The sequence below is a fragment of the Globicephala melas genome, chromosome 19 (assembly GCF_963455315.2).
Source record: "Globicephala melas chromosome 19, mGloMel1.2, whole genome shotgun sequence".
Classification (NCBI taxonomy): Eukaryota; Metazoa; Chordata; class Mammalia; order Artiodactyla; family Delphinidae; genus Globicephala; species Globicephala melas.
Window position 1 is genome coordinate 2,687,707 of NC_083332.1, and position 141,013 is coordinate 2,828,719.

At 43.2% G+C, this 141,013-nt stretch overlaps 1 protein-coding gene across 1 annotated transcript; it reads right to left on the bottom strand.

The window, feature by feature from the left end:
• Positions 1-58,541: 58,541 nt before the first annotated feature.
• NLRP9 (NLR family pyrin domain containing 9) lies at positions 58,542-121,632 on the bottom strand. Its single transcript, XM_070044337.1, is given in 18 exon segments — positions 58,542-58,716; positions 59,382-59,552; positions 60,006-60,173; positions 62,534-62,701; positions 78,533-78,603; positions 81,025-81,056; positions 82,407-82,720; positions 85,731-85,837; positions 86,623-86,820; positions 96,000-96,120; positions 97,228-97,398; positions 97,806-97,976; positions 99,765-99,935; positions 102,277-102,447; positions 104,398-104,565; positions 113,962-114,123; positions 117,245-118,808; positions 121,353-121,632. Coding segments are annotated over 18 exon segments (4,383 nt in total).
• Between the last annotated feature and the right edge of the window lie 19,381 nt (positions 121,633-141,013).

The window sequence follows — 141,013 nt, forward strand, 5'->3', positions numbered from 1 at the left end:
GTGGCGAATTACGATTCTATCGGGATGCAAGGCCAGGAGTGGGATTGACGCATCACATATGGTTCTCTGTTTAGTTACGTTACAGGAAGCTCCATACATTTCTCCATAGTGGCTGCACCAGTTGATATTCCCAGCAAGTGTGTAGGACGAATCCCTTTTGCACGCATCCTCTGCAGCCTTGATTCCCTGTAGAATTTTTTGGCGATGGCCAGTGTGAGTGGTGTGAGGTGATACCTGACTGTAGTTTTACTCTGCGTTTCTCTAATAATGAGTGATGCTGAGCGTCTTTCCATGTGCTTTTTCTTTACAGTGTGAGTAAAATTGACACCTTCAAATTGGCTTCTTGAACGGCTGCCCTGTTTTGCATTCATTTTCGAGGACCTAGCCCCGGGTTTTTCTGGAGGGCAGGTGTTATTTATTCACAGCCCCACAGGCCTTGCGATTTTTCAGGGCCGGGCAGCCGCGTTTTCCACGTTGTTGTTACAGGAAACGTCCACAAGGCGGCAGCATTTCTTCAGGCCCAACTGAGGTTACCCGGGAAGCTGAGCCTGAGGGAAAGTCCTGTCCCTGGGTCCTCAGTGGGAGTGAGATGTGCCAGAAGAAACACCGAAGGGGTTGTGTCTCATCGCTTCCTCAGCCTTGCCCTTCACCCCCGAGAGAAATCCCAATGCCCGGGAAACTGCTCTGATGACGGAACTGTCGTCCTTAGGTGGGGCGACTCCATGGAAAGAGGCTGGAGGAGGGAACCCCACCCCCAGGAGACGTGGGGCCCCGGGGATCTTTGAGAGCTCTCCTTCCCGCCCAGAATGCAGTATCACTTCTGGTGCCCGAGGCTTGGTGTAGCTGTAGGGGAGCCCCCTTGATGTGGAGATTGTAGGCCAATTAAGACGGGACCAGGCACTCCAGGTCCAAGGGGGTTCTTTGCTGTCACATCGTCCCCAGCTCGCTCAGCACCGCGACGGTCCAGCCTTGGGACCCAAGCCTGCTCCGCGTCCATGGATGAGACTCCAGCCCAGGTCCCAGAGGCCGTAGGGGAATGGGGTCGGCATTATTTTTAATTGCAATGTGTATTTTGTACTGGAGTATCGTTGATAGTCAGGAGAGTGGGTGTTTTTTTTTTTTTTTGGTGTACAGGAAGTGATTCAGTTATTTGGGGAGCGTTCCATTATCATTCTCTATTTTGTAAGGCACCCCCTCAGTGCTCTCCATAGAGGCTTCTGCCGTTTTACGTTCCCACCAACAGTGTAGGAGGGTTACCTCTGCCCCACGCCCTCTCCAGCATTTCTCATTTGTAGATTAACTTGACAATGGCCATGTGACTGGTGGCAGGAGGTATCTTGTTGTAGTTCTGATTTGTAGCTCTCTAACGTTCAGCGAGGTTGAAACATGTCAGGTCCTGTTCTTAAATATTGTTTTGATCATAGTGTGAGCAAAGTAACCTGTTGAATTTGGCTTCTTGAACCTCTGCCCTGTTGTGAGTTCCTTTTCAGTCGCCTACCTCAGCACATTTCTTGAGAGCAGGCGTGCTTTTCCGCCCCGCAGGGGTTGTGAATGTGAAGCGCCCAGCAGCACCGGTTTTAGTAAAGTTTAGTTAAGGGAAACGGCCCCAAGGCACGTGTCGTTCCGAATTATGATCATATCGGGATGCAAGGCCAGGAGTGCGATTGCCAGGTCACCTATGGTTCTCTGTTTAGCTATGTTACAGGAAGGTCCGTACAGATCTCCATAGTGGCTGCAACAGTTGACATTCCCAGGAAGAGTGTAGGACAATTGCCTTTTCCCTCGTGCTCTGCAGCCTTTGTTCCTTGTAGATTTTTTTAAGGTGGCCAGTGTGAGTGGTGTGCGGTGATACCTGATTGTAGTTTTACTCTGCATTTTTCTAATAATGAGTGATGTTGAGCGCCTTTGCATGGGGTTTTTTTTCCCTACAGTGTGAGTAAAATTGATATCTTCAACTCGGCCTCTTGAATGGCTGCCCTGTTTTGCATTCTTTTTCCAGGAAGTAGCCCCGGGTTTTTCTGGAGGGCAGTGTTACTGAATTACAGCCTCACAGGCCTTGCGATTATTCAGGGCCCGTCAGCAGCGTTTTCCACGTTGTAATTACAGGAACGGTCCACAAGGCGGCAGCATTTCCTCTTGCCCGGGTTTCTCTGTCTGTTTTTTTTTTTTTCTTTTCTTTTTTCCGTTTCAACTTAATTTTTATGTATATGGGAGTAGAGTTGATTTGCCCTGACGTATCTCGGGTTTACCTTTTCAGCAACGTCATTCCCTCGTACAGAGAGGTCTATCTAGTCTTTTTCGGGTTGGTTTTCCACAAGGTGATTGTAGTGTGTTGAGTAGAGCTCCTTGAGCTATTCACAAGGTCCTTTTGGATGATCTACGATCCATAATAGTGCTTATACGCCAATCCCAACCTCAAAATATATCCCTCACCCGACCTTTCCTGTATGGTCATCGTAAGTTACTTGTCTATCTGTGAGAGTCTCTTTCTGTTTTTTCAATTAGATCATGCATGAATTGATAGGTTTCACCTATAAGGGCTCTCCTGTGCTATTTGTCCTTCTCTCTCTGACCTCATTCACCTAGTATGATCATAGGTTAGTCCATCCTTGCTGCTGCAGACGGTATGTTTTCATTCTTCTTGTCGGCTGACTAGTATTTCTTTATATGTATGTAGCCCATAATGTTCATTTTTCTGTTGATGGACATTTGGGTGGAATGTATGTCTGCACTGGTACTAATCGTGCTGCTGTGAAAATACAGGTGGCACGTGTGGCGAATTACGATTCTATCGGGATGCAAGGCCAGGAGTGGGATTGACGCATCACATATGGTTCTCTGTTTAGTTACGTTACAGGAAGCTCCATACATTTCTCCATAGTGGCTGCACCAGTTGATATTCCCAGCAAGTGTGTAGGACGAATCCCTTTTGCACGCATCCTCTGCAGCCTTGATTCCCTGTAGAATTTTTTGGCGATGGCCAGTGTGAGTGGTGTGAGGTGATACCTGACTGTAGTTTTACTCTGCGTTTCTCTAATAATGAGTGATGCTGAGCGTCTTTCCATGTGCTTTTTCTTTACAGTGTGAGTAAAATTGACACCTTCAAATTGGCTTCTTGAACGGCTGCCCTGTTTTGCATTCATTTTCGAGGACCTAGCCCCGGGTTTTTCTGGAGGGCAGGTGTTATTTATTCACAGCCCCACAGGCCTTGCGATTTTTCAGGGCCGGGCAGCCGCGTTTTCCACGTTGTTGTTACAGGAAACGTCCACAAGGCGGCAGCATTTCTTCAGGCCCAACTGAGGTTACCCGGGAAGCTGAGCCTGAGGGAAAGTCCTGTCCCTGGGTCCTCAGTGGGAGTGAGATGTGCCAGAAGAAACACCGAAGGGGTTGTGTCTCATCGCTTCCTCAGCCTTGCCCTTCACCCCCGAGAGAAATCCCAATGCCCGGGAAACTGCTCTGATGACGGAACTGTCGTCCTTAGGTGGGGCGACTCCATGGAAAGAGGCTGGAGGAGGGAACCCCACCCCCAGGAGACGTGGGGCCCCGGGGATCTTTGAGAGCTCTCCTTCCCGCCCAGAATGCAGTATCACTTCTGGTGCCCGAGGCTTGGTGTAGCTGTAGGGGAGCCCCCTTGATGTGGAGATTGTAGGCCAATTAAGACGGGACCAGGCACTCCAGGTCCAAGGGGGTTCTTTGCTGTCACATCGTCCCCAGCTCGCTCAGCACCGCGACGGTCCAGCCTTGGGACCCAAGCCTGCTCCGCGTCCATGGATGAGACTCCAGCCCAGGTCCCAGAGGCCGTAGGGGAATGGGGTCGGCATTATTTTTAATTGCAATGTGTATTTTGTACTGGAGTATCGTTGATAGTCAGGAGAGTGGGTGTTTTTTTTTTTTTTGGTGTACAGGAAGTGATTCAGTTATTTGGGGAGCGTTCCATTATCATTCTCTATTTTGTAAGGCACCCCCTCAGTGCTCTCCATAGAGGCTTCTGCCGTTTTACGTTCCCACCAACAGTGTAGGAGGGTTACCTCTGCCCCACGCCCTCTCCAGCATTTCTCATTTGTAGATTAACTTGACAATGGCCATGTGACTGGTGGCAGGAGGTATCTTGTTGTAGTTCTGATTTGTAGCTCTCTAACGTTCAGCGAGGTTGAAACATGTCAGGTCCTGTTCTTAAATATTGTTTTGATCATAGTGTGAGCAAAGTAACCTGTTGAATTTGGCTTCTTGAACCTCTGCCCTGTTGTGAGTTCCTTTTCAGTCGCCTACCTCAGCACATTTCTTGAGAGCAGGCGTGCTTTTCCGCCCCGCAGGGGTTGTGAATGTGAAGCGCCCAGCAGCACCGGTTTTAGTAAAGTTTAGTTAAGGGAAACGGCCCCAAGGCACGTGTCGTTCCGAATTATGATCATATCGGGATGCAAGGCCAGGAGTGCGATTGCCAGGTCACCTATGGTTCTCTGTTTAGCTATGTTACAGGAAGGTCCGTACAGATCTCCATAGTGGCTGCAACAGTTGACATTCCCAGGAAGAGTGTAGGACAATTGCCTTTTCCCTCGTGCTCTGCAGCCTTTGTTCCTTGTAGATTTTTTTAAGGTGGCCAGTGTGAGTGGTGTGCGGTGATACCTGATTGTAGTTTTACTCTGCATTTTTCTAATAATGAGTGATGTTGAGCGCCTTTGCATGGGGTTTTTTTTCCCTACAGTGTGAGTAAAATTGATATCTTCAACTCGGCCTCTTGAATGGCTGCCCTGTTTTGCATTCTTTTTCCAGGAAGTAGCCCCGGGTTTTTCTGGAGGGCAGTGTTACTGAATTACAGCCTCACAGGCCTTGCGATTATTCAGGGCCCGTCAGCAGCGTTTTCCACGTTGTAATTACAGGAACGGTCCACAAGGCGGCAGCATTTCCTCTTGCCCGGGTTTCTCTGTCTGTTTTTTTTTTTTTCTTTTCTTTTTTCCGTTTCAACTTAATTTTTATGTATATGGGAGTAGAGTTGATTTGCCCTGACGTATCTCGGGTTTACCTTTTCAGCAACGTCATTCCCTCGTACAGAGAGGTCTATCTAGTCTTTTTCAGGTTGGTTTTCCACAAGGTGATTGTAGTGTGTTGAGTAGAGCTCCTTGAGCTATTCACAAGGTCCTTTTGGATGATCTACGATCCATAATAGTGCTTATACGCCAATCCCAACCTCAAAATATATCCCTCACCCGACCTTTCCTGTATGGTCATCCTAAGTTACTTGTCTATCTGTGAGAGTCTCTTTCTGTTTTTTCAATTAGATCATGCATGAATTGATAGGTTTCACCTATAAGGGCTCTCCTGTGCTATTTGTCCTTCTCTCTCTGACCTCATTCACCTAGTATGATCATAGGTTAGTCCATCCTTGCTGCTGCAGACGGTATGTTTTCATTCTTCTTGTCGGCTGACTAGTATTTCTTTATATGTATGTAGCCCATAATGTTCATTTTTCTGTTGATGGACATTTGGGTGGAATGTATGTCTGCACTGGTACTAATCGTGCTGCTGTGAAAATACAGGTGGCACGTGTGGCGAATTACGATTCTATCGGGATGCAAGGCCAGGAGTGGGATTGACGCATCACATATGGTTCTCTGTTTAGTTACGTTACAGGAAGCTCCATACATTTCTCCATAGTGGCTGCACCAGTTGATATTCCCAGCAAGTGTGTAGGACGAATCCCTTTTGCACGCATCCTCTGCAGCCTTGATTCCCTGTAGAATTTTTTGGCGATGGCCAGTGTGAGTGGTGTGAGGTGATACCTGACTGTAGTTTTACTCTCCGTTTCTCTAATAATGAGTGATGCTGAGCGTCTTTCCATGTGCTTTTTCTTTACAGTGTGAGTAAAATTGACACCTTCAAATTGGCTTCTTGAACGGCTGCCCTGTTTTGCATTCATTTTCGAGGACCTAGCCCCGGGTTTTTCTGGAGGGCAGGTGTTATTTATTCACAGCCCCACAGGCCTTGCGATTTTTCAGGGCCGGGCAGCCGCGTTTTCCACGTTGTTGTTACAGGAAACGTCCACAAGGCGGCAGCATTTCTTCAGGCCCAACTGAGGTTACCCGGGAAGCTGAGCCTGAGGGAAAGTCCTGTCCCTGGGTCCTCAGTGGGAGTGAGATGTGCCAGAAGAAACACCGAAGGGGTTGTGTCTCATCGCTTCCTCAGCCTTGCCCTTCACCCCCGAGAGAAATCCCAATGCCCGGGAAACTGCTCTGATGACGGAACTGTCGTCCTTAGGTGGGGCGACTCCATGGAAAGAGGCTGGAGGAGGGAACCCCACCCCCAGGAGACGTGGGGCCCCGGGGATCTTTGAGAGCTCTCCTTCCCGCCCAGAATGCAGTATCACTTCTGGTGCCCGAGGCTTGGTGTAGCTGTAGGGGAGCCCCCTTGATGTGGAGATTGTAGGCCAATTAAGACGGGACCAGGCACTCCAGGTCCAAGGGGGTTCTTTGCTGTCACATCGTCCCCAGCTCGCTCAGCACCGCGACGGTCCAGCCTTGGGACCCAAGCCTGCTCCGCGTCCATGGATGAGACTCCAGCCCAGGTCCCAGAGGCCGTAGGGGAATGGGGTCGGCATTATTTTTAATTGCAATGTGTATTTTGTACTGGAGTATCGTTGATAGTCAGGAGAGTGGGTGTTTTTTTTTTTTTTTGGTGTACAGGAAGTGATTCAGTTATTTGGGGAGCGTTCCATTATCATTCTCTATTTTGTAAGGCACCCCCTCAGTGCTCTCCATAGAGGCTTCTGCCGTTTTACGTTCCCACCAACAGTGTAAGAGGGTTACCTCTGCCCCACGCCCTCTCCAGCATTTCTCATTTGTAGATTAACTTGACAATGGCCATGTGACTGGTGGCAGGAGGTATCTTGTTGTAGTTCTGATTTGTAGCTCTCTAACGTTCAGCGAGGTTGAAACATGTCAGGTCCTGTTCTTAAATATTGTTTTGATCATAGTGTGAGCAAAGTAACCTGTTGAATTTGGCTTCTTGAACCTCTGCCCTGTTGTGAGTTCCTTTTCAGTCGCCTACCTCAGCACATTTCTTGAGAGCAGGCGTGCTTTTCCGCCCCGCAGGGGTTGTGAATGTGAAGCGCCCAGCAGCACCGGTTTTAGTAAAGTTTAGTTAAGGGAAACGGCCCCAAGGCACGTGTCGTTCCGAATTATGATCATATCGGGATGCAAGGCCAGGAGTGCGATTGCCAGGTCACCTATGGTTCTCTGTTTAGCTATGTTACAGGAAGGTCCGTACAGATCTCCATAGTGGCTGCAACAGTTGACATTCCCAGGAAGAGTGTAGGACAATTGCCTTTTCCCTCGTGCTCTGCAGCCTTTGTTCCTTGTAGATTTTTTTAAGGTGGCCAGTGTGAGTGGTGTGCGGTGATACCTGATTGTAGTTTTACTCTGCATTTTTCTAATAATGAGTGATGTTGAGCGCCTTTGCATGGGGTTTTTTTTCCCTACAGTGTGAGTAAAATTGATATCTTCAACTCGGCCTCTTGAATGGCTGCCCTGTTTTGCATTCTTTTTCCAGGAAGTAGCCCCGGGTTTTTCTGGAGGGCAGTGTTACTGAATTACAGCCTCACAGGCCTTGCGATTATTCAGGGCCCGTCAGCAGCGTTTTCCACGTTGTAATTACAGGAACGGTCCACAAGGCGGCAGCATTTCCTCTTGCCCGGGTTTCTCTGTCTGTTTTTTTTTTTTTCTTTTCTTTTTTCCGTTTCAACTTAATTTTTATGTATATGGGAGTAGAGTTGATTTGCCCTGACGTATCTCGGGTTTACCTTTTCAGCAACGTCATTCCCTCGTACAGAGAGGTCTATCTAGTCTTTTTCGGGTTGGTTTTCCACAAGGTGATTGTAGTGTGTTGAGTAGAGCTCCTTGAGCTATTCACAAGGTCCTTTTGGATGATCTACGATCCATAATAGTGCTTATACGCCAATCCCAACCTCAAAATATATCCCTCACCCGACCTTTCCTGTATGGTCATCCTAAGTTACTTGTCTATCTGTGAGAGTCTCTTTCTGTTTTTTCAATTAGATCATGCATGAATTGATAGGTTTCACCTATAAGGGCTCTCCTGTGCTATTTGTCCTTCTCTCTCTGACCTCATTCACCTAGTATGATCATAGGTTAGTCCATCCTTGCTGCTGCAGACGGTATGTTTTCATTCTTCTTGTCGGCTGACTAGTATTTCTTTATATGTATGTAGCCCATAATGTTCATTTTTCTGTTGATGGACATTTGGGTGGAATGTATGTCTGCACTGGTACTAATCGTGCTGCTGTGAAAATACAGGTGGCACGTGTGGCGAATTACGATTCTATCGGGATGCAAGGCCAGGAGTGGGATTGACGCATCACATATGGTTCTCTGTTTAGTTACGTTACAGGAAGCTCCATACATTTCTCCATAGTGGCTGCACCAGTTGATATTCCCAGCAAGTGTGTAGGACGAATCCCTTTTGCACGCATCCTCTGCAGCCTTGATTCCCTGTAGAATTTTTTGGCGATGGCCAGTGTGAGTGGTGTGAGGTGATACCTGACTGTAGTTTTACTCTCCGTTTCTCTAATAATGAGTGATGCTGAGCGTCTTTCCATGTGCTTTTTCTTTACAGTGTGAGTAAAATTGACACCTTCAAATTGGCTTCTTGAACGGCTGCCCTGTTTTGCATTCATTTTCGAGGACCTAGCCCCGGGTTTTTCTGGAGGGCAGGTGTTATTTATTCACAGCCCCACAGGCCTTGCGATTTTTCAGGGCCGGGCAGCCGCGTTTTCCACGTTGTTGTTACAGGAAACGTCCACAAGGCGGCAGCATTTCTTCAGGCCCAACTGAGGTTACCCGGGAAGCTGAGCCTGAGGGAAAGTCCTGTCCCTGGGTCCTCAGTGGGAGTGAGATGTGCCAGAAGAAACACCGAAGGGGTTGTGTCTCATCGCTTCCTCAGCCTTGCCCTTCACCCCCGAGAGAAATCCCAATGCCCGGGAAACTGCTCTGATGACGGAACTGTCGTCCTTAGGTGGGGCGACTCCATGGAAAGAGGCTGGAGGAGGGAACCCCACCCCCAGGAGACGTGGGGCCCCGGGGATCTTTGAGAGCTCTCCTTCCCGCCCAGAATGCAGTATCACTTCTGGTGCCCGAGGCTTGGTGTAGCTGTAGGGGAGCCCCCTTGATGTGGAGATTGTAGGCCAATTAAGACGGGACCAGGCACTCCAGGTCCAAGGGGGTTCTTTGCTGTCACATCGTCCCCAGCTCGCTCAGCACCGCGACGGTCCAGCCTTGGGACCCAAGCCTGCTCCGCGTCCATGGATGAGACTCCAGCCCAGGTCCCAGAGGCCGTAGGGGAATGGGGTCGGCATTATTTTTAATTGCAATGTGTATTTTGTACTGGAGTATCGTTGATAGTCAGGAGAGTGGGTGTTTTTTTTTTTTTTTTGGTGTACAGGAAGTGATTCAGTTATTTGGGGAGCGTTCCATTATCATTCTCTATTTTGTAAGGCACCCCCTCAGTGCTCTCCATAGAGGCTTCTGCCGTTTTACGTTCCCACCAACAGTGTAAGAGGGTTACCTCTGCCCCACGCCCTCTCCAGCATTTCTCATTTGTAGATTAACTTGACAATGGCCATGTGACTGGTGGCAGGAGGTATCTTGTTGTAGTTCTGATTTGTAGCTCTCTAACGTTCAGCGAGGTTGAAACATGTCAGGTCCTGTTCTTAAATATTGTTTTGATCATAGTGTGAGCAAAGTAACCTGTTGAATTTGGCTTCTTGAACCTCTGCCCTGTTGTGAGTTCCTTTTCAGTCGCCTACCTCAGCACATTTCTTGAGAGCAGGCGTGCTTTTCCGCCCCGCAGGGGTTGTGAATGTGAAGCGCCCAGCAGCACCGGTTTTAGTAAAGTTTAGTTAAGGGAAACGGCCCCAAGGCACGTGTCGTTCCGAATTATGATCATATCGGGATGCAAGGCCAGGAGTGCGATTGCCAGGTCACCTATGGTTCTCTGTTTAGCTATGTTACAGGAAGGTCCGTACAGATCTCCATAGTGGCTGCAACAGTTGACATTCCCAGGAAGAGTGTAGGACAATTGCCTTTTCCCTCGTGCTCTGCAGCCTTTGTTCCTTGTAGATTTTTTTAAGGTGGCCAGTGTGAGTGGTGTGCGGTGATACCTGATTGTAGTTTTACTCTGCATTTTTCTAATAATGAGTGATGTTGAGCGCCTTTGCATGGGGTTTTTTTTCCCTACAGTGTGAGTAAAATTGATATCTTCAACTCGGCCTCTTGAATGGCTGCCCTGTTTTGCATTCTTTTTCCAGGAAGTAGCCCCGGGTTTTTCTGGAGGGCAGTGTTACTGAATTACAGCCTCACAGGCCTTGCGATTATTCAGGGCCCGTCAGCAGCGTTTTCCACGTTGTAATTACAGGAACGGTCCACAAGGCGGCAGCATTTCCTCTTGCCCGGGTTTCTCTGTCTGTTTTTTTTTTTTTCTTTTCTTTTTTCCGTTTCAACTTAATTTTTATGTATATGGGAGTAGAGTTGATTTGCCCTGACGTATCTCGGGTTTACCTTTTCAGCAACGTCATTCCCTCGTACAGAGAGGTCTATCTAGTCTTTTTCGGGTTGGTTTTCCACAAGGTGATTGTAGTGTGTTGAGTAGAGCTCCTTGAGCTATTCACAAGGTCCTTTTGGATGATCTACGATCCATAATAGTGCTTATACGCCAATCCCAACCTCAAAATATATCCCTCACCCGACCTTTCCTGTATGGTCATCCTAAGTTACTTGTCTATCTGTGAGAGTCTCTTTCTGTTTTTTCAATTAGATCATGCATGAATTGATAGGTTTCACCTATAAGGGCTCTCCTGTGCTATTTGTCCTTCTCTCTCTGACCTCATTCACCTAGTATGATCATAGGTTAGTCCATCCTTGCTGCTGCAGACGGTATGTTTTCATTCTTCTTGTCGGCTGACTAGTATTTCTTTATATGTATGTAGCCCATAATGTTCATTTTTCTGTTGATGGACATTTGGGTGGAATGTATGTCTGCACTGGTACTAATCGTGCTGCTGTGAAAATACAGGTGGCACGTGTGGCGAATTACGATTCTATCGGGATGCAAGGCCAGGAGTGGGATTGACGCATCACATATGGTTCTCTGTTTAGTTACGTTACAGGAAGCTCCATACATTTCTCCATAGTGGCTGCACCAGTTGATATTCCCAGCAAGTGTGTAGGACGAATCCCTTTTGCACGCATCCTCTGCAGCCTTGATTCCCTGTAGAATTTTTTGGCGATGGCCAGTGTGAGTGGTGTGAGGTGATACCTGACTGTAGTTTTACTCTGCGTTTCTCTAATAATGAGTGATGCTGAGCGTCTTTCCATGTGCTTTTTTTCTACAGTGTGAGTAAAATTGACACCTTCAAGTTGGCTTATGAACGGCTGCCCTGTTTTGCATTCATTTTCGAGGAACTAGCCCCGGGTTTTTCTGGAGGGCAGGTGTTATTTATTCACAGCCCCCCAGCCTTGCGATTTTTCAGGGCCGGGCAGCCGCGTTTTCCACGTTGTTGTTACAGGAAACGTCCACAAGGCGGCAGCATTTCTTCAGGCCCAACTGAGGTTACCCGGGAAGCTGAGCCTGAGGGAAAGTCCTGTCCCTGGGTCCTCAGTGGGAGTGAGATGTGCCAGAAGAAACACCGAAGGGGTTGTGTCTCATCGCTTCCTCAGCCTTGCCCTTCACCCCCGAGAGAAATCCCAATGCCCGGGAAACTGCTCTGATGACGGAACTGTCGTCCTTAGGTGGGGCGACTCCATGGAAAGAGGCTGGAGGAGGGAACCCCACCCCCAGGAGACGTGGGGCCCCGGGGATCTTTGAGAGCTCTCCTTCCCGCCCAGAATGCAGTATCACTTCTGGTGCCCGAGGCTTGGTGTAGCTGTAGGGGAGCCCCCTTGATGTGGAGATTGTAGGCCAATTAAGACGGGACCAGGCACTCCAGGTCCAAGGGGGTTCTTTGCTGTCACATCGTCCCCAGCTCGCTCAGCACCGCGACGGTCCAGCCTTGGGACCCAAGCCTGCTCCGCGTCCATGGATGAGACTCCAGCCCAGGTCCCAGAGGCCGTAGGGGAATGGGGTCGGCATTATTTTTCATTGCAATGTGTATTTTGTACTGGAGTATCGTTGATAGTCAGGAGAGTGGGTGTTTTTTTTTTTTTTTTGGTGTACAGGAAGTGATTCAGTTATTTGGGGAGCGTTCCATTATCATTCTCTATTTTGTAAGGCACCCCCTCAGTGCTCTCCATAGAGGCTTCTGCCGTTTTACGTTCCCACCAACAGTGTAGGAGGGTTACCTCTGCCCCACGCCCTCTCCAGCATTTCTCATTTGTAGATTAACTTGACAATGGCCATGTGACTGGTGGCAGGAGGTATCTTGTTGTAGTTCTGATTTGTAGCTCTCTAACGTTCAGCGAGGTTGAAACATGTCAGGTCCTGTTCTTAAATATTGTTTTGATCATAGTGTGAGCAAAGTAACCTGTTGAATTTGGCTTCTTGAACCTCTGCCCTGTTGTGAGTTCCTTTTCAGTCGCCTACCTCAGCACATTTCTTGAGAGCAGGCGTGCTTTTCCGCCCCGCAGGGGTTGTGAATGTGAAGCGCCCAGCAGCACCGGTTTTAGTAAAGTTTAGTTAAGGGAAACGGCCCCAAGGCACGTGTCGTTCCGAATTATGATCATATCGGGATGCAAGGCCAGGAGTGCGATTGCCAGGTCACCTATGGTTCTCTGTTTAGCTATGTTACAGGAAGGTCCGTACAGATCTCCATAGTGGCTGCAACAGTTGACATTCCCAGGAAGAGTGTAGGACAATTGCCTTTTCCCTCGTGCTCTGCAGCCTTTGTTCCTTGTAGATTTTTTTAAGGTGGCCAGTGTGAGTGGTGTGCGGTGATACCTGATTGTAGTTTTACTCTGCATTTTTCTAATAATGAGTGATGTTGAGCGCCTTTGCATGGGGTTTTTTTTCCCTACAGTGTGAGTAAAATTGATATCTTCAACTCGGCCTCTTGAATGGCTGCCCTGTTTTGCATTCTTTTTCCAGGAAGTAGCCCCGGGTTTTTCTGGAGGGCAGTGTTACTGAATTACAGCCTCACAGGCCTTGCGATTATTCAGGGCCCGTCAGCAGCGTTTTCCACGTTGTAATTACAGGAACGGTCCACAAGGCGGCAGCATTTCCTCTTGCCCGGGTTTCTCTGTCTGTTTTTTTTTTTTTTTTCTTTTCTTTTTTCCGTTTCAACTTAATTTTTATGTATATGGGAGTAGAGTTGATTTGCCCTGACGTATCTCGGGTTTACCTTTTCAGCAACGTCATTCCCTCGTACAGAGAGGTCTATCTAGTCTTTTTCGGGTTGGTTTTCCACAAGGTGATTGTAGTGTGTTGACTAGAGCTCCTTGAGCTATTCACAAGGTCCTTTTGGATGATCTACGATCCATAATAGTGCTTATACGCCAATCCCAACCTCAAAATATATCCCTCACCCGACCTTTCCTGTATGGTCATCCTAAGTTACTTGTCTATCTGTGAGAGTCTCTTTCTGTTTTTTCAATTAGATCATGCATGAATTGATAGGTTTCACCTATAAGGGCTCTCCTGTGCTATTTGTCCTTCTCTCTCTGACCTCATTCACCTAGTATGATCATAGGTTAGTCCATCCTTGCTGCTGCAGACGGTATGTTTTCATTCTTCTTGTCGGCTGACTAGTATTTCTTTATATGTATGTAGCCCATAATGTTCATTTTTCTGTTGATGGACATTTGGGTGGAATGTATGTCTGCACTGGTACTAATCGTGCTGCTGTGAAAATACAGGTGGCACGTGTGGCGAATTACGATTCTATCGGGATGCAAGGCCAGGAGTGGGATTGACGCATCACCTATGGTTCTCTGTTTAGTTACGTTACAGGAAGCTCCATACATTTCTCCATAGTGGCTGCACCAGTTGATATTCCCAGCAAGTGTGTAGGACGAATCCCTTTTGCACGCATCCTCTGCAGCCTTGATTCCCTGTAGAATTTTTTGGCGATGGCCAGTGTGAGTGGTGTGAGGTGATACCTGACTGTAGTTTTACTCTGCGTTTCTCTAATAATGAGTGATGCTGAGCGTCTTTCCATGTGCTTTTTCTTTACAGTGTGAGTAAAATTGACACCTTCAAATTGGCTTCTTGAACGGCTGCCCTGTTTTGCATTCATTTTCGAGGACCTAGCCCCGGGTTTTTCTGGAGGGCAGGTGTTATTTATTCACAGCCCCACAGGCCTTGCGATTTTTCAGGGCCGGGCAGCCGCGTTTTCCACGTTGTTGTTACAGGAAACGTCCACAAGGCGGCAGCATTTCTTCAGGCCCAACTGAGGTTACCCGGGAAGCTGAGCCTGAGGGAAAGTCCTGTCCCTGGGTCCTCAGTGGGAGTGAGATGTGCCAGAAGAAACACCGAAGGGGTTGTGTCTCATCGCTTCCTCAGCCTTGCCCTTCACCCCCGAGAGAAATCCCAATGCCCGGGAAACTGCTCTGATGACGGAACTGTCGTCCTTAGGTGGGGCGACTCCATGGAAAGAGGCTGGAGGAGGGAACCCCACCCCCAGGAGACGTGGGGCCCCGGGGATCTTTGAGAGCTCTCCTTCCCGCCCAGAATGCAGTATCACTTCTGGTGCCCGAGGCTTGGTGTAGCTGTAGGGGAGCCCCCTTGATGTGGAGATTGTAGGCCAATTAAGACGGGACCAGGCACTCCAGGTCCAAGGGGGTTCTTTGCTGTCACATCGTCCCCAGCTCGCTCAGCACCGCGACGGTCCAGCCTTGGGACCCAAGCCTGCTCCGCGTCCATGGATGAGACTCCAGCCCAGGTCCCAGAGGCCGTAGGGGAATGGGGTCGGCATTATTTTTAATTGCAATGTGTATTTTGTACTGGAGTATCGTTGATAGTCAGGAGAGTGGGTGTTTTTTTTTTTTTTTTGGTGTACAGGAAGTGATTCAGTTATTTGGGGAGCGTTCCATTATCATTCTCTATTTTGTAAGGCACCCCCTCAGTGCTCTCCATAGAGGCTTCTGCCGTTTTACGTTCCCACCAACAGTGTAGGAGGGTTACCTCTGCCCCACGCCCTCTCCAGCATTTCTCATTTGTAGATTAACTTGACAATGGCCATGTGACTGGTGGCAGGAGGTATCTTGTTGTAGTTCTGATTTGTAGCTCTCTAACGTTCAGCGAGGTTGAAACATGTCAGGTCCTGTTCTTAAATATTGTTTTGATCATAGTGTGAGCAAAGTAACCTGTTGAATTTGGCTTCTTGAACCTCTGCCCTGTTGTGAGTTCCTTTTCAGTCGCCTACCTCAGCACATTTCTTGAGAGCAGGCGTGCTTTTCCGCCCCGCAGGGGTTGTGAATGTGAAGCGCCCAGCAGCACCGGTTTTAGTAAAGTTTAGTTAAGGGAAACGGCCCCAAGGCACGTGTCGTTCCGAATTATGATCATATCGGGATGCAAGGCCAGGAGTGCGATTGCCAGGTCACCTATGGTTCTCTGTTTAGCTATGTTACAGGAAGGTCCGTACAGATCTCCATAGTGGCTGCAACAGTTGACATTCCCAGGAAGAGTGTAGGACAATTGCCTTTTCCCTCGTGCTCTGCAGCCTTTGTTCCTTGTAGATTTTTTTAAGGTGGCCAGTGTGAGTGGTGTGCGGTGATACCTGATTGTAGTTTTACTCTGCATTTTTCTAATAATGAGTGATGTTGAGCGCCTTTGCATGGGGTTTTTTTTCCCTACAGTGTGAGTAAAATTGATATCTTCAACTCGGCCTCTTGAATGGCTGCCCTGTTTTGCATTCTTTTTCCAGGAAGTAGCCCCGGGTTTTTCTGGAGGGCAGTGTTACTGAATTACAGCCTCACAGGCCTTGCGATTATTCAGGGCCCGTCAGCAGCGTTTTCCACGTTGTAATTACAGGAACGGTCCACAAGGCGGCAGCATTTCCTCTTGCCCGGGTTTCTCTGTCTGTTTTTTTTTTTTTCTTTTCTTTTTTCCGTTTCAACTTAATTTTTATGTATATGGGAGTAGAGTTGATTTGCCCTGACGTATCTCGGGTTTACCTTTTCAGCAACGTCATTCCCTCGTACAGAGAGGTCTATCTAGTCTTTTTCGGGTTGGTTTTCCACAAGGTGATTGTAGTGTGTTGAGTAGAGCTCCTTGAGCTATTCACAAGGTCCTTTTGGATGATCTACGATCCATAATAGTGCTTATACGCCAATCCCAACCTCAAAATATATCCCTCACCCGACCTTTCCTGTATGGTCATCCTAAGTTACTTGTCTATCTGTGAGAGTCTCTTTCTGTTTTTTCAATTAGATCATGCATGAATTGATAGGTTTCACCTATAAGGGCTCTCCTGTGCTATTTGTCCTTCTCTCTCTGACCTCATTCACCTAGTATGATCATAGGTTAGTCCATCCTTGCTGCTGCAGACGGTATGTTTTCATTCTTCTTGTCGGCTGACTAGTATTTCTTTATATGTATGTAGCCCATAATGTTCATTTTTCTGTTGATGGACATTTGGGTGGAATGTATGTCTGCACTGGTACTAATCGTGCTGCTGTGAAAATACAGGTGGCACGTGTGGCGAATTACGATTCTATCGGGATGCAAGGCCAGGAGTGGGATTGACGCATCACATATGGTTCTCTGTTTAGTTACGTTACAGGAAGCTCCATACATTTCTCCATAGTGGCTGCACCAGTTGATATTCCCAGCAAGTGTGTAGGACGAATCCCTTTTGCACGCATCCTCTGCAGCCTTGATTCCCTGTAGAATTTTTTGGCGATGGCCAGTGTGAGTGGTGTGAGGTGATACCTGACTGTAGTTTTACTCTGCGTTTCTCTAATAATGAGTGATGCTGAGCGTCTTTCCATGTGCTTTTTCTTTACAGTGTGAGTAAAATTGACACCTTCAAATTGGCTTCTTGAACGGCTGCCCTGTTTTGCATTCATTTTCGAGGACCTAGCCCCGGGTTTTTCTGGAGGGCAGGTGTTATTTATTCACAGCCCCACAGGCCTTGCGATTTTTCAGGGCCGGGCAGCCGCGTTTTCCACGTTGTTGTTACAGGAAACGTCCACAAGGCGGCAGCATTTCTTCAGGCCCAACTGAGGTTACTTGGGGAAGCCGAGCCTGAGGGAAAGTCCCGTCCCTGGGTCCTCAGTGTGAGTGGAATGTGCCAGAAGAAACACCGAAGGGGTTGTGTCTCATCGCTTCCTCACCCTTGCCCTTCACCCCCGAGGGAAATCCCAGTGCCTGGGAAACTGCTCTGATGACGGAACTGTTGTCCTTAGGTTGGGCGACTCCATGGAAAGAGGCTGGAGGAGGGAACCCCACCCCCAGGATACATGGCCCCCGGGGATCTTTGAAAGCTCTCCTTCCCGCCCAGAATGCAGCATCGTTTCTGTTGCCCGAGGCTTGGTGCAGCTGTAGGGGAGCCCCCCTTTGATATGGAGATTGTGGGCCCATGCAGACAGGATCAGGCACTCCAGGTCCAAGGGGGTCGTTTTCTGTCACATCGTCCCCAGCTCGCTCAGCACCGCGATCGTCCAGCCTTGGGCCCCAAGCCTGCTCCGTGTCCATGGATGAGACTCCAGCCCAGGTCCCAGAGGCCGTATGGGAATGGGGTCGGCAATATTTCTTTAATTGCAATGTGTATTTTGTGCTTCAGTGTAGTTGATATAGTCAGGAGTGTGGTTTTGTGTTGTTTTTGGTGCACAGCAAGTGCTTCAGTTATACATAGATGTATATGTGTTCCTTTTCGGGTTCTCTTCCAGTATAGGTTATTACAGCGGGTTGAGTCGAGTTCCTTGTCCTATCCAGTGGGTCCTTCTGGATTACCTGTGTGTTAAATATTAGCCTGTATACATGCATCTGAACCTGTCAGTGTGTCCCTAACCCCACCTGTCCCGTTTGGTCAGCATTACTTGGTTCTCCCTATCTGTGAGGCCTTCTCTGTTGTGCAAATTAATTCCTCTTGCTCCGTATTTAGATGCCACGTCTACGTGATATCATATGACACTTGTTTTTGTGTGTCTCACTTGTTGACTAAGTATGATCATCTCTCGTTCCATCCCTGTGGCTGAAAATGGAATGATTTCATCCTTTGTTTATGGCTGAGTAATTCCATTGGGAACTGAGGCCGTACCTGCTGGGCCGATTCATCTGTCCTTCTACACTTTGGTGACTTCCGTGTCTTGTCGGTTGTTAGCAGTGCTGCCGTGAATGCCGGGGTGCAGGCCTATGTCGAAATTTTGGTTTTCCCTTGATCTCTGCCTGCCGTGGACAGCCGGAGAAAGAATCTCACCGCCCAGGGTCAGAAGGGAAGGGGTAAAGAACTGAAGTAGCACCGATGAATGGGTTCAGAGGACCAAGACAACGGACGGTTGCAAGGCCAATTTTATTATGCTACAGTTGCAGATTATACAGACTAGAAAAAGGGAGGTTTCCAGATGGTGGTTTACATTATCTAACATTATCTACAACTGTCTCGGCTTCAAGGTTAACTTCCCTGGGAGAAAACCCATAAACCCAGAATCATCAAAAATAACCTGCACGTGCAGGGGGGAGACAGCTTTGCTTGACTCAGTTTACACTCTTTCTGATCTCTGGGCCCTGGTGATTTATCTCCCATGGAATGGAACAAGGAGGGGAACAAGTAGGCACAGTCCCTTCGGGTTTTTCTGGAGGGCAGGTGTTATTGAATAACAGCCTCACAGGCCTTGCGATTATTCAGGGCCCATCAGCGTTTTCCACGTTGTCATTACAGGAACGGTCCACAAGGCGGCAGCATTTCCTCTTGCCCAGGTTTCTGTTTTTTTTTTTTTCTCTTTGCTTTTTTCCGTTTCAACTTAATTTTTGTATTATATGGGAGTAGAGTTGATTTGCAGTGACGTATTTTGGGTTTACCTGTTCAGCAACGTCATTCCCTCGTACAGAGAGCTCTATCTAGTCTTTTTCGGGTTGGTTTTCCAGAAGGTGATTGTAGTGTGTTGAGTAGAGCTCCTTGCGCTATTCACAAGGTCCTTTTGGACGATCTACAATCCATAATAGTGTTTATATGCCAATCATAATAACATACACACACAATGGAATATTACAAAAGAATGGAATAATTCCATTTGCAGCAACTAGGATAGACCTAGCTATGATCATACTAAGTGAAGTAAGTCAATCAGAGAAAGACGAATATCATGGTATCGCTTATATGTGGCATCTAGAAAAAAAGGCTCAAATGAACTTATTTACAGAGGTACATGAGACTCATTAAAATGTATTAAGGAAAAATCTTGTATGGTCAAACTGGCTAAAACTGAATGGATTAATTATAATAAAGGTTTTAACAATGTGCCTATGCAAAACTAGAATTTTCTATATCCAAAGGAGAAAGTTTTCTTGGATTAAAGATTCTTCTTTACCTTTTGAGTAATTCACCTAGGAAACAACGATTCTGTGTGCTGTCAAAATACTTCCCTGTGCTTCGTTGTCTTTTTCAGGTCTTTGCTTATTTTTTCAAAAGCACATTTTCTCAATAGTAAAAGGGCTGAAGTGCATTTTATTCTCAACTATGTTACTCCCTTTTTTCTTTTGTCTGCACTGCACAGCTTGCAGGACCTTAATTCCCCAACTAGGGATCGAACCCAGGCCCCTGGCAGTGGAAGTGCAGAGTCCTAACAACTGGACCACCAGAGAATTCCCGTTACTTTCTGTCTTGGCCTTTGAAATCTTTTATTGTCACCACTAAGTAGTACTTCACAATGACCCATTATCTTATTTAATCAAGTTTTACACATTTTGACAATTTTGACAACTTAACCAAAATCAGATCCTAAATGAAGTCTTTCTTACCTCAAACTAACTTTGGGACTTTCCAGACGGCCTCTGGAAAATTTTGAAAAACAACTTCTCTCTCATTTAAAGAAAGATGTTAAAGTAATTAGGCTCATTTGATTTCTTCAATTACATAGGACACACTGTCGAAAAGACGTGATGTTTAAACTTCTTTAGGTTGCATTTGAGTGGATATACCTTACTAATATAAATGTATTAGACACTGTATGAAATTCTTAGCAACCTGATTTGCCCTGGCATATTGTCAGTCATAATTCCAGTTATCGTTATATGTTGCATTTCAAACAAATAATGCACTGTCATCAGATTTGTAACCATGGTGTGGTTTTGAGTCTTTTGTCACTCACAGGCAGTTACTGTTTTACTCTGATCACTCTCTGAAAGCACTTACAATAAGCTACAGGTGAGGCTGCTCCACTTGAATAACTGAGAGCAGGTCACTGGACTAAGAAGTTCCAGAACTAATGAAGAAGCTGATGGGAACTGTTAACAGATCAAACAAGACGAAAATCAATTACATGGGACTGAATCAATGAGGATGATTATAATTTTTTCTATGACGTTTTGTTTGAAACATTGCTCGTTCTTTAATGTTTTGATTTCCAGATTTAAGGGCACATTTTTCTCTTTGCCTTTAAGCTATCTTTAATATGGAGCAATTTGGTAAGTTATTTCTTTATAAACAGAATTGAAGCATTTATCTTTCTTCTCTACCTGATCCCTCTGGAATTTGCAAACTCTTATTGAGTACTCCAGTTTTCATGACAATATATCCATTTGCATAAGTTCAGCATGACTCTGTTCTCCTTTTAACAGGTCCCAGTTGGAAACATTGTTTAAAGTAGTGAGGTTTTAGGACATGGAAGCAACCAAAATGTCCACTGACAGACGAATGGATAAAGAAGATGTAGTACATATATACAATGGAATATTACTCAGCCATAAAAAGAAGTGAAATAATGCCGTTTGCAGCAACATGGATGGACCTAGAGATTGTCATACTGAGTGAAGTAAGTCAGACAGAGAAAGACAAACATTATATGATATCACTTATATGTGGAATCTGAATTAAATGGTACAAATGAACTTAATTACAAAACAAATAGAACAAACAGAATCACAGATGTAAAAAACAATCTTATGCTTACCAGGGGGAAGAAGGGAGGGATAAACTGGGAGATTGAAAAATACACACTACTATATATAAAATAGGTAACAAATAAGGACCTACTGTACAGCACAGGGAACTCTACTCAATACTCTGCAATGACCTATATGGGAAAAGAATCTAAGAGGAGATATATGTAAATGTATAACTGATTCACTTTGCTGTACAGTGGAAACTAACACAACATTGTTAATCAACTATACTCCAACAAAAATGAAAAAATAAGTACCAAGGCTTTGACTAGAATGTCCTATTTGAGAATGATGTGCATTGAATCAGCTATGACCAGACAACTTTAAAGAAGGTTGACTTTAAGGAACCAATGCTTATAAAGCCCTGCTTATATAAAACCAGCCTGTACCTGGGTTACAGAAATTCCTGCCTTACAGGTGAGTAAGGAAGTTCACTACCCAGTAGACCCAGGAACCTCAGCATAGTTGGGGGACATGGAGGAGAGAGGAATTCACCTAAATCTACAGGTGTTGCAGCCAAAACCTGGTGGCACGTTCTGGGCTTCTTAGATTTTTGAAAGCCTCCCGAGGTGAACTGGTGATTCCTTATGAAAAGTTCTAGCAAAGCAATCTCAAAAAAAAAGACAGGATCTTACCAGTAAAGATCTTCTACAACTGGGAACTCCCTGGTGGTCCAGTGGTTAGGACTCCATGCTCTCACTGCTGAGGACCCGGGTTCAATATATAATAATCAAGCAGGATTCTTGTTGCATTTATGGAAATAAGTGCAGTCTTTAAAGTTGGTCTGTTTATTTTACAAACAAATTAGTCCTACTGTAACTATATTTGATGGAAATGGAGGTGGCTATAAAAATATGTTTCAGTGGAAAACTACAGTGCAACCTTATGGATATTAGATTCTATCTAGTCCCTTTCATTGTCTTTGCTATTTGGTATTTACCTGGATTGGACTGGATTCTGAATTCTTCTAGTTTCCTCCAGTATCTGGCCACAACTCTCCAAATTAATATTTCCAATTTCCTGTAGCCCTTCTGACTTGGAATCACTAAGGATGAATACGACCCTTTCCCCAAAGCCCTACAAGACAAAGCCGGACAACCTGCTATACACTTCAGAGAAATCATTACAACAGCGCATGTCTGGGCAACTGTCTTGCCTAATACTGTATGGGCTATTCAAAAGGTTTCAAAAGGTTTAAAGCCATAACCAGAGACACTCAAACTGCAAACCAGGAGATTCATCAGGTTGCAAGAGCCATCTTCATTCTACCATCCAAAGATGCTTCAAGCTGAAATCTAGACATCTCAACACACTGTGCTGTGGACTCAAGGAATGAATTTATGGTTTGTTATAATCATTAACCTTTGTTTTCCTTTTGTTGCCATAGGAATGTCTCTTGTTAAATACCTGATTGCTTGCACCATAGAGAGAACAAAGACACAACTCTTTCACTGGACTGAACCATCCTCGGGACTGAGTTGGTGAGATACGAGACAGTGGACTTTTGACATTTTCTGTTTTTCTCTTTTACAGATCTCTTACCTCATCATTTCTAAAATGAATCTCTCCACAGCTACCAAATCAGCTGGTAAGATGTGAAAATTTCTGAAAGCCCAGTTTCAAATGGGGGACTGAAGGAAACCTGAATATGTCATCCCCCAAATATGCCACTTTGAAATAAGGATTTGAGCTGTAAGCAATTGAGGAGAAGTAGATAGAGCTACCTCCCACAGGATCCAGCAATCCCACTCCTGGGCATGTATCCAGAGAAAGCCATAATTCAAAAACAGTCATGTACCATAATGTTCATTGTAGCTCTATTTAAATAGCCAGGACATGGAAGCAACCTAAGTGTCCATCGACAGATGAATGGATAAAGAAGGTGTGGCACAAATATACAATGGAATATTCCTCAGCCATAAAAAGAATGAAATAATGCCGTTTGCAGCAACATGGATGGACCTAGAGATTGTCATACTGAGTGAAGTAAGACAGAGAAAGACAAATATATGATGTCACTTATATGTGGACTCTAAAAAAAGGGTACAAACGAACTTACCTACAAAACAAATAGTGTTACAGATCTGGAAAACAAACTTATGGTTACCAGGGGGTAAGGGGGTGAGGGATACATTGGGAGATTGACATATACACACTACTATATATAAAATAAATACGGACCTACTGTATAGCACAGTGAACTCAATACTCTGTGATGACTTATATGGGAAAAGAAGGTAAAAAAGGGATATATGTAAATGTATAACTGATTCACTTTGCTGTACAGCAGAAACAACATTATAAATCAACTATACTCCAATAAAAGTTAAAAAAAATGCTTTTTGCCCTTCTCTATTTGCCTAAAAATAGGACATAAATTTTCAAAGCTGTCCCTCTTCCCCTATCAGGAAAGACGAAAACTGATCACCAGAGACTTTATCAACCTGGAGACAGCACTGAGACAGCACGAAAGGAATTTTCATAACAAATTAGGCTTTGTCTCCCTTTAGTTTCCCATATATTTACCTTCCCACAGTTTATTGCCCTTGGAAGCCCAAAGTTGCTTTTCATTGTCCTATTTCTCTAGAAATTTATTGTTCTTTGTTGAAGATTATATATAACCTGAATTCTAAGCCACCTCTTTTACTCAGTCCTGAGTTTCTCCCATGTGTATGTGAGATATACATGTTAATAAACTTGTTTACTTGTAAGCTTTTATTACAGAGCCTTAGTCGAGAACCCAAGAAGGGTAGAGGAAAAACTTCTCCTCCACTACATAACATTGATTTACAGTTTAGAACAATGTATGACCAAAAATAAATTTCAAAAGACAATGGACATACTAAAGGAAATATCTGGAATATCTAGCACAAGTATTTACTACTGCTAATCTATAAGGGATTCTTACTGCTAATCTATAAGGGATTCTTACTGCTAATCTATAAGGGATTCTTACTGCTAATCTATAAGGGATTCTTACTGCTAATCTATAAGGGATTCTTACTGCTAATCTATAAGGGATTCTTAAAGATTGATGGGAAGAATCAAGTTTAAATAGAAAAACAAGAAAAAGAGACAAAACACCAAACTGTATAAAATTGCTCTTAAAGACATGAAAAGAGCATAGAGAGAGGCAAATTAAAGTTACACTGATACACCATTATTGACTTAGCAGACGGACAAAAATCAAGAAGATTTAACCAAGATAATAGGAAAATTGAGCACTCTCACCTATCGCTGGTGAGAATACCTAATCAGACAAGTTTATAAACAAAATTAACGACAATAATGGAGTCTAATCCATAAAATGAAAATACATATATACATACTGATACAGATTAACAGGAAATAAAATTAATTTAGTAGGGGTCATGGAAACAGAACCATTAGGCAAACACCATGGTCAGAGTTGTTTGAGAGAAGAATCATCAATGGATTCTGAAGGTGGTGAGACAGTTCCGTAATCTCACAAACTGATTAAAAAAACAAACTCTCATATTAAAGTAGACCAGGGAGACAGGCTAATTAAATGCAATGTATGGCTGTGGATTGGATCCACATCTGGAAGTAGGACACTGGTGAAATTTTAGTCTTGAAATTGTAGTATCAATATTTAACTGTTAATTTCCTGATTATGATCATGTGACGGTTATGAAATATGTTAACATTTGCTCTATCTAGGTGTTGAGCTGCAAAGATTTGAAGTCTGAAAATATTCCAAAAGATAAAGGTATAAAAATTTAAAAATACTAGCAAATTACATTTATTTAAGTTGAAATCCACAAGCTGAAGACCACAGCCAAAACACCGTTTCTGGCAATAGAAGCATGGTTGACGGTGGCTGGAGCCCAAAAAACAGATCGATTCCAAAAAGCAAAAGCGTTACAGCTGAAAAAACAGGTCAATCATGTTAGCAGGAAGTACAGCGTATGGTAGCAGCACGGGAAAGAGAAGAACCAAGCTGAATTTTGAACTACCCATTAAAGGATAAAGCTCCTGGCGTTAGCTAGATGATAAAAAGCCCCTCCCCATCCAAAATGGTCAAAATCAAACCAGCACAGGAACTACACAATTATCCAGAAAAAAAAGAAAACCAGAGCACTACAGGATAGTAAATAGCCTCTTTCAACTTTCAATACACACCTGATGCCAAAGAGAAGGGCAAAATTCAGCAAATCCTGAACAAAAAACTATTTTATGAAGAAATTACATCTGTCAGGTAAGAGTTCAACTCAGGAATAAAAAATCAGGGAAAAGATGAGATCACAGAAAGAACTGAAAAACATAAAAGTAAAAAATATATGCTCTGGGACTTCCCTGGTGGTGCAGTGGCTAAGAATCCACCTGCCAATGCAGGGGACACAGGTTCGAGCCCTGGTCCGGGAAGATCCCACATGCCACAGAGCAACTAAGCCCATGTACCACAACTACTGAGCCTGAGCTCTAGAGCCCGTGAGCCACAACTACTGAGCATGCGTGCCACGACTACTGAAGCCTGCGCACCTACAGCCCGTGCCCTGCAACGAGAAGCCACCACAATGAGAAGCCCGCACGCCACAATGAAGAGTATCCACTGCTCGCCACAACTAGAGAAAGCCCATGCGCAGCAACGAAGACCCAATGCAGCCAAAAATAAATAAATATACTAATATATATATATATATATATATACACACACACACACACACACACACACGTATGCTCATTCAGATACCTGAGGCTTTCCTATATAGAATACTTTCCGGAATAAAAATCAAGTGAGAATGAGATTCTCTCTGCCTTCCCACTAAACTCGTTTTATTACATTGGGCAAATTTTAAACAATTATGGACCACAGATTTACTCTTTAAAAGAAATTGGGAAGAACTAGGGCCAACGTGGTGGAGTAGGAGAATCCTCAGTTCACACCTCCTCTCACAGACACACTAAATACAACTATTTACGGAACCACTGATGAAAAAGACAGGATCTTACCAGTAAAGATCTTCTACAACTGGGAACTCCCTGGTGGTCCAGTGGTTAGGACTCCGTGCTCTCACTGCTGAGGACCCAGGTTCAATCCCGGGTCAGGGAACTAGGATCCTTCAGGCCACACGACCAAAACAAAAAAATCTTCTACAACTAACAATATTAAGAAAGAACCACAAGAAGACAGGTAGGAGGGGTAGAGTCACAACAAAGTCAAGTCTCACCCCCAGGGTGGGTGACCTACACATAAGAGAATAATTACAACAGCAGAGCTCCTCCCAAAGGGATGAGAGGTCTGACCACACACTGGGCCCCTCAGCCCAGGGGTTCTTCACCAAGAAGACAAGCCCCCAGAGAATTTGGCTTTGAAGAGCAGTGGGGCTTGCTTTGGGGAGTCCCAGAAGGCTGGGGGAATAAAGACTTCACTCTTAAGGGTGCATACAAAATCTCACATGCTCTAGACCCAGGGTAGAAGCAGTAACTGGACAGGAGCCTGGGTCAGACCTAACTGCTGACCCTGGAGAGTCTCTTGGGGACACAGGAGCCTCACTGTAGGGACACAGACACTGGCAGCAGCGGTTCTGGGGACTCACTCCTTCTACCATGTGGACAATCGTGCTGGGAGGTACTGTTTTGGAATCCTTCATTTAAATTATCAGCCACAGGGACTTCCCTGGTGGTCCAGTGGTTAAGACTCCACACTTCCACTTCCAGGGGTGTGGGTTCAACACCTGGTTGGGTAACTAAGATCCTGTGTGCCGTGCAACACAGCCATATAAATAAACCAATGAATGAATGAATGAATAAATACACACATGCATATATACATACTAGACCCAATTATCTCTTGTTTCTGTAAAACTAAGAAATCAAAGTAGATAAAGTCATGTTAAACAAATAATGTTTCAATATTTTTATGTAAAAGTTAACTGGATGTTAAATAAATACCTTTCATTCACCTTAACTTGAAAGCTTAAAGTTATACTAAGTTATCAAAAATTTGTTGGAAATACTTCAAGCAGACATGTTTTACAAAATATATAATCATTGTGGAAAAGTTCATTTACAAAATGTATCTCACTTAAATCAACTTAATTCACTTGTTTTTTACAAGTATTCTTAAATTTCATGAGAAAAACAAAGCTATCTTTCATCTCATTTCTCTTGATGACAATTTTGTTATATATATAGTAAGCATAAAATTTCACAGAAGTTAAGAACCTAAAAATTTAAGCATATGGCTTGAAAAAAAATTTTTTTACAGTTATGCTTGACATATATTAAGCAGTTCACTTGGGAGTATGTTTTATTCTTAGGCTAAATTAATAACATTACCATCTAAAACATTTAATTGCTATAGATAAATTTGTTTGACTAGTCTTTATTTAAGCCGGTTAAATAAAGCTATTATACAGACTAATTTATATCAATATGATCTGGAGGTAAAAAATACCAGGAATACAAATGTACATAGAGATACAAAACCATACAGAGAGCTGCAAATAGATCTTACAGCTTTAAAACTTTTAGCCCTGTGTCAGGTATTATAATTCAAAATTAATTAGTTTATTAAAAAACTACTTAATCCCAAATATGTTTCTTAATGATGGGACAAGTAAAGGTCCCAGCTCAGATGGGAAAAAATTTTCTAATATATGTGGAGAAGACTTGAATTTTCCATTATTACAGAAATCTTTCTTTCAAATTTTCTTCCAAAAAAAGAACCCTCCTACATGGTTGGTGGGAGTGTAAATTGGTACAACCACTATGGAAAACAATAGGGAGGTACCTTAAAGATGAAATAGCGCCACCATAGGATACAGCAATCACAATTCTGGGCATATATCTGGAGAAAACCATGGTCAAAAAGATACATGCACCACAGTGTTCATTACAGTGTTGTTTACAATAGCCAAGACAGGGAAGCAACCTAAATATCTATTGACAAATGAATGCATAAAGAAGATGTGATACATATATATAATGGAATATTACTCAGCCATAAAAAAGGATGAAATAGTGGATTTCCAGCCACAGGGAAGGAAGTAGAGATGACCGTACTAAGTGAAGTAAGTCAAACAGAGGAAGACAAATATCATATGATATCACTTAAAGGTGGAATCTAAAAATGGATACAAATGAATGTCTATACAAATCAGAAACAACCTCAGACTTTGAAAACAAACATTGTTACCAAAGGGGAAGGGTGGAGGGAGACGTTAGCACATTGAGATTAACATATAACACACTAATATTTATAAAATAGATAATCAACCAGGACCCACTGTAATGTAGAAGGAAATCTACTCAACACTCTGTCATAACCTATATGGGGAAAAAACCCAAAACGGAATATATGTACTCCCATATATAACAGTATCAAGTTGCTACACACCACCACCGCCCCCAAAAAACAACCCACAACATTGTAAATCACCTATACTCCAATACAAAATAAAAATTAAAACAAAACAAATCAAAAATGCCAACTCTACTCCCCTTCAGGCCTCAGTAACCAGGGCTGGTGTCACATCCCTGGAGCCTAAGCAGGCTTGGGTTTCAAGACTGGACTGTCGTGGGGCTGAGGGAGCTCAGAAGGGTGTGCCAGCAAGTTAGCCCCGCCCCCTGGCCCTGGAGTGCCCGGTCCCCTCTGCCTGAGACCATAATCTCTAGATCCAGGCAGCGCCCCCTACAGCTGAACCGAGCCCCATGCACCCGAAGGAGGGTGGGCCCTCTGGGCCGGCGGAGCTTTGAAAAGACCCCTGGGATCCACATCTCCTGGAGGTGGGGGTTCCCTCCTCCAGCCTCCTTCCTAGAAGTCAACCCGCCTGAGAACCACAGATCCTGAGCAGAGCGATATGGCAGGGGGTGGGATTTGTCCTGGGAGTGAAGGGTAAGTGAGAAGAAGCAATGAGACACAAGACTTCGGGTGTTTCTTCTGGCATATTCCACTCTAGTTGAGGACCCAGGAACAGGACTTTCCCTAAGGCTCTTGTTGCCACAGTAACCAGACTTGGGCATGAAGAAATGCTGCCGCCTTGTGGTCTTTCCCCGCAACAACAACTTTAAAACGGGTGCTGATGGTCGTTTAGTAGTCACAAGGCCTGTGGGCTAGAAACACCTGCCCTCAAGAAATGTCCTGGGATAGGTCATTGAAAAAAAATTCAAAACCGGGCAGATGTTCACGAAGCCCATGTTAAAAGCTAAATTCTACTCAACCTGTATTTAAAAAAAAGCACATGGAAATATAGGCAACGTCACTAATTATGAAAGGAATGCCAATCAAAACTACAATGAGGTGTCACCTCACAAAGAATGGCCATCATCAAAAAATCTACAAAGAGACAAATGGGGGAGACCTTCAAGATGGTGGAGGAGTATGACGTGGAGATCACCTTCCTCCCCACATATACATCAGAAACACATCTTGGGCTCCCCTGGTGGCGCAGTGGTTAAGAATCCTCCTGCCAATGCAGGGGACATGGGTTTGAGCCCTGGTCTGGGAAGATCCCACATGCCACGGAGTAACTAAGCCTGTGTGCCACAACTACTGAGCCTGCGCTCTAGAGCCTGTGAGCCACAACTACTGAGCCCGTCTGCCACAACTACTGAAGCCTGCATGCCTAGAGCCTGTGCTCTGCAACAAGAGAAGCCACCGCAATGAGAAGCCCGCGAACCACAGCGAAGAGTACCCCGCACTCACCACATCTAGAGAAAGCCTGCACAGAGCAATGAAGACCCAAGGCAGTCAAAAATAAATAAATTAAAATAAAATACATCTACATGTGGAACAACTCCTACAGGACACCTACTGAATGTTGGCAGAAGACCTTAGACTTCCCAAAAGGCAAGAAACTCCCCCACATATGTGGATAGGGCAAAAGAAAAAAGAAAAAACAGAGCCAAAAGAATAGGGATGGGACCTGCCCCTCTGGGAGGGAGCTGTGAAGGAGGAAAGTTTCCACACACTAGGAAGCCCCTTCACTGGAGGAGATGGGGGGTGGCGGGGGAGAAGCTTTGGAGCCACGGAGGAGAGCACAGCAACAGGGGTGCAGAGGGCAAAGCGGGGAGATTCCTGCCAAGAGGATCAGTGCCGACCGGCACTCACCAGCCCGAGAGGCTTGTCTGCTCACCTGCTAGGGCAGGTAGGGGCTGAGAGCTGAGGGTCGGGCTTTGGAGGTCACACCCCTGGGAGAGGACTGGGGTTGGCTCCATGAACACAGCCTAAAGGGGGCTAGTGCACCACAGCTAGCCGGGAGGGAGTCTGGGAAAAAGTCTGGACCTGCCTAAGAGGCAAGAGACCATTGTTTCGGGTGCGCGAAGAGAGGGGATTCAAAGCACCACCCACCTAAACAAGCTCCAGAGATGGGCGCGAGCCACGGCTATCAGCACAGACCCCAGAGACGCGCATGAGACGCTAAGGCTGCTGCTGCCGCCACTACGGCTATCAGCGCAGACCCCAGAGACGGGCATGAGACGCTAAGGCTGCTGCTGCCGCCACCAAGAAGCCTGTGTGCGAGCACAGGTCACTATCCACACCTCCCCTCCTGGGAGCCTGTGCAGCCCGCCACTGCCAGGGTCCCGTGATCCAGGGACAACTTCCCCAGGAGGACGCACAGCACGCATCAGGCTGGTGCAACGTCACACTGCTCTCTGCAGCCGGAGGCTCACCCTGCATCCGTACCCCTCCCTCCCCCCAGCCTGAGTGAGCCAGAGCCCTCTAATCAGCCGCTCCATTAACTTCCTCCTGTCTGGCCGGGAACAGACGCCCTCAGGCGACCTACACACAGAGGCGGGACCCAATCCAAAGCTGAGCCCCTGGGAGCTGTGAGAACAAAGAAGAGAAAGGGAAATCTCTCCCAGCAGCCTCAGAAGCAGTGGATTAAATCTCCACCATCGACTTGATGTACCTGCATCTGTGGAATACCTGAATAGACAACGAATCATCCCAAAGTTGAGGCGGTGGACTTTGGGAGCAATTGTAGACTTGGGGTTTGCTGTATATGACTGACCATTTTCTGATTTTTATGTTTATTTTAGCTTAGTTTTTAGTGCTTGTTATCATTGGTGGATTTATTTATTGGTTTCGTTGCTCTCTTTTTCCTATTATTACTGTATTTATTATAATAATATATTTTTTAATTTAATATCTTTATTTTATTTTTTCTTTCTTTCTTTTTTTCCCTCCCTTTTCTTCTGACCGTGTGGCTGACAAGGTCTTGGTGCTCTGGTCGGCTGTCAGGCCTGAGCCTCTGAGGTGGGAGAACCGAGTTCAGGACATTGGTCCACCTCCCAGCCCCACGTAATATCAAATGGAGAAAGCCTTCCCAGAGGTTTCCATCTCAACGCTAAGACCCAGCTCCACTTAATGACCAGCAAGCTCCAGGGCTGGACGCCCCATGCCAAACAACTAGCAAGACAGGAACACAACCCCACCCATCAGCAGAGAGGCTGCCTAACATCATACTAAGTTCACAGATGTCCCAAAACACACCACTGGACGTGGTCCTTCCCACCAGAAAGACAAGATCCAGGTTCATCCACCAGAACACAGACACCAGTCCCCTTCACCAGGAAGCCTACACAACCCACTGAACTAATCTTACCCACTGGAGGCAGACACCAAAAACAATTGGAACTACAAACGTGCAGCCTCTGAAAAGGAGACCCCCAACACAGTAAGTTAAGCAAAATGAGAAGATAGAGAAATACACAGCAGATGAAGGAGCAAGGTAAAAACCCACCAGACCAAACACATGAAGAGGAAATAGGCAGTCTACCTGAAAAAGAATACATAGCAATGATAGTAAAGATGATACAAAATCTTGGAAATAGAACAGAAAAAATAAAAGAAACGTTTAACAAGGACCTAGAAGAACTAAAGAGCAAACAAACAATGGTGAACAACACAATAAATGAAATTAAAAATTCTCTAGAAGGAATCAATAGCAGAATAACTGAGGCAGAAGAATGGATAAGTGACCTGGCAGATAAAATAGTGGAAATAACTACCACAGAGCAGAATAAAGAAAAAAGAATGACAAGAATTGAGGACAGTCTCAGAGACCTCTGGGACAATATTAAATGCACCAACATTCAAATTATAGTGGTCCCAGAAGAAAAAGAGAAAAAGAAAGGGACTGACATAATATTTGAAGAGATTATAGTTGAAAACTTCCCTAAGATGGGAAAGAAAATAGTCAATCAAGTCCAGGAAGCACAGAGAGTCCAATTCAGGATAAATCTAAAGAGAAACACACCAAGACACATATTAATCAAACTATCAAAAATTAAATACAGGGCTTCCCTGGTGGCGCACTGGTTGAGAGTCCGCCTGCCGATGCACGGGATGTGGGTTCGTGCCCCGGTCCGGGAAGATCCCACATGCCGCGGAACTGCTAGGCCCGTGAGCCATGGCCGCTGAGCCTGCGCGTCCGGAGCCTGTGCTCCGCAACGAGAGAGGCCACAACAGTGAGAGGCCCGTGTAACACAAAAAAAAAAAAAAAAAAAAAAATTAAATACAAAGAAAAAATATTGAAAGCAACAAGGGAAAAGCAACAAATAACGTACAAGGAAATCCCCATAAGGTTAAAAGCTGATCTTTCAGCAGAAACTCTGCCAGCCAGAAGGGAGTGGCAGTACAGATTTAAAGTGATGAAAGGGAAAACACCTGTATCCAAGATTACTCTACCCAGCAAGGATCTCATTCAGATTTGATGGAGAAATTAAAAACTTTACAGACAAGCAAAAGCTAAAAGAATTCAGCACCACCAAACCAGCTCTACAACAAATGCTAAAGGAACTTCTCTAGGCAGGGAACACAAGAGAAGGAAAAGACTTACAATAACAAACCCAAAACAATTAAGGAAATGGTAATAGGAACATACATATTGATAATTACCTTAAATGTAAATGGATTAAATGCTCCAACCAAAAGACATAGACTGGCTGAATGGATGCAAAAACAAGACCTGTATATATGCTGTCTACAAGAGACTGACTTCAGACCTAGGGACACATACAGACTGAGAGGGGATGGAAAAAGATACTCCATGCAAATGGAAATCAAAAGAAAGCTGGAGTAGCAATTCTCATATCAGACAAAATAGACTTTAAAACAAACACTATTACAAGAGACAAAGAAGCACACTACATAATGATCAAGGGATCAATCCAAGAAGATATAACAATTATAAATATTTATGCACCCAACATAGGAGCACCTCAATACATAAGGCAAATGCTAACAACCATAAAAGGGGAAATCGACAGTAACACAATCATAGTAGGGGATTTAACACCCCACTTTCACCAATGGACAGATGATCCAAAATGAAAATAAATAAGGAAACACAAGCTTTAAATGGCACATTAAACAAGATGGACTTAATTAATATGTATAGGACATTCCATCCAAAAACAACAGAATACACTTTCTTCTCAAGTGTTCATAGAATATTCTCCGGGATAGATCATATCTTAAGTCACAAATCAAGCCTCGGTTAATTTAAGAAAATTGGAATCGTATCAAGTATCTTTTCTGACCACAACACTATGAGACTAGATATCAATTACAGGAAAAAGACTGTAAAAAAAATACAAACACATGGAGGCTAAACAATACACTACCTAATAACCAAGAGATCACTGAAGAAACCAAAGAGGAAATCAAAAAATGCCTAGAAACAAATGACAATGAAAACACGACAATCCAAAACCTATGGGATGCAGCAAAAGCAGTTCTAAGAGGGAAGTTTACAGCAATACAATCCTACCTTAGGAAGCAAGAAACACCTCAAATAAACAACCTAACCTTACACCTAAAGCAATTAGAGAAAGAACAACAAAAAAACCCCAAAGTTCGCAGAAGCAAAGAAATCATAAAGATCAGATCAGAAATAAATGAAAAAAAAATGAAGGAAACAATAGCAAAGATCAATAAAAATAAAAGCTAGTTCTTTGAGAAGATAAACAAAATTGATAAACCATTAGCCCGACTCAGAAAGAAAAAAAGGGAGAAGACTCAAATCAACAGAATTAGAAATGAAAAGGAAGTAACAACTGACACTGCAGAAATACAAAAGATCATGAGAGACTGCTAAAAGCAACTACATGCCAATAAAATGGACAACCCGGAAGAAATGGACAAATTCTTAGAAATGCATAACCTTCCAATACTCAACCAGGAAGAAATAGAAAACATGAACAGGCCAATCACAAGCACTGAAATTGAAACTGATTTAAAATCTTCCAACAAACAAAAGCCCAGGACCAGATGGCTTCACAGGCGAATTCTATCAAACATTTAGAGAAGAGCTAACACCTATCCTTCTCAAACTCTTCCAAAATATAGCAGAGGGAGGAACACTCCCAAACTCATTCTACGAGGCCACCATCACCCTGATACCAAAAGCAGAAAAAGATGTCGCAAAAAAAGAAAACTATACACCAATATCACTGATGAACATAGATGCAAAAATCCTCAACAAAATACTAGCAAACAGAATCCAACAGCACAGTGAAAGGATCATACACCATGATCAAGTGGGGTTTATCCCAGGAATGCAAGGATTCTTCAATATATGCAAATCAATCAATGTGATACACCATATTAACAAATTGAAGGAGAAAAACCATATGATCATCTCAACAGATGCAAAGTTTTCAACAAAGCTTTCAACAAAATTCAACACCCATTTATGATAAAAACCCTCCAGAAAGCAGGCATAGAGGGAACTTTCCTCAACATAATAAAGGCCATATATGACAAACCCACAGCCAACATCGTCCTCAATGGTGAAAAACTGAAACTATTTCCACTAAGATCAGGTACAAGACAAGGCTGTCCACGCTCACCACTATTATTCAACATAGTTTTGGAGTTTTAGCCACAGCAATCAGAGAAGAAAAGGAAATAAAAGGAATCCAAATCGGAAAAGAAGAAGTAAAGCTGTCACTGTTTGCAGATGACATAATACTATACAGAGAATCCTAAAGATGCTACCAGAAAACTACGAGAGCTAATCAATAAATTTGGTAAAGTAGCAGGATACAAAATTAGTGCACAGAAATCTCTTGCATTCCTACACACTAATAATGAAATATCTGAAAGTGAAATTAAGAAAACACTCCTATTTACCTTTGCAACAAAAGGAATAAAAAACCTAGGAGTAAACCTACCTAAGGAGACAAAAGACCTGTATGCAGAAAATTATAAGACACTGATGAAAGAAATTAAAGATGATACAAACAGATGGAGAGATATACCATGTTCTTGGATTGGAAGAATCAACATTGTGAAAATGACTATGCTACCTAAAACAATCTACAGATTCAATGCAATCTCTATCAAACTACCACTGGCATTTTTCACAGAACTAGAACAAAGTTTCACAATTTGTATGGAAACACAAAAGACCCCGAATAGCCAAAGCAATCTTGAGAACGAAAAACGGTGCTGGAGGAATCAGGCTCCCCGACTTCAGACTATACTACAAAGCTACAGTAATCAAGACAGTATGCTGCTGGCACAAAAACAGAAAGATAGATCAATGGAACAGGATAGAAAGCCCAGAGATAAACCCACACACATATGGTGACCTTATCTTTCATAAAGGAGGCAAGAATATATAATGAAGAAAAGACAGCCTCTTCAATAAGTGGTGCTGGGAAAACTGGACAGCTACATGTAAAAGGATGAAATTAGAACACTCCCTAGCACCATACACAAAAATAAACTCAAAGTGGATTAAAGACCTAAATATAAGGCCAGATACTGTCAAACTCTTAGAGGAAAACACAGGCAGAACACTCTGACATAAATCACAGCAAGATCCTTTTTAACCCACCTCCTAGAGAAATGGGAATAAAAACAAAAATAAACAAATGGGACCTAATGAAACTTCAAAGCTTTTGCACAGCAAAGGAAACCATGAACAAGACGAAAAGACAACCCTCAGAATGGGAGAAAATATTTGCAAACGAAGCAACTGACAAAGAATTAATCTCCAAAATTTACAAGCAGCTCATGCAGCTCAATATCAAAAAAAACAAACAACCCAGTCCAAAAATGGGCAGAAGACCTAAAGAGACATTTCTCCAAAGAAGATATACAGATTGCCAACAAACACATGAAAGGATGCTCAATATCATTAATCATTAGAGAAATGCAAATCAAAATTACAATGTGGTATCATCTCATACAGGTCAGAATGGCTATCATCAAAAAATCTACAACAATAAGTGCTGGAGTGGGTGCATAGAAAAGGGAACCCTCTTGCACTTTTGGTATGAATGTAAATTGATACAGCCACTATGGAGAACAGTATGGAGGTTCCTTAAAAATCTAAAAATAGCACTGCCATACGACCCAGCAATCCCACTACTGGGCATATACCCTGAGAAAACCATAATTCAAAAAGAGTCATGCGGGCTTCCCTGGTGGCACAGTGGTTGAGAGTCCGTCTACCAATGCAGGGGACATGGGTTTGTGCCCTGGTCCGGGAAGATCCCACATGCCGCAGAGAGGTTGGGCCCATGAGCCATGGCCACTGAGCCTGTGCGTCCAGAGCCTGTGCTCTGCAATGGGAGAGGCCACAACAGTGAGAGGCCCGCGTACCGCAAAAAAAAAAAAAAAAGTCATGTTCCACAATGTTCATTGCAACTCTATTTACAATAGCCCGGAGATGGAAATAACCCAAGTGTCCATCATCAGATGAATGGATAAAGAAGATGTGGCACATGTATACAATGGAATATTACTCAGCCATTAAAAGAAACGAAATTGAGTTATTTGTAGTGAGGTGGATGGACCTAGAGTCTGTCATACAGAGTGAAGTAAGTCAGAAAGAGAAAAACAAATACCGTATGCTAACACACATATATGGAATCTAAAAAAAAAAAAGGTCATGAAGAACCTAGGGGCAAGACAGGAATAAAGATGCAGACCTACTAGAGAATAGACTTGAGGACATGGGGAGGGGGAAGGGTAAGCTGGGACAAAGTTAGAGAGTGGTAGTATATATATGGACATATATACACTACCAACTGTAAAATCGATAGCTAGTGGGAAGCAGTTGCATAGCACAGGGAGATCAGATCGGTGCTTTGTGACCACCTAGAGGGGTGGGATAGGGAGGGTGGGAGGGAGTGAGATGCAAGAGGGAAGAGATATGGGGATATATGTATAACTGATTCACTTTGTTATAAAGCAGAAACTAACACGCCATTGTAAAACAATTATACTCCAATAAAAAGTTAAAATAAATAAATAAAAATAATAATATAAAATAAATAAATAAAACAAAGGCCATAAAGAAAGATAAAGAAGGACACTATATAGTGATAAAACAATCAATACAAGAAGGGGATATTACTCATCAACATATATGCACCTAATATAGGAGCACCCAACTACATAAAATACTAACAGACATAAAGGGAGAAACTGAAGGGAACACCATAATAGTAGGAGACATTAACACCCCATTCACATCAACAGACTGATATCCTAGACAGAAAGTCAGTAAGTCTCCTAGACAGAGATCCTAAATGATACAACAGTTAGACTTAATTGATATTTTCAGGACATTACATAAAAAAAACCCACAACCAGAATACATATTCTTTTCAAGTACACATGGAACAAGCTCTAGGATTGACCACATACTAGGGCACAAAACAAGCCTCAACCAATTAAAGGGTACAGAAATTATTTCAAGCATCTTTTCTGACCACAATGGAATGAAACTAGAAATCAACCACAGTAAAAGAAATGAGAAAAAAAATGATTACAAGGAGACTAAACAACAAGCTTCTAAAAAATATCAATGGGTCAATGATGAAATCAAAGAGGAAATTTAAAAATACCTTCAGATAAATGACAATGAAAACAACCACACAAAATCTACAGGATGCAGCAAAGCAGTGCTTAGAGGGAAGTGCACAGCAATACAGGCCTTCCTCAAAAAAACAAGAAAAATCTCAAACAACCTAACCTACAACCTTGAAGAACAAGAAAAGAAGAAACAAAACCTAAAGTCAGCAGATGGGAGGAAATAATAAAGATCAGAGGAGAAATAAATAAAATACAGATTTAAAAAACCATAGAAAATATCAATAAAACCAAGAGCTGGTTTCTTGAAAGGGTAAAAGAATTGACAAACCTCTGACCAGACTCACCAAGAAGAAAAGAGAGAACCCAAATAAACAAAATAAGAAATGAAAGGGGACTTCCCTCATGGTGCATTGGTTATGAATCCACCTGCCAATGCAGGGGACACGGGTTTGATCCCTGGTCCAGGAAGGTCCGACATGCCGCAGAGCAACTAAGCCTGTGTGCCACAACTACTAAACCTGTGCTCTAGAGCCTGTGAGCCACAACTACTGAACCCATGAGCCACAACTACTGAAGCCCCCATGTCCTAGAACCTGTGTGCCACAACTACCAAGCCCACACACCGTAACTACTGAAGCCCCTGTGCTCTAGGGCCCATGTGCTGCAACTACTGAAGCCCATGCATTAGAGCCCATGCTCCACAACAAGAGAAGCCACTGCAAATGAGAAGCCCACACACCGCAATGAAGAGTAGCCTCCACTTGCTGCAACTAGAGAAAGCCCACACGCAGCACCGAAGACCCAACGCAGCCAAAAGAAAAAAGAAATGGAAAAGGAGAAACAGCAACCAATACCACAGAAATACAATAAAAAGTAAGTAAATATTATGAACAATTATACACTAACAAATTCGCCAACCTAGAAGAAATGGACAAGTTTCTAGAAACATACAGCCCACCACAATTGAATCAAGAAATAGTAGACAATTTAAAAAGACCAATCACTAGAAGTGAAATAGAACTTGTAATAATAATTTTATAAACTCCCTACAGGGGCTTCCCTGTTGGTGCAGTGGTTGAGAGTCCGCCTGCCAATGCAGGGGACACGGGTTCGTGTCCCAGTCCGGGAGGATCCCACATGCCGCGGAGTGGCTAGGCCCATGAGCCATGGCCACTGAGCCTGCACGTCCGGAGCCTGTGCTCTGCAATGGGAGAGGCCACAACAGTGAGAGGCCCACGTACAGAAAAAAAACAACTCCCTGCAAAAGTCCAGAACCAGATGGCTTCACAGGTGAATTCTACCAAACATATAAAGAAGAACTTACACTGATCCTTCTTAAACTCTTCCAAAAGACTGAGGAGGAGGGAACACCCCCAAAGACATTCTATGAAGCCACCATCACCCTGATACCAAAACCAGACAAAGATGCCACCAAAAAAGAAAATTACAGATTAATAACTTTGATGAATATAGATGCAAAGATTCTTGACAAAATATTAGCAAACTGAATCCAACAACACATAAAAAAGGTTATATACCACAAGCAACTTGGATTCATCCCAGGGTCACAAGGATAGTTCAACATACAGAAATCAATGAATGTGATACACCACATTCAACAAAAGACAAAAACCACATGATCACCTCAACAGATGCAGAAAAAGCATTTGATAAAATTCAACATCCATTCATGATAAAAACTCTTACTGAAGTGGGTACAGAGGGAATATATCTCAACATAATAAAAGCTATTTATGACAAACCCACAGCCAATATAATAATCAATGGTAAAAAGATGAAAGCATTCCTGCTAAAATCTGGAACAAGAAAAGGATGCCCTGTCTCACCACTTCTATTCAATACAGTATTGGAAATCCTAGCCACAGCAATAAGACAAAAGAAAAAAAAAGAAATAAAAGTATTCATATAGGAAGGGAAGGGGTTAAATTGTCATTACATGTAGATGACATGATAGTACATATAGAAAACCTTAAAGACTCAACACAAAACCTACTATAACTATAAATTCAGCAAGGTAGCAGGATACAGGATTAACATACAGAAATTGGTTGCATTTCCTTACACTAACAATGAAGTATTAGATAGGGAATGTAAACAAACAAACAAACAAAACAAACGGTACCTTTTAAAATCACACCAAAACAAAATAAAACAAAACTTAGCAATAAACCTGACCAAGGAGGTTAAAGACTTACATGCTAAGAACTATAAAACATTGATAAAGAAAACTGAAGGTGATTCAAAGAAATAGAAAGACATCCCATGCTCTTAGATTGAAATAATTAATGTCATTTAAATGGCCAGACTACCCAAAGCAATCTATAGATTTAATGTGATCCCTATCAAATTACCCATGACATTTTTCACAGAACTAGAACAAATAATCCTAAAATTTATGTGCAACCATAAAAGACCCAGAATTGCCAAAGCAATCCTGAGGAAAAGGAACAACGCTGGAGTCATAACCCTCCCAGACTGCAGACAATTCTACAAAGCTACAGTAATCAAAATGGCATGGTATTGGCACAAAAACAGACATGGATCAACAGAACCGATAGAAAGCCCAGAAATAAACCCACACACCTACAATTAATCTTCTACAAAGGAGGCAAGAATATACAATGGGGAAAAGACAGTCTCTTCGGCAAGAGGTATTGGGAAAGCTGGACAGCCACAGGTAAATAAATGAAGTTAGAACACACCCTCACATCATACACAAAAATAAACTCAAAATGGCTTAAAGACTTAAACGTAAGACATGACACCATAAAACTCCTAGAAGAGAACATAGACAAAACATTCTCTGGCATAAATCATACTTATGTTTTCTCAGGTCAGTCTCCTGAGACCTAATCAAACTTACAAGTTTTTGCACAGCAAAAGAAACCATAAACAAAATGAAAACAACCTATGGAATGGGAGAAAATATTTGCAGATGATGCGACCAACAAGGGCTTAATTTCCAAACTATATTGTACAAACAGCTCATCCAACTCAGCAACAAAAAACCCACCCAATCAAAAAATGGGCAGAAAACCTAAATAGACATTTCTCCAAAGGTGACATACAGATGGCCAACAGTCATATGAAAAGATGCTCAGCATCACTTACTATTAGAGAAATGCAAATCAAAACAATTGCATACAATGAGGTATCACCTCACACTGGTCAGGATGGCCATCATTAAGAAGTCTACAAATAACAAATGCCGGAGAGGGTGTGGAAAAAAGGGAACCCTCCTACACTGTTGGTGGGAATGTAAGTTAGTGCAGCCACTATGGAAAACAGTATGGAGGTTCCTCAAAAAACTAAAAATAGAGTTACCATATGATCCTGCAATCCCACTCCTGGGCATATATCTGGACAAAACTGTAATTCAAAAAGATACATGCAGCCCTATGTTCATAGCAGCACTATTCACAATAGCCAAGACATGGAAACAACCTAAACGTCCATCAACAGATGAATGGATAAAGAAGATATGGTGGAGCTTCCCTGGTGACACAGTAGTTAAGAATCTGCCTGCCAATACAGGGGACACGGGTTTGATACCTGGTCCGGGAAGATCCCACATGCTGTGGAGCAACTAAGCCAGTGCACCACAACCACTGAGCCTGCACTCTAGAACCCACAAGCCACAACTACTGAACCCACATGCCACAACTACTGAAGCCCCACGTGCCTAGAGCCTGTGCTCCACAAGAGAAGCCACTGCAATGAGAAGCCCGTGCACCACAACAAAGAGTAGCCCCCACTCGCCGCAACTAGAGAAAGCCCACATGCAGCAACGAAGACTCAACACAACCAAAAATAAATAAATAAAATAAATAAAATTTTAAAAATTTGTATAGAAACACAAAAAACCCCAAGTAACCAAAAAGATCTTAAGTAAGAAGAACAGATCGGGAGGAATCACATTCCCTGACTTCTAACTATACTACAAAGCTAAAGAAATCAAAATAGCATGGTACTGGCACAAAAACAGACACACAGATCAATAGAACAGAATAGAGATCCCAGAAGTAAAACCACACACTTATGGTCAATTAATCTATGACAAAAGAGGCAATATACACAATGGAGGAAAGACAGTCTCTTCAACAAGTGGTGCTGGGAAAACTGGACAGCTGCATGGAAAAGAATGTAATTAGAATAGTCTCTAATACCATACACAAAAATAAATTCAAAATGAATTAAAGACCTAAATGTAAGACTGGATACCATAAAAATGCTAGAGGAAAACATAGGCAGAACACTCTTTGACATAAATTATACCAATATTTTTCTGGATTCATTTTCGATAGCAAAGGATATAAAAGCAAAAAGAAACAAATGGTAACTAATTAAATTCAAAAGCATTTGCACAACAAAGGAAACTATTGACAAAATGAAAAGACAACCTGCTGAATGGGAGAAAATATTTGCAAACGATATGACCCAAAAGGGGTTAATATCCAACATATATAAACAGCTCATACAACTCAACATCAAAAAAAAATCAAACCCAATTAAAAAATGGGCAGAAAAACTAAACAGATATTTTTCCAAAGAGGAAATGCAGATGGCCAACAGGCAAATGAAAAGATGTTCAATATTGCTAATCATCAGGGAAATGCAAATCAAAACCACAATGAGTTATCACCTCACACTTGTCAGAATGGCTATCATAAAAACAAAACAAAACTAAAACCCACACAAATAACAAATGCTGACGAGGATGTGGAGAAAAGGGAACCGTTCTATGCTGTTGGTGGGAATGTAAATTAGTGCAGCCACTGTGGGAAACAGAATGGAGGTTTCTCAAAAAACTGAAAATAGAACTACCATATGATCCAGCAATTCCATTCCTGGATATATATAACCCCCAAAAAACAAAAACACTAAGTTCAAAAAGATACATGTACCCCAATGTTGATAGTTCCACTATTTACAATTGCCAAGATATGGAAGCAGCCTAAGTGCCCATCAACTGATGAACGGATAAAGAAAGAAGATGTGATTGATATGTATACAATGGAATACTACTCAGCCATAAAAAAGAATAAAATTTTGCCATTTGCAGCAACATGGATGGACTTGGAGGGCATTTTGCTAAGTGAAATAAGTCACGGAAAAAGACAAATACTGTATGATATCGCTTATATGTGGAACCTAAAAAAATACAACAAACTAATGAATATAACAAAAAAGCAGCAGACTCACAGATACAGAGAACAAATTAGTGATCACCAGTGGGCAGAGGGAAGCAGTAGGGACAGTATAGGGGTGGAAGACTAAGAGGTACAAAGCATTTGATATAAAATAAGCCACAGGATATGCATACACCCCACTGCGAATATAGCCAATGTTTTACAATAACTATAAATGGAGTATAAACTTTAAAAATTGTGAATCACTATATTGTACACCCGTAGCATATAATATTGCACATACACTATACTTCAATTAAAAATGAGTAAGTTCCAGGGACTTTCCTGGTGGCACAGTGGTTAAGAATCCACCTACCAATGCAGGGACACGGGTTCGAGCCCTGGTCTGGGAAGATCCCACATGCCACAGAGCAGCTAAGCCCATGTGCCACAACTACAGAACCTGTGCTCTAGAGTCCATGAGCCACAACTACTGAGCCTGCATGCCACAACTACTGAAGCCCATGCACCTAGAGCCCATGCTCTGCAACAAGAGAAGCCACCACAATGAGAAGCATGGCACTGCAACGAAGAGTAGCAGCGAAAAATAAATAAATTTATTTTTTAAAAACCGAGTAAGTTCTAGAGATTTGCTATAAAACGTAGTGCCTATAGTTAACAATACTGTATTATACATTTAAAATTTTGTTGAGGGTAGGGACTTTCCTGGTGGTCCAGCGGTTAAGACTCTGCCCTCCCAGGGGGCCCAGGTTCAACCCCTGGTCAGGGAACTAGATCCTGCATGCCCCCGCATGCCGCATAAGACCCAGTGCAGCCAAATAGATAAATAAAATTTTGTTGAGGGAAGATCTATGTGAACTGTTCTTACCACAATAAAAAATAAATAGATAAAAGATGTGTCTAAGGGAAAAAAACCCAAAGAAACAAAATGACAGGACAACTCTGTAACACAAACATAATGAAAACATAATTCAGAAGAGGAGCACTCAAGGAAAAAAGCTTTCCACCATTTCTTCAAACAACATACAACATAATTTATAAAGATCTAAAATATAAAATAAACATAGTGACCTGAATTGAAATGGGATATTGCAGAACTAGGGAAATTAGTGACCAAGAGCACACTAATACAGCTTTAATATTAGAAATAGGGACATGGTTGATAGTTAAATGGCTACCAAGTTTAAAAGGCTAGAGATAAATGCATTGACTATAGAAGAAAACGTCCAAAGAATTTAGAGAAAACAATAGCTATCGAAGAGAAAGGTACAGGAAGACAAGGATAATTTATTTCTTCAAAATAGAGAGCATAAACAGAAAATGTTAGGGAAGAAAATCCTTGTCATTAATGACTAAATGTGTAAATACAAATTAAATTTTTGAAAAGAAAATAATCAACACTGTGATACACTTCTATGAAGGTCTCCAACTTTTGGAAGGATTTCTTTTCCTTTGGATTCTGCAGAAACAAAATGTATTAAGAAAGAAAACAGGGACTTCCCTGGTGGCCCAGTGGTTAAGATTCCACACTCCCAATGCAGGGGGCCTGGGTTGGATCCCTGGTCCCGGAACTAGATCCCACATGCCACAACTAAAGATCCCGTATGCTGCAAATAAAGATCCTGCACGCTGCAACTAAGACCTGGCCCAGACAAATAAATAAATAATTTTAAAAAGAAGGAAAACAACCTGTAACATGCTTTCCTAAGATTCCTCCAGAAATATTTAATGCCAGAAGACATGGAAGCAATTCCTACAGCACTAAAAGGAATGACTAAAGAGTATTATGCCTAGTCGAAATATCATTTGGGCAAACAAAGTTAAATCAAGGAATCCAGCATCCATGAAGTCATAGGAATATTCAACACTGCAGGGCCTGGGATATGGAAATGAGCTCAACCGAGGAGATATTTACAATTGCCGTCAAGAGCCAATATTTTATTTCTTGACAATATAGATTCTACATAAGCAATGTGAAGGAGGCAAAGGAAAAACATGACACATCTTTCATAGCCAGAAGTGAATCCATACTATAATGTTTAATCAAGAAAATACATAGTTTGATATGTAATCGTTCCACAATGTATACATGTATCAAATCATCACGTTGTACACCTTAAAGATATATATTTTTGTCAGTTATGCCTCAATAAAGCTAGAAAAACGAAGTTCAATGAACTTAATAAATTTTCTATTCGATAGTAGAAGGGAATTTTAAGGACCAAACTGTTCATCATTTTTTAAAAAAGATCTGTCATATAATTTCTTCACTTTAGTTTACTTCTAAACTTGAACACTCTAGTAACAATTTTTACTTAGAAGTCACCTAATTGATGTTTAGGAGACCAATTAAATATTAACTGTAGTTACATTTTGAAGGTGTGATTTGGAAGGGTTGTGGTTTTTTTGACATAGCTTTATTTCCAGACATTTTAAATAGTGAGCCTGTTTAACGCAGCTCTACATCAAAAAAATAACCAACCCGGGCTTCCCTGGTGGCGCAGTGGTGGGGATCCGCCTGCCAATGCGGGGGACGCGGGTTTGTGCCCCGGTCCGGGAGGAGCCCGCGTGCTGTGGAGCGGCTGGGCCTGTGGGCCATGGCCACTGGGCTTGCGCATCCAGAGCCTGTGCTCCGCAACGGGAGAGGCCACAACAGTGGGAGGCCCGTGTACCACCAAAAAAAAAAAAAAAAACCCAATCAAAAAGTGGGCAGAAGACCTAAACAGACATTTCTCCAAGAAGACATACAGATGCCCCAAAAGCACATGAAAAGATTCTCAACATCACTAATTATCAGAGAAATGCCAATCAAAACCACAATGAAGTACCACCTCACACTGGTCAGAATGGTCATCATGAAAAAATCTACAAACAATAAATGCTGGAGAGGGTGTGGAGAAAAGGGAACCCTCCTACACTGTTGGTGGGAATGTAAATTGGTGCAGCCACTATGGAGAACAGTATGGATGTTCCTTAAAAAATGAAAAATAGAGCTACCATATGATCCAGCAATCCCACTCCTGGGTGTATATCCAGAGAAAACCATAATTTGAAAAGATACATGCACCGCAATGTTCACTGTCTCACTGCTTACAATAGCCAAGATATGGAAACAACCTAAACGTCCATCGACAGAGGAATGGATAAAGAAAATGTGGTACATACATACAATGGAATATTACTCAGCCATAAGAAAAATGAAATAATACCATTTGCAGCAACATGGATGGACCTAGAGATTTTCATACTAAGTGAAGTAAGACAGAGAAAGACAAATATCATATGATACCACTCATATGTGCAATCTAATTTAAAAATGATGTAAATGAACTTACTTACGAAACAGAAACAGACTCAGATTTTGAAAACAAACTTATGGTTATCAAAGGGGAAATGTGGGGGGAGGGATAAATTAGGAGCTTGGGATTAACATACACACACTACTATACATAAGACAGATAACCAACAAGGACCTATTGTATAGCACAAAGAACCCTACCCAACATTCTGTGATAACCTATATGAGAAAAGAATATGAAAAAGAATGAATATATGTATACATATAACTGAATCACTATGCTATACACCTGAAACTAACACAACACTGTAAATCAACTATACTCCAATAAAACTTTTTTTTGAAAGTTTACATTCATGCAAGATGAGTACATTCTAGGGTCTTCCCTGGTGGCGCAGTGGTTAAGAATCCGCCTACCAGTGCAGGGGACACGGGTTCGAGCCCTGGTCCAGGAAGATCCCACATGCCGCGGAGCAACTAAGCCCATGCGCCACAACTACTGAGCCTGCACTCTAGAGCCTGCGAGCTCACAACTAGAGAAAGCCTGCGTGCAGCAACGAAGACCCAATGCAGCCATAAATTAATTAATTAATTTTTTAAACGATAAGTACATTCTAGAGATCTGCTGTACAGTATACTGTTCATGGTCAACAATACCACATTATGCATTTAAAAATTTAAGTGGGCAGATTTATGTTAAATGTTCCTACCACAAAAAAAAGAGAAGCCCAAGGAAGCTTTGGGAGGCGATGAGTGTATTTATTAGCTTTATCGTGGTGGTGGTTTCACAGGTTTCTGTGTCCAAGTTCAGACTGTGTGCCTTAAAAACGTGCAGATTTCTGTGTATCAATTACACCTCAATAAAGATGTTCTTTTTTTAAAAAAAAAAAAAGAGCCCTCCCAAAGTTACCTCTTTAGTAAACATGACTGGGGTTTGAAGCTTGGTCTAGAGGACTCAAGCGTCTATGCCCTTAACCAAGGGAGGCCGTAAGGATAGGTGAGGAGGGATATTCTCACATTTTGTTCATCCTCCCACTGCTGTCCCTCTACGGGAAGTAGCTGGTACACAGCGTCAGTTTTTGAGGCAGTGGGTTGTCACTGTCCACGCCTCAGTGGCCTTGTGGCCTCACCCATAGGGGAATGGAGTGGACTGACCCGAACAAATTACAAAGGTACACAATGGACCCTTCCCATGAGAACAGCAGAAGGTAGCTGTTACACAGTGGGGTAGATATAGTTCCCTGACAGGGAAAAGGCAGGTTCTCTAACAGAACTTACTACTTGAAGCTTTTTACATATGAGAGCTTCACTACTCCTATTACTCTCCTGTCGAAATATATTGATGTGAGTTCATTGTACAAACTTTGGAAGGATACCTATGGAAACTGGTAAACTGTTACCTCTTGGGAGGGAGACCCAGAACTGGGAAGATTTAATATGCTTTTAACCTGATTTGAAAAGGTTTATGAAGTTTGGTGGTAAAAAGTGGCTCAAAAATTAAATGTAGGGGCTTCCCTGGTGGCACAGTGGTTAAGAATCCACCTGCCAATGCAGGGGACAAGGGTTCGAGCCCTGGTCTGGGAAGATCCCACATGCGGAGCAACTAAGCCCGTGTGCCAGAACTACTGAGCCTGTGCTCTAGAACCCGTGAGCCACAACTACTGAAGTCTGTGTGCCTAGAGCCTGTGCTCTGCAACAAGAGAAGCCACCACAGTGAGAAGCCCGCACACCGCAATGAGGAGTAGCCCCCGCTCGCCACAACTAGAGAAAGCCCACGCACAGCAACAAAGACCCAATGCAGCAAAAATAAATGAATAAAATTTTAAAAAATGAAACGTATAGTATGACTCCGTTTGGGTACATTTGTATCTGCCTACCTGCTTAGAAAGTTCCTGAAGGGGGCTTCCCTGTTGGAGCAGTAGTTAAGAATCTGCCTGCCAATGCAGGAGACAAGGGTTCGAGCCCTGATCCTGGAAGATCCCACATGCTGCGGAGCAACTAAGCCCATGCACCGCAACTACTGAGCCTGTGCTCTAGAGCCCGTGTGCCACAACTACTGAGCCCACGTTCCACAGCTAGGGAAGCCCATGTGCCTAGAGCCTGTGCTCCGTAACAAGAGAAGCACCGCAACAAGAAGCCCGCGCACCGCAACGAACAGTTGCTCCCGCTCGTCACCACTAGAGAAAGCCCGTGCATAGCAACAAAAACCCAAAGCAGCCTAAATAAATAAATAAAAATAAATTAAAAAAAAGAAAGGATACGGCTGAAGGATATGGCTATTCCTGAAGGATACGGCTATTATAAGCTACTGGATATAGCTCAGGGTGGGATAATTTCAGGTGACTTTTTCTAATTTTTTGTGTTCTCTTTATATGCTTTGCTATTTATTAGATTTATATTTTCTGACTATAAACACATCTTCAGGGAGCAGATCTGAAAAGCAGATAGATACAGAAAACAAACTGGTACACAGAGGGGGAGGGGGCTGGGAGGGTTGAACAAAACAGGTTAAATAGATTAAGAGGTACAAACTTCCAGCTATACAATAAATAAGTCAGAGGGATGTAATGCACACATAAGGAATATAGTCAATAATATTGTAATAACTTTGAATGGTGACGGATAGTAACTGGACTTACTGCGGTGATTGTTTCATAATGCATAAAAATATCGAATCACTACGTCATACACCTGAAACTAACATAATATTGTGTGTTAATTATAACTAAAAAAAAAGCAATTTTCAGTTTTCAAAAAAGGTGGGTGTGTGAGATGTCCTAGCCAAGTTTCTCTATCGCCTACCAGGTCCTACTGCATAGCCACAGACACACACACACACACACACACCTGCCTGCCCGCCCCAGTACCCTCTCATTTCATGCCAGAGGTTTAAAGCAAGCATCACTAAACCAAAATCTGTCCCATAAGATGGTTTTCCTTGAAGTATAAGCCATGTTCTTTTCATTTGAAATATTTTTCAACCGTTAAGAGTTGAAAGATACAAACATTCCAGGATCCCGGACTTCTCTTCTCGCATCAGAAGATCTGGAAACACTGGGACCTCATTAACATAAAAAAATCAGCAACAGTTTACTACGGATACCCAATAATCTATTTTCGGCTAGGACTGGAGACAAACTGACATCTCTTCCCCATAAGACAAGTTGTAACTGTCTGGAAGGTAACATGAGCTGAGGAATCGTAGTGAACCTCAATATACATTTCGTCTACAACTGGCAACTACTTTGCACATTTGTATTTCCTGGACTGATAGTCCCTGTACATATTTGAGTCTTTCTAGATGGATGGAGAACATACAAGGGATGGAAAAGATATGAGAGAAGATCCCAGCATTTAGACTTGGCTACATTTGGCTTGCGTCTTCGCTCTGCTACCTAAGCGACTTTGGACTAGACTCGTGATCTTGGTAATTCCTCTTAACGTCTCAGATACTACATTTCTTTCAGTTGGAGTAATTACATCTATCTCAGAGATGTTTGTTAATCATCTTAATGAGCCAATGAACACGATATACTTAGCAGAGTACTTAGTATGTTAATTCTCCATAACCTTTGCACACACGTCCATGGATCTCTTTGGCCAGATCTTACAGTTCTATGGCAAAGTGTCATGCTTGGAATCTACATTAGCTCGAGCACTTTCTTTGGCTGGGTCTAATCCTTTGGCTGGCTGCTTTCCTAAGAGAAGGATGGAAGAAAATTGGGTAGAATCAGAAAGTCCCAAGACAGGACAAGACTCACATCTAGTCTATCACTGGTCTTCTTATGGCTTCCAGGTCTGAAGGCTGGCTCTTATTTTATCAAAATCATAAGGCTTCCTAGAAACTGCCCCCAGCCTTACCCATGACTCATGGTTTCATCTGGTGTTGACCTCACAGAGATCTTTACGATAGATCTTCTGAAAGATACTGAACATCATATTACAGATGTGCTGTGCCTCCTAAGAGGTTGTCAAGAGGTTACCCAGATCTTCTTTGGCTGTCCTTAGATCAAAACTTGGGATCGGGGGACGAGCGGAAGATGGCAGAAGAGTAAGACGCGGAGATCACCTTCCTCCCCACAGATACACCAGAAATACATCTACACGTGGAACAACTCCTACGGAACACCTACTGAACGCTGGCGGAAGACCTCAGACCTCCCAAAAGGCAAGAAACTCCCCACGTACCTGGGTAGGGCAAAAGAAAAAAAAAATAAACAGAGACAAAAGGATAGGGACGGGACCTGCACCAGTGGGAGGGAGCTGTGAAGGAGAAAAGGTTTCCACATGCTAGGAGCCCCTTCTCGGGCAGAGACTGCGGGTGGCAGAGTGGGGGGAGCTTCGGAGCCATGGAGGAGAGCACAGCAACAGGGGTGTGGAGGACAAAGCGGAGAGACTCCCACACAGAGGATCGGTGCCAACCGGCACTCACCAGCCCGAGAGGCTTGTCTCCTCACTCGCCGGGGCAGGCGGGGCTGCGAGCTGACGCTCGGGCTTCAGTCGGAGCGCAGGGAGAGGACTGGGGCTGGCGGCGTGAGCACAGCCTGCAGGGCGTTAGTGCACCACGGCTAGCCGGGAGGGAGTCCGGGGAAAAGTCTGGACCAGCCTAAGAGGCAAGAGACTTTTTCTTCCCTCTTTGTTTCCTGGTGCGCGAGGAGAGGGGATTAAGAGCACTGCTTAAAGGAGCTCCAGAGATGGGCGCGAGCCGCGGGTATCAGCGCGGACCCCAGAGACGGGCATGAGACGCTAAGGCTGCTGCTGCCGCCACCAAGGGGCCTGTGTGCGAGCACAGGTCACCATCCACACCCTCCTTCCGGGGAGCCTGTGCAGCCCGCCACTGCCAGGGTCCCGGGATCCAGGGACAACTTCCCCGGGAGAACGCACGGCACGCCTCAGGCTAGTGCAACGTCACGCTGGCCTCTGCCGCCGCAGGCTCACCGCACATCCGTGCCCCTCCTTCCCCCCGGCCTGAGTGAGCCAGAGCCCCCCAATCAGCGGCTCCTTTAACCCTGTCCTGTCTGAGCAAAAAACAGACGCCCTCCAGCGACCTACACGCAGAGGCGGGGCCAAATCCAAAGCTGAGCCCCTGGGAGCTGTGCGAACAAAGAAGAGAAAGGGAAATCTCTCCCAGCAGCCGCAGAAGCAGCGGATTAAAGCTCCACAGTCAACTTGATGTACCTGCATCTGTGGAATACCTGAATAGACAACGAGTCATCCCAAATTGAGGAGGTGGGCTTCGAGAGCAAGATCTACGATTTTTTCCCCTTTTCCTCTTTTTGTGAGTGTGTATGTGTATGCTTCTGTGTGAGATTTTGTCTGTATAGCTTTGCTTCCACCATTTGTCCTAGGGTTCTATCCGTCCGTTGTTTTCTTTAAATTTTTTTCTTAATAATTATTTATCTTAATAACTTTATTATATTTTATCTTACTTTATTTTACTTTATCTTCTTTCTATTTTTCCTTCCTTCCCTCCTTCCTTCCTTCCTCCCTCCCTCCTTTCTTTCTACTTCTACTAATTCTTTCTTTCTACTTTTTCTCCCTTTTATTCTGAGCCATGTGGATGAAAGGCTCTTGTGCTCAGCCAGGAGTCACTGCTGTGCCTCTGAGGTGGGAGAGCCAACTTCAGGACACTGGTCCACAAGAGACCTCCCAGCTCCACATAACATCAAACGGCGAAAATCTCCCAGAGATCTCCATCTCAACACCAGCACTCTGCTTCACTCAACAACCAGCAAGCTACAGTGCTGGACACCCTATGCCAAACAACTAGCAAGACAGGATCACAACCCCACCCATTAGCAGAGAGGCTGCCTAAAATCATAATAAGTCCACAGACACCCCAAAACATACCACCAGACGTGGACCTGCCCACCAGAAAGACAAGATCCAGCCTCATCCACCGGAACACAGGCACTAGTCCCCTCCACCAGGAAGCCTACACAACCCACTGAACCAACCTTAGCCACTGGGGACAGACACCAAAAACAACAGGAACTATGAACCTGCAACCTGCAAAAAGGAGACCCCCAAACACAGTAAGATAAACAAAATGAGAGGACAGAAAAACACACAGCAGATGAAGGAGCAAGATAAAAACCCACCAGACCTACAAATGAAGAGGAAACAGGCAGTCTACCTGAAAAAGAATTCAGAATAATGATAGTAAAGATGATCCAAAATCTTGGAAATAGAATAGACAAAATGCAAGAAACATTTAACAAGGACCTAGAAGAACTAAAGATGAAACAAACAATGATGAACAACACAATAAATGAAATGAAAAATACTCTAGATGGGATCAATAGCAGAATAACTGAGGCAGAAGAACGGATAAGTGACCTGGAAGATAAAATAGTGGAATAACTACTGCAGAGCAGAGTAAAGAAAAAAGAATGAAAAGAACTGAGGACAGTCTCGGAGACCTCTGGGACAACATTAAATGCACCAACATTCGAATTATAGGGGTCCCAGAAGAAGAAGAGAAAAAGGGACTGAGAAAATATTTGAAGAGATTATAATTGAAAACTTCCCTAATATGGGAAAGGAAATAGTTAATCAAGTCCAGGAAGCACAGAGAGTCCCATACAGGATAAATCCAAGGAGAAACACGCCAAGACACATATTAATCAAACTGTCAAAAATTAAATACAAAGAAAACATATTAAAGGCAGCAAGGGGGACTTCCCTGGTGGCGCAGTGGTTGAGGATCTGCCTGCCAATGCAGGGGCCACGGGTTCGAGCCCTGGTCTGGGAAAATCCTACATGCCGCGGAACAACTAGGCCCGTGAGCCACAACTACTGAGCCTGCACATCTGGAGCCTGGGCTCCGCAACAAGAGAGGCCATGACAGTGAGAGGCCCGTGCACCACGATGAAGAGTGGCCCCCACTCGCTGCAACTAGAGAAAGCCCTCACACAGAAACGAAGACCCAACACAGCCAAAAATTAATTAATTAATTAATTTTTTAAAAAGCAGCAAGGGAAAAACAACAAATAACACACAAGGGAATCCCCATAAGGTTAACAGCTGATCTTTCAGCAGAAACTCTGCAAGCCAGAAGGGACTGGCAGGACATATTTAAAGTGATGAAGGATGGGGCTTCCCTGGTGGCGCAGTGGTTGAGAGTCCGCCTGCTGATGCAGGGGACACGGGTTCGTGCCCTGGTCCGGGAGGATCCCACATGCCACGGAGCGGCTGGGCCCGTGAGCCATGGCCATTGAGTCGGCGCGTCTGGAGCCTGTGCTCCACAATGGGAGAGGCCACAACAGTGAGAAGCCCACATACCACAAAAAAAAAAAAAAAAAAAGGGATGAAGGAGAAAAACCTGCAACCAAGATTACTCTACCCAGCAAGGATCTCATTCAGATTTGATGGAGAAATTTAAACGTTTAAGACAAGCAAAAGCTGAGAGAGTTCAGCACCACCAAACCAGCTTGACAACAAATGCTAAAGGAACGTCTCTAGGCAGGAAACACAAGAGAAGGAAAAGACCTACAATAACGAACCCAAAACAATTAAGAAAATGGGAATAGGAACATACATATCGATAATTACCTTAAATGTAAATGGACTAAATGCTCCCACCAAAAGACACAGATTGGTTGAATGGATACAAAAACAAGACCCATATATATGCTGTCTACAAGAGACCCACTTCAGACCTAGGGAAACATACAGACTGAAAGTAAGGGGATGGAAAAAGATACTCCATGCAAATGGAAACCAAAAGAAAGCTGGAGTAGCAATTCTCATATCAGACAAAATAGACTTTAAAATAAAGACTATTAGAAGAGACAAAGAAGGACACTACATAATGATCAAGGGATTGATTCAAGAAGAAGATATAACAATTGTAAATATTTATGCACCCAACACAGGAGCACCTCAATACATAAGGCAAATACTAACAGCCATAAAAGGGGAAATCGACAGTAACACATTCATAGTAGGAGACTTTAACACCCCACTTTCACCAATGGACAGATCATCCAAAATGAAAATAAATAAGGAAACACAAGCTTTAAATGATACATTAAACAAGATGGACTTAATTGATATCTATAGGACATTCCATCCAAAAACAACAGAATACACTTTCTTCTCAAGTGCTCATGGAACATTCTCCAGGATAGACCATATCTTGGGTCACAAATCAAGCCTTGGTAAATTTAAGAAAATTGAAATTCTATCAAGTATCTTTTCCGACCACAAGCTATGAGACTAGATATCAATTACAGGAAAAGATCTGTAAAAATTACAAACACATGGAGGCTAAACAATATGCTACTAAATAACGAAGTGATCACTGAAGAAATTAAAGAGGAAATCAAAAAATACCTAGAAACAAATGACAAGGGAGACACGACGACCCCAAACCTATGGGATGCGGCAAAAGCAGTTCTAAGACGGAAGTTTATAGCTATACAAGCGTACCTCAAGAAACAAGAAACATCTCAAATAAACAACCTAACTTTGCACCTAAAGCAATTAGAGAAAGAAGAACAAAAAAACCACAAAGTTAGCAGAAGGAAAGAAATCATAAAAATCAGATCAGAAATAAATGAAAAAGAAATGAAGGAAACGATAGCAAAGATCAATAAAACTAAAAGCTTGTTCTTTGAGAAGATAAACAAAATTGATAAACCATTAGCCAGACTCATCAAGAAAAAAGAGAGAAGACTCAAATCAATAGAATTAGAAATGAAAAAGGAGAAGTAACAACTGACACTGCAGAAATACAAAAGATCATGAGAGATTACTACAAGCAACTCTATGCCAATAAAATGGACAATCTGGATGAAATGGACAAATTCTTAGAAATGCACAACCTGCCAAGACTGAATCAGGAAGAAATAGAAAATATGAACAGACCAATCACAAGCACTGAAATTGAAACTGTGATTCAAAATCTTCCAACAAAGAAAAGCCCAGAACCAGATGGCTTCACAGGCAAATTCTATCAAACATTTAGAGAAGAGCTAACACCTATCCTTCTCAAACTCTTCCAAAATATAGCAGAGGGAGGAACACTCCCAAACTCATTCTACAAGGCCACCATCACCTTGATACCAAAAGCAGACAAGGATGTCACAAAGAAAGAAAACTACAGGCCAATATCACTGATGAACATAGATGCAAAAATCCTCAACAAAATACTAGCAAACAGAATCCAACAGCACATTAAAAGGATCATACACCATGATCAAGGGGGGTTTATTCCAGGAATGCAAGGATTCTTCAATATACGCAAATCAATCAGTGTGATACACCATATTAACAAATTGAAGGAGAAAAACCATATGATCATCTCAATAGATGCAGAGAAAGCTTTCGACAAAATTCAACACCCATTTATGATAAAAAACCCTGCAGAAAGTAGGCAGAGGGAACTTTCCTCAACATAATAAAGGCCATATATGACAAATCCACAGCCAACATCGTCCTCAATGGTGAAAAACTGAAAGCATTTCCACTAAGATCAGGAATAAGACAAGGTTGCCCACTCTCACCACTGTTATTCCACATAGTTTTGGAAGTTTTAGCCACAGCAATCAGAAAAGAAAAGAAAAGAAAAGGAATCCAAATCGGAAAAGAAGAAATAAAGCTGTCACTGTTTGCAGATGACATGATACTCTAGAGAATCCTAAAGATGCTACCAGAAAACTACTAGAGCTAATCAATGAATCTGGTAAAGTAGCAGGATACAAAATTAATGCACAGAAATCTCTGCCATTCCTATACACTAATGATGAAGAATCTGAAAGTGAAATTAAGAAAACACTCCCATTTACTACTGCAACAAAAAGAATAAAATATCTAGGATTAAACCTACCTAAGGAGACAAAAGACCTGTATCCAGAAAAGTATAAGACACTGATGAAAGAAATTAAAGATGATACAAATAGATGGAGAGATATATCATGTTCTTGGATTGGAAGAATCAACATTTTGAAAATGACTCTACTACCCAAAGCAATCTACCGATTCAATGCAATCCCTATCAAACTACCACTGGCATTTTTCACAGAACTAGGACAAAAAATTTCACAATTTGTATGGAAACACAAAAGACCCCGAATAGCCAAAGTAATCTTGAGAACGAAAAACGGAGCTTGAGGAATCAGGCTCCCTGGCTTCAGACTATACTACAAAGCTACAGTAATCAAGGCAGTATGGTACTGGCACAAAAACAGAAAGATAGATCAATGGAACAGGATAGAAAGCCCAGAGATAAACCCACGCACATATGGTCACCCTAACTTTGATAAAGGAGGCAGGAATATACAGTGGAGAAAGGACAGCCTCTTCAGTAAGTGGTGCTAGGAAAACTGGACAGGTACATGTAAAAGTATGAGGTTAGATCACTCCCTAACACCATACACAAAAATAAGCTCAAAATGGATTAAAGACCTAAATGTAAGGCCAGAAACTATCAAACTCTTAGAGGAAAACATAGGCAGAACATTCTATGACATAAATCACAGCAAGATCCTTTTTGACCCACCTCCTAGAGACATGGAAATAAAAACAAAAATAAACAAATGGGACCTTATGAAACTTCAAAGCTTTTGCACAGCAAAGGAAACCATAAACAAGACCAAAAGACAACCCTCAGAATGGGAGAAAATATTTGCAAATGAAGCAACTGACAAAGGATTAATCTCCAAAATTTACAAGCAGCTCATGCAGCTCAATATCAAAAAAACAAACAACCCAATCCAAAAATGGGCAGAAGACCTAAACAGACATTTCTCCAAAGAAGATATACAGACTGCCAACAAACACATGCAAGAATGCTCAACATCATTAATCATTAGAGAAATGCAAATCAAAACTACAATGAGGGCTTCCCTGGTGGTGCGGTGTTTGAGAGTTTGCCTGCCGATGCAAGGCACACGGGTTCGTGCCCCGATCCGGGAAGATCCCACATGCCACGGAGCGGCTAGGCTCGTGAGCCGTGGCCGCTGAGCCTGCGCGTCCGGAGCCTGTGCTCCGCAACGGGAGAGGCCACAACAGTGAGAGGCCCGCCAACCGCAAAAAAAGAAAAAAAAACAAAAAAACTACAATGAGATATCATCTCACACCAGTCAGAATGGCCATCATCAAAAAATCTACAAACAATAAATGCTGGAGAGGTTGCATAGAAAAGGGAACCCTATTGCACTGTTGGTACGAATGTAAATTGATACAGCCACTATGGAGAACAGTATGGAGGTTCCTTACAAATCTAAAAATAGAACTGCCATACAACCCAGCAATCCCACTGCTGGGCATATACCCTGAGAAACCATAATTCAAAAAGAGTCATGTACCAAAATGTTCACTGCAGCTCTATTTACAATAGCCTGGAGATGGAAACAACCTAAGTGTCCATCATCAGATGAATGGATAAAGAAGATGTGGCACATATATACAATGGAATATTACTCAGCCATTAAAAGAAACGAAGTAGAGTTATTTGTAGTGAGGTGGATGGACCTAGAGACTGTCATACAGAGTGAAGTAAGTCAGAAAGAGAAAAATATCGTATATTAACGCATATATGTAGAATCTAGAAAAATGGTATAGATGACCTTAATTGCCAAGCAGAAATACAGAGACAGATGTAAAAAACAAATGTATGGATATGAAGGGGGAAAGGGGTGGGGTGGGAGGAATTGGGAGATTGGGATTGACACCTATACACTACTGGTACTATGTATAGAATAGACAACTGATGGGAACACACTGTATAGCACAGGGAACCCTACTTCATGCACTGTAGTGTCCGAAGTGGAGGGGATACATGTATATGTACGGCCGATTCATTTTGCTGTGCAGTAGAAGCTAACACAACGTTGTAAAGCAGCTATACCCCAATAAAAATTAATTAAAAGAAAAAAAAAGATCCCACATGCCACAACTAAAGATCCCGCATGCTGCAGTGAAGATCCCACATGCCGCAACTAAGACCTGGCACAGCCAAATAAATAAATAAGTATCTTTTAAAAATTTCCTGGAGTCCCTGTTAAAACTGAATTTCTTGTCACCATCTCCAGAGACTGATTCAACAGATTTGGGGGTGCTACTCAGAATCTGTGTTTAGAGCAATGACTAGCACATTGAGTAAGTGCTCCATGAACGTTAGTTTTCAACGACATAACTGGATCCCGAATGAAGGAGCCACTGTCTTCTTCAACGCCTAACCCCACGGAGGGTCATTTCCAGACACCGAATGAGGAGGAACTTACACCAGTCTCTCTCAGACACACTCGGGGTGAGGCAGGGAAGCACACAGCAGCCTCACATCATCATCCTGGAGCTGATTAATTCCCAGGCACAGTCGAGTCATTCCCTGGGTGCTGATGAGAAGCAAGGCCAGGTCCTGACAGTGGGCCGCCAACAGGCTGCATTTCTCCAGGCTGCGGGAGGTGAAGATGCAAGGTGAGCCCCAGCTATGCCCGGTTTCCTATCTCCTTCTCAAACTCTCAGTCCCTTGGGCCATACATCTGGGACCCAAAATCATGGAAAAGTTAAATTAGATAAGGAACATAATATTCATGGAGGAGAATAATGTGGGTAAAGGTAAGATGTCTCATTCTCATTCCTACTGACCTTCAGGGCAGATCATTCTTGATTGTAGGGGGCCCTCCAGTACATCGTAGGATATTGATCACACCTGGTCAATGCCAGGAGCACGAGATTACCCACTAGATGCCTGGAGCGTCCTCCCCTTCCCAAAGCTGAAAGACAAGCGTGGGTCCAGACACTGCCTAATGTGCCCAGTGGGGACAAAACTGGCCCTCGCTGAAAACCACTGTGTTTGGAGGAGGCTGGCAGAAGCCTAAGGAGGTTGTACAAGAGAAGCTGATGGTCAAGGTGCCCAAGACCAAGGTGAAGGCAAAGCTGGCTGAGATGGAGCCCTAAGGAGAACGGTGAGAAGGATGAAGATGACAAGAACTGTGTCAGCGGGATGCGGGACCAACAGGGGGATCCCCAAGGCTCCCGAAACACAGTCCCACTGCCAACCCCACGCTGCCACTCAAACTCGCAAAGAAAGTAGTTTTGAAAAAGCAGGAGGACTTACGACAGCTGCTTCAGGGAGCACTTGGACATCCCAACGGGCCCCTGCAGTCTTTTCAGCTCAACGTGAGAGAGATCATTGTCCCCCAGGCTGAGGAATTTCAGACTTGAGTTCCTGCTGAGTTCCACAAAGAGCTGATGACAAACCCTAGGGGTGAGGCCACACGATTCCAACCTATCAAAGAGGCCCCAGGATAGGCAGTTACTCCTGGGAAGAGTGGTCTTTGTTTAGAGACCCCCTTGCTCCATGAACAAGAGCTGATTTCTCCCCGTGTCTCATCCCTTCAAAGACAAGACGGCTACGCCCTTTCAAGTCAGTGTTACTCAAAGTGTGGTCCACAGTCCGGCATCACCTCAGAGTCTATTAGAAATGCTAATTATCAGGCCCCTCAATAGACCTGCTGGATCCTGGGGGTGGATTCCAGGAATCTGTGTTTTAACATGCGCCCTTGAGTGATTCTGATATACGTTAAAATTTGAGAACAACTGCTCTACACCCATGCATTTTTTTCCCTCTTTGCTAGTCTTTGTCTGTATTCTTTTCCTGCAGTGTTGACTCCTGTCCTCCCAATGAATCATCAAACCTACGCGTGATCTTGGGGACAGATCTGGAAGAGCAAAGACTTACCACAGATACTTGAGGTTGCAGGCTGAGTGCCTCAAAGTTCTAAAAATCATCTTGGACACAGTAATTCCTAGGTTGTTAGAGCTCAGATCCAGGTGGGTCAGCTTGTGGTTACCATGAAGCACGATGACAAGCTCCTTCAGAATCTTCACAGGAGACACCGACTTGCACCTGAGGAAGAGAGGCAGTGAGAAAGTTTGGGGAGAGAAGCCTGCTTCCTCATCTTTCCTTTCTAACACACACGTACACAACCTCAAGGATGATGTACAAGACATAAGAGGAGGGACTTCCCTGGTGGCGCAGTGGTTAAGAATCCACCTGCCAATGCAGGGGACACGGGTTTGAGCTCTGGTCCAGGAAGATCCCACATGCTGCGGAGCAACTAAGCCTGTGCACCACAACTACTGAGCCTGCGCTCTAGAGCCCGTGCTCTGCAACAAGAGAAGTCACCGCAATGAGAAGCCCACACACCACAACAAAGAATAGCCCCTGCTCGCCACAACTAGAGAAAGCCCACATGCAGCAACGAAGACCCAAAGTGGCCAAAAATAAATTTAATTAATTTTTTAAAACAAAAAAACATAAGAGGAGTCCAAACATTGATTTGAGTCATGGTACTAAAATGTTGAAAAGGCAATCTCAAATATGATCACTAAGCTCAGCTGGATGTATGAAGTCAGGAATCCATCTTCTCCCCACTCCTCCCCAGATCTAATGTAAGATGTCCTGGGACTACCGACACTCTTCTAGGGAGGTGACCACCCATCCCACACCAACCCAGAGAGGACTGGTGAGAACAACTCTCTCGTTTTTTTCTTGAACTTGTTTCTCCTTATCTTGAGAACTAAGTTATAGAATGAAAATAGAAGAAAGGAAGGAAGGAAGGAAGAAAGAGGGGAGGGGAGGAGAGGGGCAGAGGGGGAGAGGGGCAGAGGGGGAGAGGGGGAGAGGGGGAGAGGGGGAGAGGGGGAGAGGGGGAGAGGGGGAGAGGGGGAGAGGGGGAGAGGGGGAGAGGGGGAGAGGGGGAGAGGGGGAGAGGGGGAGAGAGAAAGAAAAGGACATCAAAGGCTGTTTAAGCCTGCCACCCGTGTATTTGATCTGGTTCACTCAACACACAGAAGTGTGAGGAAAAACATCGTCAACTCTTCTGCTCTTAAATCGTTGAATCAGTGCCTGCATCTGATTTTTAGACCTTGAGGCATGACCTTGAGAAAGGTGGAGGAAGAGTAGGATAGAGTTAGTTGTCCTAGACTCCAGAACATCTAACCAAATTCCATCTCAAATTCCACTCTAAGTACTATTGGCTGTGTCCTTTATCAGTTAATTTTTTCCCTGGCTTCTCCCTCAAGGTCGAAGTCCACCTGCTAACTCTTCCCTATCTTTGGGCCAGATTTGAGAATCTGTCGTTTCTACTTGCAGCATGCTACAGGACCACTAAGTTTCAATCCCAAATTATGCTTCATATCCAATGTACAGATCTTTACTCAAATATCTCTCAGGTAGATAGGGAAGGCAGAGGGGGCCTCCCCTATCTAAAAGTGCAAAGCTTCCCTCTTTCACACCCTTTCTGAGTTGCTGAACTGATTTCCTTCTGCTTTGGGAGATGTCACCATCTCATATACCATCCTGATTATTTAAGTTTGTTTCTCCAACCCAGTGTAGGCTCCATGAAGGCAAGAATGACCTGTTCTGTTCACTGCTATAACCTCAGAACAGATACCAGATGCTCAATAAATATCTATTGAATGAATAAATGCTGTACCACAAATGACTCACCTTTCCTTAAGACACAGAGCACGTCTCATGGACTCCACATACCTTTAGCTCTTCTCAAACACTCTGCCCCTACCATGCCCTAGACATTTTCTATTCCTTCGTATTTGGCTCAAAAACAAGTCCACCTTAAACGTCTTAAGGAAAAAGTAGTTTGTCTACATGTATCTCTCGTGCAAGATAGATTGCCCTTTTTCAGTTAAAAACATGAGATGAATTATTTTTTTGAGTCATCATTTTTAGTTTCACGGTGGTACCCTAAATATTCCATCTTCTATGTTTTGTGGGTACTTCCTCTCAGAAAATCACACTGTACAACTTTCTGTAGAGGTGATGCCAGAACCCCCCATCTGAGTTGCCGCTGTGATACCTAAACTATTAAAGGTTCAGCTTCAAATACACCAAGCGGAAATAAAGGATGCCATTTACAAGGGAATGTCATATACTAACTGAATTCTAACGCCATATTCATGACAAGAAGTGAGTTGTGAATGGCTCTAAATCAACGTGCTCTAGAATGGTCAAATCCCTTCTGACCAACTTGCCACCTACTGCCGCCGCAGATGGCCCTTTTTTTAAATTTCAATCTACTTTGCCTAATTAGCAGCTCCATGAATGTAAGTCCCTTTATTTTATTCTCCTGCGTACCTAGCTTACTTTCTGGCCAATAGATAACTCACGGCTGTCATCAAAAAGAAAAAAAAAAAGTGGGTTATTCTCCTATTGCATTCTTCAAACCGTGAGAGTCTCACACTTACGTCAGCTTTTGGAGTTTGCACCTTGGACTTCTCAGCTTATAACAGAGTTCCTTCATAGATGAAGTATTACGCTTGCTGTTACTCAGGTCCAGCTCTCTCATGTTCCCATTGCAAAACACAGAGCAAATGTCCTCCCACTGATGTTTCCTGAAATCGGCAGCCCCTGTCCTTTGTGAGGGAGAGAGAGAAGGCTGATGAGAGTAAATAAAACTCAACCAACACCCAGAATATGATCTACAGGAGGCAAGAAAAGACCTTAACAAAAGAGACTCACTGCAGTTCTGAATATGAAAATGTGTAACCAAAAAAGCAGAGTTTGCACAACACCAGGTGTTTTATTCCTACAATCCTTAACAATTGTTTTTGGAGGAAAGCAACCACGTAAGTGAGGCGGACCACAGGTATAATCCCTAAGCGTTCAGACTTAAAGTTAAATAGACTTAAGACAGATTCAGAGCTCTGCCTCTTAGTATCTAATCTCTGTGCTCCACTTTTCTATCTCCAAACTGTGCCTAGTAAAATTAACTCTCGGGCTTCCCTGGTGGCGCAGTGGTTGAGAGTCTGCCTGCCGATGCAGGGGACACGGGTTTGTGCCCCGGTCCGGGAGGATCCCACATGCCGCGGAGCGGCTGGGTCCGTGAGCCATAGCCGCTGAGCCTGCGCATCCAGAGCCTGTGCTCCGCAACGGGAGAGGCCACAGCAGTGAGAGGTCTGCGTACCGCAAAAAAAAAAAAAAAAACAAAACCTCAAAATAGAGCTACCATATGCCCATTCCTGGGCATGTATCTGAAGAAAACTATAATCTGAAGAGATACATGCACCCCAATGTTCACTGCAGCATTATTTATGATAGACAAGACATGGAAGCAACCTAAATGTCCATCAACAGAGGAGTGGATATATATATATATGTGAATCACTGTGCTGGATAACTGAAACTAACACAACATTGTACATCAACTATACTTCAATTTAAAAAGAAAGTGGAATTTAAGATTAAATGGAGTCCCAGGATGGCAGCTACGTGGCAACCGATATGGAATGGAGAAGGATATGCGGCTTCTGGAAACGGTCTAGAAATTATGACAAGGGAGCCGACTGATTCCTTGATATATTTGATGGTGTTATGCTTCCCAAAGAACTTTGGGATGATGTAATGGTAGTTGCATAGAAAGTTAAAACAAAACAAAGCAATGATTACCTCAAACAAAAATAGAAAATGGGGGCTTCTCTGGTGGTGCAGTGGTTAAGAATCTGACTGCCAATGCAGGGGACGTGGGTGCAAGCCCTGGTCCAGGAAGATTCCACATGCCGCGGAGCAACTAAGCCCGTGCGCCACAACTACTGAGCTTGCGATCTAGTGCCCGAGTGCCACAAGTACTGAGTCCACGCACCACAACTACAGAAGCCTGTGTGCCTAGAGCCTGTGCTCTGTGACAAGAGAAGCCACTGCAATAAGAAGCCCATGCGCTGCAATAAAGAGTAGCCCCCGCTCACCGCAACTAGATAGAGCCCACGAACAGCAACGAAGACCCAACGCAGCCAAAAATAAATAATATTTTTCTTTTTTTTTTTTTTTGCAGTATACGGGCCTCTCACTGTTGTGGCCTCTCCCATTGCGGAGCACAGGCTCCGGACGCGCAGGCTCAGCGGCCATGGCTCACGGGCCCAGCCGTTCCACGGCATGTGGGATCTTCCCGGACCGGGACACGAACCCGTGTCCCCTGCATCGGCAGGCGGACTCTCAACCACTGCGCCAGCAGGGAAGCCCAATAAACTAAATAAATTTTTTTAAAAAATAGAAAATGGTTCCCCCCAAAAGTCATGTGTAGTGGGCTCAATAGTGACCCCCCCAAAAGATATATCCACATCTGAATCCCCAGAACCTTATGTGACAAAAGATGTGATTAAGGACCCTGAGAAGAGAAGCTTACCCTGGATTGCACCCAATGCAATCAGATGTATTTCCATAAAAGAGAGGCAGAGAGAATTCCGAGACAAAAGAGGAGGCCATGTGACCACAGGGTGGGAATTGAAGTGATGCTCCCACAACCCCAGGGATGCCAACAGCCACAGGAAGCTGGAAAGACGAAGGACCGATTCTCTCCCCAAGCTTCTGGAGGAAGCACAGCCCTGCTGACGCCCTGGTTGTGGGCATTTTCTCTCCAGCACCTAGAAAATAAAAATAAACATCTATTGTTTAAGCACCCAGTCTGTGTTAGTTTATTACAGCAGCCCTAGAAAATGAACATAGCATGTAATCCTGATTAATTACATGGCTCAGCACTGACTTATATCCACATGACACTCAATCCCTGTTCCTCCAACTTTTATTGGAGAATAAATGAGAAGAGATACTTACCTGCCATGATGAGTCAGCAGATAACTGATGGAAAACCTAAGAAACGGCAGTATATGTTCATCACTTATGAACACAGAAATAAACAGCCGAAATGGTAGCCAAGAGAGGCTGTGGTTGATTCCACGGAAGTCCAGGGCTGGGCAAAGGATCAATGCTTTTCATTGCACGTTTTCCATTTTCTGTGATTCTTTTTGGATTATACACAAGTACAGCATGTATTTCTTTGATGCACCTTAACTTACTCCATCACAGTAGGTATTAGTCTGTCCGTGTGAAAAATCTCCACGGGGCCACCCATACAAAAAAAATACAGCTACATTACTCACAATAGCCAAACTATGGAAGCAACGTCAGTGTCCATCAACAGGTGAATGGATAAGGAAGATGTGGAACACATACACAATGGATTACTCAGCCATAAAAAGAAAGAAATTTTGCCACTGTAGCAACTTGGATGGACTTGGAGGGTATTATGCTCAGTGAAGAAAGTCAGACAGAGAAAGACAAATACGATACAATATCACTTATATGCGGCATCTAAAAAATGCAGAAAAACTAGAGGTAGTAACGAAAAAGCAGCAGGCTCACAGATATAGAGAACAAACTAGGGGTTGCCAGTGGCGAAAGGGAAGCAGGGAGGGCTCGTAGAGAGGGTGGGAGACTGGGGTGTACAAACTACTGTGTGTGAGATAGGCTACAAGGATGTAGTGTACAACACGGGGAATATTGCCAATAGTTTGTAATAACTGTAAATAGGGTGCAGCCTTTAAAAATTGTGGGAAAAATAAAAATAAAAAAAATACATATACCTATTAATGCAACACAAAGACCAGAAACAGACACTGGTATCTCAGACCTTGGAGGGGACCCAGAGGGAATGTCCAGTTTATGGTAACCTATTCCTCAGTAGGCAGCACAGGAAGAACAGATTGGCAAGTTTCTGGCAGACTATAAATTGAAGAGAGTTTCAAAGGAAATGGCCAATGTGGACCCCATAAAATGAATGTTCCGTCCAGCAATTTGTCTGTAATCATCACAAAGTAGGAGCCAAACCTGTTTCTTCTTCCAGCATCTCTGGTTCTTCTTGGTTTGGATCTTGGAGTCCCCATACCTGTGCCATCTCTGAAATAAAACAGTGATGATGGGGTAGTGAGATTTCCCGACTGAAAGAAAAGTTAATAATGGGGCTTCCTTGGTGGCGCAGTGGTTGAGAGTCCGCCTGCCGATGCAGGGGACACGGGTTCGTGCCCCGGTCCGGGAAGATCCCACATGCCGCGGAGCGGCTGGGCCCGTGAGCCGTGGCCGCTGAGCCTGCGCGTCCGGAGCCTGTGCTCCGCAACGGGAGAGGCCACAACGGTGAGAGGCCCGCGTACCGCAAAAAAAAAAAAAAAAAAAAGTTAATAATGATGGATGGTCTTAGTAGAACCAACCATTTCTCTGACAGACTTGGAATTGAAGAGACTGAAAATCGTTATCTTCAAGCCTCATCAACCCAACTACTTTGGAAACGTGCTATTTTGCAAAGACCACAGCACACACTGAAAGCCCATCCCTGCCTGGGGGCCTTGGATGCAGCCAGCCTCCTGTCTGGAATGCTCTCCCCCCGACCCCAATATCCACTTGACTCATTCCCTCCCTTCCGAGTCTCTGCTCGAATCTTAGCGCCTCCGTAGTGCCTGATGGTCCCGATCAACACTGCACCTGATTCCTGAAGCACACACCTTAGGCAGACCCCACCCGCCCTGCCCTCCACTCTCCACTGCATCTGTCACCTCCTAGCACACCCTATAATGTACTTATTCATCACGTCCATTACCCGCCTCCCCACCCCGGAGGAGGAGACCGGTAGCCAACCTGTTTGTTCACTGATGTACCCCAAGTGTGCACAGCAATGCCAGCACACAGAAGCCACTCTAATATTTTGGAAATAAAATGCCACGGAAGAAAAGCACCAAGAAATGGTCTAACCCCAGCCCCCTGATGTGTTTCACATAGCCACTCACAAAGTCCTATTCTCAAAAACTAAAAGGACCCCTTCCATGTCTCCCCATGCACCATATGACCCAGCAATCCCACTCCTGGGCATATTATCTGCAGAAAACCATAATCCAAAAAGACACATGCACCCCAATGTTCATTGCAGCACTATTTACAATAGCCAGGTCGTGGAAGCAACCTAAGTGTCCATCAACAGAGGAATAAAGAAGATGTGGTACATATGAACAATGGAGTATCACTCAGCCATAGAAAACAATGAGATAATACCATCTGCAGCAACATGGATGCAACTAGAGATGACCATACTAAGTAAAGCAAGTCAAATGGAGAAAGACAAGTATCATATATCACTCATATGTGGAATCTAATGTTTTTAAAAATGGTACACATGAACTTATCCACACAACAGAAACAGACTTACAGTTATCAAAAACAAACTTACGGTTACCAAGAGAGGGAACACTGGGGAGGAGGGATAAATTGAGGAGTTTTGGATTGACATACACACAAGATAGATAACCAACAAGGACCTACTGTATAGCACAGGAAAATCTACTCACTATTCTATGATAAACTATGTGGGAAAAGTATCTAAAAAAGAATGAATATATGTATATGTATAACTGAATCGCTTTGCTGTACACCCGAAACACTGTAAATCAACTATACTCCAATAAAATTAAAATTTAAAAAAAAATCAGAAAGTACAAAAAAAAGAGCTGGGCTGTTCCAAATGAACAGCCTGGAATTTAAATCTAATTTCTTAATAAAAAAAAAAACCCAGCTCTCACTTCCCTTTGGCCATCTATGGAAGCCTGTTGAACTAAACATTCACCCCTTCTCCCAGATCTGATGAACTAGTCTTGGTGGGGTGGAGGGTGTGTGCAGTGAGAAGCTGAAGACCCTCCCACTTCTGATACTGCCCGTCTGGCGTCATCCTCAGTGATGATGCAGGATCTGGAAACCACCAGGGAAGTGATACTGTTAAGAGAAAAACTGTCCCAAAGATGAACAAATGACTGAGAATCTACACTGCACCCAACGCCTTGTAAGTTTTCACCCTAGAAACTCAGGTAGCTAGCTGTTTTCAATAAGACAGAACGGGGCCCCGTGGTACATAATTTGTCCAGGGTTACAGTTGGTGACGTGGAACCAGCCTTTGAATCCAGCTCCGTTGTTAAAACCTGAACTCTTAAACCCATAGTCCCTAAAAGACGGCACACTTGTGCCTATAAACATGTGCATTCACAGACTCAGTCACAAATCCCTCTGCCACAGCTCCATTCAAGCACAGAAACTCTCACGGTGCCATGTTTCCTAGAAGACGGAGCTGATGGGGATATCAGTGATCCTGACCTGTCCACCGTTCCTTTACGTCATCTCCCACATTGCTGTAGGATGGGTGTGGTCTAGGGCTTCCTCCTGCTTAGGAGGTATCTTCTGCAAGCCCCACCCCCTTTAGAAGGCCAGGTGGGAACCAGGTAAGGACTGGGGAAAAGGGGCTCCTGTGATGCAGCTTCAAGCAGGACATGGCATTGCCAATTAGGACCAGTGGCCAGGAGGGAAGTTCTTCCTTTAATGTCATTCTCCTCTGTGCCAGTGTCTCTCTCCGGGATAGCCAAATGGGATTTAAGGATTCTAGATCCCATTCCCAGGCTCTCTGCTCAACACCTGCCTATTCCAGACAACCATATGTAAGGGATTTATGACTGGGAGAGGGGAGGAGAGGAAGACGGAACTGAAGATGCAGGGGAATTGAGTCCCCATCCCCTCGTCCTGCCCAGAAGATGCTCGAAGCCTGAATTCCTGTGACTCAGAACCTCCAACGCCCAAAGCTCTGATGGGGAAGACTTCACGTTGCCAACTCCCATCCCACTCCTTGGACTCATGCTCTCATTCTACGGCAAGAGAAGCAGTACATGGTCAAGCACAGAGGACGTGGAGACCCACTGCCTGGGTTCACATCCCACCTCTGTGACCTTGGGCAATTTACTTGAGCTTTGTGCCTCAGTTTCCTTGTCTGTAAAACAGGAATAACAGAACCCCCTTCTTATGAGAGTGTGAAAAGTCAGTACCAATGCATAGAAAGCATTAAGATTAGTGCCTGCCTTGTAACAGGCACCAGCAAAAGTTATTAATTTCTACAGGTCTCAGAGGCAGCCAGGTCTGCCAGAAAGTGACATACGCATTCCTCAAACTCTCTGCAGTAGGTAAAGTCGCAAGCAAAATCCAGATGGAAAATGGGATCCGTGATACATTTTAAAAAGACAAACAATTAAGATGGTAGTGCAGTTTTATACTTGCTAACTATGAAACACATGACTGGTACAATAAATACTGCAATGCTACACTATTACAATAGATAAATGAATACTACAGCCGGGTACAGTTTCGTGGGTTTTTTGTTTGTTTTTGCGGTACGCGGGCCTCTCACTGCTGTGGCCTCTCCCGTTGCGGAGCACAGGCTCCGGACGTGCAGGCTTAGCAGCCATGGCTCACGGGCCCCGCTGCTCCACGGCATGTGGGATCTTCGTGGACCGGGGCACGAACCCGTGTCCCCTGCATCGGCAGGCAGACCCTCAACCACTGCGCCACCAGGGAAGCCCTCGTTGTAGGTTTTTTCTTTTGCATTTACCTCTTTGGAAAAAATCATGCATAAGCAAACATGAAATTCCTGTGGTGAGCAAATCACCCCCTAGTGCAACCACTGCATTGGCACAAATTTGCATTTTTGAAAGCAGCCTTGGAACAAAACTAGGTATGCATGTTTCAATTCCCTCTTCTTGCTTTTGATCACCATCCCCTCCGAGGCTAGAGCTCCAAACTCTCACAGCCTTCGTACTTTTAAACTTTCATTCCCGGCAGGGAGAGTCTTTCTTAGGGGGAGACCAGCAACTTGGAAGGACCCCGTAGAAATCCAGCAGCAACCTTCCTGCTCCCACGAGCACCAGGAAGCTATCCCCCGCACAGACCCACTCACCATTCATCTCTGCTCTCATTTGCTCGTATAGCGAAGTCAGCTTCATGTGGAAAGATGTGGAGGGTCCCGTCCCATATCCGCCTTACGGATAAGTGTTCCTTCAACAGACCGAGCAGGTGAGTGGGCCTGATGGCTTTCAAGTTTGCCCAGGAGATCTACTGGACGTTCAGGCAGCAGCTGTGGGGACCAGAAGCAAAGTTTGAAATCCTCCAGCTGACACCGACCCCAGCCTATCAGGTGAGACAGTAGCTTATCGCTGGAGTCATCCTCTACAAAGACGCTAGGAGAAGAAGTCATCTGGCCCAACATGCAAGGTTTCCAGCTTCACTCAAGAACGCTGGCAGCCACAAAATGAATAGCACCTGTAGAAGACAGACAGCCAAGACCATGAACCATGACTTCCACCTCCTTCAAGACTGTCTAATCTAGCCACGTGTCCTGTTTTCTCCTCACAGCACCTCCTGCTCTGTGTTTGTGTGGCTTATTTCTCTCTCTCTCTCTCTTCCACGTGAATGTCAAGTCGCTCTGAACACAGACCTTGCCTGTCCTAGGCGGTACCACCAGTGCCTAGAAAAGCACTGGACAGACATGAGGACCTCAGCTCTAAGGAGAAGGAAAAACGATACTGCTGGAAGAAATGTTCACGTCGTGAGGTATGGGGAGGTCCTCCTGGATGATACATGATTTGGCTTGAACTTGATGCTAGCTAGAACAGCCTGTCTTCGGGCCTGTCACACATACATTGTCCATCTGCTTTAACCATGAAGTGTGGTTCACCATCCAGTTACAGGAAGTGTTAAGTCTCACCCCCCCCACCCCCCCCACCCCCGCAGTCTCCCACCATCAGTGCCCTGAAGGGAATTCAGGATGGGAAAAACAGGATGAAGCTTCCTGTGCTTTCATCTTCAGGCTCCTACATAGTGAAATGCACATCTAAGGAAGAATTTCAGTGACCCCAGACTCTTGCATCTTTCCATAGATAAACACTAAAATCAACCTGAGAGACCTGTTCTTTGTGATTGACAGTCATCTTTTACAAAGATGTATGACTGACTGCATGCATTTCCCAACCAAAAAAAAAAAAATCATGTATCCTGGCCCCTCCTTTACCTCTGGAGAGTCCCCTCACAGCTACTGAGAGGCTGTTTCCCAGGCTATAATCCTCTGTTCAGCTCCAAAAAGTTTTCTAATCTTATTACAGATTGTTTATTATTTACATCAACATTACTAAGCACTTCCTATATACCATGAACTGTTACCCTCATTTCATTATCTAAACAACCAGTCACACAGTTTTGTTTACTAATTCTATTTTTTAAAATCTAAGGAAAAAAAGAAATGGTCATGAAGAATCTAGGGGCAAATACGGGAATAAAGACACAGACCTACTAGAGAATGGACTTGAGGATACGGGGAGGGGGAAGGGTAAGCTGTGACAAAGTGAGAGAGAGGCATGGACATATATACACTACCAAACGTAAAATAGATCGCTAGTGGGAAGCAGCCGCATAGCACAGGGAGATCAGCTCGGTGCTTTGTGACCACCTAGAGGGGTGGGATAGGGAGGGTGGGAGGGAGGGAGACGCAAGAGAGAAGAGATATGGGAACATATGTATATGTATAACTGATTCACTTTGTTATAAAGCAGAAACTAACACACCATTGTAAAGCAATTATACTCCAATAAAGATGTTTAAAAAAGTGAAAATGAAATGACATCTTCACAGTGCTGTAAAGAATAAAATACCCTGCCACTTAGACTCTATGTCCAGTGAAAATATCCTTTAAAAATGAGGGGAAAATAAAGAGATTTCCAATCAAATGCTGAGTAGCCAGGGGCCGCCGGGAGGTGGGAGAAATGGGAGATGTTAGTCAAACGGTACACATTTCCATTACACAATGAGTAATATCTAGGGATGTAATGCACACCTTCGTGGCTATGGTTAATAATACTCTACTGTATTCTTGGAATTTGCAAAGAGAGTAAGTCTTAAGTGTTCTCATCACACACAAAGTCAACTATGTGAGGTGATGGATGTGTTCATTAACTTGATTGTAGTGATTATTTCACGATGCGTATGTGTGTTAAATAATGTTGAATAGCTTTAAAAATCATTTTGTACAACTTAGACATGAACAATTTTTATTTGTCCATCTTAGCTCGATAAAGCCGTAAATTTTTAAACTTTTAAAAACAGAATTTATCGCCAGCAGACATACATACCACTAAAAACCGTCTAAAAACTTTTTCAGATGAAAGTATAGCAGCACAGAAGGAAAGAAAAAGCACAGAAGTAGCTGGTGTGTGAATCAATGTGAATGAATATTACCCCTTGACAACAACAACATCTTCTGGACTTTATAACATACGTAGTAAAATATGAAAACAATAACACAAAGGATGAAAGAAAGTAAATGAAACAACTGTTTCAAGGTTCTTGCATTGACTGTAAAGTCCGGATGTAATCTCAGGTCAACTACCGGTGAAAGATGAATATTGAACTCTCTGGGGCAACCACTCTAAGAATAAAAGAGTGTAACTAAGTTAAAGAAAAATGATATTACAAAGTATTTCATTTATTCAAAAAATGGTAGAGGGCTTCCCTGGTGGCACAGTGGTTGAGAGTCCGCCTGCCAATGCAGGGGACGCGGGTTCATGCCCCGGTCCGGGAAGATCCCACATGCCGCGGAGCGGCTGGGCCCGTGAGCCATGGCCGCTGAGCCTGCGCGTCCGGAGCCTGTGCTCCGCAACAGGGGAGGCCACAACAGTGAGAGGTCCGTGTACCGCAAAAAAAAAAAAAAAAAAAAAATGGTAGAAAAGGAACAATCGAAAACAAGAAAATATACTAAATTCCAAATGTGTCAGCAATTATATAAGCATAAGGGGGCTAAACACTAAAGAAGACTTTGTCAAATTAGATAAAAAATAAAAGGTACACTTCAAGTACAAGAGCATAAAACGTTTAACATAAATTAATGGGGAAAATGCAGTGTGCACACCCCAACACGAAAAACATGGGTACAGCTGTATCATTACCAAAATAGATTTTAAGGCAAAATTGTTACTGAACACAGCACACTTCATAACAGAATCAGTCCAGCAGGAAGATACAGCAAGTCTAAAATTTTATGTACCAAATAGTATAGCTTCAAAATATATAAAGCGAAAAACAGAAAAGAATAATTGGAGATTTAAACACACATCTCAATAACGAAGTGAACAAGCAGGGGGAGGGTTGGATTGGGAGTTCGAGATTAGCTGATGGAAATTATTATTCTATATAGAATGAATAAACAACAAGGTCCTACTGTGTAGCACAAGGAACTATATTCAATATCCTGTGATAAACCATCATGGAAAAGAATATGAAAAAGAAAGCATATATAGGTGTAACTGAATCACTTTGCTGTGCAGCAGAAATTAACACAACGTTGTAAATCAACAATACTTCAATTTTTAAAAAATATTTCTTCAACCTTCTGTGCGTGCCTAAGAATGACTTCGGAAAGCACCACAAGCACTGATCTGGGGAGTTACAAATAAACTTTAGTGATCGGGTGAATTCAAAAGCATGGAATCCATGAATAGGGAAGATCAGCTGTAATTAGTATCATGTGTGTTGAGTGTAAGACGGGATCCCACAGGGTCCATGAGATTACATCGTGTAGAACAAGCAAGCCTAGGAAAGGGAATTATAAGAGACTTGAAGGATGCATCAGATTGAGGCAAGGAGGGTGGAAAGAGGGTTACAGGGCAGTGGTCAGTGAAAACAGGTGCAGAAACGCTGCAGGGAGAAAATACAGGAAGGGAGAAATTCAGCTGAAGTTTCTCAAAGACCTATCAAATCTCCTGGGTCTAGAAAGTGGGAACCTTCAAAGGAGAGTGAAACAGAGCAGAACCCTATGGTCCTTGCCCCCCATGTCCTCAGCCTGCCTTCTGTCTGTGGGAAAACTTTAGTCAAAGAATAAGTCTAATCAGAGAAGTAAAAAAGTGCAGAAACAAAGGAAAACACCCCAACAAAACTGCATAATAATCATTTAGTCTTTAGGCACAGTCAAGGACTTTAGTTCCTCCTTAAGGGCTATAAAGTAATATTCTGAGCCATATCCTGTGAGCTGTCTTGTAGATACTGAAACGCCCACCAGGAGGAAGAAGTTAACTAGATGATGACCAGACTGTAGCCATGACATAAGGTGCCACAATTCTGAGAACTGGCCTCAAAGAAATGGAAACAAAATGACCCTGGACCTGAAGACTAATTGTACTTAAAACAATCAGTGAAGCTGATCAGACCACGGATGACCAATTTCAAGATGACTGTCAGAGGTGACTGTGCTGTCTCTGCATGTAGCCCCCTCCCTCCATCTCTAAAAGCTCTCGCCCCTTGATTGTCAGGGAGGGGGGAGTCGGCCTTCGGACAGGAGTCCTCATTCCCGCCCCGCAGTTGCTGGCATCCAAGATAAAGCAGACTTTCCTTTCCACCAACCTTGCCTCTTTATTGGCTTTTGCGCGGCGAGCAGCCTGATCCCACTTTCACTTACGAGAGGACAGAGGTGCAACAGATTCCTGCTGATTAAGAAAACGCCAGCAACAACTCCCCACCTTCCGCTCCCCGGCCCCAAGCTCCTGGTAACCACCTCGCTAGTCTCCGCTTCTAAAAGTCGGAGTGTTTCCTGTACCTCACAGACTGGAATCCTGCAGTATTTTCCTACTGGAACTGGCTTACTTCACCTAGGAAAATGTTCTCCAGCGTCCTCCATGCTGTCACAAATGGCAGGGATTTCCTTCTATTTTAAGGCTGAATAAGACTCTAGACGGACTTCCCTGGTGATCCAGTGGGTAAGACTCTGCGCTCCCAATGCAGGGGGCCCAGGTTCCATCCCTGGTCAGGGAACTAGATCCTACATGCCACAACTAAACAAAAAAAAGATCCCACATGCTGCAACTAAGACCAGAGCAGCCTAAATAAATAAATAAATGTGCTTAACCCCGTTCTCATTAAAGTTAAAAAAAAAACGAAAAAGATTCTATTGTATGTTTCACCCACGGTTCAAGTTTCAGTTATGCAAGATGAATTAGTTCTGGGGACCTGCCCTACATCAAAAGTACCCACAGTAATCAATACTGAATTGTACCCTGAAAATTTTCAGAGAATAGGTGTCATGTTAAATGTTCCTACTACACACACACATACACACACAGGACACAAAGAAACTTTTGTTTTTTGTTTTTGTGGTACGCGGGCCTCTCACCACTGCGGCCTCTCCCGTTGCGGAGCACAGGCTCCGGACGCGCAGGCTCAGCGGCCATGGCTCACGGGCCGAGTCGCTCCGCGGCGTGTGGGATCTTCCCGGACCAGGGCACAGAACCCGTGTCCCCTGCATCGGCAGGCGGACCCTCAACCACTGCGCCTCCAGGGAAACCCACAAGAAACTTTTGGAGGTGCTGGCTATGTCTATTCCCTGATGGTGGTGTATGCCTGTGTCCAAACTCATCAAGTTACGTGTGTTAAATACGAGCAGTGTTTTTTTCATATATTAATTATACCTCAAAAAAGCTGGTTGTTTCTACCCACCCCACGACTTTAAATCAATCACAATAAAGCTGTTCTTTTAAAAAAGAAAAACAAACCAAAGGACAGGAGAGTTTGAAGCCCCAGAGAAAGGGGACATCACTTACCCATCAGACCTCTAATCTCATACAAGTTTCCAGATGCCCTTTGCAGGGAACCTCAAAGATGAAGTCAACTCCACGCCCTCCCCAGCCTGTGATTGGCCCTCGGGTCCCTTCAGCTCCTATCAGATCTGTCTCTGGGCGTCCGGCCCCCTCCATTGCAGCCTATCCCCGCATAGGTCAAAACTCAGCTGCTGCAGGTAATTGCAGAGGCCTTCTCTTTTAGGTGTCAATCATCCCCACCTGGGAGAGGAGAGGCAGAGATGGGTTTCTAATTAGAAACCCATCTGATGTAAATGGAATCTTCCACTTCAGCCAAAGGCCACGGATGTGAATACCTCTCCTACCATCTTGTAGAACAATGAACGACTAGAGGAATCAAGAGTGCCTGAGGCCTCAGATACAGAGAACAGACTAGCGGTTGCCAAGGGGGAGGTGAGGTGGGGGAGGGAAGGACTGGGCGTTTGGGGTTAGCAGATGCAGACTATTATATATTGAATGGATAAACAAGGTCCTACTGTATAGCACAGGGAACTACATTCAATTTCCTGGGATAAACCATCATGGACAAGAATATGAAAAAGAATGTATATATATGTATAACTGAATCACTTTGCCGTGCAGCAGAAACTAACATAACATTGTAAATCAACTCTACTTCAATACAATTTTAAAAGAGAGTCTATGAGCCCTGAAAATCACGGACGCAACCCCATCTAGGGACCACTTCTTCTCCCAATGCCAGGAAAACCACCTATGAAGCCATTCCATCACAAACACGGAGGCTTTTCCACTGAAGTCAGGAACGAGACAGATGATCTCATGGCCACTACTAATTAACATCATGTTGGAGGTATTAGCCAATTAAATTAGCAATTTTAACTAATTTAACTCACCCCTGTCACAAACATCATCCCAAAGCAGAAAGAAAATGCATTTGGTCTGCCCTACCTTCCACCTTAATAGGCTCTGGGGATACAGGCAGTTGACAATTGTAACTAATTTTAAATTTAAATCAGCAATTAGAGAAAGGCATAAGAATTGGAAAGGAACCGGTAAAACTGTATGTGCAGATAACTTGATTACATTTCAGAAGACCCAAAAGACCCCATGGAAACCTACTACCAATATATGTGTTTATATATATGTCGGTGTGTGTGTGTGTGTGTGTGTGTGTGTGTGTGTGTGTGTGTGTGTGTGTGTGTGTGTGTGTGTCATTTTCCTACCTGCTCTGTCTCTGAGTCTCCTTCCATAGGGTCTATTGCTTTGGGACCCACATTGGGTCCTGGTGATACTGAAACCCTCCTTTTGCTTAGTAGGATTACATTCCAAATAGGAGATGCTCATGTAAACGAGATCATCCAATTAATTGCTCTAGATGTTTTCCATTGGACGCAGCACCTTTGGGCTGACAGCAGTGTTAGCCCTCTGTGAGTTTGGGGAACACTCCAATCCTCTAATTCTCTAAAGTTGTTTGTTCTTCTGAATCTAAGAGGTAGGAGAGCAGATCCTTCACAAACTGGAAGCACCTGTGAGAATAAGCCTTGTAGCCCAATTCCTCTGACCGAGGATGCTAAATGCTTTCAAATCTGTGCCATGAAGAATGATAACGCCCAGCCCCAGCCAATGGGAAGGGAGGATGCACGTTGCCCAGAACCCCAGGGCCTATTAAGGTGGAAAGTGGGGCAGACCAAGTGCTTTTTCTTTCTGCCTTGGGAGATGTTTGTGACAGGAAGGAGACAGGAAGCCTCATTCCCTTCAGCGGTGAGTGGTGGTGCTGTTTTCCTCTCTTCTACCTCCTATTTTTCCACATCACTTTCTTACAGTTACTACACCAGATACTTGAGTTCACCAGGCCCAGTTGGGCTAAGTTCATTCTTTTTCCAGTTCTTTGAGGTTAGGTTGTCTACAAAGTTAGGTTGTTTATTTAAGACCTGTCTTTTCTCTTAAGGTAGACTTTTTCTTTTTGCTCCAATATCAGAATAACAGAATCAAGAGTGGAGGTGAAGGTTAAGTAGCGAGGCTACTTCAGAGGTGGTCGTCATCCACGGGGAGCTTGCAATTCTCCAAATTCACTGCAGTGAATTGAAGGAGATAAAACTTTGAGTCAGTGCCCAATACATGATGACTTAAGTATCCAGGAAGTTCTCGGGTGATGGAGATGAGAATTAACAGATGATAATAATAAAAAAGATAACTCAGAGAAGCAATAGGATAGGAGTAGTAGGTAGACCAAGGCGAAAGCCCCACTCCCCCTAGTGAATTCATTCTTTTCTCCTCCACATTCCACTTTTTACGCACATAAAACACGATGGAGGAAGACAAAAGAAAGGCATATGGTGGAGAAGAAGCAAGAAGATGCAGAGAAGGGAATAAACCTTCGATTCCAGGTGCTTTTTATAAATTCGCATTGAGCCTTTAGAATAATCATGGTATAGAAGGAAGCCCTGAGTCATTGTTGGCTATGATGAACCAGGCACTGTCTTAAATGTACTTGTGGGTGTATCTCTTTGAGAATCCTCACAACCCCAAGAGCACATAGGATAAGATCCCGGGATCAGAGATGAGAAAAGAGGCGCAAAGAGGCTCTGCAATTTCCCCAAAGTCACCTTGCTAATAAGTGGCATAGAGAATTAAAAACTACAACGTGGTTTTGAGTCTAAACACTGAGCCCCAATAGTGGAGGGGCTCCCAGGTCTTTCCGCAGGCCAGAGAATCTTGGAGGAAGGGAGGGGAAGAGGATATCCAGCACATGGTATGCTCCATCAGGTATGGATTACATAAATCTGTCCCCTGGGGTGGTGTTCTCACGTTCCTATAACTTCATGTCTCCCCAGGTCGCGTCTCTTCTCTCTTCCAACCGGTCCTCTTTATCGCTGGCGCTGAGGCTCTCGGCCTCGGGTAAAGATGAGTGACGTGAGCTGGGATTCTGACTCTTCCCCCCGCTCTTCCTCATCTCCTTCCCCTCCTCCTTCCTCCGCTCACTCGCCTTCTTTCTTCCCGTCCTCTTCCTCCTCCGCCTTCCCTTTCAAAGACGGAGTCATGCTGTACATGGTCTATTTAAGCAAGGAGAATCTCCAGAGGTTCAAGCAGCTTTTAGTGGAAGAGAGCCCCAGACCTGGCTCTCTCCAGATCAGCTGGGACCAGCTGAAGACAGCCCGGTGGGCGGAGGTGGTTCACCTCCTAATCGAGTCCTTCCCTGGACGCCTCGCTTGGGAGGTGACTCACGACATCTTCGCCAAGATGGACCAGGCAGAACTGTGCCTTCGGGTACAGATGGAGCTGAATGGTGAGTGAGAATCTGGTATACAAGATGCGGTTGGGCTTGGGTGCTGCAGACCTAAGCGCTTCACTAGCCTCTCCTGTGTAGATACAGTATGTTTACACTTTATGTTCTTATACATCTAACTATGCACATGCATAGATATATACACATATAGCACATACATACATGTATATTAAAGTGTTTATTTCTGTCGACTATGGTTTTGTTTTTTAATTTGGAAATTGGCTCCCTTTTTCATTGAAGTATAGTTGATTTACACTGTTGGGTTAGTTTCAGGTGTACAGCACAGTGATTCGTATATATGTGTATATATATATATATATATATTCTTTTTCAGATTCTTTTCCATTATAGCTTATTACAAAATATTGAGTAGAGTTCCCTGTGCTATACAGTAGGATATTGTTGTTTATTTTATTATCTTTAAATTTTTATTGGAGTATAGTTGATTTACAGTGTTGTGCCAGGAGCGGCTGGGCCCATGAGCCATGGCCGCTGAGCCTGCACGTCCGGAGCCTGTGCTCCGCAGCGGGAGAGGCCACAACAGTGAGAGGCCCGCGTACCGCAAAAAAAAAAAACAACAACAACAACAACGATAAGAAGTCACCTCACACCAGTCAGAATGGCCATCCTCAAAAAAATCTACAAGAGTACATGCTGGAGAGGCCGTGGGCAAATGGGAATCCTCCTCCACCATTGGTGGGGATGTAAATGAGTGCAGTCACTGTGGAGCACTCTAAGGAGGTTCCTTAAAAATGTAAACACAGAGTTACCCCATGCTGTGGCAATCCACTCCTGGGCTTGGATCCGGAAAAAAAATCATAATTCAAAAGGACACGTGCCGCCCTATCTTCAGGGCAGAGCTATTTACAGTAGCCAGGACGTGGAATCCACCACGAGGTCCATCCAAAGAAAAGTGAACGTGATGCGGTACATATGTACGATGGAAAACTGAACAAAATAACGCCATGGATGGATGGACCGAGAGACTGTGATACTAAGTCAAACAGGGCACAGAGAGAAACACAAATATCATAAGCTATCCCTACAGGCGAATCCTTACATTCATAGAAATGGAACTAATTTACAACACAGAAAAAGACTCACAGACTTAGAAAACAAACTTATGATTATCAAAATGGGTGGGAAGGCTGGAGCGATACATTAGGAGGTTGAGATTAACATATACACGCCAATATATGTCAAGTAAGTAATCCACAAGGACCTACTGAAAAGCACAGGGAAGTCTTCTGAACATACTTTAATAACCTATATGGGATAAGAACGCTTGAAGAATCAATATACGTCTATGGATAACTGAATCCAGTTCATGTACACCTACCACAAACACAACACTGGAAATCAACGGTACACTGATATGAAATAAAAATTAAATAAAAAACAAACAAGGAGGAAAACACAAAGGGGGGGGCATGTAGAAAAGCTGCTGCCTTGTGGCTGTTTTCCATAGTTACACCTTGAACACCTGGGCTGACGGGTACTTGCTCTTCACAGGGCCTGCGCGGCTGTAAAGAAGAAACACCTGCGCTCAAGAAACGTCCTCGTGTAGGTCAGCGAGAAGGAATTCAAAACCGGGACCACATTCCAGAAGCCAATTTCAAGAAGTTAGTCTTACTCACCCTGCTTACAAAATACCACATGAAAAGAGGTCCACGTCGATAAACAGTAGAGAGATGCTAATCAAAACTAAAGCGAGGTATAACCTCACACCGGTCAGAATGGCCACCGTCAACAAGTCTACAAACAATAGATGCTGAAGAGGGTGTGGAGAAAACGATACGCTCCTACGCTATCGGTGGGGACATAAACTTGTAACAGCCACTATGGGCCCCAGTGGGGAGGGTGCCTAGACGACCAAGAAGACAATGAAATTAGAACACTCCCCACCACCGTACACAAAAGTAAACTCCGAAGACGTTAAAGTTCTAAACTTTAGACCGCATACCATAAAACTCTTGAGGAAAACCTACGCAGAGCATGCGTTGACATAAATTGTAGCAAGTTCTCTTTGAGTCCATATCTTAGAACAATGAAAAATAAATACAAAATAAACAAATGGGACCTAATCTAACGTAAAAGCATTGGCACAGCAAAGGAAACCAGAGACGAAAGGACAACCCTCACAATGGGAAAACAATAGTGGAAACCAAGACACCCACAAGGAATTCACCTCCATAACAAGCAGCTCATGTAGCTCAATATCTAAAATACAAACAACCCAGGAAAAAATGGGCAGAAAAACTAAATGGACATTTCTGCAAAGAAGACGCACAGATGACCATAAACCACATGAAAAGGTGCTCAGCATTCCCGATTAGGAGAGAAATGCGAATCAGTGGGGAAAATGCGGTAGCACCTCACACAGGTTAGAATGGCTGTCATGCAAAAATGGGCAACAATAAATGCTGGAGAGGCTGTGGAGAGAGGGAACCCCCTACACGCTTGGTGGGGACGTATATCCGTGCCTCCGCTACGGACAACACTGTGGAGGTTCATTAAAACACTAAACATACAAGTACCATGTGACACAGCCACCCCACTCCTGGGCATGGATCCAGAGAAAAACTAACTCTTAGAAGACAGCTGCACCCCAACGATCCTGGCAGCACTGTGTACGATAGCCAAGACGAGCAAGCAACCTACGCGGACAAGGACAGATGAATGGATAAGGAAGACGTGGTCCATACACTCCATGGCATATTCCTCAGCCATGATACAGGATGAAAGAATGCCATTTCCAGCCACCGGGAAGGAAGTAGAGATGATCCTACTAAGTCAACTAATGGAAACTGGGAAACAAAAGTCTCATATAATATCACCTATAGGTGGAGCTGAGAAATGGATACAAATGAACGTCTTTATAAAACAGAAACAGCCTCACAGACCTGGAAAACAAACAACTTATGGTTACCAAAAGGGAAAGGTGGTGGGCAGGGAGAAATTAGCCAGTTGAGATGAATATAGTACACACTAGTCTTTATAAAATAATCAAAAAGGACCCACTGTAGAGCACAGGGGACCCTACTAGACACTGTGGGATAAGCTCTATGGGAAGGGAAGCCAAAAAAGGACATATAAACGTCTAGGTATAACTGAGACAAGGAGCTGGAAATCACCCACCCCCCAATAAAAAGCCCTCCACAGCATTATAAGTCACCTACGCCCCAAGGAAAAATAAAAAATAAAAGGAAGGAAAGAAAGAAAAGAAACACCGACTCTATTTAACCGAGACCTTGGTGACATTGGCTGGTGTCACAGCCCTGGAGCCGGACAAGTCTTGGGTCCCAAGGCTGGACTGTCGAGCGGCTGAGGGAGCTGGGAGGATGTGCCGGCAAACGGGCCCCCTTTGCACTCGGAGTGCCCGGTCCTCTCTGCATGGGACCACACTCTCCAGATCCCCGCAGGCCCTCCTACCGTGAAACCAAGCCTCGTGCACCCAGAGGATGGTGGAGCATCTGGGCTGGAAGAGCATTCAAGAGTCCCTTGGGCTCCGCGTCTCCTGGTGCTGGGGTTCCCTCCTCCAGCCTCCTTCCTTTGGGTCGCCCCACCTACAGACGACGGCACCCTCAGCAGAGAGGTGTTGCAGCACTTGGGAGACATCCGGGGGCGGGGTTAAGGCTAAGGGGTAAGAAGTCAGGAGACACAAGCCTTGGGTGCTTCTTCTGGCGGATTCCACGTCAACTGACAAGCCAGGAGCAGGACTCTCCCTAAGGCTCTTGTTGCCACAGTAACCAAAGTCGGGCATGAGGAAATGCTGCCGCCTTGTGGCCATTCTCCGCAACAACAACTGTAAAACCTGTGCTGACGGCCACTTAATATTCACAAGGCCTGCGGGTTGCAGTTGACGCCGGCTCTCAGGAAATATCCTGGGGTAAATCATCGGAAAAAGAGGCAAAACAGGGCCGACGATGAAGAAGCCACTTTCAAGACGTAAATTTTACTCACAATGTATTAAAAAACGAAAAAAGCACACGAAAGGATAGGCAACAGCACTAATTACGAAAGGAATGCATATCAAAACGGTAAGCAGTCACCTCACAGCGCTCAGAATGGCCATCCTCAAAAAAATCTACAAGAGTACATGCTGGAGAATCCGTGGGCGAAAGGGAATCCTCCTCCACCATTGGTGGGGATGTAAATGCGTGCGGTCACTATGGAGCACTCTAAGGAGGTTCCTTAAAAATGTAAACACAGAGTTCCCCTATGATGTGGCAATCCACTCCTGGGCTTGGATCCGGAAAAAAATCATAATTCGAAAGGACACGTGCCGTCCTATCTTCAGGGATAAAAAAAGTACATATACACGTCTAGGTATAAGTGAAACAAGGGGATGGAAATCACCCACGCCCCCCAAAAAGCCCTCCACAGCATTATAATTCACCTACGCCCCAAGACAAAATAAAAAATAAAAGGAAGGAAAGAAAGAAAAGAAACACCGACGCTAACCGAGGCCTCGGTGACATTGGCTGGTGTCACAGCCCTGGAGCCGGACAAGTCTTGGGTCCCAAGGCTGGACTGTCGAGCGGCTGAGGGAGCTGGGAGGATGTGTAGGCAAACGGGCCCCCTTTGCACTCGGAGTGCCTTGTCCTCTCTGCATGGTACCACACTCTCCAGATCCCCCCGGGCCTTCCTACCGGGAAACCAAGCAGGACTCTCCCTAAGGCTCTTTTTGCCACAGTAACCAGAGTTGGGTATGAGGAAATGCTGCCGCCTTGTGGCCTATTCCTGTAACAACAACTTTAAAACCGGTGGTGTAAGGCTTGTGGGATTTTAATTCCAGAGCAGGGATTGAACCTGGCCCTCAGCAGTGAGAGCGCAGAGTCCTAACCACTGGACTGCCAGGGAATTCCCTCAAATGCCTTTTCTATGTCTACTGAGATGTCATGTGATTTTTATCCTTCACTTTGTTAATGTAGCAAAAACAAACAAATGAGACCTAATTAAACTTAAAAGCTTTTCCACAGAAACGGTTACTATCAACAAAATGAAAAGACAATGTACTGAATGGGAAAAAAAAACATTTTCAAATGATATGACCGGTAAGGGGTTAATATCCATAATACATAAACTGTTCATACAACTAAATATTAAAAAGCCAATTAAAAATGGGCAGAAGACCTGAATGGAAAATTTTCCATAGACAACATACAGATGGCCAACAGACACATGAAAAGTTGGTCAACATTGCTAATCTTCAGAGAAATGCAAATTCAAAACATACTAAGGTATCACCTCACACCTGTCAGAATGGCCATCATCAAAATGTCTACAAATAACAAATGTTGGAGAAGATGTGGCAAAAAGGGGACCCTTGTACACTGTTTTTCAAATATAAATTGGTGCAGCCACTATGGAACACTTTATGGAGGTTCGTCAAAAACTCTAATGTAATCCAGAAATTCCTGTCCTGGGTGTATATCCAAAAAAATGAAAACACCAATTTGAAAAGATTCATGAACCCCAATGTTCATGGCAGCATTATTTACAATAGCCAAGATATGGAAGCAACCTGAGTGTCCATCAACAGATGAATGGATAAAGATGTGGTCTGTATAGGCACAATGGAGTACTACTTAGCCATAAAAATGAAATTCCACCATTGCAGCAATGTGGATGGAGCTAGAGATTATTATGCTTCATGAAATAAGTCAGACAGAGAAAGGCAAACACTGTATCTTATCAGATATGTAAATCTGTAAAATAAACCAAATAAATGTATATAACAAAACAGAAAGAGACTCACATATATAGAGAACAAACTCGTGGTTACCAGTGGATAGAGTTTCCCCTCTCTTTTCTCTTGGGGGGAAGTACAAGATAGGGAGGGATGTGTGATTAAGAGATACAACATACTACGTATAAAACAGAAAAACAAGGATATATTGTATAACGCAGGGAATTATAGCCATTAACCTGTAATAACTTTTAATGGAGTATAACCTCTAAAAATAGTGAATCACTATGCTGTACAAATGCAACTAATACAATATTGTAAATCAACTATACTTTAATAAGAATACTTAATATAGGAAATACAATGTTCTGTTTATAGGAAATGATTTCTGTTTATGATTCATTAACTGTTCCATAATTTTCTGCTCTACATTTGTACCCTACATGTAACAAGCAGAAAGGTTCATAGCTTTGGTTATGTGCAGACAAGAATTTTCTATCACACAGGGAGATCAGCTTGGTGCTTTGTGACCACCTAGAGGGGTGGGATAGGGAGGGTGGGAGGGAGGGAGTTGCAAGAGGGAAGAGATATGGGAACATGTGTATATGTATAACTGATTCACTTTGTTATAAAGCAGAAACTAACACACCATTGTAAAGCAATTATACTCCAATAAAGATGTTAAAAAAAAAGAATTTTCTATCCATGTGTCTGTAGTCAGAGTTTCCCTTGCCTTGCCCCAGATTCACTGGAGGACTGGCAATGCCTAAGTTCAACTGGAAAATTCACAGATATATGGAGATGAAACAATGCACTCCTAAACAAGAGATGTGTCAAAGAAGAAATCAAAAGGAAAATTAAAAATATCTTGAGACAAGCATGAATGGAAATGCAACACACCAAAAGTTATGGGATTCAGCAAAAGCTATTCTAATCGGAAAATGTATTGCGATAAAACCCACAATAAGAAAAAAGAAATCTCAATAAACAAGCTCACTTACACCTCAAGGAACTGAAAACGAGAACCACCACCACCCCTCCCCTCCTCCCGGCAAGCAAACTACATCCAAAGTTAGCAGAAGGAAGCAAATAACAAAGATCAGAGCGAAAATAAATGAGAAGACACCAGGAAAACAATAGAAAAGATCCGTGAAACCAAGAGCTGGGTTTTTGAAAGGATTAGCATTCGTTTTGTCACTCACCACCGACAGGAGCGTGAGGGAGAACATTCACGGTCGGGCACCTCCGGCGTTTCTAGCTTCGCCCCGTCCTCTCTCCCGTCTCCTGCTGGCGCCAGCTGAACTCCTGTCTTTACAAAACCAGAAGCGCATATGGATGCATCCCAGGAGCTGCCACCCTCCCTCTTCCTGGAACCCCCTCTCCCATCACTTCCACTGTTTTGCTCCTTCTTGGGCTCCGGCCCAGCTGACTTCACCTGCTCACAATCACCTGACCGTCAGCGTCGGTCACGCTGATAACTGATTCGCTCTCTTCACCTCAGAAGGGAAGTCATACCTCTTTTGTTCTTTTGCTTTTCCATCCTGTGTCTTCCTAATAATCTGAGAGCTGTAAGAGGCAAGGAAGAGTTTCCTTATTGCCTCGCAGATGCTCGGCCCACAGGGCCTGGACGCAGGGAACCGCTGCTGCATGGCTGCTCCTACGGCGGCCAGAGCGCTCCTTTCGTTGTAATTAACTGAAAGGCCCTGGCACTCCAGGTGCTAGCTTTTACCCTGGCGTCAGCGCATCCTACTGAATCTGACTTACAGGCCAAAATGTGTGACTGGCGTCTCACGCCCAGTAAATCCTCACGGGATCCCCCCGAAACCCCCCTCCCTGCTCCCTACCTCACACCTCCCAGCGACTCCTAAGTGCATGCGGGCCCCCTCATCCCCTTGCACCTCTCCTCCCACGAACATGGCCCATGGCCTCCCGCCCGTGGGGCTGAGAGTTTACTGGGGTGAGCGATGTGCTCAGACCTACCAGCTGCAGATTCGGTGCAGCAGAGACCAAGCCACAGGTGAGGCGTCTCCCCGACCCCATCAATCACCAGGCAGAACCGCAGAAGGACACGCCTGACCCTGCACAGAGAATCACCCCCTGCCCCACACGGTCACACACGGGGCACCACCACAGCCAGCGTCGAAGGAAGCCGCAGAAGGGGCCCTTGTACTCTGACGGGAACGCACGTCCCAGCGCCGCCGCCGCCACCCCTCCGAGCCGCTCTTCACCCACAGGAGTCGGGGACCGGCGTGGGCAGCTCAGTTTCCATGGAACAGGACAAGCTGGAGGCAACTTTTACGAGGAAAATAGAGAGGGAGAAGCCCAAAGCCCTCTTTTCCAGCACCTTTTCTGATGACACAGCTCTGCTTTCACAGGCAAAATTTTGTGAAAAAAAAAATTTTTTAATTTTAAAAATTTAAAAAGTTTTGCTTTTCAAAACTTGTGCCTGAGCTCTTTCTCCTCCACTAGCTCCCTCGTATCTTGTGGGATTTTAAAACTTCTGTTAGTACAAATGCCTACAGCACAGTGGAAGCAGGAATTAATTCTGATGTGCTGGTAACAGTGTGTAACTCATCACAGGTGAGCTAGGAAACCGGGGCTGGTTTGCAGCAAAGTGCTGAGGCAGAGCTGAGAAGGAGCTGCTTAGAGCATCTTCATGAGCCCAGGGCAGCGGGACTAAAGGAACCGGAATAAGGCCCTGGATAGAGACGCACTGAGAACAGGGGCGGGGGAACTCGTTCACCTGCAAGCCGAGATCCACGAGGTCTGATAAAAAGAGCAGAGTCCTTGTCGGCCACAAGGGAGAGCTCAGTGACTCTGGTCATCCAAGGCTTGGCACAGACTCCAAAGAGACCACAGCCCTCTTCTCTGTTTTAGAACTCCAGGGCCCAGGAATTTCCAGCAAACCACACCATCCTGGTCCCACCCTGAGACACTGCCCAGCGCACACACACCCTCCACCCAGCCAGAGCATGGATGGGACGCTCAGAGTGAGGCAGGGTTTGCATCTGTCCTGCCCAATTTCAATGCAGCTCCTCTCTTGTTGGAGATATCTTCCCTCCTGGTTTTTGCCCTGAGATTGAACAGAAGAAAACACTCACCTGGCTGGTCTTTGTTTCAGAGTTCCTTGCAGGGACGCATCGCTCAGGATGAGCCCTGGGCCCTGAGGCCACAGGTATAGGGACCAGGCTCCTGGCCCTGATCTCTCCGCACAGATGCCATTATCACATCATCTGCTGTGTCAGTGACACTGTCTTCAGGGAGAGTCAGAGCAGAAGCTCATACCCTTTGGTTGGCCATGTCAGGACTGAATCAGCTTCCCCCCAAAACAACTTTGGGACTGAGTAGAGTGGATCCTTTTGGTCTAGTCACAGGGTCGTGCGACAGATTTTTTTAATAGCTATAAAACAATTGTATTTTTCCTACAGTGGTTGCCAAACCACTCTGTTCGACTTGCATCCTCCCTTTTACATTTCCTACTCCCTATCAGACCTATCTATTTTCGAATCCTGGCCCTGCTGTCATAGCTCGAGTAAATGAAAGAAACCAAGGGTCAGCCCAGAAGTTTGCATCCAGTGAGAACAATCTTCAGATGTTAGGGCGACAACTTCTTCCATTTCTCTTTATCCACTTCATCCCTTTCTTGTCATTTCCTCTCACCTCTTAGGCCATGATGGTGTTGGCGTAGCTGCAGATACGCACGTTGGTAGTGGGATAGGCAGGGCAGTGAGGGAGGGAGTGGGCATGGTGACCTTGTCGTTGGGTGTTTTAGTCACAAGGCAGGGATGCTACCGTGAGGGGGTGGGGAGCCGTGTGAAGGAACGGCAGCAGTGAACCTGCATTACAGGCGGGTGCTGAGGAGATGTGGGGGTGGGCAAGATGAGAGAGGCAGTGTGGCTGTGAGACTGGGGCCCTAAACCTGCAAGAAAAAGACTGAGCCGATAATAAACATGTTAAGGGGGATGTAGTCCAGGATTCTCACTTTCGGTGGCATATTTACAAGTATAGAAGAGGGAAAGGCTAGAATGAGTTCTTGGGGTTCGCTTTGAATTGGAGGAATTATGAGTAACTCATAGCTCGTTATAAATGTCTGTGCATTTGGGATGTGTGTGTGCACGTGCATGAAGCCAAAGTAACTCTGAGCTCTTTTTGCTGAGAGTTCCCGGAACCAGAAACCTACTGGCAGCAGTGGGCAAAGCTAATAGTAGACCTTGGATTCTAAAATCAGATCTCCATTTGAAGGAATCGGTATTCTTTGGCGAAATGACTGATAACATCTGGACCAGTACCTGAGAAGCCTTCAACAATTCCTTTCGTTAAATTATGGGAGCTTTAGATTTTCCATTGTTCAAACCTGGGGCAGGGCTTGCCTGGTGGCGCAGTGGTTGAGAGTCCGCCTGCCGATGCAGGGGACGCGGGTTCGTGCCCCGGTCCGGAAGGATCCCATATGCCGCGGAGCGGCTGGGCCCGTGAGCCATGGCCGCTGAGCCTGCGCGTCCGGAGCCTGTGCTCCGCAACGGGAGAGGCCACGACAGTGAGAGGCCCGCGTACCGCAAAAAAAAAAAAAAATCTACGAACAATAAATGGTGGACAGGGTGTGGAGAAAAGGGAACCCTCTTGCACTGTTGGTGGGAATGTACCTTAGGATATCTACAAAAAACAAACGGATAATATAATATTATTAGACAATGCTTAACAGTTCAGTTTAAAATCTTGTCTGGTAATCTGGTTTCAGTATAATGGAATCACTTCGAAATAGAATGAGCAGAGACAAAGTGAATTTCACTAATATAAATTCCTGGTTTACATAAATAAACTCTTCCATTTAAAAGATATTTTCTCTCTCTGAAAATATTATGATTATCCACATTTATGCACATATTCACAGAATTAAAAATTGCTATTGGAAAATTATAAATATTTATACTATAAACCTGAAAATATGCAATAAATATGAATATTTTTTTAAATTTAAAAAATTAACATTTTGAATGTTAGATCCATTACACAGCAGATCGTTTTACACCTTCATTAGCTTTTGTGTTCCTACATCTTCTCGGACTTTTTACTTTGTTCTGGGTTTTACAAATCAGAGTCAGCTAGCTATCTGAGCTCAAAATCACCCACGGCACCTAAGGTGTCATGTTAAAGTTTGATCTGAGCCCTCATGAGTGAATAACAAGTTTCCATCAGAGCACAAAGGCTGACATATTCTGATTTAGGGAGTCATGTGTCCCAGAGGCAGTAATCTGTAATATTTCTGTAGGATTCAGAAGCCATTGTCAGGTATAGGAAAGGAGATAAGAATTTGCAAAAAAATCCCAGAGTTCCCAAAATTCCCTCCTCTTCTGGAAAATCGGGTGTGTCTTGTGACGATCTATGCAAAATCGTGGGAAGTGGCACAGTGAAGATTTTATGACCGTCAGCTTGTGATTCACCAGATCTTTTTCTTGACTGCCCCCTCACTGGTGCTGGGACCTCTTTAAAGTCTCAAAACCTTATTCCCTCATTTATAATATGGGGTATTAACAGCACAGTGGGTAGAAGCCATGCATATGTTAAAATTTCAGCCTCTGGACCAGAGAGTTCTTGTTTTATGTCAAGATCACTTGTTAGCTTAGTCCGACTTGGGGAATTTTATTTATCACTCTGTGTCTCTATTCCTCCTAAGAAATGTAAAGTAGGCATTAATGCAGAACATAGATCCAAAGGCTGGCGTGACAGTGAAATGAAAATGAGACCTCAAAACTCCTGTCCATATGGTTGTGCATGTTGGAATTATTTGCATCAGAAGATAACTTCCATTTGCCACAGAAAGAGACTCGCAGACATAGAAAACAAACTGATGGTGACCAAAGGGGAAGAAAGGTGGGGGAAGGGATAATTAGGAGATTGCGATTAACAGATACACACTACTATATATAAGACAGGTAAACAGCAAGGACCTACTGTATAGAACAGGGAAGTATATTCAATATTTTGTAATAACCTGTAAGGGAAAAAATCTGAAAACAATATAATCATACATATTCTATAGCCAGAGGGCAGTGATTGAACTCACGCAATTCTGGGTCACCCTCTTCCATTTTCCAGGAATGGGGGTGGAAAGTTTGGGGTCAAATGGGACAAGGAATGACTGATGCCTGTCACTACATGGTGCCTTTTTAAAGGAACATTAAAAATTCTTTTCTAGTAAAAAAAAATAATAATCAAAGCTCTTCTCAAGAAAAAAAATTATTTCATTTTGAAAAAAAACAGAAAAAAAGGCTGGCGTGAACACGTTTTTCATGTTCACTGTTGATCATAGTGGCTTGAACAAAGTTTGTTCTAATCTAGCATTAGCAGAAGTAGTAGTAAAAACTATAGTAAATATTGTTTGATTATCCTTCACTACTAAGAATAGGAGGGAAGGATATTAAAATGTAAAGTGGGAAGGATAGGTCAGGTACGCTCCACCGGTAACACTCTTTCTGACACTGGAAAATTTAAGAGTTCTTCTCATTCAATGTTTTCTTTCTCCCCTTGGTGCCTCACACACACATAATACAGAACATAGGAAAAATCTGACCCCCCAAATCTTTAGAGGAACACTGAGTCAACTGCGTCCTACTGCAAAAGGTTTCAGAAAAGAAACAAAAAAGAAACATAATGTCATTTTACCACACACAGTTTTTCTCTGTGAATAGCTGTCTGTGCATGTAAGTAAATATATGTCAGTGGAACTTATCTGATGTGTCAGGAGTTTGAAGTTATAACCCAGAATCTGCACATCACTTTCCCATATGTATTCACACTCAAGCCAAAACATCTGTTAGGTCTGAGAAAATAAGCAGACACTTTTGCACACGGCTGAGTTGCTCAGTGGCTCTGGTCATGCACGACTGACTGAGATTCCAAAGAGACGCCACCCTTTCTTCTCTATTGTCAACACTAGGACTGAACGACCTACAGTGAATCTCACCATCGCGGTCTCACCCTGCAACACTCCCCAGCACATGCCCACCAGATACCAGCCCAGCTAGGGTATGAATGGGGCACCCCAGGACAAGGCAGGGTGAGCACCTGTCCTGCCCAATTGTGCTAACAGCACAGCCCTGAGTTCCTCTCCTGTTGGAGAGCCCTTCTGTCCTGCTTTCTGCCCTGAGATTGAACACAAGGAAGCAGTCGCCTGCCTGGACTTGGCTCCAGCGCTCTGTGCAGGGAACTGTCAATCAGGATGGGCCATAGTTAGAGGGACAGGGTGCCTGGACCCGATCTCCCCACAGAGATGCCATTATTATGTCAGCTGTAGTAGAGGTGACACTGTTTGCGTGGAGAGTCTGGGACACCTCCAGTGAGGAGAAAACCTTATCCTCAGTGCTCACCACCGTCACCCACGTCTGGGGATTAGTGACAACTCCTGGCAATTACTGAGAAGATCTACATGAGCAGCTGAGCAGAGGGCAGGAAAGTTTTCCACATTCCCTGTGGAAGTTCAGAGTCAAAGTTGTAATCTATGGTGGAGTTGGAACTAGAGGTTGGGTCTAGGGTTCCTTTTACACTACTATACAACTATATGGTTTTTCCCAATGGGCATTTTTAAAATTTTTTTTTAATTGAAGTATAGTTGATTTACAAGGTTGTGTTAGTTTCAGCTGTACAGCAAAGTGACTCAGATATATATATGTATAATATATATAATATGTTCATATACATTATATATATATGTTCTTTTTCAGATTCTTTTCCCTTACAGGTTATTATAAAATATTGAATATAGTTCCCTGTGCTATACAGTAGGTTCTTATTCGTTATCTATCTTATATATAGTAGTGTGTATATATTAATCCCAATCTCCTAATTTATCCCTCCCCACCCTTCCCCCTTTGGTAACCATAAGTTTGTTTTCTATGTCTGAGTCTCTTTCTGTTTTGTAAACAAGTTCATTTGTGTCATATTTTAGATTCCACATATAAGTGATAGCATATATTTGTCTTTCTGTGTCTGGCTTTACTTCACTTAGTATGATAATCTCTAGGTACATCCATGTTGCTGCAAATGGCATTATTTTGTTCTTTTTTCTGGCTGAGTAATATTCCATTGTATAGATGTACCACCTCTTCTTTATCCATTCCTCTGTCGATGGACACATAGGTTGCTTCTATGTCTTGGCTATTGTGAATAGTGCTGCCGTGAACTCCCAATGGGCATTTTGGTCAATGCTCTCATGTCTCTCAAATCAGACTATCACCTATGATTGGCTCATACTGAACATTTCCATTTGATCTGGAATCTGGCCTCTCCCTTAAATACCACGATTCCTGCTACAGGTAGCCCCAGGTCTTTTAAGCCTGGAGGGTATTCCATGTAAAGTTAGTGTATCCCACCTCAGAATCCGTGAGCATCCCTAATGTCCACCTGATTCCACTGGGGAACATGATGTGCTACATATATCACCCAGAGAGGACTGCTTCCAGGAACTTCCTGGCAGTCCAGTGGTTAGGACTCAGCGCTTCCACTGCAGGGCCTCGGGTTCAATCCCTGGTCGGGGAACTAAGATCCCACAAGCCACGTGGCATGGCCAAAAAAACTAAGGAAAGAAAAAAAAAAAAGAGGACTGCTCCCTTGTCTCTCATTGGACAACCAGTCTTTCCGTCTCTATTTTGAGGATTTATCTCAGGAAGTAGTATTCCTAGACATTCAGACAGGATTCAGGGGACCTTAATATATAAGACAGATAGAAGGATAGCATCAGAATGCTCTAAAAATGAGAAAAAGGCCAAAAACCAAATGGCAAATTGGGCAAAATAATAAAGAGAAACTTCACAAGATGGATGAAAAGATTCACCCTAAATCATATGAATGTTAATTATGACAAGTCATTCAATTTTTAAAGATCGATTTGGATATGCTATATTTTTTTGCGTTTTCATATTATCTTTAGAATAAACTTTCCAGTTTAAACAATGGTGGTAGAACAAAAACAACACAAGCAGCATTGGATTATCTTTGGAAACTATATGTCAACTCTTTAGATCAAACTAGGGGTATGTGTAGGGTCAGCAGGTCTATGGGAAACCTCTGTATTTTCCTTCAATTTTGCTGTGAATATGAAACTTCTCTAAAAATAAAGTTTATTAAAAATGGGGGAGGAATGGATTGGGAGTTTGGGATTAGCAGATGAAAACTATTATATAGAGAATGGATAAACAACAAGGTCCTACTGTATAGCACAGGGAACTATATTCAAAATCCTGGGATAAACCATAATGGAAAATATGAAAAAGAATGTAAAGTGGTGCTGGGAAAACTGGACAGCTACATGTAAAAGAATGAAATTAGAACACTTCCTAACACCATACACAAAAATAAACTCAAAATGGATTAAAGTCCTAAATGTAAGGCCAGACGCTATCAAACTCTTAGAGGAAAACACAGGCAGAACACTCTATGACATAAATCACAGCAAGATCCTTTTTGACCCACCTCCTAGAGAAATGGAAATAAAAACAAAAATAAACAAATGGGACCTTAGGAAACTTCAAAGCTTTTGCACAGCAAAGGAAACCACAAGACGAAAAGACAACCCTCAGGATGGGAGAAAATATTTGCAAATGAAGCAACTGACAAAGGATTAATCTCCAAAATTTACAAGCAGCTCATGCAGCTCAATATCAAAAAAACTAACAACCCAATCCAAAAATGGGCAGAAGACCTAAATAGACATTTCTCCAAAGAAGATATACAGATGGCCAACAAACACATGAAAGGATGCTCAATATCACTAATCATTAGAGAAATGCAAATCAAAACCACAATGAGGTATCACCTCACACCAGTCAGAATGGCCATCATCAAAAAATCTACAAACAATAAATGCTGGAGAGGGTGTGGAGAAAAGGGAACCCTCTTGCACTGTTAGTGGGAATGTAAATTGATACAGCCACTATGGAGAACAGTATGGAGGTTCCTTAAAAAACTAAAAATAGGACTACCATATGATCCAGCAAACCCACTACTGGGCCTATACCCTGAGAAAACCATAATTCAGAAAGAGTCATGTACCACAGTGTTCACTGCAGCTCTATTTACAACAGCCAGGACATGGAAACAACCTAAGTGTCTATCGACAGACGAATGGATAAAGAAGATGTGGCACATATATACAATGGAATATTACTTAGTCATAAAAAGAAACGAAATTGAGCTATTTGTAGTGAGGTAGATGGACCTAGAGTCTGTCATACAGAGTGAAGTAAGTCAGAAAGAGAAAAACTAATACCATATGCTAACACATATATATGGAGTCTAAAAAAAAAATGGTTCTGAAGAACCTAGGGGCAGGAATAAAGACGCAGACTGAATAGAGAATGGACTTGAGGACACGGGGAGGGGGAAGGGTAAGCTGGGACGAAGTGAGAGAGTAGCATGGACATATATACACTACCAAATGTAAAACAGATAGCTAGTGAGAAGCAGCTGCATAGCACAGGGAGATCAGCTCCGTGCTTTGTGACCACCTAGAGGGGTGGGATAAGGAGTGTGGGAGGGAGACGCAAGAGGGAGGGGATATGGGGATATATGTATGCATATAGCTGATTTACTTTGTTATACAGCAGAAACTAACAGAACACTATAAAGCAATTATTCTCCAATAAAGATGTTAAAAATAAGAATGTATATATATGTATAACTGAGTCATTTTGCTGGACAGCAGAAATTAACACAACATTGTAAATCAACTAACACTTCAATAAAATAAATCTTTAAAATGTATTATACTCAACAAAAATAAAACTCTATATAGGGCCAGTAAGGCATTAATAATTTATTGTAGAGGCAACAGAGAATTAGGCAATGTTTGATGATGACAGTGAGGTATTAATGTGTATTTGAAAAAGAAAACATTGAATTAAACTGTGTAGATACATTTGAAAAATACCGAATTTTTTAAAAAATGGAGTAGCATATGCTAAAGGATAAGTAGTGATCTGGAAATATACTTTTTTACTAAACCAGAAAACTGATGACAAGTAAATATGAACAAACTAAAAATGAAAGGTCCTGTTGGGATGTTAGATGTAGTGAATAAATTCTAAAATCTATAGATACATTCTAGCAGCAGTTCTATGTCAGAAGTGTCAGAGAATTGTGCTTCCTTCAAATCCAAGTTCCTACATCCCAAGACGTCCGGTAAGAAAATAAAGTCATGCTTTCCCAAGTGTTTACCCATTTAATGTATTTGTTCTTCTAAACATTGTGAGGCAGGATGGGAACTTTAAAGATGGGGCATAGAGGACTTAGGCACAGACAGCACATCCCACAATCATATTGCTAGAATACTGTGAAGGAAGAGCTCTGAAATTACAGTCCCCACTGCCCTGGCGAACAATTTACAGGACAGGGTGTGTCAGGAGGAGAAACGCCCATTGCGACCAAAGGGAAGCCTTTGTGAGAAGATTACTTCAGGACCTTCCCTGTCAGCCAATCACACCCCTGATCCTGTGCTCGTAATCAGTCCAGAGACTGTGTGAAATGGTCAGCTGGGGGTTCGTCTCTTCTACCTCTGTCAGCAGCATCTGAATTTCCTCATCATAGGAAGATTTATTCAGGCTGGGAAAATACAAAAAAAAAAAAAAAAAGAGTTTTCTCGACTTGACCCATGATGGTTGGCCTCTCTACACCCCAGTGGCTACTTCCTCTCCACTCTTTCCTAGAAACGGCTGGGAGAGTTGTACTGACTGTGCAAAGAGTGCACGAAACTTTCCTAGAGACTAGGAAAGTGAGGAAGAGGAATGTGAACCGTTTTGTTTATCCTCTGCAGGTCATCGGGGTCGGGGCAAACGGAAGGCATTCACATATTCATTCTATAGACATCAACTACACACACTCTAAATGCAAACATAATGTTCCAAACAATATTAACTGCTACTCTTGAGGAAATGTACTTCTGGGTCAAGACTCCGCTCGGTCCTTTACGGAACCCCTTCCAGCTCTGAGCTGGGGTTACGTCTTTGTGGGCAAGGTAGACAGCAGATGGTGTTTACAGGAAAGCCATCGTTCTTGCCTGGGGGTGATTTTGCCTCTCGGGGGACATTTGACAATGCCAGGAGCCTTTAAAAAATTTTCAGGGAATAGATGCGATAGGCATTCTTTTTAAAAGTTAGCTAATTAAAATTTCATTGAGATATAATTGACATACAACATTGTGTTAGGTGAAGGTGTGCAATGCATTGGTTTGATACGTTTACGTATTGCAAAATGATTACCACCACAGCGTTAACTAACACCTCTATCATATTGCACAATCTCTCTCTTTTGATTGAACAATTAAAATCTTGTCTCTCCGCAATTTTCAAGTTTTTTGTTTTGTTTTGTTTTGTTTTTATTGGCCACGTGGCTTGCAGGATCTCGGTTCCCCAACCAGGGATTGAACCAGGGCCACAGCGGCGAAAATGCAGAGTCCTAACCACTAGACCACCAGGGAAGTCCCTGAAGTTTCCATTTTTGATCATCATGACCGGAGGGAGGTGTCCCGGGGAATGGAACGTGTGGGCAGCGACCAGAGATGCTACCCAACCTCCTGTGATGCACAGGACAGCTCCGCATAGCAAAGAAATCTCCAGCCCAAATGTGAACCATGCCCATGCGGGGCAAACCCACGGCAGTCTAACCTCCCTCTGAGGTCACTCACCACCGGGGGAAACAGTGTCCACTCACCCAAGCGTCTGCAGGCCACATTCCAGCCTGATCAAGGCTTCACACAGCACCACCGCCCCATCACGGTCCATGCTAATCCATTCCAAGTTCATGCACCTCAGTGATTTGCAGAGAGTGAAAGCCAAGGCCAGGTCCTCACAACAGGCAGAGGTGAGTTCACACATCTCCAACCTGCACGGGGAAACACCACCTCGAAATGCGGATTCCACGCCTCTGAGAGGAGACTTTGCCATCTAGACACGTCCTCCTCCACGGGGGCACATGTGGCAGTGTCTGGAGACATCTGACACACACCAGGAGTGCTACTAGCATCTCATGGGTGGAGAGAGGCCAGAGATGCAGCTAAACATCCCACAATGCACAGAACAGCCCGCTTCCCCACACAGCAAAGAACCACCCAGCCCCAGATATCAGCCGTGCCAGCCGTGAGCAAACCCTGGTTTCACGGCTGGCATTTTACTTATCAGATTGTTCCAGACACACTTGTTTTCAAACATGCTTCCCCTTCATCCCTTTAATCCTCTAGCTTTTCCTCTTCTTGAAGTAGGTAAGCTTTCCCAACATCACTGGACACTCACCCAAGAGTCTCTAATTTACACTTAGGATGCTTCAAAGCTTCACATAACTGTTTGACACCAGCATCATATATCTTATTGTTCCCTAGTTTCAGGGTTTTTAGTTTCTCACTGTGAATAAGAACAGCAGCGAGGTCCACACAGCAAACAGAAGTGAAGCAACAGCCCACCAACCTGGAGAAAAAAAAATACACAAAATTCTCCTATACACACAAATATATACGATCATGAGGTCCATATACACACAGATATATACGATCATGAGGTCCATATACACACAAATATATACGATCATGAGGTCCAATCTGGAATGGCTTCACTTATGTTCACTTATTCCTGTAAAGGTAGAAATACTCATGTACTCCTAAGATGATGATGATGGTAGAGATGAAACAACGTCTCCACTTCTCCACTTTCTTCACTCCGCCCAGGCTCCCTGCAGTTCTCCTGTCTCTCCTGTGCTGCCTGGTCTCTCCCCCTGGGGCCTCTGCTCTTGCTGCCTGTCATACTCTTGGTCCAAATACCAGCGGGGCTGCCCCCTTACTCCCTCCAAGTCTCTGTACAAATGTCACCACGCTGAGGACTTCACTGAGCATTTCATATTATATCTCCTATGTATCTCCTGCCCCCAAGCTCATGACGTAGAGCTTCCATATGACCCAGCAATCTCACTCCTGGGCTTATATCTGGCGAAAACCATAGCTCAAAAAGATGCGTGCAACCCTATGTTCATTGCAGCAACATGGATGGACCTAGAGATTGTCCTACTGAGTGAAGTAAGTCAGACAGAGAAAGACAGATAGCATATGATATCGCTTATATGCTGAATCTTAAAAAAGGGTATAAATGAACTTATCTACAAAACAGAAATAGGGTTACAGTTGTAGAAAACAAATTTATGGTTACCGGGGGAAAAGAGGGGTGAGGGATAAATTGGGAGATTGGGATTGACCTGTACACACTACTATATATAAAATAGACAACTAATAAGGACCTACTGCCTAGCACAGCACCTCTACTCAATACTCTGTAATGACCTCTGTGGGAACAGAATATAAGAAAGAGCGGATATATGTGTCACTGATCCACTTTGCTGTACAGCAGAAACCAGCACCACATTGTAAATCGACTCTCCTCCAATAAAAATTAATTTAAAATAGTCAATAGTGCTGATTGAGAAACCACGATAGATGCAGATATGCACACATACTGGCAACTTCACACTCACAGGTGTGTGCCTGCACGTGGGTGTATGTGTATCGATGTGTGTGCACGCCACTCCGTGGAAACAGGGACGACAAAGGGTTTCGTTTACCGATTTACCTCATCTGCCCGGTAAAAGGAACGACTGATCCTCAGGCTGTGCCTGTTGACTGCGTGCTTCGATGGGCCAGCCAGCGATGATAGCACTTTATGTGCATTATTCCCAGTGGTCGCCTCCATCTTTGTTTTTAATTGAGGTATAGCTGTTTTACAGTGTTAGTTTTTACTGTACAGAGAAGCGGAGTTCCCTGTGCTATACAGCAGGTTCTCATCAGTTATCTGTTTTACACATAGGAGTGTATATATGTCAATCCCGATCTCCCAGTTCATCCCACCACCCCACCTCCATCTTTTGAGGTGGGAAATATAATTATCCTCATGTTACACTTGGGGAGAGGTGAGGAACCCTCACAAGTTCACACAGCTAGTTGAGGGCACTTGGGACTCCATTTCCGGTCTCTCCAAGGACAGAGACCCAACTCCAGAGTAGCAGACCCTACCGAGTCCTGACAAGCCCTATAGTCAAGACACACACCCACCAGCGAGCCCCAGAAATATCACGTGGGGTAAACATGTAGCCTAGTTTGTTTTTTTTTCTTCAGCAGACTCCATGCTTTTCCCCCCTTCCTGTTTCCTTCCCAGGATGCCCACAGCCAAAAAGGAAACGCTGACATTCAAGCAAATCACAGCCAGACCTACCACAACTCCTCTAGGTTGCAGTTCGGGTGTTTCAGTGATTCACATAGCGTTATCACTCCATCATCTTCCAGGAAATTCAACCCCAGATCGAGAAAAGACAGGGATTTGTTGCACAGAAGGACTTGGGAGATGTAGTCGCAGGCTACAGAGGTGAGGCAACAGTACGTCAATCTGCAAAGACACACGTACTTCATCCGTCAACCTACTTAAGCTCTATAGGGTCATATTTTCATGAAACTCCATGTAAAAACTTTCTTGTACTTCGTGGTCACTTAGAAAAAACAGGAGGATTAAAATGTGCAGCAGATGTGGAAATACAGAAGGATGTGGACTACAGGGTCCCAAACTGGGGAACGGAATCTCGGATCCCAGTTCCAAGTCTGATCACCACCAGCTGGATGAACTTGGACAAAATCATCCCTTCTCTGTGACACAGTGTGCTTATTATTTATAATAGCTGGACAACATCCTATTTCACATGCTTCTTTTAAAATGTTATTTAAAAAAATTTGTGGTTATGAGTTCTTGTCTACTCACTATTGGGAATTTAGAAAATAGAGGGAGGCATATGATACAAGTTGCAACCGGGCAGATCAAGACTGAATATGACCTCTGAATAGAGTTGGTTTAGCTGACATTTCATGCGGAATTCTACACTTCTAACTATCACACACAAGCCAGATACCTGGGACTCCACAGCAGATGGTTACGTGGCAAATAACAGGTGGAAAGGATCAGGAACCCACCTTGGGTGGGGCAGGCACGGTCCAGTTCACCTCACTCCACCAGCTCCCCCATCCACCCACCGACTCCCGTTACCTCCCTGGCCCCTTCAGGGGCATCTCAGAATGTCACCTTTGGCAGGAAGTATACTCAATTCTTTGATTAGCAAACACTACTCACTCATGGTGGGTTTTCCCTTTCAGTTTTTGAATTTTTGAAATCAGACAATAAGCAACTGATTCCTACTTTTTTTGATGAAATATGCTTTCTCTAACATTTAAAAAAATTAAGACTTTAATGGTTACATAATATAATCTCTGATGGTTCCATGACCCTACAATTATACATTTCCTGAATCTCTGCATTTGTATTTTTATACTTTCTGCCATTTTAAGTTACACGGAATTAACACCTTGCATCAAAAATTTTTGGAAGTTCTGAGGTTTATTATTAAATAGACTTTTCATTTGTTTCTTGATTTATTAGCCAAGCTACTTTGCAAAAAAAACTTAGTGCTTTCGATCATACTATAAATTTGCCCATTTTGCAGAATTCTGGCCAAGTGGAATATATTTTTTAAATTTGTGCTTTTGTTTAAAAGGGTATTAAACATTTAAATATTAAAAATATTAACTACTAAAAATAGGTTGAACATTAGTGGATTGGGGTAAGGGCTATAAGAGAATTTTTGTGCTATTTTTCCAACTTTTCTGCAAGTCTAGTTTTTATTTTGAAACTAGTTCAAAATAAAGTTTAAAAAAATGGGTTGAACATTTTTTTCTTTTAAAATTACTAGTGACTTTCTTGCATCTTTAGTAGTCTTTCATTTTTAAGGAATAAAGATTCAAGTTTAAAAACAACAAAAAATTTAAATGATGTATTTTGAAGAACTCTTAGATAAACACAGCCCCGTTAAGTGACCAGTTGTTGAATACACTTTAATTCTACTTATTGTATAATATCACACAGGATTTAATAGCCAAATCCTTTCCTCTTCCAATATGTCATTTCTTTTGTACCGCTAAAGATTTTTTGGTCTAATCTTTATAGTGCAGAGTTTGTTCCTTATTTTTTTAATAGTTTGGTTTTAATGGTTAATGTTCCTGGACCTTATTTTAGTTTGGATTTTCCCTTACAGTCTAAAAAGTCATCTGAGTAATAATATTTTCACCTTCTACGGTAAATACCACTTTGGGTGGGTATGTAATACACAGGTCTATATACACATACACACCTGTGCATGCACATACACACAAAGAAAAGTTTTGTTTCTAGACCACTTATTTGCTTCCATAGACTTGGGTGTTCTTGCACCTGTACCCTACTTTAAGGCATTTTTTTTTTAGCACTGAGTTTCTCCTGTGGCCTCATTGGGTAAATAGAAAACCCTTTCTCTTGCCCCTAACAAGGAAGCAGTTTGTTTTATATCTTAGCAACAAGAAAGAAGTGGAGACGTTGTTCCCAGCGATAACCTAGAACCTATGCAACCCCACACCAGCAAGTAATCAAATGAATTCCTTTTTCTTCATTATTTATACTGTCCCTCTCCCCAACCCCCAGTACACCTACAGAGACATCATCCTTCTTCATGATCACCAAGATTTACTGGGCTCCAAATTAGATGCCAGGCGTCTAAGGGCTAGTCTTACATCTCTTGAATTCAACCTCGTGGCTCCTCTGGGGGGCAAATATTTGTATCTGCTCCATTTTGCTGGACCGTTCAGGGTCCATGGGCATGCTCTGCCGTCTGCCCCCTCCCCCAGGCCTCCCCTCCCCAACGCTGACTCACAGCAGTGCCTCCAGGGCACAGGCTGGATCCTTCAGGGCGTCACACAACACCCTCACTCCTTCGTCCTTCAGGGGATTATCTACCAAGGAGAGAAGCTTCAGCTTCTTGTTATGGACGAGAACAGAGGCGATGTCTTCACAGCCTTCGTCCGTGATGTCACATTTTCCCAACCTACAAGAGAGACACATGTGGTGGAATGGCGTATGCACAACCGACCCTGGACCACATCCTGGCTCTTAATCCCGCACCCGCCAGCTCCAGACTTTGTAAAGGCACGGATGTAATTATACGACTCTCCTCACAAATCCCTTATTGCTTTAGGAAAGCAGTAAGTTAGGAAAACGCCTGAGCCCGTGCTTCTCAACAATGCTGTGGACAGCCGTCCACAGCAAGGAATGATCTGGACCTCAATAAGTCTGATTATTTATCATCAGTAGTGATAAGGTTGAGAAACCCTGGTCTGAGCCTTAATGCAGCTTAAAAGAACATCTCATGGGCTAGAGCAGGTTTCTCAACCTCAGCACTGTTGACACTGTGGGCTAGATCACTCCTTACTGTGGGGGCTTCCTGTGTGTTGTAGGATGTTGAACAGCATCCCTGAGCTCTACCCACCAGACATCTAGAGCATCCTTCCCATGTAATCATGACCATCAAAACTATCTCCACAATTCACAAACACTAGTGACCTAATCATTTAGAACCACCTCCTCCCTAAAGTGCTTTTTCCATTAGCTCACCCCTCTTCTGTTTGAGCAGAGTGAGTTCAACTTTCTTTCCTATTGCAATAGTCTTAACTCCTTCCTACTGCAAAATCTTTTTTTTAATTAAAAAAATTTTTTTTTGATGTGGACCATCTTTAAAGTTTTTATTGACTCTGTTACAATATTGCCCCTATTTTTTATGTGTTTTGGCTTTTTGGAGCAAGGCATGTGGGATCTTAGTTCCCCGACTAGGGATTGAACCCACACCCCCCGCATTGGAAGGTGAAGTCTCAACCGCTGGACCACCAGGGAAGTCCCACGATCATCTTAAATGAAATCCTCCTTGCTATGAAAAAAAAAAAGTCTCTAGATATGGACACCTCCTAACAGAGGATGAAACTATCCTCTGTTGAGAATTATTGGGCTGGAGAGAACCTGATTTTGAGGACTTCCCACTCCCAAAATACCAAACTGAAGGCAAGAGCACAGTTGGTCTGCCCCAAAGAAGCAAAGATTCTACCTATAAGCTGTGTACAACTGACTCCTGGTTTCCTAGATCTGTTACCCAAGTCTTATGCTAACCATGTAAAATGAAACACTCTATGCCAATGGCATAATGTGAAACAGGGCCAATACTAAGGAATTTTGTAAGCGCCCCCTGAGTAGAGAGAGCTAGTGTAGAAGAAAAGAATTGTTATGATACGGAAACAGCTAGAATGCTAGATAGGGTCAATAGCAAGCCTGTATGTTCAAACAACTCTTATTCATGGACCCTGTCTCTCCTGATGAATCTTGACAGGTGAAATTAACCAAGTGTATGTGATTATCATATTACTGGTGGAGAGAACAGTGTATTCTCTTGGTCGGTTTAATGAGTTGTTTTTGTTTATTGCTACTTCTGTTACTCCCTTTTGTTCTTCCTGCTGAATAACGGATTGAGCCTGTTTAAGAAATCACCCAGTGACACTAAGGGCATCCCAGATCATTTTCAAGATGAAGAAATGACTTTGGGCAAATCACTTTCCTTCCAGCCTCAACGTTCTCATCTGGCAGTTACAAGATCACACTTGTGATCATCCGTAAACTTTCTCATTTTAAGTTTCTCTGACTATCTTCAGGAAAAAGAAATTGGAGTTACGGTTTTGGTATGGTCGGTTGAGAGCAGAGCCAAGGAGAATCAGATAAGGTGTCCATGAGAAGTAATTCAAGTGAGTACCAGAGAAAGGAAAGATGGGACAGACCTGAGAGGAAGCCTTGTCCTTTAGAATCCATCCATCCTCATCTTACTAGGAGGTCTACCGATATTGAGATGGAAGTGGTGAAATAAGTAAGAGACAAAGACACGAAAGAAAATGAGCATATTCGAACTGCAAAGTTCACACTGGAAAAAAAAAATATCGTGGACAACCCCGAGACTTACAGCAGTGCTTCTATGTTACACACTGGGTGTTTCAGCGTCTCACACAGCTGCCTGACGTCCATATAGGAGAGGCCAGTGCCATAGAGGTTCAGGTATTTCAAATGAGGGTTATGAAGAATGGCCTTAAAGAAGTATAGGCTATTTGCAAGGTTCGAAGCAAAGTTATACCTGCAAAAGATGAGAAAATACGGTAACTCATGCAATGAAGTCCAAGCACAGAGCAAAATATCTGTTGCACAGTTCTTCCTACTTTCCATGCTCAGGCTCCCAAAATTTTTTTTTTGGATATCTGGTTACTGCTGCCTATAAATTCTCTCTGGGATCTTCAGACGCCAGATGAGATGGTGCCTGTTTCTGCGAAGTCCTTCCACTTCTGAATACTACCACAGATGCTATAAGGGAAGAGAATCAAACTTACCCCATATTAACCTCTAAGCACCATGAGGGGAGAAATACCATGTGTGGACCTCCTTGCATCCCAGGCCTGGCTCGGTGCTTCCCATCCAACAGAAACACACGTATTCAAATTACTGCGTGCCAAGCCAGACTCTTCCCCAAGGAAAGGCTCCACTCCTGTTTAAAAACTGAGGTTGTTTTTAAAAGGAGACAATTTTTAAAAGCTAAAATAAAAAATAAAATAAATAAAAAGGAGACAATATATTGTGTCGGCCGCAAAGTTTGCTTGGGTTTTCTATAAGATGTCCATCAACAGAGGAATGGATAAAGAAGATGTGGTACATATATACAATGGGATATGCCTCAGCCATAGAAAGGAACAAAAGGGCTTCCCTGGTGGCGCAGTGGTTGACAGTCCGCCTGCCGATGCAGGGGACACGGGTTCGTGCCCCGGTCCGGGAAGGTCCCACATGCCGCGGAGCGGCTGGGCCCGTGAGCCATGGCCGCTAAGCCTGCGCGTCCGGAGCCTGTGCTCCGCAATGGGAGAGGCCACAGCAGTGAGAGGCCCACGTACCGCAAAAAAAAAAAAAAAAGAAAAAGGAACAAAATAGGGGACTTCCCTGGTGGCGCAGTGGTTAAGAATCCACCTGCCAATGCAGGAGACACGAGTTCGAGCCCTGGTCCGGGAAGATCCCACATGCCGCGGAGCAACTAAGCCAGGGCAACACAACTACTGAGCCTGTGCGCCACAACTACTGAAGCCCACTTGCCTAGAGCCTGTGCTCCACAACAAGAGAAGCCACCACAATGAGAAGCCCACGCACCGCAAAGAAGAGTAGCTCCCACTCGCCACAACTAGAGAAAGCCCATGCGCAACAACGAAGACCCAACGCAGCCATAAATAAATAAATAAATTTTTAAAAGAAAAAGAACAAAATAGTGCCAGTTGCAGAGATGTGGACAGACCTAGAGACTGTCATACAGAGTGAAGTCAGTCAGAGAGACAAAAACAAATATTGTATAATATCGCTTATATGTAGAATCTAGAAAAATGGTACAGATTAACCTATTTGCAAAGCAGAAACAGAGACAGATATGTAGAGAACAAACATGGTCACCAAGGGGGGAAGTGGGGGTGGGATGAACTGGGAGACTGGGATTGACATATATACACTAATATGTATAAAATAGATAACTAATAAAAACCTGCTGTATAGCACAGGGAACTCTACCCAGTGCTCTGTGGTGATCTAAATGGGAAGGAAATCCAAAAAAGAGGGGATATATGTATACATATAGCTGATTCACTTTACTGTGTGGTAGAAACTAACACAACATTGTAAAGCAACTATACTCCAATACAAATTTTAAAAAATAAATAAATAGAATTACTAGTAGCTAAAAATAGAAAGTAACAACTTGGGTTGAATTTATATTGAACATATGATCTACTATTGAAATTCGTACTGAAATAAAATTTCTGAGTTTAAAAAAAACGGATTTCTTTTTAAAGGAGACAATTTTTAAAAGTTAAAATAAAAAATAAAATAAATACAAAGGAGACAATACATTGGGTCAGCCAAAAAGTTCGTTCAGGTTTTCTGTAAGATGTTACAGGAACACCCAAACGAAATTTGTAACCAACCCAACAGGTCATGGTTCAAGACTCAGGCTCCTGAGATAGAGAAAACCACATTAGAATATTTGCTTTTCCCCTGGATATTTTGCAAGGTTGGGCAAATTAACTTAATGGTGGAGTTTCTTCATGAAACAAGTAGAGAGGGTCATGATGGTTAAGAAATCATGATTTATTATAGTTCCTGGAACATGATCAGGCTTTGATTTTTTAGGGGTTTTTTTTTAAGATTTTTTTTGGATGTGGATCATTTTTTTTCATTATCTTTTATTTGCACTTACTTTATTGATTTACTTATATATTTTTTCACCCATTTGTTTAGTAGGTTGTTTATTATTATTATTTTAACATCTTTATTGAAGTATAATTGCTTTACAATGGTGTGTTAGTTTCTGCTTTAGAACAAAGTGAATCAGTTATATATAAACATATGTTCCCATATCTCTTCCCTCTTGCGTCTCCCTCCCTCCCACCCTCCCTATCCCACATTTGTTACAGTATTCCTTCTTTTTTATGTTTTGTTTTTTTGGCCATGAGGCATGTGGGATCTTTGCTCCCTGACCAGGGATGGAACCTGCACCCGCACCCCCTGCACTGGAAGAAGTCTTAACCCCTAGACTGCCAGGGAAGTCCTAGGTTTTGATTTTTTAATAACATATATTAAATGTATAATATATATATACTTTTTAAAAATTTATATATGATTTAAAATACATGCCACACAGCGTGGCTCTCGGTGTCATGACTTAAGTGTACCCTGACTTCTCCCCTCCTAATCAACTTTGAGAAATAACAAAGTAAATATTCTGCCATGTTCAAGCACTAAAATGTGAATTATGCATTGGCCAGAAATAAAAGACAGGTGTGAGGGACACAACAGCCTGGAAGACTTGTGGGAATTCCCGGCAGAGTGATGCCCTAAACGTATGAACAATACCCAAGGCACTTCCTGCCCAGAGATGGATGCAGCCCAGGACAGCAGGGTGGGACTCGTAGGGATTTGAGGGAGGGGGTTAGTACTGTCAGGATAAGACAGGCTGGCCCAGTGAACAAGGAGAAGTGCTACCATGGAAAGACAGGGAAGGCCCTTGATATGCCGGTGACACCTGTGAGAAATGGGGGCGTCAGCAGGTCCTCTGAGCCACCTTGCCACTGAACACACCGTGATTCACAGGCCGGGCAGCTGCAGTGGACTCCGACACCAGGCCGGCAGTAAGCGTTGAGTCAGCAGACAGACGGTGGGAAAACAATCACAAGGGTGAACATCTAATCAATAACTGTCACCATCTACATCATCCGTGCAGATCAGCAACCTCTTGGAAAGGAGACAGACTAAAATGGAAGTGTTGACAGTAACGCAGTTTGTTGGGGTTTTTTTGCTTTCCTTAGAGTTAAGGAAAAAGTTAACAGCGCAAAAAGGGGGGTAAGAAGGGGAGGGATAAATGGGAAGATTGGGACTGACACACACACACATACTACTGTATATAAAACAGATAACTAATAAGGACCTACTGTCTGGCACAGGGAACTCTACTCAATGCTCTGCAATGGCCTATATGGGAAAAGAATCTAAAAAAACAGTGGATATATGTATATATATAACTGATTAACTTTGCTGTACACCTGAAACTAATACAACACTGTAAATCAACTATATGCCAATAAAAATTTAAAAAAAAAAAAAGCAAGAAGAGCAGAATCTCAACCATCAGCAACTTATAATGTTGGTGAACTGAGAACCATGCAACCTTGGAGCCAGGCTGATGGGTTCAACTCCTGGCTCCACCTCTTGCCATCTGTGTGACCTTGGGCATGTTTCTGAATCCTCCCAGGTTGTGGTTTTCTAGTGTGTACCAGGAGGTACTGAGACTGACCACCTCATTAAGTAATTAAAGGCATATAATGAGCTAATACTGTGAAATACCTGTAATAGTTGCGGGACATGGTGAGTGCTATCGTGAGAGCTAAGTGGACATTTAATCTCTTTGCCTGAGATTTAAAGAGCTCTTACCTTGATGGAGTAAGTGAATCAAACAATGGTTAGTGTAAAAACCTGACACAATGAATAATCATTGATATAAAAATATTTTATAAGCTTGCTAATCTTTTCTTCACATTTTGTGTCCTAACTCTATAAAAATCTTAAGTTTATCTTGTTGATGTTAAAAGGGATGGTTTCAAGTTTTACCTCCCTACTGTAGCAGAGATGAGCAATCCTGATCGTTTTCCTAAACCTAAGCACAAGCCCTCCCCCAAATTATTTTCTTTATTAATCATTTGTCAGTTCTAAGATTGAAAGGGCCCCAGTGAGAGCCAGAAATTAGGTTAAACAAAATTCCCACAGGGATCCATAATATTGAAATTTGTAGACTATTAGGGATAAACAAGAAACCTAAGCACTACCAAAACCGAGGAGTTTTTTTAGAAGATGATCTATAACTGAAAAATGGAAATGATCAATCTCTACATCTGCGAGTGAAATAATTCAGAGAAAGACACTATATGATCTCACTTCTATATGGGGTCTTAGAAAAACACTAAACACAAATATTGGGTGGTTGCCAGAGATTGTGGGTTGGGAGGATGAAATGGTAGAAAGTGGTCAAAAGTTATAAACTTCCAGTTATAAGATAAATAAGTCCTGGGGGTCTAATGGTGACTATTGTTAACAACACTGTATTATATATTTGAAAGTTCCTAAGAGAGTAGATCTTAAAAGTTCTCATCCCGGGCTTCCCTGGTGGCGCAGTGGTTGAGAGTCCGCCTGCCGATGCAGGGGACACGGGTTCTGTGCCCCAGTCCGGGAAGATCTTACATGCCGCGGAGCGGCTGGGCCCGTGAGCCATGGCCGCTGAGCCTGCGCGTCCGGAGCCTGTGCTACGCAACGGGAGAGGCCACAACATTGAGAGGCCCGCGCACAGCAAAAAAAAAAAAAAAAAAAAGAAGTTCTCATCCCAAGAAAAAAAAAATTGTAACTACACATGTAGGGTAATACATGTTAACTAAATAAACTTCTTGTGGTGATCACTGCAATATGTACATGTATCAAATCATCACATTGCACCCCTAAAATGAATACAACGTTCTATGTCAATTACCCCTAAAATGAATACAATGTTCTATGTCAATTACCCCTAAAATGTACACCATGTTCTATGTCAATTACACCTAAAATGAATACAATGTTCTATGTCAATTACACCTAAAATGAATACAATTCTATGTCAATTACCCCTAAAATGAATGCAATGTTCTATGTCAATTACACCTTGATAAAAACTGGGAAAAAATCTACATCTGCAAAGCTGAATTTAAGGAAATTCCCTGGCGGTCCAGTGGTTAGGACTCTGTGCTTTCACTGACGAGGGCCTGGGTTCTATCCCTGGTTGGGGAACTAAAATCCCACAAGCCACATGGTGTGCCCCCCCCCCCAAAAAAATTGTTTTTTTAAAAGAGCTGATAGTAGGAAGCGGCTGCATTGCACGGGGAGATCAGCTTGGTGCTTTGTGACCACCTAGAGGGGTAGGATAGAGAGGGTGGGAGGGAGATGCAAGAGGGAGCGATATGGGGATATATGTATACATATAGCTGATGCACCTTGTTATAGAGCAGAAACTAACACAACATTGTAAAGCAATTATACTCCAATAAAGATGTTCAAAAAAAGGCTGAATTTAAGAAAAAATCAATAGAATTCAAAGAAACAAGGGAAAAAAGGTTTAATATTCAACATGTATTCTCATCATTAAAGGATACAGTTGCAAGGGAGATGGTTTTAGACTCAAGTTTACTCAAACTTTTGACTCAAATTTGCTTCCGGTAGAGACTCTTGGAAAAGCTCTTGGTATAGTGACATAGGATGAACAATGAATTCAACTGGAAACAATGAGTCACAGAAGCAAGAATAAGCTAAGAAATTGGCAAATGTGTCTAAAAGAGGCACACACTTGTCAGTAACAACCTGATACCACATGGTATCTACACGGGCGATAGATGGTACAAGGTGGGAAGTAGGCAGCAAAAGAAAGGCAAGGCATCTCAAGGGTGCTCCAGGTCAAAGAGCTACTTACTAACTCAAGATCTTCTCACTTCAAAGAGCAATCCTTAATCTCTGCAATCACGCCAAACTACCTGTTCATTCTCTTCACTGGACAAATACTTAAGTTCCAACTAGATGCCAGGGTGCTGGGTGTATACAGACACGAATATGACAGTCCAGGACCCAGAACCCAGAGCTTACCTTCTGCTTGGAGGCAATTACAACAGAAGAGTGGCAATTTCATAACTGATACTGAAATCAAACATAGGATGAGGTTCTAGAGTGGCTGGGCTGGGGGTCCAGGCTGCTTAACTGGGGGGAAGGGTGGTCAGAGAAGGCATCTGGAAGAGCTTGCCTGGTGAAAGTCTAGGGAAAGACTGACCGGAAAGGAGAGCAGCTGGAACAAACATTCTGAGTCAGGAATGAGCTCGGTCAGGGGTTTGAAAGAAAGTTAAGTTCCATGGACCACAGCATACGACGGGGAAGCAGGTGAAGGATAAACCAGAGAGAAGGAAGGGAAAAGCTCAGATTCTGAATATTTTCCTAATGATGGGAAATCATGAAAAAGACTTCAAGGCATAATTTATTATTTTAAAAAAATATCTCCACCTCCTAGAGTAATGAAAACACAAATAAACAAATGGGATCTAATTAAACTTGAAAGCTTTTGCCCAGAAAAGGAAACCATAAACAAAAAGACAACCCTCAGAATGGGAGAAAATATTTGTAAACGAAGCAACCAACAAAGGATTAATCTGCAAAATATACAAATAGCTGTACAGCTCAATATCAGAAAAACAAACCACCCAATCAAAAAATGGGCGGAAGATCTAAATAGACATTTCTCCAAAGAAGGCATACAGATGGCCAAGAAACACATGAAAAGATGCTCAACATCACTAAGTATTAGAGAAATGCAAATCAAAACTACAATGAGGAGGCTTCCCTGGTGGAGCAGTGGTTTGAGAGTCTGCCTGCCGGTGCAGGGGACGCGGGTTCGAGCCCTTGTCTGGGAGGATCCCGCATGCCGTGGAGCAACTGGGCCTGTGAGCCACAACCGCTGAGCCTGCGCGTCTGGAGCCTGTGCTCCACAACGAGAGAGGCCGCGATGGTGAGAGGCCAGCGCACCGCGATGAAGAGTGGCCCCCGCTCGCCACAGCTGGGGAGGGCCCTCACATGGAAACGAAGACCCAACACAGCCAAAGGTAAATACATAAATAAATGAATTTATAAAAAAAAAAACTACAATGAGGTATCACCTTACACCAGTCAGAATGGCCATCATCAAAAAATCTACAAACAATAAATGCTGGAGAGGCTGTGGAGAAAAAGGAACCCTCCTGCACTGTTGGTGGGAATGTAAATTGGTGCAGCCATTATGGAGAACAGTATGGAGGTTCCTTAAAAAACTAAAAATAGAGCTACCATATGACCCAGCAATCCCACTACTGGGCATACACCCAGAGAAAACCATAATTCAAAAAGACACATGCACCCCAATGTTCATTGCAGCACTATTTACAATAGCCAGGTCATGGAAGCAACCAAAATGTCAATTGAAAGAGGAATGGATGAAGAAGATGTTACATATATACAATGGAATATTACTCAGCAATAAAAAAGAACAAAATAATGCCTTTTGCAGCAACATGGATGGACCTAGAGATAGTCATACTGAGTAAGTCAGACAGAGAAAGACAAATATATGTGGAATCTTTAAAAAATGATACAAATGAACTTATTTACAAAACAGAAACAGACCCACAGATTTCGAAAACAAACTTATGGTTACTACCAAAGGGGAAAGGGGGTGGAGGGAGGGATAAATTAGGAGTTTGGGATTAACATATACACACTACTATATATAAAATAGATAACCAACAAGGACCTACTGTATAGCACAGGGAAATCTACTCAGTATTCTGTAATAATCTATGTGGGAAAAGAATCTGAAAAAGAATGTATGTATAACTGAATGACTTTGCTGTACACCTGAAACTAACAAAACACTGTGAATCAACTATACTCAAATATAAAATAAAAATTAAATTTAAAAAATTTACATAGAAAAAAAAGTATTTCTGTACATAAATGCAGTCTCTCCACTAGAGAAACGCCTCCTTTCCGTGACTACCTACCTTTAATAAAAAGCATTCTTTTTACCCTAAAAAAAAAAAAAGTATCAGATGTGGTGCTCCAAGGACAATGGTGCTTCAAGGACAAAGCATGACGCTGTCTGAAAAAGTTCCAGCGTTACACCCCCTACTGGACTCTTAATCGCCCTCCCCACCCTGTTGCGATGGTTATGAAATTCCTGAGCCCACCTGGGTGACGCCCACCTGGGCAACAGGACCTGTCCCAAATAAGGAAAGGCATCTGGCCTGCCCCACTCCCACCCTATAGAAGGAAGCTATATGTGCCTCGACCAGTCAGTAAACGAAATTTTCACTTCCAACCATTCCTTTGTTTTCTGGCTATAAAAACTGATCAATAGCACACGTACGGGCCCGACTCTCCCAGACTACTGGGAAGTCCGCCCGCTGTTCTGGTAGTGACACTTCCCTCTAATAAATTCTGTCTTCTTTACATTCTGCCTTGTGTCTGGACATTCTTTTCCAACCCGCTTTGGACCAGGACATCAGAGAAGGACTGTGAGCTTCTCTGTGCTTCTGGTACATGTTTTGTAAAAGGGTGATGACAAGATTGTTATGAGGGTTCAAAGACAAAGGAGAAAGTTAATATTAAGCAACCATCTCTGTGCCAAAGAAGTGTTCTATACACGTTACCTATTCTCTGTGCTATTCTTCTTATTCTTCTCTTTTATGAACCTCAGGCTCTTTTCCCACCTGTCCTCAGCACCCTCCTCCTGCGTTACCTGGGAAACATCTATTCTGAGTCCATCATCATCCCAGCAAACATCACCAACCACCAGGACTGTTCCCTCTTAGGTTCCCCAAGCAAGTTTTATTGTACACGTCACTATAGTTAAAACATTTGTTACAGAGAAATGGAAACGGAGGCCACAGTTCAAACACATCCCTACACCAAAACACACGCAGTCTTGTAACACAATGGTAAAACCGATTTCCTCAAAATGCCGATTCTGCTTCTTAAACAAACTTAAGATTTCTCCAAGTCAGCATGAACTTGCAACTCCCCAGCTAACTGGCTGTGCACAAGTGAGCTGATGCCATGGGAAGGAAGGTATAGTTCTAGGGACCACTCACAGCAGAAAAAAAAATGTCCTTTCTCATCCAGGCTTTGTAACCTGAGCTGTAGCTACTGGGAACTGAGCTTCTTGACCACATTCAGTTTTAAAGTCTCCCCGTTTGTCCACAGTTTGTGTCTCACTGAGTAAAACATTTGAATCAAGGAAAGCACTCAGCATTTTCTTTTGAAACACTGGATTGTAGCTTGGGTTTTCAAAAGAAGACAGAGTAGAAAGAATGCCACCCTGCTATTGACTTAAAGAATAGGTGAAGATCCGACTTACACGAACTTCTGGAGTTTACAGACAGGCTGAGCCAGCGTCCTGCAGAGAATCGCCAGGGAGGCCTCGTCGAACTGACAGTTGTCCAAATCTAACATCTGGAAGTTCTCGCTGGCAGTAAATGCGGAGCAGAGATCCCGCCAGAGGGAGAGCTTCTCGATGGTACTACAGGAAGACAAACACCGTGATTCTCCAGCGGCTCAATTCAACTAGTTCCTTAAAAAACTAAGAACAGAGCTAGCATGGGATCCAGCAATCCCACTGCTGGGCATGTATCTGGAGAAAACCATGGTTCAAAAGGACACAGGCACCCCAGTGTTCATTGCAGCAATGTTTACAATAGCCAGGATGTGGAAGCAACCTAGATGTCCATTGACAGATGAACGGATAAAGAAGATGTGGTCCAGGGACTTCCCTGGTGGCCCAGTGGCTAAGAATCTGCACCTCCAATGCAGGGCGCTCAGGTTCGATCCCTGGTCGAGGAACTAGATCCCACATGCATGCCACAACTAAGAGTTTGATGCTGCAACTAAGACCCCACATGCTGCAACTAAGAAGCCCACAGGCCGCAACTAAAGATCCTGCATGCCACAAGTAAACATGCCACAATGAAGATCCCACGTGCCACAACTAAGACCTGGCACAGCCTAAATAAATATTTTTTAAAAAGCTGTTCATATTAAAAAAAAAAAGATATGGTCCATATATACAATGGAATATTACTCAGCCATAAAAAAGAATGAAATAATACCATTTGCAGCCACATGGACAGACCTAGAGATAATCATGCTAAGTGAAGTAAGTCAAAGAAAGACAAATATCATATGATATCATCTATATGCAGAACCTTTAAAAAATGATACATATGAACTTATTACAAAACAGAAACAGAAAAACACATATGAACTTATTACAAAACAGAAACAGAAAAACAAACAAACAGAAACAGACTCAACAGGCTTATAAAACAAACTTATGGTCACCAAAGGGGAAAGGTGGGGAGGGGATAAAGTAGGAGTTTGGGACTAACATATACACACTACTATATATAAAATAGATAACAAATAAGAACCTACTGCATAGCACAGGGAATTCTGCTCAATATTCTGTAATAACCTAAATGGGAAAAGAATTTGAAAAAGAATAGATACATGTATATGTATAATTGAATCACTTTGCTGTACACCTGAAACTAACACACCATTGTTAATCAACTATACAATACAAAATAAATTAAAAAAAAAAAAAGAATGCAGGGCTTCCCTGGTGGCGCAGTGGTTGAGAGTCCGCAGGGGACGCGGGTTCGTGCCCCAGTCCGGGAAGATCCCACATGCCGCAGAGCGGCTGGGCCCATGAGCCATGGCCGCTGAGCCTGCGCGTCCGGAGCCTGTGGTCCACAATGGGAGAGGCCACAGCAGTGGGAGGCCCGCGTACCGCAAAAAAATAAAATAAAATAAATTTTAAAAAGAATGCAGGTTAAAAACCAAAAAAAAGACAGTTTCAACACAGGAGAACACCATTCCCAGAGGCCCTCAAAGCTGACAGTCACAGTCAAACCTGAACAGGGAGAGAAGCAGTCAGATGCACTGAGTCAACGTGCATGGCGGTCAAAGAAGTGAGCCGTGAGGCCAGGGCGACCAGGATCAAGCCCCATCTGAAACACTTGTGGGTTATGTGACACTGGGCAAGCATTCAACATTATTCTGCCTCTGTTTCCTCCTCTTTGGGGTGACAACACTCAACTGTTATGTGGACAAAGGTTGATATTTGGTGACCCATCAGCAAACGAGGAACTGTGTCCAAAAACATGACTGTACAGGTAGATGTAAAATAAGTCGCAGGGATGTAAAGACCACAGTTAATAATACCAAATTGCATATTTGAAAGCTTCTGAGAGAGTAGATCTCTCTGTCTTGCTGTTCTGCATGACTTCTTTTCAGTTTGTTGAACAACAATCGATTTATAATATGATATGGACGTCAGGTGTACAACATAGTGCTTTGCTATTTTTATAGGTTACACGCTATACAACGTTAGGATGAAATACTGACTTCTTCCCTGCATTGTAGATTACATCCGTGTGACTTCTTTATTTCATAATGGCTAATTCATACCTCTTTGTCCCTTTTACCTATTTTGTCCCTCCCCCTCTCCATCCTCCTCTCCCCTGTGGGAACTGTTTGTTCTCTGTATCTATACTGTTTGTTTTCTTATGTTTGCTCATTTGTTTTGTCTTGAATCGATTCCACATGTAAGTGAAAAGGTACAGCGTTTGTCTTTCTCTCTCTGACTTACTTCACTAAGCTTAATACCCTCCAGATCCATCCATGTTGTCACAAATGACAAGATTTCATTCTTTTTTATGGCTGAGTAATATTCCATATATCTGACAATATCTATAAATATTACATCTGGTTATCCATTCATCTGTTGATGGACACTTAGGTTCCTTCCATAACTTGGCTATTATAAACAAGGCTGCTAGGAACATTGGGGTGTATATAAAAGTCTTCATCACTGGAAAAAAAATTCTGTAACTCTGTATGGTGACAGATGTTAACTAGACTTACTATGGTGATCATTCCACAGTATATACAAATATTGAAAATTATGTAGTACACCTGAAACTAATAATGTTGTATGTTAATTATACTTTTTGTCTCTTTGGCCAGGCCATGCAGCATGTGGGATCTTAGTTCGCCAACCAGGGATCAAACCCATGCCCCTGCAGTGGAAGCACGGAGTCTTAACCACTGGACCGCCAGGGAATTATACTTTAATTAAAAAAAAAAAAGACCATGAAAGGGGGTATGTATTTGAGAGCTGAAGTGTGAGCTGGTAGCCTGAGCCTGATGAAAGAATACAAGCTAAAATCAGCAAAGAGAAAAGACACATGGGCAAAATCCAGAGGAAACTAGGCATAAGCTTCCGAGCGTCCCTTCCCAGTGGATTCACCAGGATATGCTAAAATGCTACGGGAAGGGGAAAAAAGCAGCATAGTCCCGGCAACAATAAAAACTGCTTACCTTTCAACTTGACATTGGCCCTATGAAGACATTTACCCCTGATGATACAGACAGAAATACTTAAGAAACACAGTTCATGGCCACACGGCTAGCAAATGGCAGTACGAGAACTCAAGTCAACGTCTTTCTGACTACAAAAGCCATGTTTTTAAGTACAAAAATACAGTGATTTATGAAATACCCCTTGGGGGTTGGAGCAAGCTAAATATAAATATGGTGTGTGTGTAGGTTAGAGGGAGAGAATTAATAGATGGACTCACTTGGAGATGGATCCAGATTCATCTGAAAAGACATTTTCTATACACAGGTGAAATTTCTGCAAACTCTGGCAATGTTTCAGACAGAACGCAGATACTGTCAGTTCTTCAATGGTACCAATGTAAATGTCAATTTCTTTGAAGAAATTCATCACTTGGATTACAAATTCTTGGTCCTGGGTCTCAAACAAACAATTGAACAATTCCTGGAAACTCACCACCATCTTACCGGGGTCACACTGACTTAAAGTTTCAAGGCTTTGAGTTACTTCCTGCTTTATGTCTGTGGACAGTGGAAAACCAAAAGATGTCTCCAGCATGTTTGTTATTTTTTCAGTTGAAAATGCAAACAGGAACAGCCCCATCCAGGACAAATGGGAGCAGGCTTCGCTCATGGCTGCTGTGACAAACTGGGTCACCTTTCCAATGACTGGGTGAGGCCGGTCCTTGGGTCGTTTGAACAGATAGAACAGGGCGGCACAAAATTCTTGGACACACGTGTGGATGAAGGTCAAGCAGTTGCCGCTCCTCTGAAGAAGTCTCACGTCCACCCACATCGAGGTGTCGGATTCAGACACCCCATTCCTCCTGAGATCCCCAGGGCAAAACAGAAACGTGCGAGTCCACATTCCCTCTGCAGCCAAGGTACACAGGCTTTGTAGTCGGGTTCTGTTCTGCTTAGGTGGACAGTTCCCACTTGCTGCTTTGAATACATTTGTCAAGAAGGACACATACAAACAAGTGATGCTTTCGGAGGCAACCTCCAGGTCTTCGCCTTTCTCCAGCTGCCACTTCAAGCAAGTGCAAACCAACCAGCAAACAAACGGGCTTTTGCACAAGACAAACAGCGGTCTCTTCTCTCTCACAAAACTGAAGGCTCTGGAGGATTTATTCTTCTCACGGAAGTAATGGGAGAAATACAGCTTCCTTTGGCGTTCAGAGAATCCTGGGAGACATATGCATTTTGTCTGACACAACAAGAAATAATTTTTTTTCATACCCATCTTTCCTAGGGCGATAAGCAGAGAGGATTCTGGGAGCATCTGTTTGTGCAGCAAACTGCTCAGGACAATCTGCGTTGGCCGTTGCTTCTCCCAGTCGCCGCACAGGTCAGCGTCAAGCGTCAGGTCAAATTTCAGTTCCTCCAAGCCATCCAGGATGAACAGGATTCTCTCTGGCTGGGAAAAAATGTCTTCGATGGGCTCTGAAGACTCAGGCCAGTCCCTGGAGATGAGCTCCACTAGGCTCGTGTCTGTAATACTGTTCATTTCACTGCCTTTGAGGAAGAAGACAAATGAGAACCTGTCCCTCCACAGGTTTCCCTCCGCCCATTCCAGCATCACTTTTCTCAAAAGCGTTGTTTTTCCAACTCCTTCAGGACCTTGCAAGATCACAGTGGGTGAGGGATTTCCAGGCTTGTCTGCAGTAAGGTAGACAGCATTCAGTTGTTCATATTCATCCTTTGTGGTTTCTTTGTAGAAATCCTCAGGAACTTCAAGGCAGGTCTCCTTTTCCCATATGTCTCGGAATTTTTTCTTCATGTGGTTTCTATATGGGTTTAGCTTATCTGAGTTAACGGGGACAGAATAGAAGACAATTAAAAAATGCACTCCAGGGCTTCCCTGGTGGCACAGTGGTTAAGAATCCACCTGCCATTGCAGGGGACACGGGTTCAATCCCTGGTCCGGGAAGATCCCACATGCCACACAGCAACTAAGCCCATGCGCCACAACTACTGAGCCCGCGTGCCGCAACTACTGAAGCCCATGTGCCTAGAACCCGTGCTCCACAACAAGAGAAGCCACCGCAATGAGAAGCCCGCGCACCGCGATGAAGAGTAGCCCTCGCTCGCCGCGACTAGAGAAAAGCCCGCACGCAGCAACGGAGACCCAACGCAGCCAAAAATTAAATACATTTAAATAAATTTAAAAAATAAAATAAAATAAACATATGCATGTATGCACATGCTTGGCCATGAAAATAAACAGTAACTCAAAGCCCTTATTAAAAAAAAATACACTCCATCCTTGGGACTCAGATTGACCTCTACAGATTTACTCAGACACACATGCAAAGACTGATGTATATGCCCACATGGGACCAGGCTCCTGAACTCAGTTTTGTTAAGACCAAAATCTATCTGAATTCATGTCCGTGGAAACACCTGATCAAGATTGGAAGCCCACGTCAGAGCTACAGGCTACAGAAAGTGTGAATACTTGGGGATTACGTTTCAAACTAGAAGAGGGGTGTTAGCCCCCCCAGTCAAGAATTCATAAGCACTACTATTTATTTCCTGAGGGCCACCCAGGAATCGGGGCTGAGAAAGTTGTCACTGGTACTTCATCTTCCATCTCTTCAACAACCCATTAAGATTCATTCTATGCCTACTTTACAGAAAAGTGTTGAGAGTTTATGTTACTTGGCTAATTTGGTTAATGAACAGATATTTGGGTCAGGTGTTTGTCTCAGTTGTCTGACTTGAAATCATAAAGTCTAGACTATTTCTGTTAAGACCATGCTGATTGCAATTTAATTTCAGAAATGCACCCTTGAACCGTCATTCTTTCAACCTGCCCTTATCATGTACCTTCCATGTTCAAGGCTACGCACTAGGGGAGATAAACAAATTACAAACATAGACAAGGACCATACCCTGCATTGAAGAAATATGAACTACGGTAGGTGAGGCCTTTCTGCATGTCTTCTGAGCAAAGGGCATTGCTAGTTTTGTTTAAGTATGTGTGACTAGGAAAAGAGTCTTGGAAATTAGGGAGCCTTTCTCTCTCTGGGACAGAGGAAGATTTGTTTATAAAAATGGGTGATTTCAGGGAGGGGGAGGGATAAATTAGGAGTTTGGGGTTAACATATACACACTGCTATGTATAAAATAAATACCCAGCAAGGACCTACTGTATAGTACTGGAAACTATACTCAATATTTTGTAATAACCTATAAGAGAAAAGAATACGAAAAAGAATATATATATATGTGTATGTACGTATATATATATATATATATATGAATGACTGAATCACTTTGCTGTACACCTGAAACTAACACAACATTATAAATCAACTATACTTCAATTTAAAAAAATCATAATAAAGCCATGAAAACACATGAGAGAGAGAATCTGGAGAGCAGAAATATAAAATATAGAGAAATGCCAGGAGAGCTTCTGTGGTCATGAACTCCAGTTTGAGGTGAAACACTCAAGAATAACTAAGAACATATTTAAAGAGAAAAAAACTTTAATGGGTGATTTGTCTCCTATTTTGTCACTTTTATTTGCCAGGATTTACAACTCAACTCATCTTATTTTCTGAGGGGAGACAAAACGGTGTATCCACCCAGAGGAGGATATCAAGCAATCAGTGAGCCAAAAATAACTGGTTTGGGTCAGCTCTGTCCCTTTTGGAAAAGTCATCTAACATGAGGAGACACCGTTTGACCTGCATCTTTTTCACTTGTAAACCTCAGAGTCGTGGTAAGAATGAAAAGACATTATGCATAAAAAGTTCTTCCTATAGCACCAGGGGCATATGTTCTCTATAATGATTTCCTCATCTTAGGACTCTGCCCAGTCTCTTGTGCAGGTCTGGTCAGAAGGATGTGACCTACATGGGGAAGCAATCTAAAAAAGAGGGGATATGTGTATATATTACTGATTCACTTTGCTGTACAGGAGAAACTAACACAACATTGTAAATCAACTATACTCCAATAAAAAAATGTTTGCATAAATTTTTAAAAAAAGGATGGACAATAACCATCATGGAATTCCATCTCAGCAGTCCTGGTTGTGCAGACACTAAGTCCCAGGTCATCTCCTGGAATAGCATTGACTCACCTTGGAACAGAAAAATGGGGATGAACGATTTGTCTCAGAACACTACTCATCCACAGTCCATCACTGGCCCATGAATGACCAGAGTTGGCTTGCAATTCTTCTACTATTTCCAAGCGTCCTACTGACCTAGACACATTCTCAACTGATGGAGGCATGGCCACTAACACAATAACAATGTGACCTTCATTATTAGGAGCTCCCAGTAAACCAACCTTCCCCCAAGGGTCCCTGCACTGCATCCCTTTCACGACACTTACGTCTGATCTCGTCCCGAGCCTTCGTCCAGAGATCTCCCCGGTTGATCAGTAGAAAGAGACTCAGGGTCACATCCCATGCCAGTTTTCCTGGGTAATGCTTGCTCAACAGCTGTGACAGATTTTCTCGTGAAGCCTTCTTTAGCTCGGTCCACGGGATTGGCTTGAGTTTGAATTTCAGAGATTCTTGCTTGAGCAGCTCCTTAAATTTCCAGAACTCTTCCTTTTTGAGCTCCTCCAGGTACCACAGCAAACCAAAGTCAGAAAAAAAAGATTCAGCCATCTCGTCACAGGATTGTGGAGCTTGGACTTCTCCAGTGGGGTGCAGTGGGGGCAGGATCCTCAAAAACAAGGACTAAGTGATACCTGGGGAAGAATGATGTCATTATGGAGTTAAATCTGAGCAGTGTAAAGGGGCTCAAAATGATGGATATCATGCATTTCTTGTTTAAAACCTATCTTTCCAGCTTCACTTGGGGAAGGCACCCCATCCTTTCTCAACATTCCGAAATCATGTATGTGAATTCAGTGCTAGCAACTAAAAATGTGGTTTATGCTAAATCAGATGTCAGGGAGCATTCTAACTACCTAAAATCATACAAAAGCTTTGAGGATTATCAGTGTGGCCAGGCAAGGAAAAATCAGGGTATTTCTGACCTTGTGTCCCTACTGTGTATTGCGGGCACTTCTGAGAAGCATTGACTATTGACCTTGTGTTCTCATGGGGCAGTCTATCTAAAGTTCAAAAGCCCATGTCATACTGAACATTCCTTGAAGGAAAACAGTTTCTGGTCTAGCCTAACTAACTTTTGAAGACTTTAAAAAAAAAAAGAAATCAAAAGCCTAAAGATACGTCTTTGGTACATGAAAGTTTTGATGAATCCCTGAAAGATGGAAAGCAGAGAGCTGCGCCTGGAAAAATAAATTCAAAATTTCAAAATGAGGGCAGGAAAAGACAAATCCAAGGGCACACCAGCTTACATACTGTGGTCCTAGACAGAAAGAACTCTGAACAGCCATCTCAACGATGGGTCACGGAAGTACGTTTCAAAGAGCATTGTGGCCAACTCAGCCTCAGTGCAAAGAGAAGTGATGAAAAATGTTAATAGTTCCAGAAATTCCAACATCCATCTCATTGACGTTCCAAACAAACAAACAAACAAACAAAAAAAACCCAGAGGGAATAGAGGGAAGGAATAATTCATGGAAGAAAGCTTTCCAGATTTGAAGACTTGCATCTTCAGAATAAAAGACCTTGCCGAGTGTTAAGGAAAATGAAAGATAAAAGATCACGTGATATTTAACTTTCATAATTTCAAAAATAAGGAAAGTCCTGAGTCTAGAGGAGTACTGTCCAATATAATGTGAGCCATGTTTGTAATTTTAAATTTTTGAGTAACCACATTAAAGAATTTAAGCAAACAGGGGAAATTCATTTTAATATTATATTATTTAACTTAGTCTATCTAAAACACCAATTCAACATGTAAACAATATTTTTTTTAAAAATCAATGAAATATTTTACTTTTTTTAATATTGTCTTCAGAATCCACTGTGTATTTTATACTTACAGAATATCTTATTTCAGAAGGTAAATTGTCATTGGAAATACTTGATCTCTATTTAGATTTTATAAAATACACATTGGAAAAAGTAAACTCTCATACTCGTTATTTAATACATACATAAACCTTCTAAAAACTGAATTGAGTATCAGTTTTAAAGTCAAAGTTTGCATTAATGAAAATTAAAAATTCAGTTCCTCAGTCTCACTGGACACATGGCAGTACTCAGTTACCACATGTGACTAGTGGCTACTATTTTAGACAGTGTAGGTCTAGACTCCTAGAAATGTAAGCAGTTTACCAACAAGAAGGGGTGATATTCAAATTATGTAATGATTTAATATTGAATAATCACTCACGTTCCCAAAAATGCACTGAATATCGTTTTTTGTCTACAAGAGGATAAGAATCCATTTGTGAGAATCCTTTCTGACAACTCTGAATATAAGTTAGCAGCACAAAGAAAGAATCTGCAAACAATTTAGAGTGGAGAGTTGCTGACCTCGACATCTCTGCTGGGTGATATCTTCCATTCAAATGCAAGAGAAAAGTAAACCATTTCAGACATGAAGATATTCACAGTTTACCATGCAAAAATCTTCTGACTCAGCAGAGGATATAGTCAGAGAAAATAAAAAGTTAATCAAAAAGGTGGTAACACACTAGGGACATATCTGCTAAGATCAGTTTTCATAGTATGTATATATATAATTATTAGGTTGTATAACCTAAAACTAATACAATGTTATATTGCCAACTATATCTCAGTAAAAATGTTTTTAATTCACTAAGGTATCAGGACATGAAATTAAATACAAAAATTATTAGTCTTAATATAGACAAACAATACCCACTTAGAGGATTTAATGTTAAAGGAAAAACCCTTTATAGTATCAACAAAGAAAATGCCTATGAGTAAATTCAACAGGAAATGTACAAATCCATATGAGAAAAACTTTAAGACACTCATAACAACGAGGAAAACTGAAAAACTGCAAAGTAGAAAGGGGTTACCCTGCCAGCTATTAAAACGTACTCTTAATGTATCTATACTTAAAGCATAGTGGTCCTCACAAATGAACAGACCAGTGGAAAAGAAGACAAAGAAATAAACCAAGTCACATATGGACATTAGTAACTGATAAAGCAGGTATTTCAAACCACGAATGCAAAGATGGACTTTTTGATAAATAGTTCAGGAACTTATTAGCCAGTTAGAAAGACCTCAACTTAAATGTAAACCTCATCGACTATGCAAGAACACAGCACAGAAGGATCCAGGATCTAAACGTAAAAATTGAACAATTGCAGGTATTAAGAGAATCACGTGTGAATTCTCTTGTAACCAGATGTAGGAAGAATTTCCAAATTATGACTTAAAATTCAGATACAATAAAATGATTTTTTAAAAGAAGGTTCGTATGGAATACAACAAATAGTGGAGAACAAAGGAACAAAAATAACAGAGTAGCTTCTGTTTAACTTTGTAAGTTGTAAAACACCATAAGTAAAAAAATTGTATAAAACAAACTTATAGTTTATTAAACTTAAAGCAAATCCAATGTAACCACAACCAGGTCAAGTAGGAAATCCTGTCCCATGTTCTCCTTGCCAATTATCTGTACCCTCCTCCTGAAAGAGTACCACTATTCTCACATTAATTTGTAAGTTTTGCTCTATGATTTTAAAACTTAGATATGCATTTTTATCAATATAGCTTGATAGCATATGCTTATTCTCGGTAAATGGAATGCTAAAGTCGTTTCTATCTGGCCTCTTTTGGTTGGCATTATATTTGTAACATTCTCCTATGTTGTTACATGTAGCTCTAAGTGGTTCATTTATATTGGTGTATCGTATTACACTGATGATATGCCCACAGCTTAATAATGCTACAGTTGGAATTCCCTGGCAGTCCAGTGGTTAGGACTCCATGCTTCCACCACGGGGGGCATGGGCTCGATCTTTGGTCAGGGACCTGTTTTATAACCTAAGTGATGCTTCTATGAACAAACGTTCACATGTACCCTAGTGACAATAAGCACACATTTCTCTAGGTTTTATCATTTTGAACAAGCGTCCACGTGTAGTTTTGTGTAATCAAGCGTGTATTTCTCTAGTTTTGTAACTACAGGTCATGACATATGGATCATCATGTTTACTACATAATGTTCAATGGATGAATGGATAAACAACACGTAGTATGGACATGCAGTGGAATATTATTCACCCATAAAAGGAATGAAATTCTGACACATGCTACAAGAAGAATGAGCTTTGAAAATATTATGCTAAGTGAAAGAAGACACAAAAAGACAAACATTGTATGAGTCCACTATGTGAGATACCTAAAACGGTCAAATTCATAGAGAGAGAAAGAATAGAGAATACAGATGCTGGGGCAGGGAGGACAGGAGTTGTTTAGTGGGTACACAGTTTCATTTGGGGGATGAAAAAGTTCTGGAGATGGATAGTGGTGATGGTTGCACAACAGTGTGAATACTTAATGCCATGAAACTGGCAAGGAAGCAACCTAAGTGTCCATCGACAGAGAAATGGGTAAAGAAGATGCGGTACATACATACAATGGAATATTCCTCAGCCATAAAAAGTAATGAAATTGGGTCATTTGTAGAGATGTGAATGGACCTAGAGACTGTCCTACAGAGTGAAGTAAGTCAGAAAGAGAAAAACAAATATTGTATATTAACACATATATGTGGAATCTAGAAAAATGGTACAGATGAACCGGTTTGCAAGGCAGAAATAGAGACACAGATGTAGAGAACAAACGTATGGACACCAAGGGGAGAAAGTTGGCGGGGGAGTGAGTTGGGAGATTGGGATTGACATATACACACTAATATGTATAAAATAGATAACTAATAAGAACCTGCTGTATAAAAAACAAATAAAATTAAATTCAAAAAAAAAACCAAAAGGAATGAAATAATGCCATTTGCAGCAACATGGATGGACCCAGAGATTATAAGTGAAGTAAGACAAAAAGAGAAAGACAAATATATGATATCACTCATAGGTAGAATCTAATTTTTAAAATGATATAAACTTATTTACAAAACAGAAACAGACTCACAGATTTCGAAAACAAACTTATGGCTACCAAAGGGGGAACGTGGTGCAGGGGGTGGGAGGGGTGTATTAGGCACTTGGGATTAAGATACACACACAACTATGTATAAATAGATAACCAACAAGGATCTACTGTATAACACAGGGAACTCTACTCAGTATTCTGTAATAACCTATAAGAGAAAAGAATCTGAAAAAGGGGCTTCCCTGGTGGCGCAGTGGTTAAGAATCCGCCTGCCAATGCAGGGGACATGGGTTTGAGCCCTGGTCCGGGAAGATCCCACATGCCGCGGAGCAACGAAGCCCATGCATCACAACTACTGAGCCTGTGCTCTAGAGTCCGTGAGCCACAACTACTGAGCCCGTGTGCCACAACTACTGAAGCCCAGGTGCCTAGAGCCCGTGCTCTGCAAGAAGAGAAGCCACCATAATGAGAAGCCTGTGCACCACAGCGAAGAGTAGCCCCCGCCCACCGCAACTAGAGAAAGCCTGCGCGCAGCAACAGACCCAACACAGCCAAAAATAAAATAAAATAAAATAAATCTAAAAAAAAGAATCTGAAAAAGAATAAACATATGTATAACTGAAAAAAGCTGCACTTTTTATTTAAAAAACAATCAGGCAAATTATAGAAAACAGTCCTCTATTCTTGCCTGTAAATCTGATCATTAAAATAAACTACTTTCAAATGTGTAAAAAATGGTTAAAAGAGTAAATTTTGGAATTCCCTGGCGGTCCAGTGGTTAGGACTCCGCACTTCCACCGCAGGGGGCACGGGTTCGATCCCCGGTCAGGGAACCAACATCCTGCATGCTGCACGGTGTGGCCAAAAAAAAAAAAAAAAAAGTAAATTTTGTTTTAGGATATTTTATAATGAAAGAAAACCTCTCATGTGTTCTAAACATTTTCTCTAAACATTGTTTCCTCATTCCCTCTCTAGCTGAAAGCTTCACCTGAAGACGGTGATCCCTGAAGCCTTTTGAAATGTTGGCTGCTTAATCATCCCTTCCCTCCTGCTACAGGACCCAGCTGTGGGGTTGGTATCCTCACCAACACTCCCTAACACCTCACGGACTTTCATCAGGCAGACTGGAGGCTCCATCACCCGTTATGTTTTCATGCTGCATGTACCCATGGTCTGTGGCACAGGCTGCCTCGTTCCTCACAAATTGTATCACCTGGCTCACTCCCACTCTCATAGGACTTCTAAGGTCATACAGAACAAACATTAGGGACAAAGTATTTATATACAATTTAGCATAAAATTAGGACATCCTAGAAACTTCTGGATGGTAATCGATTTGCTCAAAGCCAATCAATCAAGTTACCGTAACAACAGGTCCCAAACTGAATTCTTCCATTTGCCTGTTGTTTGCTGTCTCCCTTTCAGAGTTTCCCATTGCCAAAACCTCTGTTTTGTGTGTGTGTGTGTATGTGTGTGTGTGTGTGTGTGGCCCTGGCAATCACTCAACCTCTCTGAACCTCAGTTTTCTTATCTGCAAAATGGGGAGAATAATATCCCCCTTACAGGAGGGCTAAGGCCCTCAGAAGGCAAGGCATGTAAAAAGTGGACACCTGACAGTGGCAGGTCCAGAGTAGCTCAACAGCTGCCTCTGCTTCCAGACCAGATCCTTCTTGGTGCTGAAATGATCTAGAGATCAGAGGTGCCACCAAGCTTCTCAGCTACCTACTCAATACCCAGACACCTACCAAGTGCCAGGTGGGTCAGCTGCGCTCAGAGCTGAGGATTCATGGGGAGCACAGCTGTGCCAGCTGCAGCTACCACAGGGGATGAAGACAGTTACTGGCTGAGGCCTCTCCCAGAAAGCCCTAAAACACCCCATAATCCACTGACTGATGCTCGGGCCTGAAGACCCTGGGCAAGAGCAACTGGCCAACACAGCATCCAACTCAGGCCAAGCTGTTGGTCAAGGAGCAGAGGTCAGAGCCATGAGACTCCACGCCTGGGACACCGCAGATGGTACATATGCTTTCCTGCCTGGAGAGCCACATGGCACGATGCGGGACCAAAGCCCTGCAGCTGGGGCAAAGGACCACAGGCAGTGGGGGGGGGGGGGGTTGGGAAGCCCTAAGGAATGTGGTTTGTCCTGTGTGAAGTGCATCAAGAAGGCAACCTGGCTTTGGACAGATGGATGTGCAAAGTTCCCTTCAAGGCACAGTTCCTTGGGCTGGTGGGTAGAGACAGCCACCGACTCACCCTCTTCTCAAGGACGCATGGAGATAGAAAGGGGGCTCTCTTCACCCAGGGCCCCTGCAAACAGCTGCTGGCATCACAACTAGGCAGGAGGGAGGTCAGGACCACAACTGTCACATCTGCCATGATATGTCCAGGGCCTGGGCTGTGGCTAGCACAGCAGGTGCCCGATACACATCTGAATGAATGTGACACTTGACAGGGCTTCCAAATGCCTCCCACTCCCTCTGCTGAAGGAGGGTTCTGGCCATCCTCCCAAAACACGCACACAATACCCTACCTCTGCTGCCACTGCCAGCCAATTCAGTCTACCCCCAGCTTGGCATCCCCAGCTCTGGCTACAAATGACTTCTCTAGTTTTCTCTCCCCTCATTGCTCTCCACATCACGTACTGCAGCCACACCATCTACTCCTGGATCGGCTCCCCTCCTCCTTCTTTTTTTTTTTTTTATTTTTTTGCGGTACGCGGGCCTCTCACTGCCGTGGCCTCCCCCGCTGCGGAGCACAGGCTCCGGACGCGCAGGCTCAGCGGCCATGGCCCACGGGCCCAGCCGCTCCGCGGCATGTGGGATCTTCTCGAACCGGGGCACGAACCCGCATCCCCCGCATCGGCAGGCGGACCCTCAACCACTGCGCCACCAGGGAAGCCCTCCCCTCCTTCTTTACTCTGAATTCATACACCACACAGGTCACTCTTTTCAAGTGCACAGTCAGCACTTTTTAGGATATTCATAGAGCTGTATAACATTTTCATTATCCCTCCCCCCAAAACTCCATACCCATTAACCCACTGAACATCCTCTCTCCTACTCCAATACTGTCTAATCCCAACATCCTTCAAGACTTAGCTCACGTCAGGCTTCTCTAGTGGCGCAGTGGTTAAGAATCCACCCGCCAATGCAGGGGACACGCGGTCAAGCCTTGGTCCGGGAAGATCCCACATAACCCACATGCCGCGGAGCAGCCAAGCCCGTGCACCACAACCGCTGAGCCTGCGCTCTAGAGTCCGTGAGCCACAACTACTGAGCCTGTGTGCTACAACTACTGAAGCCCGCGCACCTACAGCCCGTGCTCCACAACAAGGGAAGCCACTGCAGTGAGAAGTCCGCACAACGCAGCGAAGAGTAGCCCCTGCTCCCTGCAACTAGAGAAAGCTCCGAGCAACGAAGACCCAACGCAGCCAAAAATAAATAAATAAACCAAATTTATAGATATTTATAAAGACTTAGCTCATGTCATTTTCCTATTAATATTGTCCTATTTTACGGACTTGCCTGCTTTCTCCTTTAAGGTACCAAGTCCTCCAGAGCCACATGCAGGAATGTGTGTGAAGGACCCGGCTGGGGTGGGGGGCGGGGTCCTCAGAAAATGGCAGCGACTATTACAAGGCAGGAACAACGTGGCTCTGTGTAGTCTCAGGACACAGAGCAGCTGGGCTCAACACCGGGATGAGTGACCCTGGAAAAGTCAGATGCCCTGAGTTTCAGATTGTTTATCTGTAAAATGGGGACAATGAGAGCACCGACTTCTTTAGAATTAAATGGGAATCTACATAAGCCTCAGCTCAGGGCCTGGCACTTGTAAGCTCTCACCTTATCCTTAACACTATCAGTTAATAAGTGGCTCCCCAAACCCACTGCCTCAATCACTCAACAATCCTCTATCCGCGGATAGAGCTCAGGACCCTGTACTTGTAAAGGTCCCCAGGTGACCTGACGCAGCCAGTGTGGCCCAGATCTGTGGGCTGGCTCTGGGGGCCAATGGTACCGCAGAAACGCTCGGTTTTCGGTGTTGCAGGGTCTGGTTCAAGTCCCAGTTCTGCCACTTCCTCGTGAAAGTCCCGGAGCCCGTTTCACCAGCTTTCAAATGGGGACGATAATAGGGCGACACCATCAACTAGCTCGGGGACCAAGCAGGGGCTCGCGGGCCGGACTTACCTCCACCTTGGGCTGCCAGCACGTGGCTGGCGCACACGATTGCATCTGCTCGGTATTTCCCGGCACGCCAGACCCGCCCTGCCTTCCAGCCAGAAGGCTCTCCCTGGCCCCGAGGTCAGCAGCGCCCGCCTCAGTAACCCCCGGCTGAGACACCCCAGTCCCCGCCCCCCGCCGGGAACGCAGGTGGCGCGCGGCGTCCGCAGTCCAGCCGGAGCTCCCAGCCCAGCCGGAGCTCCCAGCCCCGGCCCCGAAACTGCCTCCCTTCCCCTCCCCTCCTCATGCCTCACCGTGGCGGCCACTATTCTTCGGAGGCACGGGCTCCGGCTTTCCGGCCCCTCGGCCCCGGCTCCAAAACTTCTGTTTTTCATTTGTCTCCCCAGGTTACATGAATCTCACAATCAGAACCAATAGACCAGCCAAGTCAAAAACAGCTCTTCGACTTCTGTTTTTTTCATTATTTCTCTTTAGTTCTCCAATATCCAAGGCCCTCGAATTTTCTTTGTCTCTGATTCAATTTCTTTTTTTTTTTTTTTTTTTTGCGGTACGCGGGCCTCTCGCTGCTGTGGCCTCTCCCGTCGCGGAGCACAGGCTCCGGACGCGCAGGCTCAGCGGCCTTGGCTCACGGGCCCAGCCGCTGCGCGGCAAGCGGGATCCTCCCGGACGGGGCACAAACCCGCGTCCCCTGCATCGGCAGGCGGACTCTCAACCACTGCGCCACCAGGGAAGCCCTCTTTTTTTTTTTTTTTTTTTGAGGTGGATCATTTTTAAAATCTTTATTGAATTTGTTACAATATTGCTTCTGTTTTTTGTTTTGGTTTTTTGGCTGCAAGGCATGTGGGATCTTAGCTCCCCGACCAGGGATTGAACTCTCACCCCCTGCATTGGAAGGCAAAGTCTTAACCACTGGACCACCAGGGAAGTCCCCTCCGATTCAATTTTAGAAAAATAGGGAGCCCCAGTTCAGCCTGGAAGAGTCCCGTTCTCCTAAAAGTTGAGAACCATGGAGATTTAATGAGGGAAGGTGCTGGATACACAACCTCTCTGTGAATTTAAATGCTTTTCACTGTAGTACATCCTTGCCAAAACAAAGGGGAAGACTTGACCATTTCTCATACCCCGCTCTCTTGTTCTTTAAGCACCCCAGACCTGTAGTAAGCTCTGAGAGGGGGAAATGAAGAAAAAGAAAGATCAGTGATAAGACTTCCTCACCCAGTCTGGTCCCTGGTCCTCCTGGTTGGTCCCCATCAAAGAACAGCTGTAGAAACTGAGACTTAAAGGCTGTGCCTGCCCCTTGATTGGCCATAGAATCTCCCCCTTCCCATTGGCTGGCGTAACTCTTGATTGACTAGTCTCCGAAGGCGATGTGAACCTGTTTGGGCTTGTTTTCCACCTCAGGTGGGAATGATCTTCCTTCATGCATCAGTGAATAATTCCTTCAGGAGTTGCTGACTCCTGGTAGCCACAATGCTATTCATAGCTCTCTCTATATAATATCATCACTGGGCTTCTATGAACAATGTTCTCCCACTACCGTTGAGGGCTAATTTGGAGACTGGTAACGGGAACCTTCTGCTTGTCATCTGAATATCTGACTTCTCCGATAGTGTTCGCTTCCCGAGGGAGACTATCTTATGCATCTTCTCACCTTTCATAGCAGCACCTAAAATGAAGCATTCATAGATCAGGAAATCAATGAATATTCCCCAATAATAGCTCTGGATGGAAAGGGCAGAAGTTAGAATTTTAAAATGCCTTTTTTTATTGTGATAAGAACACTTAACATGAGACCTATACTCTTACATGTTTGTGTTCAATACAGTAGTATTCACTATAGTCATGATTGTACAGCAGAACTCTAGAACTTAATCACCTTGCATAATCAAAAGTTTATACCCATTGAACGATAACCCCTGTCTTCCCCCTCCCTCCAGCCATTGGAAACCACCATTCTATTCTGGTTCTATGAATTTGGCTATTTTAGATACTTCATATGAGTGGAGTCATGCAGTATTTGTCCTTCCGTGGCTGGTTTATTTCACTGAGGATACTATCTTCCAGGTCCATCCGTGCAGTCGCATATGGCAGGATTTTCTTCAAAGGCTGAGTAATGTTCCACGGCAGGTGTCTCTTAGTACCCCATTACTGTCATCATTGAAACTCGTGTGGACTCTGCCCCATCTTCACTCTAATCACCGTCACCCACCATTGACTCTCCTAATTGTCTCCACCACCCCAAACGTTCATTGGATGCTAATGATGTAAGAGCCCTCCAGGTAAGGGCATTTCATGCAATATCTGATTGTCTTCAGCCCTCTGAAGTAGGTGGTATTATCACCCCACCCCTTTTCAAAGATGGTGGAGGCCAGAGTTGAGAACATCCCTACTTAACCCAAATTTTAACCCTTCTGCTGAACTGCCTCCTAGGCAGCAGCAGTGGCAGTGGGATTTGGCGAGGGCTAGGCTGGATCAGTGGGCAGGTGTGGCTTAGTGTTGCTTAATGAGACTGAGCTGAGAGACTAATTGGTTCTTTTCTCTCCAAGGTCTTCATTATTCGTTAACCCAGACGCCCTCCACCAAAATTCTGACCTGACATCTTCATGCTGACTGTCTAAACCATCCTTGGCTGGACCACAGCTCACACATTAGAGAACTGTGTCTTGATTTCCTTTTGGGGGGATTTCCTGATAGCTGAAGGTTAAAATTTGTTAAGTACTTGAGTTTCAACGCTCATTCATCCAGGCTTTCTGTGTGGCTATTGGCAACTATCTTAACTTCTCTGTTATTTCCCTCCTCCGTAAAATGGAGATGGTGATGATGATGGTGATGGTAGTGAAGATGATTGTTGACAATGATTGTTGAGGATCTAAAAAAATATATACTATCAGCTTCAACAATCGTCATGATTACACTGTTCAGTAGACATTCACTGAATACCAACTTTTCACGTGAAACAATGATCTCTGTTTTTACATTTCTAATTGAAACATAATGTGCAGGTTTCAGGTGTACAGTGTGTTGATTTGCTACATTTATATATCATACAGTATGTTTATCGCTGTAGCATTAGCTAACATCTTTATCACACCACATATGTATCTTTTTATGTACAGTGGGAAGAATTAAGATCAACTCTTTAGAAAATTTGAAATTTATAATACAGTATTGTTGAATATAATCACTATGCTGTTCATTAGCTCTCCAGGACCGATTTATCTACTCCTTCCCAGTTTATACCCTTAAAAAACATATCTCCAGTTTCCTACGTACCAGCCTCTGGTAACCACCATTTTACTCGCTGTTTTTATGAATCTGGCTTTTTTATATTCCACAGATGAGTGATATTATACTGTACTTGTCTTGATTCATCTGATTCATTTCACTTAGCTGAATGTTCTCCAGGTTTGTCTATTTTGTCCCAAATGGCAGGATTCCCTTCAGTCTCATGGCTGAATAATATTCCATCGTGTATCCCACAACTTCTGTATCCATTTGTCTGTTGACACACACTTAGGTTGTTTCCATACTTTGACTATCGTTAATAATGCTGCAATAAACGTGGGAGTGCAGATAGCCCTTCAAGCTCCTGGTTTCGTTTCCTTTGCATATATAACCAGTTGCAGAAATTGCTGTATCATATGGCAGTTCCATTTTTAATTTTGTGAAGAAACACCATATTGTTCTCCACAGTGGCTGCACTCATTTACGTTCACACCAACAGTGTATCAGGGTTCCATTTTCTTCACGTCCTCACCAACACTTATTATCTTTTTCTTCTTGATGATAACCATTCTAAGAAGTGTGAGTTGATATTTATGTGCCTGTTGGCCAATTGGTAGTCTTCTTTGTAAAAAGGTCTATTCTGTTTCTCCTCCCATTTTTTTTTTTTTTTTTTTTTTTTTTTTGCGGTACGCGGGCCTCTCACTGTTGTGGCCTCTCCCGTTGCGGAGCACAGGCCCCGGCCGCGCAGGCTCAGCGGCCGTGGCTCACGGGCCCAGCCGCTCTGTGGCATGTGGGATCTTCCCGGACTGGGGCACGAACCTGTGTCCTCTGCATCGGCAGGCGGACTCTCAACTGCTGCGCCACCAGGGAAGCCCTCTCCTCCCATTTTTATATTGGATTGTTTGTTGTTGCTATGGAGTTGTATGAGTTCTTTGTATGTTTTGGCTATTAGCCCATTATCATATACGTGATTAGCAACTATTTTCTCCCATTTGTTAGGATGCCTTTTAATTTTGTTGTGGATTTCCTTCACTTTGCAGAAGCTTTTTAGTTTGATGTGGTCCCACCTGTTGAATTTTGCTTTTGTTGCTTTTGCTTTTGGTGTCAGGTCTTGGCAATGATTTTTGAATCTATGTCAAGGAGATTACCACCTGTGTTTTCTTCTAGGAGTTTTAGTTTCAAGTCTTACAATCAAGTCTTTAATCCATTTTAAATTAGTTTTTGTGTGTTGTGTAATAGAGGTGGAGTCTCACTCTTTTGCACGTGGCCGTCCAGTTTATCCAGCACAGTTTATTGAAGGTACTGTCCTTTTCCTGTTATACGTTCTTGGCTCATGTACCATACGTTTATTGACATATTTGTGTGGGTTTACTTCTGGGCTGTCTCCTCTATTCCACTGATCTCTGTTTCTGTCTTTTTGTTGGCATGATACCGTTTTAATTACTATAGCTTTCTAAGATAGTTTGAAATCAGGGAGGGCAATGCCTCCAGCTAACTCTTATTTCTCAAGAGTGCTTTGGCTATTTGGGGTCTTTTCTGGTTCCTTACAAATTTTAGGTTTATTTGTTCTACTTCTGTGAAAAATGCCATTGGACTTTTGATAGGGATTGCTCTGAAAGAAAGTTATTTTTTAAATTATTGTTTTGAATTAATTACAAGTACTAATACTTTTATCACTTACCCCAACCGTTAACACTTTACTGCATGTGATCTGTCAACCAGTTTCTCTATATTTTATCTCATTATCACTAGATTTTTTTCTGAACCACCTGAGAGCAGTTGCCTGACGAGCTTCACACTATCCCTAAATTCTCTAGTGTGATCTTCTCTGCAATGAAGACACTCTCCTATATAACAAACACGCTGCACTTCGATTTAGTAAACTAATGTAGATATAACACAACTGCTATTTTCTTGTTCAAGTGACCATAATATGTTCCTCCAAGTTAAAAAATTACCCATTTGTTTATCATTGTCATTAAAGCATACAAGTGTACACTGAGCTACCTGAGATCTTGTGTTCCTAATATTAACTCAACCAAACAATCAGTTGGATCCTTTCACCATGTTTCTTTCTTTCCTGAGTTCAGTAACAGGTAAGATAATGATCAGAAGAAAATTAAACAAAAATATTGGAAGTCACTTGCAAGTTAAGGAACAAGATCTAGGTTATGAAAATTAACCAACATCTAAAAGAAGAGGTCAATTCCAATATTGAATGCTCATCAATTAACACATTAAAAATTAGTTTTGGATTATTAAAATTCTGATTTATGGTCTCTAAGAGGATCCATAGTTTTATTTTTTTAATTTCTATTTTATATTGGACTATAGTTGATTTACAGTGTGTGTTAGTTTCAGGTGTACAGCAGTGTGATTCAGTTATACGTATACATGTATCTATTCTTTTTCAAATTATTTTCCCATTTAGAATATTGATCAGAGTTCCCTGTGCTATACAGTAGGTCCTTGTTGGTTATCTATTGATATTTTAAGAGGATCCATATTTTTCCATTCGAACGTTTTAAAATGTGTGAACACAAAACAAATCTCACTAGCCCCAAGGACCCATAATTGACTCCTATGTGCTTTTCTGGGTTTTTTTGTTTGTTTAAGATTTTTAAGGTGGACCATTTTTAAAGTCTTTATTGAATGCGTTACAATACTGCTTCTGTTTTATGTTTTGTTTTTTTGGCCAAGAGGCATGTGAGATCTTAGGTCCCCAACCAGGGATTGAACCCACACCCCCTGCATTGGAAGGTGACGTCTTAACCACTGGACCACCAGGGAAGTCCCCTATATTCATTTTTGGAGGACAAAAGTTATTTTTGGTCTCCAGGAGATTTTAGAGAAATTGGAGTACCTCAGTTCTCAGAGAAGAGACATTTAGGGAGAGTTCATTACCATGAGTTGATTTGAAGAAACAAAGACAGGCACAGTGGCTTAGAACTCAGAATGTGGGTAAATGTGAAGATATGGAATCCAGTGATAATGTCAATAAAGGAAAGGTTTCCAATGTCCAAGTCAGAAAAATCCCAGAAATCTGCAGTATTCAAGAGCCCCCCAGGTGACTCTATTTCTGCGAATGTGGACAAGGAATATTTCCCAGAGCTCGAGCCCCCCAGGTAAAGGGTGGTAAAGGTGCATGTGGTTGTGTGTAGATTTTATTTAATTAATTTTTATTGGAGTATGGTTGATTTACAATGTCGTGTTAGTTTCTGCTGTATAGCAAAGTGAATCAGTTATACATACACATATATCCACTCTTTCTTAGATTCTTTTCCCATACAGGTCATTACAGAGTATTGAGTAGAGTTGTCTGTGCTATACAGTAGCTCCTTATTAGTTATCTGTTTTGTATATAGTAGTGTGTATATGTCAGTCCCAATCTCCCAATTTAGCCCTCCCCCTACCTTTCCCCTTTGGTAACCGTAAGTTTGATTGCTACATCTGTGAGTCTATTTCTGTTTTGTAAATAAGTTCATTTGTACCATTTTTTAGATATATAAGTGATAAGCATATAAATGATATCATACGATATTTGTCTTTCTCTGTCTGACTTACTTCACTTAATATTATACTCTCTAGGTCCATCCATGTTGCTGCAAATGGCATTACTTTGTTCTTTTTTTATGGCTGAGTAGTATTCCATTGTATACATGTACCACATCTCTTATCCATTCATCTGTTTATGGACATTTAGGTTGCTTCAATGTCCTGGGTATTGTAAATAGTGCTGCCATGAATGAAGGCCAGTGTGTGTAGATTTAAGTCCTGTGGAGACTCTGAGCCTGAGGGCTACCGCACGTACCTCCCTCCCTGACCTGAACTCAGGGAAATAATGCCTGATGCAGACCCTAACCCTCAGAGCTCAGCTACATGTCTAATGTGCTGAAGTCTGGACGTCAGACCAGACCTCCCAAGCTCACTGGAGGGTGGCCAGTGCTTGCTCCGTATGCCTCTCTTCCTGGGAACTCCTCTGATGGGCCGTGTCATCAGTGGTGGATGCCTCGGGTGTGAATGGGGTGTGATGAGTGTGCTTCGGCGGGCATTCTAGTCTGCAACTTCATCGTGAGAGAAAACGAGTCCTTTGTTTTCTAAGTGAGTTTACTTTTTGAGCGAGCAAGGTCCCATGATGAAGTAATTTGTTAATTCAGCAAGTGTAGTCTGAGGCCGACTCAATGCCAGGCATAGTGCGTGCACTTAGGGACGCTGCACTGAGTATCTGCCCTGAGAGCAGTAGGCTGACTTGGATCTATAGGACACGGCTGGAGGAATGACTGTGTTTTCATTTTCTGTATTCATTACAGCTTCACAGGCTGCATGAATGGTGAGTTCTCCCCCATTGACTTGTTGAACCTCTCAGGTTCTGCCAAGCTTTTACCACAGGTGGGTCTGTTATCGAGTCCAAGCTCGCTCTGCTAACTGCACGACAGGCCAATAAATACGAGACGAGGTGTTGAGGCGGGGAATACGACTTTATTTGGAAAGCTGGCAGACCGAGAAGATGGCGGACCAGTGTCTCAAAATAACCATCTTATAGGGGTTTGGGTGCCAGTTTCTTTCATAGTACAGAGAGGGGGAGGAGATGAGGAAGTAAAGTAAAAAGAACATAAGGTTTGCAAATATCTCCTGGAATGGCCAGCCTCCGGGAGAGGATGTGTTAATTTCTTCTTTCTTTTTTTTTTTTTTAAATTTCTTCTTTCTTGCGACCATCCATAGGTGGAACAGGGTCCGGATGTTTCCTTGAACAAAGGCACTTTGTTTAGGCAGAGGGCAGGGTTCCCCGAGGCAGGCTATTATGTATAGATAGTATCCTTTCAGGGAACAAAAGCAAATGAGAAGCAAAGGTTAAAGTAAAAGAAACAGATCCAATATGTAGTCAGTTTTTCTTCCCTGTTACAAGTCCAGCTGGGATGAAGAATTTCTGAGTCTAGACCTGCAATGTCCAACAGAAATAGAACATGACCCCCAGATATAATTATAAATCTTCCTGCAGTCACAGTAAAGAAAATGAAGGGGAAAAAAACCTCTAGCTTATTTTCATATCCTAAATATTGTCATTTCAAGCTGTAATCGACTCTGAATAGTTCTTGACAAGATAGTTTACATCCTCTCTGTCTTACTACATTTTTGAAATCCAGTATGTATGTTACGCCCACAACATCTCTCAGTACAGATGAGCCCATTTCAGGAGCTCAATAGCCACCAGGGACTGGAGGCTTCCACAGTGGACAGCCCGCCTCTACACCCTTTCACCAGCTCAGCTAGAAGTCTGGTGATGAATCATGTCCTTCATAGAAGGACAGCATTTCCAATATCAGAACCAAGGACATGAGTATTTCTGTTTGGACCTCTGTTACCTAGTGCTAGGGATGGCACATAGTAGGTGCACAGTCTCTCTCTGTGTTTACATGTGTGGGGGCAGATCTACATGGTTAATAATCATTCAACACATTAAACTCATTATCATGCACATTTTTCCCAAGCGGGGGCCGTGCTTGCACAATTTAAATAAGCAGTAGCTGTCCTAGCTGCCTGCCTTATCTTGAAAAACCCATGTACCTGAAATGTGGACTTGTCTGGTGCCCTCAGTGCATCCATTTGCTGCAAAAGGAAACTGACGGGAAGATTTATGCGCCCTTTCTTCTCTGTAGTCTAAGAGAAAAGTTGCATCAGGCCCATTTGCCAACTGATGGAGTTTGTTTCAAATATTAAATTATCAATTGAAATTTCTAAATATAAATTGATGAATTCAATGTCAAATTTAAAGAATTCTAGTATCTCTCTATATTTCTTTTTGTTTTGTTTTGTTTTGTTTTTTGTGGTACATGGGCCTCTCACTGCTGTGGCCTCTCCTGTTGCAGAGCACAGGCTCCGGACGCGCAGGCTCAGCGGCCATGGCTCATGGGCCCAGCCGCTCCGCGGCATGTGGGATCTTCCCGGACCGGGGCACGAACCCATGTCCCCTGCATCGGCAGGTGGACTGTCAACCACTGTGCCACCAGGGAAGCCCTGAACGTTGGAATATTTTGATGTTTGTCCTCAGTACCAAATTTTTACATAAAATCCAATGAACTTAGTCAATTTAATAACGGTGCTACACTGGGATATCTGAAAGTTAAGCCATCAAATTATCACCTGGAAAAAGATACAGCCAATTACTGAAAAAAACAGTTTCCCTCTTGATCATTGCAGTGTCTGAAAGAAATCTCCTTTATTCAGGAATATTTGAAGGGTTTCTGCAAATTTTATCTCTATGTGGCTAAAACCTGAAATACATTGGCACATACACCAAAACTGGTCCAGATAAATATTACTCCAGGGTGTGTGTAGATTTTATTTTACAGATGAAAAAACTGTAAAATGGAGAATGTGTTTTTATATGATTTTGTATCTTTATTTCACTCTTCTTTTCCAATAAGCTGACTGTTAACACAGAAAATCAATGTTCTTCGATGGGTTGCTTCACCTTTGAACCTGGATTTTCTGTACATGGTTGACCTTGATGGTGATTTTGGTCGATTGGAAGCATGAAGTAATATGAAAGCAGGAGGAGAAACTCCCCTCTTGATATTTTTTGAATTATATTGGAGTATAGCTGATTTACAAACTTGTGTTAGTTTCAGGTGTACAGCAAAGTGATTCCGTTTTACATATGCATCTATTCATTCTTCTTCAGATTCTTTTCTCATATAGGTTATCACAGAATAGAGTTCCCTGTGCTATACAGTAGGACCTTGCTGGTTATCTATCATATATAGTAGTGTGTGTATGAAACTGCCGTCTTTATATTTGTCACTTAAATGTTCACTTTCCATCATCGAAAACCAAAAATGTTTGTCTTAGATTTCCATTGTCCTGTTTTTTCCTCTTTGTTTTTTTTTTTTTCTTCTGCCTCCTTTTAGGACAGTTTGGTATTTTTTTTAATAAATTTATTTATTTGTTTTTACTTTTGCCTGAGTTGGGTCTTCGCTGCTGTGCACTGCTTTCTCTAGTTGCGGCGAGCGGGGGCTACTCTTCGTTGTGGTGTGCAGGCTTCTCATTGCGGTGGCTTCTCTTGTTGCAGAGCACAGGCTCTAGGCACGCAGGCTTCAGTAGTTGTGGCATGCGGGCTCTAGAGCACAAGCTCAGTAGTTGTGGTGGCGCATGGCCTTAGTTGTTCGTAGGCATGTGGGATCTTCCCGGACCAGGGCTCAATCCTGTGTCCTCTGCATTGGCAGGCGGATTCTTTTTTTTTTTTTTTTTTTAATATATCTCTATACTTTATTTTATTTTATTTTATTTATTTATTTATTTTGCGGTACGCGGGCCTCTCACTGTTGTGGCCTCTCCCGTTGCGGAGCACAGGCTCTGGACGCACAGGCTCAGCAGCCATGGCTCACGGGCCTAGTCACTCCGCGGCACGTGGGATCTTCCCGGACCGGGGCACAAACCCGTGTCCCCTGCATCGGCAGGCGGATTCTTAACCACTGCACCACCAGGGGAGCCCTGGTATTTTTAATACACCATTAAACTTTGATACCATTAGGGTATAACTATTTTCCATTGGCTGTGGTTCCCAAAGTATTAGATTCTAGTTAGAACTTCTTTTGACCATTTCACAAAATATGTAAGAATCTTACAATAGTATA